Source organism: Bubalus kerabau, chromosome 6, assembly GCF_029407905.1.
Source record: "Bubalus kerabau isolate K-KA32 ecotype Philippines breed swamp buffalo chromosome 6, PCC_UOA_SB_1v2, whole genome shotgun sequence".
NCBI lineage: Eukaryota > Metazoa > Chordata > Mammalia > Artiodactyla > Bovidae > Bubalus > Bubalus kerabau.
The window spans coordinates 13312868-13457046 of record NC_073629.1 but is presented as its reverse complement, the minus strand read 5'-3'; the positions used below and the strand labels follow the sequence as shown (position 1 = coordinate 13457046).

General features: G+C 41.6%; 1 protein-coding gene and 1 long non-coding RNA gene across 2 annotated transcripts; one reads left to right on the top strand and one right to left on the bottom strand.

Annotated features, from left to right (window-relative positions):
• The first annotated feature begins 9851 nt into the window (after positions 1 to 9851).
• LOC129655996 (uncharacterized) lies at positions 9852 to 19775 on the top strand. Its single transcript, XR_008716151.1, has 3 exons — positions 9852 to 10012; positions 11542 to 11654; positions 19549 to 19775. It is a non-coding gene; the product is annotated as an uncharacterized LOC129655996 (long non-coding RNA).
• Positions 19776 to 55687: 35912 nt separating this feature from the next.
• On the bottom strand, positions 55688 to 99659 carry FCRL5 (Fc receptor like 5). The gene is made up of 15 exons (XM_055586693.1): positions 99526 to 99659; positions 98188 to 98439; positions 97620 to 97898; positions 95021 to 95299; positions 90349 to 90612; positions 87389 to 87667; positions 85829 to 86107; positions 78243 to 78521; positions 61109 to 61387; positions 60550 to 60666; positions 59838 to 59865; positions 58413 to 58495; positions 58141 to 58209; positions 55856 to 55887; positions 55688 to 55777 (listed from the first exon to the last, which is right to left on the bottom strand). Exons 2-15 carry the CDS (start codon positions 98345 to 98347, stop codon positions 55688 to 55690), a joined length of 2517 nt encoding a protein of 838 aa, XP_055442668.1. The 5' UTR covers positions 98348 to 98439; positions 99526 to 99659.
• Between the last annotated feature and the right edge of the window lie 44520 nt (positions 99660 to 144179).

Below are 144179 nucleotides of genomic sequence, written 5' to 3'. Positions count from 1 at the left end.
CTTTATCTATATCTTTCGGGGAACTGGGAGTTTGGTGATTCTGTTATTTGGAAGTTCAGTTCAGTCGCTCAGTCATGTCCAGCTATTTGTGACCCCAGGGACTGCAGCATGCCAGGTCTCCTTGTCCATCACCAACTCCCAGAGCTTACTCAAACTCATGTCCATTGAGTTGGTGATGCCATCCAACCATCTCATCCTCTGTCATCCCCTTCTCATGCTTTCAGTCTTTCCCAGCATCACGGTCTTTTCAAATGGGTCACTTCTTTGCATCAAGTAGCCAAAGTATTCAGCTTCAGCTGAAGTTTCAGCTTCAGCATCAATCCTTCCAATGAATATTCAGGACTGATTTCCTTTAGGATGTACCGGTTGGATCTCCTCGCAGTCCAAGGGACTCTCAAGAGTCTCCTCCAACACCACAGTTCAAAAGCATCAATTCTTCGGCCCTCAGCTTTCTTTATAGTCGAACTCTCACATCTGCACATGACCACTGGAAAAACCATAGCCTTGACTAGATGGACCTTTGTTGGCAAAGTAATCTCTGCTTTTTAAAATGCTTTCTAAGTTGGTCATAACTTTTCTTCCAAGGAGTAAGCGTCTTTTAATTTCATGGCTGCAGTCACCATCTTCAGTGATTGTGGAGCCCCCCAAAATAAAGTCAGCCACTGTTTCCACTGTTTCCACATCTATTTCCCATGAAGTGATGGGACCAGATGCCATGATCTTAGTTTTTTGAATGTTGAGTTTTAAGCCAACTTTTTCACTCTCCTCTTTCACTTTCATCAAGAGGCTTTTTAGTTCTCCTTCACTTTCTGCCATAAGGGTGGTGTCATCTGCATATCTGAGGTTATTGATATTTCTCCTAGCAATCTTGATTCCAGCTTGTGCTTCATCCAGCCCAGCGTTTCTCATGATGTACTCTGCATATAAGTTAAATAAGAACAAGAGTTGTAATCTAAATTCTCACCAGTTCCTTAGCCCAAGTATTCTTTGTTTTTGTGACTGCATACCACATCTTCACATTTCCCAACCATTAACTCTCAAGTCAGCATTTTACTTTAAAAGACAGGAACACAATGGCCTGTACACAGTTTCATTATTAGTTATCTATTTCATATATAGTAATGTGTATATATGAATCCCAACCTCCTAATTTATCCCCTCTGTTTCCCCTTTGGTAATCATAGTTTGTTTTTTATATTTGTTTTGTAAATAGTACATTTGTATTTTAGTTTTTAGATTCCACTTGCAAACAATATCATATTTGTCTTTGGCTTACTTCACTCAGTATGATAATCTCTAAGTCCAATCATGTTGCTGCAAATGGCATTATTTCATACTTTTTAATGACTGAGTAGTATTCCATTGTATACACATATACTACACCTTCTTTATCCATTCCTTTGTTGATTGACATTTAGGTTGCTTTCTTGTCTTGACTAATGCTGCATTGAAGATTGGAATGCATGTATCTTTTCAAATTATAGTTTTTGCCAGATATATACCCAGGAGTGGGATTGCATAAGATAGCTCTATTTTTAGTTTTTTTAAGGACCCTCCTTACTGTTCTCTATAGTGGCAGTAGCAATTCACAATTCCCACCAACAAAGTAGGAGGGTTCCCTCTTCTCCACACCTTCTCCAGCATTTATTGTTTGTAGACTTTTAAATGATGGCCATTCTAACTGACGTGAGGTGATAACTCATTGTAGTTTTGATTTGCATTTCTCTAATAATTAGCAATGTTGAGCATCTTTTCATGTGTATCTTGGCCATCTGTATGTCTTCTTTCAAGAAATATCTGTTTAGATCTTCTGATCCTTTTTTTTGTTCTTGTTGCATTGTTTGTGTTTTTGATATTAAGCTGTATAAGCTGTTTGTATATTTTGGAGATTAATTCCTTGTTAGTTGTATCATTTGCAACAATATTTCAATAATACTTGGATTTTTTTGACATACACTCATGCTGACAAAATTATGTCAAAGATGAGATACAGAATAAAATGACAAGTTTTTTATTTGTTATAAAAAACTCCTCAGTCTGGGGACAGGTGTCAGACCAGGGGACCAGGGACCTTAGACATCCCTGTCCCATTAACAAGGTCTTTCCCCAACAGCAAGGAGGCTTGCTGTGCACTGATCCTGTGATGGTCAGTGTGGGAACTCTTTCTCTCACATTCAGAATCTTCCTGAAATTTCCTGACCCAACTAGAAGCATGTTGCTGCCAGCGGATTGTTGTGACCCTGATTCTGAGGACACACAGTGACCAGCATTTTTTAAGTGCTGACTGGTGTCCTTGAGGTTATAAATCCTCCCTGAGTGCCTCCTCCCAATGCCATATCTTATTTGCTTATTATATCTGAAAATCATCTCATTTACTTATTACCTGAGTGCTCTGGACAAATATCTGAACTTATCTGAGCCTGTGAGCTGTCACAGAACCGGAGATGTGTTCCTGCTTCAGGAGTCTCTGGGTTTAGTAAGTGAAGCCCTTTGGATGTCCTCAGTGAGGCCACAAATGCTCCACAAACACATCTGTTCTCCAGAACCCATTCTCCAGGAGATGCTTCTCTTATGAATACTTGGCTCTACCACTGGACCAGGCTTCCAGGAGTGCCCCTTCATGGCACCAGATTTTCCTAATTTTCTTTTTTAAAAGTAAGACTCTTCTTGGGGATAGAAAATAATTGAGGATAGATACTGTTTTCTACAAACTCATTTCTACATTTTAAATTTGAGCCACAGAAACTTGTTTACAATGAAATAAAAATGCATCAGTAGATATGCATCAGTAACTCACTTGCTCTCACAAACACTGGATTTTTCATTCACCAGAAAGAAAAGCCATTAAATCAAAGCAAATGGATAAGGAAAATAAATTATACAGACAAACCTTGGAGATATTGTGGGCTGGGTTCCAGATCACTGCAACAAAGCAAACATCACTATAAAGCAAGTCACACAGTATTTTTTTGTTTCCCAGGGCATATAAAAGTTATACTTAAACTATACTATAGCTATTAAAGGCTCAATAGCATTATATCTTTAAAAACCATGTACATACATTAATTTAAAAATAATGCTATTGGGAAAACAACTCTGATAGATTTTCTTAATGCAGGATTGCCACAAATCTTCAATTTGTAAAAAACATGCTGCTAAGTCACTTCAGTCGTGTCTGACTCTGTGAGACCCCATAGACAGCAGCCCACCAGGCTCCCCCATCCCTGGGATTCTCCAGGCAAGAACACTGGAGTGGGTTGCCATTATTTTCTTAATGCAGGATTGACACAAATCTTCAATTTGTAAAAAAAAAAACAACATAGTATTTATAAAATGCAAAGAAGTGAAATGCAGTAAATAAAATGAGATGCATCTATGTATTTGTGGTCATAAGACTGGAATAAGCAGGTAACAAAACAAGAAATGCAATTATTTCATATATGCATTAGAAAAAATGAGGTAACTGAATAAATGTTCACCTCTAGTGTTGCAATCTCTGGTATGGAGTTTTAAATGCATGCATACTTCCCACTGTCCTCACCATCTGAAAGAACAATTGGAGAAAAAACAGACTAATAATGAGGCAGAGGCCCCTGCATCCCACTTGGGGATTTGTTTAGAGAGAAAAGTCTTGTTCTCACCGCCACCATTATATGAGATGCCAACCCCATTAAAAAGTGAATACTTTCTTCCCCACTGGCCTTCAGAGTCCATGGGACCCCACAAATGATGTTGATATATACTGCCAGACTCATCAAAGTCTGTCCACAAGGATGAAGGAAGAAACTCTCTTGCCAGGATGACTCTCCCATAGGCTAACTCCATCCATCTGCTTTTATCTTCCTCTGATTCTCATCAAGACCTGGATGGACAGCTAGCCTCTGCATATTTCATTAATGTAAAAATTCCGCTGTCCTGTCTGCTCTTTCTTTCCCTTGAGCCTTATGCTTAGCAACATGTGGGAGAGAGGGGCTGCTCACTTACCTTCCTTCTCTACAGGGCTGGCAGATCTAAGAGGCTCCTTTATCAGAATCTGAGCAATAGAGCAGCCCCCACCTCCTGCCAACCTGGGAAAAATATTTACCACTAATTTCTCTGCCTGAGTGTCATTTTGGGCCTTGAAATATTTTTGACTCATTTGCTATTGCTGTCCACACCTAAAGGCTAAAATCTGCTGTTCTAACAAAGTTCCTTTTCAGCTGGCTAAAAAGGCTTTGTGTGCCTCAGACATTTGCTCTGTGTATTTTCCTTCCTATGTACAGGGCTATGAGGCTAAGCTCTTGATATGCAATACCTTATTAATTCTCAAAGTCTATGAGGAAAGTGTGACCATTATCTCCACTTTACAGATGAAAAGTGAGGCTGAGAGGAGTAGAATGACAAACCCAGATCAGCCTCTTTCCAAAGCACATATTCTTATTCTACACTTCAAATACAATCACGTTTTAAAAGCTGAGATATATATTTTACACTTAAAAAGCACAATTCAATATTTGAGTATATTTTCATTTTTTTAATTTTTCTTATTTTTTTAAATTTTATTTTATTTAACTTTACAATATTGTATTGGTTTTGCCGTATATCAAAATGAATCTGCCACAGGTATACATGTGTTCCCCATCCTGAACCCTCCTCCCTCCTCCCTCCCCATACCATCCCTCTGGGTCAATATATTTTTAGATAAGTACAGCCATTGAGAGTCAATTTTAGAATACTTTCATCACCTCAAAAAGAAACTTCATACCCTTTAGCTATCATTTGTTTTCCATGCCCTCTCCAGACCCTAAGCAACTGCTCATCTACCTTCTGTCTCTGTAGAGTTCTCCACTCTGGACTTTCATATCACAGGAATCCTACAGTACATGGTCTTTGGTGATCTGGCTTCTTTCACATAATGTAATGTTTCAAGTTCATCCATGTCATCTCATGTGTCAATATTTCATTCTTTTTATGACTAATATTCCTTGGTACGGACATACAACATTTTGGATTTGTTTCATTTTGTCTGAGCAAAACTGAACGTTTATTATGTGTAAGCCACTATCATTGAGGTATTTCTGTTATACACAGCCAAAATAATGTTTAACAGATACATTCATACCATCTGCTGTTTCATTTGAGACCATGGCTAAGAACATAACAGGGCAATTAAAAGTGGAAGATGTTTTATGGGACTCTGTTGGTTGACAGCAGTAGATTAAACAAGACAGTGTGAAAGAAGATTGTTGTGGGTCTGAGAACCACGTTCAGTCCAAGGCTGTCCCAGGGCCCTTGGCAGACGGCTGGGTAAGGTGGATCAGAGATTGTGGCACTCAGTCTCCAAGGCCCCTTCTCTGTGTTTCCTGTCTTCGCAAACACATTTAGGAAACCCTGCAACTGGTCACCACCACAAAGTAAAGGACACAGATTTTAGGGCCATGGGAAAGGGGGATAGACGGCCAAGAAAAGCCCTTTCTTCCTGAGCACAAGCCTAAGGAGGATTTAGGGGAAAGTATAGCAAAACACCCCTTGTAATGTCAAATGCACTTTCTTCACCTAAAGGAAGAGACTCTTACCTGCTATGAAAAGTGTGAACAATTCCCCTTTTAATAGAAGATGCACTAGTTGGATTGAACTTCCTTCACTTCCAATACTGAAACCCATAATTTCTGAAATTGAACTTTCTGCTAGAATTTAAACCTGGTTTTTGTTGACTACTCAGTGGAAGTGAAGCAGAAATTTTCCTGTATATGTTTGTAACCTATAAAGCACATTTAAAATGTACATTATAAATCATAACTCTCTTGAGAATGATATGGCAAATTTACTTTCTCTTAAGACCCATCTTAAAACTTGTCTTATCAGAGCATTCTTCTTCGGTTTAGATTTTCTTTCCTTCCTTTATGTTGCTGTGAGTCCCTGACTCTTCTGTTTACCACTATATCTCCAGCAGCTATTAATATAATATTTTGCTAGGAAAGGGCTGGAAATGTTCTCTTGTAGTCAGTTTGACATCGGCAAAAGCAGTCCATATGTTTCCTCAAGAAATAAATTTTTTGAGGTCTTTTGATAAGACTAATGGCTATATGCAAATTATTTGAAGAGAGTATTTAAAGTGTATACTGGCAGGAATTACACATTCAAGAGTAGTAAGCTTAATTGATCAAGAGATTTCTTTTTCAGATGATGTGGCAACGTTAAGAAAATGTATTCAGTGAGAATGTACTTTTAAAAATATATTTGAATGATTGATTTCCTCTATAACTCCTCCATAAAGAAGCTTCTTTGTTCCAGCTGAAATGAAGCCATCACTCAAGGACTATGAAAGGCATCATGGACGTGTCTGTAAAGAACTCAGCCAGAGAGACCTGTCCTTGTCCAAGCTGGATGCACCTCCCCTCCTAGGGTATGTAGAGCCACAAACAGAGGGGTCCACCTCCTCTTTCTTCATTTGTTGTTGTTTCATCAGTCATGTCCGACTCTTTGCAACCCTATGGATTGAAGCCCACCAGGCTCCTCTGTTCATGGGATTTCCCAGGCAAGAATATTGGAGTGGGTTGTCTCTTCCTTCTCCAGGTGATCTCCCTGGTCTGAGGATTGAACTCACGTCTCCTGCTTGGCAGGCAGATTCTTTATTACTGAGCCACCTGGGAAGCCCCATTCTTCATTTAGGGTGGTTATATTTGCTGTGCTGAATTGTTTAGGTTGCCTTGCACTCCCCAACAAGAGGCCTCCAGAGTTTCTAGGACTTAGAGATGGTGGGTAGCAGTGACAAGGTGTGTGTGTATGTGTCTGTGTGTGTGAGAGAGAAAGAGTGTGTGTGACATTTTGTTTATCCATGTATCCACTGTTTGATATTTGAGTTGTTTCTACCTTTTAGTTATTATGAATAATGTTGCTATAAACATTTGTGTGGGCTTCCCTGGTGGCTCAGTCAGTAAAGAATCTGCTTGCAATGCGGGAGACCTGGGTTTGATCCCCAGATTGGGAGGATCCCCTGAAGGAGGGAATGACAACCTGCCAGGAGCTGGCATATTGCATATTGAGTGCATATTGCATATTGTATATTGTATATTGAGTGCAGCACTTTCCACAGCATCATCTTTCAGGATCTGGAATAGCTCAACTGGAATTCTATCACTGCCGGGAGCCAGCGTGAGGAACTCTGCCCATGGCAAAGGTCACGAGGAAGGAGGCTCAGCATACGCAAAGGCGGGATCCAGCCTCAGGAGTCCCCCTGGAAATTCTCGAGCATCTACCCCCAAAACCAGAGTCTGCCTACTTTCTGCTTTGTGCTTTCACCTCTGACTTAATGGGGGGGCTGCCCCCACTACCTCTCTCTGAAAAAAAAGAGTTAACTTAATAAAGTTCCTGGGTGTGATAGTGTTTCAACCTACAAACTCCTTTGGAAATCCTCTAGCCTGCCTGAATAGGTTTTTCCGGCCACATGTGATTGCTCAGGGCCTCCCAACTGTGAGAGGCATGAGATGTTCTAAACTGCCTAAATACAGATTCCTTAGAGCAGTTAAAAGATTGATTAGAAATTGTATTGGTGAAGGGTTTTTCACTTGTTGGGCCAATGTTTGCTGCTAAGTCTCCATATCCCTTACCTGCTGTGTCCCTGGCAGTGTATTGATTAATATAATTGGTGTAAGTAGTAGCTTTAATGTTTGTAACCTTGGACCCTTGAGTTAATTCTTTTTTGTTGTAGCCCACCACACCTTTGCCCTATAGGAATGCAACTTTAATGCTTTTGGAGGGTGGCGCCTGCCTAATCACCTTTAGAGAAAAATAAGTTTTCTGAAGAAAGGGTCTTAAAATGTTAACAGGCCTCCGGGCCAGAAGATGATGCAAATCACCTAAACTTTTGCATATGATAAGTTTGCAGGAAGAAAGCCTGGCTTACTGCATGACTCTACCCCTTCCCCTATTATCCTCTATGCATAACTTAAGGTATTAAAAACTACTTTGAAAAATAAAGTGTGGGCCTTGTTCACCGAAACTTGGTCTCCCCATGTCGTTCTTTCTATCACCTTCTGGCTGAATTTTTCCTCTGAGGCGGGGAAGCTCGTCAAGCCTACTAATTTTGCCTGGGCTTCTAAGATCTGACCGGGGAGGCCTTAGTGTCTCCTCTGCTTTGGGAGAAAGGGAGGACGCCTGTGGCCTTCGTAGGTGATATAAATTCCCTGCTTTGGAATTTTATTCAGCCTCTTTTCTTCACTGAATTTTCCTACTGAGCTATCCTTATTTCAGCCTCTTTTCTCCACTGAATTTCTTCACTGAGCTATCCTTATTTCACCACTCTTTATATCCTTAATTAACGTTTAATTAAGCCGTTGTTTTCTGATTCTCGCCGACGCCGTCCCCACTTCGAATTCCCTGGATTCACCGGGGCTGGACCCCGGCAACAACCCACTCCAGTAGTCTTGCCTGGAGAATCCCCATGGGCAGAGGAGCCTGGCAGGCTGCAGTCCATGGGGTTGCAAAGAATCAGACACAACTGAGTGACTAAGCACAAACATTCTTGTACAAGTTTCTGAGAACATATCTTTTCAGCTCTCTTAGGCACATACCAAGAAGTAGAATTATTGGATTATGGGGTAATTCTATTTTGATCATAGAAATCATTTCAGGATCAGCTAGACTGCATTTTGGGTTTCCCTGATGGCTCAGCAGGTAAAGAATCTGCCTGCAGTGCTGGAGACACAGGAGATGTGGGTTTGATTATTGGTTCGGGAAGATCCCCTGGAGTTAGAAAATGGCAACTCACTCCAATATTCTTGCCTGAAAAAATCCCATGGACAGAGCAGCCTGGCGGGCTATTGTCCAAAGGGTTGCAAAGAGTCTGACACGACTGAGCAATTAAGCACAGCTTGGTGTGAGGTAAGGGTCTAACATCATTCTTTTGCACCAAACTATCCAATGTTTTGAGCACCATTTGTTGGAAAGATTTTTCATTTTTCATTGAATAGCTGTGGCACCCTTGTTGAAATTAGTTGATCGTGTTGGCTCTTTCCTGGACTCTCAATTTATTCCATTGATCTATATGTCTGTCCTTGTGCCAGTACCATATTATCTATGTTACTGTTGTTTTTTAATAACTTTTGAAATCTGGAAGTGTGAGTTCTCCTACTCCTCTTTTTCAGGATTATTTTGGCTATCTTACATTCCTTAGAAAACTGTATTAAACTTGCATGCTCTGACCTTGCTGAACTCATTTATTAGTTATAATAGTTTTTAAGTGGATTCTTTAAGATTTTCTATGTAGAAAATCATGTTATCAGCAGATTGTGATAGTTTTACTTCATTATTTATGATGGTTTATATTCCCTTTCCTTGCTTAATTGCCCTCACTAGAACCTCTCGGACAATGTTGAATAGAAGTCATGAGAGTAGGTATCCTTGTCTTGTTCTTGGCCTTAGGGGGAAATCATCCAGTCTTTCATCATTAAGTATAATGTTAGATGTAGATTTTTCATTGATGTGCTTCATCAGATTGAGGAATTTCTATCTATTCTTTGTTTTTCAGCTGTATTTACTATAAAAGGCTATTGGATTTTGTAAAATACTTTTTCTGAATTTATTGACATAACCACTCTCGAGTCCAGTGATTTTTGTACTTCAGACAGATACTAGTTTCAGTCAGTTATATTCATGTATTACTATGATATTATGATTTACAATAAGAAGTACATATTTAATCTTCATCCCCATTCCAGGCACAAAGCTCCTAAAACCCTTGGAATTTCCTAAGTTTGGAGAGCTTAGAAGGTGTCTTATGTTGATGGGATGACTTTTAGAAAGCACCTAAGCCTGGGGCTGGTTTCCAGGGGAACAGACCATGTGATTAGAGCATTGAGACTTTCAGTCCCACCTCCCAGCATTGGGGGAGGGAAGAGGGGCTGGAGGTTGAATCAGTTGCCAACTACCAATTATTTAAGCAATTATGACTATGTGATGAAGCCTCCAGTAAAAACAAAATGAAATAAAACTTGTTCAGAGAGTTCCTGGGTTGATGAACACAGAAATCAGGGTAAGTGGCATGCCCAGCAAGATCATGGAAACTCCATGCATCTTTCCCACATACTTTGTCCTATGTGTCTCTTCCATCTGGCTGATCCTGAATTATGGCTTTTTGTAGTGAACTGGTAACCTACTACGTAAAATGTTTCTCTGCATTTTGTGAAATACTCTAGCAAATTAATTTAACCTAAGGAGGGGATCATGGGATCTTTTGATTTAAGCCAGTTGGTCAGAAGCACAGTGACAACCTGAACTTGCATTTGGAGAGTCTACACCCACAGTCAATGTCCCATGAGGTCCTGAGCTCTATCCATTGGACAGAAGGCTTACAAATGTCCCACAGCCCCCAAGACACTGGTGCTGGGCTGCTTGCAACCCCAGAAAACTCTTATAAATTTCTGGCACTTAATGCAGGCTTTTACTTCCTATCCCCTTACTGTCAAGCCCGCTTTCACCCCTTGCCTTGTAAGAAGGGGGAATGACCTGGGATCTAAGTCCTTCCTCTAGAACACAGTTCCCATCTGTGTGTCAAGCAAATTGTTGAGCTCTGGCCACTCCTTTCCAAGTGATGATAAGAGAGCCAGGGTCACTTCCTCTTTTTTTCTTGGCCAACTTCCCTAAGTTTCCATGATAAAGCCTGCTCCCTATCCTATAGGAATTTTCAAGGACTTTCCCTCTGAAACCTGATATACAATAGTGGCATCACAAAAGACCCACTTTGCAAAAGGGCACAAGACCCTGGAAACTGAGCAGTGGGTTCACAACAGTGATTTTCTTAAAGGACAGAAAACCAAAGGCACCAGGGCTATTTCTTCAGCTTCCACTCTGCCCACCACTGCCCCTCTCCAACAGGCAGCTTCCCTACCATCCCTATGCTTCAACCCTGAACAATCATCTGTTTCCATTTTCCAGATTTTTTTTCTCTTGCCTCCACTTCTTCGAAATAGATGTCCAAAAAGTCTGAGTATTTTCTTCTTTTTTCCTCTGCAATACAGATTAAACCATTACTACTTAATGATTGAATTAAATCATGTAAATTTAATTACTACATTAAATCACTACAACTATTGCTGAAATGAAGGATATAGTAAAGAATGAGGAGGAGGAGTAGGAGACAGAGGGGTGGGTTCTGCCTGGGTTGGCTTTGTCCTGTTCCTAGAACATCCTAAGGAATTCTCGGAGGGTGGGAGCTGTGTGAACAGCAGAAGATAAAATGCTGAGACAGCTCTGTTGCTGGTGGCCAGAGTGACAGAACTCAGTTTCAGGATGCTGGCAAGAATTAGTGGTAGCAGGAGAGGAAGCAGATCAGTACTGAGGGTGGGAGCAGGCAGAATCCTGTTTCGATATGCAGTTAGACCCAAGTCATAGCAGGAAGGTAAGAATGAAACTGTATTAAGTCCACACCACGTACAGGGCATTGGGCTAGGAGCTTATATACATTCTTCCATGTACTCCTATAATCTGGAAGAGTGTTATAGTTTGGTAATGTAATGTTTAATGTAATGTTTGGTTCTGTTCATAACTACCTGGTCTGCACAGATGCATGCACCTGGCTTCAAGGGACATGAGGAAAAGGCTCTTTTAATGTTGGGTGAAGCCAGGGAGGAGAGAACACAAACTCTGTGCATTCTTTTTTGTGAACCCTCCAAACGGTAAGTAATTCATCATGTTCATGGATGCCTAACTCTGGAGTAAAGCAAGGAAGTGCTTATCTCTAGGGATGGGAACCTTGTGATTTGTAGGGGACACAGGGATTCCTGGGGTGCAGGGGTGTTCTATCTAGTGACCTGTGGTGCTTATGTGGATGTTTCTTTATAATTCATTAAGCTATACATTGATTGTTATGTTCTTCCAGAATTGTTTTTCACAACTAAAAAGGTCTTTAACAAAGAATACTGTGAACGGCTTTGGAGCATAAAATGTTCCAGTGTTTGGGTTTTTCCCTTAGGATTTATTCCAAGATATGGGCAATAGAGCAGATGGCATGAACATTTTATAGTTCCTGATACACATTACATTTGCATTTCTACCACTACAAGTACGTTTAAACATGTGCCCAAATGACCTTTAAGTGCTTGTATTTTTCCTTGTTGAACTATTTATACATATCTTTGAAAATTATTCGCCAGAGAAATCCAGTCATGTTTAGGATGCTGACTACTAGCAGTTTGAAGGCAGAGAGGTGTCCATGGAGATGAAGCTACTAAAGACACCAAGCGGGGAGGGTGTAACTGGCGGGAGCAGCTGGTGTCCTTTCCCCAGGCTGCAGGTGCAGAGCTGTCAGAATCCTTTCTGTTTGGCTCCACCCATGGGAGAAATCTTGTTCACGCTTCAGAAGCAGGAGACCAGGCCTCTAACTTGTTTCTGACCTGCCTGGACACTGCCTGGATTCTGTGCCTGCCTGCAAACACAGCAAGTCAGGTGGCACTTTAGATAAGAAAGGGAGTGGTCTTGGAATTCTTTAGCCCCTGGAGGTCTGAACAACCCCGTGGAGTCTAACAAAATCCTATGGTTCACAATGTGAAACAAACAGCATTGTAAAAAGATTAAGGTAAAACCAGAGCTACATTTTTGCTCGCAAACTGATAATGGTATCAGTTTGCAGCCTGGGATTATAAACTGAGCCCCCGAAACTGCAATTTGTAGTCTTGCCCATTGGATGGATGCATCCCCTGGGACCTTTTCCCAATTAGGACTCCAGATTGTTGCTAATGAGGGACTTCCCAGAGCTAAGTCTGCACCGTTGGTTGGCCCAATTTTGTGATGTATGTGCTCTTACTTTTCTCTATTGTTTCTATTTCTCTTCTTTCATTGACTGCATATTGCAATTAAGTCCATTAATCCTCCATTATATATTGAAATTGTTTATGGTGTGTGACAAGAAGTTTGTTTTGTTAATGAATCCTTCAAACCTAAAACAAAACTAAAACTTTTGGTAAAGCACCAGTGTTCACTGAAACAGCTCATGAAACAAGACTTGGGATGCAGAGTGAGCATACTTCGTATCTGCCTGAGAGGAGCAGGTCCAGAGGGGCTCAGACAAAATGAAACAAGGCAACTGAGACACAGGGCTGGATGAACACACACAGGCAGAAGGTGGAAAGGAGCGCTTGAGCTGGGCCAGATTATTATTATTGGCAAATTCAGACTTAAATTGAAGAAAGTGGGGAAAACCACTAGACCAATACAGGTATGACCTAAATTGAATCCCTAACGATTATACAGTGGAAGTGAGAAATAGATTTAAGGGACTAGATCTGATAGACAGAGGGCCTGATGAACTATGGACAGAGGTTTGTGACACTGTACAGGAGACAGGGATCAAGACCATCCCCATGGAAAAGAAATGCAAAAAAGCAAAATGGCTGTCTGGAGAGGCCTAACAAATAGCTGTGAAAAGAAGAGAAACCAAAAGCAAAGGAGAAAAGGAAAGATATAGCCATTTGAATGCAGAGTTCCAAAGAATAGCAAGGAGAGATAAGAAAGCCTTCTGCAGTGATCAGTGCAAAGAAAACAATAGAATGGGAAAGATTAGAGATCTCTTAAAGAAAATTAGAGATACCAAAGGAACATTTCATGCAAAGATGGGATCAATAAAGGACAGAAATGGTAGGGACCTAACAGAAGCAGAAGATACTAAGAAGAGGTGGCAAGAATACACAGAAGAACTGTACAAAAAAGATCTTCATGACCCAGATAATCACGATGGTGTGATCACTCACCTAGAGCCAGACATCCTGAAATGTAAAGTCAAGTGGGCCTTAGAAAGCATCACTATGAACAAAGCATGGAATTCCAGTTGAGCTATTTCAAATCATGGAAGATGATGCTGTGAAAGTGCTGCACTCAATATGCCAGCAAATTTGGAAAACTCAGTAATAGCCACAGGACTAGCAAAGGTCAGTTTTCATTCCAATCCCAAAGAAAGGCAATGCCAAAGAATGCTCAAACTGCCGCACAATTGCACTCATCTCACACGCTAGTAAAGTAAAGCTCAAAATTCTCCAAGCCAGGCTTCAACAATACATGAACCATAGACTTCCAGAAGTTCAAGCTGATTTTAGAAAAGGCAAAGGAACCAAAGATCAAATTGCCAACATCTGCTGGATCGTGGAAAAAGCAAGAGAGTTCCAGAAAAACATCTATTTCTGCTTTATTGACTATGCCAAAGCCTTTGACTGTGTGGATCACAAGAAACTGTGGAAAACTCTTCAAGAGATGGGAATACCAGCCCACCTGACCTGCCTCTTGAGAAATCTGTATGCAGGTCAGGAAACAACAGTTAGAACTAGGCATGGAACAACAGACTGGTTCCAAATAGGAAAAGGAGTACATCAAGGCTGTATATTGTCACCGTGCTTATTTAACTTATATGCAGAGTACATCATGAGAAATGCTGGGCTGGATGAAGCACAAGTTGGAATTAAGATTGCTGGGAGATACATCAATAACCTCGGATATGCAGATGACACCACCCTTAGGGCAGAAAGTGAAGAACTAAAGAGCCTCTTAATGAAAGTGAAAGAGAAGAGTGAAAAAGTTAGCTGAAAGCTCTACATTCAGAAAAATAAGATCATGGCATCTGGTCCCATAACTTCATGGCAAATAAATGGAGAAACAGTGGAAATAGTGGCAGACTTTATTTTTTTGGGCTCTAAAATCACTGCAGATGGTGACTGCAGCCATGAAATTAAAAGACGCTTACTCCTTGGAAGAAAAGTTATGACCAACCTAGACAGCATATTCAAAAGCAGAGACATTACTTTGCCAACAAAGGTCCACTTAGTCAAGGTGATGATTTTTCCAGTAGTCATTTATTGATGTGAGTTGGACTATAAAGAAAGCTGAGTGCCAAAGAATTGATGCTTTTGAACTGTGGTGTCGGAAAAGACTAGGATTGCAAGATCTATCCAGTCCATTCTAAAGGAAATCAGTCCTGAATATTCACTGGAAGAACTGATGTTGAAGCTGAAACTCCAATATTTTGGCCACCTGATGTGAAGAGCTGATTCATTTGAAAAGACCCTGATGCTGGAAAAGATTGAAGGCAGGAGGAGAAGGGGATGACAGAGGGTGAGACTGTTGGACGTCATCACCGATTCAATGGACGTGAGTTTGATGGACTGGGAGGCCTGGCATGCTGCAATCCATGGGATTGCAAAGAGTTGGACGCGACTGAGAGACTGAACTGAATTCAACTGAAAGATACTGGCTCTTTGGAAGAAAAGGTATGACAAATCTAGACTGTGTATTAAAAAGCAGAGACATCACTTTGCAAACACAGGTCTGTATAGATGAATCTATGGTTTTTCCAGTAGTCATGTATGGATATGAGAGTTGGATCATAAAGCAGGTTGAGTGCTGAAGAACTATGGTGGTGAAGAAGATTTTTGAGAGTTCCTTAGACAGCAAGGAGATCAAATCAGTCAATCCTAAGGAAATCAACTCTGAATATTGGTTGGAAGGACTGATGCTGAAGCTGAAGCTCCAATACTTTGGCCACCTGATGAGAAGAGCTGACTCACTGGAAAAGACCTTTATGCTGGGAAAGATGGAGAGCAGGAGGAGAAAGGGATGACAGAGGATGAGATGGTTGGATGGCATCACTGATTCGGTGGACATGAGTTTGAGCAAACTCTGGAAGATAGTGAAGGACAGGTAAGCCTGACGTGCTACAGTCTGTGGGGTCGCAAAGAGTCGGCCACGACTGAGTGACTGAACCACAACAGCAGCAAGAAGTTTAGACATGGGGAGTAGGGTGGGAGGAGAAGCTAAAAGAGCTGTGAGCAAATAGGGAACTGCATGGAATGGGTGAAATGTTGGGCATGTTTGAGATTAGACTTGGATGTCATGCTCAGAGTTAAACTTTACCTTGTAAGTTGGCATTTTCCAAAGTATGTTATACCTTGACTCAGACGCTAATTTAGTAAAGCTCAGGAATGCTTTTGCTTGAAAAAATAAGAAGGAACGTGGAATCCCAAGGTTATGTATGCTGTGACATACCAGATTAAAGAATTTAAACTGATGTTCCCACAGGAGTAGGGATTGTGACTATCTCAGAAGGGACCAGTCTGTACATTTCCCAGAGTTTTCTGAATTTGTGCCCCATCTCCTTTCTTGGGAAGTGTTTCTCAGAACTGCTGGTCTGGAATACGCTGATGGAACACAGTGGGAATTGCTGATGTAGGTGAACCGGATGCCAGCTTGTGGTACAGTGCGTGCGGGAGATAAGCTATGTTCTGTTCTTCCCATGAGCCCTCACCTTCCCCTCCACTTCCCTCCTTCAGTAGCTCGTCAGAAATGTGATCCTTTCAATGAAACCCCACTATATTGTCAGTAGCACAACCACATCTCTGCATGAAACGTGAGCTGTTTGAGGTAGACCTGTCTGCCCCCACCACAGACCCCCTTCTGTGGTACACTGGTTCCTTCTACATATATTAATAAGCCCCTGTGTGCTGTGCTGTACTCAGTTGCTCAGTGATGTCAGACTCTGTGACCCTGTGGACTGTAGCCCACGAGGCTCCTCTGTCCATGGGATTTTCAGGCAAGAATACAGAGTGGGTTGCCATTTCCTTCTCCAGGGGATCTTCCTGACTCAGGGGTCGAACTCACATCTCCTGCATCTTCTGCATTATAGGCAGATTCTTTACAACTGAGCCATAGTGGGGAGTCCTAATGAGCCCCTACGGTATACCAGTGCTCCAAGTGCTTAGGATACAACCACGAATGAATCCAAAAAATACTCTATCTCCTTCATTCCAATAGAAGGAGAGGGACACTACACAACAGTCATGATAAATAAGGGAATGGTATAGTGTGTTAGGGGATAAGGCTCAGGAGAGTGGTTTCAGTTTTACATCAGGAGGTCAGAACAGGCTTCGTCAAAGAGAAGACCTCTGAGGAAAGACTGGGAGGAGATGATGGAGTGGACATCTTAAGGAATAGTTTTCCTGGCAGAAGTGCCAGCTCTTGTAATGGCCCTTGTGGGGACTGTGCCTGGTGTGTTCCAGGAACGAGGCCAGTGTGGCTGAGGCAAGAGCCGTAAGAGAGTCTGAGATCAGAGCAGAAACAGGGAGCCAGGTCAGGTCCATCTAGACCTGGAACCTCACAATGCCCATGCCAGAAGGGGCCTCGAAGATGTGCATGATGATCCACCACTTGCTGGTCAGATGAGAAAATGAGGTGGACAGGGTTGACAGGCACTGAAATAGACCCTGGTTCCTGCGCAGTTTCTCAAACCCAGCTCTTGCTAGTGAGGACCCTGCCTGGGTCCTGCGCAGGGCTGTGCCCTCCACTCTGTCCAGACGTCCAGGAAAGACCACCCAGGTGGCCACAACCGCGGGTCAGAGACTGGGTGGCTGCCGTTGCAGCACTGCCACCAGGGGGCGCCGGGCCGGCGCGCAGCTTCTCCCTTCATCCCTGGAAACTCCCCGATCGGCTCCTCAGGACTGCCCCTACCTGACCCCAGCTTCGGCCCCCGCGGTGGTTCCTTCCTACCCAGGCTTGCCGCTTTGTCTCAACTAACCTCCGGCTCACTCCTCTCTATCTCCGCCATCCCCCACCCCTCTTACCTCTGCCCCAGCTGTGGGGTGAGACAGCCCGGCCTGAAGAAGAGCTCTGAAAAGGGGACCCCCCCACCCCCGGGTTTTGAGGGGCGGAGGAATGGGACATGCGGAGGGGCGGCTGCAGGCGGGGGCGGGGGCGGGGCGGGGTGGAGTGTGCGCATCACCCGTGTTGTCTACCCTGCTCCCCCGGGGCTGGCTCTTGCTCTTTCCCTGTTGTGTTTGCTGCTGAGGGGTCCCAGGGGGCTCATTTGGAGCCAGGGAACAGGGCAACCTGGGAGTAAGGGCTGAAGAGAGATTCAGAGAGAAGGGGGGCCTTTGCCCGCCAGAGCCCCTGGGAAAGGAGGCTGCCTCTCCCCCTAACCTCACTCGCAGGGTTTATCCCCTTTCATCAGCCACAGCCCCGGGAGGGGAGACTGAGGCACCAGAGGAAGGCTTCCAGGCACCTCCTTTCCTGCCTCTGGTTCCTGAAAGTGTCAGGACCAGGACAAGCAGGGGGTGGACTCTGCCCGCACACCGCTCTGCTCCGGGCCACTCAGGAGCCCACAGGGCTGGGGCAGCGCTGCTGCAGCCCCTTATCAAGGCTCTGTGCCCAGGCCACACCCGCCTGGCACACACAACCAGCCTGGAGAGGAGAGACGTCCAGAGAGCCCCCTCCCCACTGCTCCACAGCCTGGGGGGCCGAATCCAGCTTGGGGTGATGCAGGTCTCCCCCCATCGCCCTCCAGGGCCTCCGACTGGTCCCCACCCTGACCTGGGGTTGCTTTCTGGGCCTCTGAGGCCTGAACCCCGAACCTGAAGAGTAGAGATCAGCGGGAGTCCCCAGGCGCCTTCCCTGAACTATGGTCTGGCTGAATAGCTGGCCTGAGGCCGGGAGCAAGTTTCCCCTCTCCAAGGGCAAACTTCCTGCTGGCCACAGGCCCGGGAAATCCCAGAAGCCAGCTTCCCCTGCCCCACAGGGACTCCCATCTGCCAGGCCAAGGCAGGGAGCTGCTGGGCCCTCCCACAGCAGAGGGAGTGCCAGGCAGGGGGAGAGCTGAGAGCACTGGGGGCAGGGCTGGGGCTGGGGCCTGCCAAGGACAGAGGACTGGGCGAAAGAGGAGCTGGGGAGACTGAGGAGCAGGGCCAGAAGCCCAGGAGGGAAGGCGAGGGGACTCCCTTCACCCTTCACTTCTGGGTATCAGGCTGTATCACTGTTATCCTGCTCAGGGGAGAGGGTGAGGGCACAGTGGAGGTGGGCAGCCAGGAGACACAGAGAGGTAGGTGCCAGGTTTGCCTGTCAGGCCTAGGAGGAGGGGATCTGATCGTGATGGGCTGAGGTGGGGAGGAGACAGCTGGCAAGACCCACTTTCTCCCATGGGCTGGAACATGGTGGTCCCGCCTGCCCCCACCCCTACTCCCACCACACACAGTCTGCTGGGGGCAGGAAAATAGGAGAGGGGGGAAGGACAGTGTGAGAGGGAAGGTGTCCTCGTGGCAGAAGGCAAAGTCCCACCCCAACCTCCCATCCCCAACCCAGGCACCCTCCCACCCACCCCCAAATCCCCCCAGCAGGAGAGAAGGCAGCGCACAGGGACTGGTGCTGGGCATTTCAGTGGTTATTCTTGTCCTGTTTCCCTAGAGATCTTGCCCCCTCACAACAGCTGTGATGGGTTCCTCCTCCAGCTCATCCTTGCATTCCAGGGCTCCTCATCCCCACCACAATGGCCAGAAACCCTTTTCTGGGCTCTGATACGTGGCTGCATAAGTGTTCTAAACACTGCGGTTTCCTGGGTGTGCCTCAGGTCTTCCATTAGTAACAAGTCCAGGGCAGGGACCTTGACCTCAGGTCACAAGCCAGTCTATGTGGAGAGGGGATGGGGGAGCCACCAATGGATTTTTACAGCTCCAAATCCTAATTAAAGATTCCCTGTCTCTCCATCACAACCTACCCAAACCTAACCTTACATCTCTCCTTTCTCCACTTTCTTCTCAAATCCAGGCCATCAGCCTCTTCCAACTTCCTGGTCTTCACCAACTGGTCTGCCCTTCTCCCACTTACTGAGGCTGGAAACCTGGAGTCATCTTCATTCCTTCCTCCAACAGCACAGATACAGGCTCACATCCAGCCCTGCCTTTTTCAGGGCTCCAACCCAGGTCACAAAAGATGAGTAAGGCAGTGGCCTTGCCCTCAAGGGCATCACCGTGGTGTTCCTGCTGCTGCTGCTAAGTCTCTTCAGTCGTGTCTGACTCTGTGCGACCCCAGAGATGGCAGCCACCAGGCTCCACCACCCCTGGGATTCTCCAGGCAAGAACACTGGAGTGGGTTGCCATTTCCTTCTCCAATGCATGAAAGTGAAAAGTGAAAGTGAAGTCTCTCAGTCGTGTCCAACTCTTCACGACCCCATGGACTGCAGCCTATCAGGCTCCCCCATCCATGAGATTTTCCAGGCAAGAGTACTGGAGTGGGTTGCTATTGCCTTCTCCCACGGTGGTGTTAGTCACACTGTAATAAGTTCTATACTGGAAGGCCTGAGAGCTTTGGAGTCAGAGAGCTGCATTTCCACTAGGGGCATGAGGAAGGCAGCCTGGACTGTTTCTGTGCTTCCTTCATGGAAAGGACAAAGTTCTGCTCAGTGACTGGCTGGGGGACTTGGACAAGTTACTTCGCCTCTGAGCTTTTGTTTTCACAACAACAATATGGGGATGGTAAACTCTTGCAGGATTTGGGAGGATTAGCTGTGATGATAGCTAACATTTACTCACCCTTATTAGGTACCGAGCCCTCTCCTAAGAGTTCTGTAGGGACTTTTCCCTCTTTGTTGACAGCTGTCTAACCCGGGGTCTGAAAGCTTCGAACTCTTCAGAGCCTCAGACCAAGACTCGGGGGCTGGGCTGATAGATGCAGAAACTGTGAAAGAGTTGTTAACCAAAACTTTAGAAATGGAGATCTGATTGAAATAAAAAGGTAATTATTGGAGACTTGTTATGACTGCAGCCCAGGAGATAGATTCCTCTAGCCCAGAAAGGAGGACTTGGAGGAGGAAAGGGCAAGGAATGGATGAGGGGGAGGAAGAGGTGGAAAGATAGGGAAAATAAGAAGAGGAAGTAGCAAGTGAAACCAAAAAAGGAAATGGGTATTATAGCTACATACCTGCACACACCCTTATGTCCACAGCAGCACTACCCACAAAAGCCAAAACACAAAAACAACCTAAATGCCCATCAACAGATGAGTGGGAAAAAAAATCTGGGGTATATATACCACTTAGCCATAATAAAGGATGAAATAATGCCACTTACAGCAACATGCATGGACCTAGAGATTATCATACTCAGTGAAGTAAGTCAGAAAGATAAGTACTATATGATATCTCTTATATATGGAATTTAAAACATGACACAAACTTACCTGCAAACCAAAACAAGCAAACATAGAGAACAAATTTGTGGTTGCCAAAGGGGAGGGGCTGAGGGGAGGGATGGATTGGGAGTTTGGGACCAGCAGGAGCAAACTATTATATAGAGAATGGATAAAGAACAAGATCCTATCACAGGGAACTATATCCAATACCCTGTAATAAACCATAATGCTAAAGAAACAAGTTATTTAAAGAAATACACACAAAAAAAGAAGTACTTGAATTTTGTTCCATGGGACAACTAATGGGGGAGGTTTATGAAGTCAAAACCTCCAAGGTTATTGTTAGTTACAAGAGTTCTCAAGAATTATAAGCAAAGTTGGCAAGAAGTAAGGGTGCTGGTTAGGGAAGGATTGGTTGAGGTCTGAAAAGTTTGCATAGTTACAAGGGGAGATCTTAAGACCTCCCCTTGGTAAGGTTGCAGCTGGCAGATATTCAAAATGCCCTGGTGATGTCCTTAGGTCTGGTACAGTTCAAAAAAAGTTCAGGTTCTTAGTTGTGCAGAAACATGTCTGAGACCAGATCCTCAAATGCCAACTAACTCCATTTTTGTGTTAATTATGATTCAGTTCAGTTCAGTCGCTCAGTCGTGTCCGACTCTTTTAGACCCCATGAATCGCAGCACGCCAGGCCTCCCTGTCCATCACCAACTCCCGGAGTTCATTCAAACTCACGTCCATCGAGTCGGTGATGCCATCCAGCCATCTCATCCTCTGTTGTCCCCTTTTCCTCCTGCCCCCAATCTCTCCCAGCATCAGAGCCTTTTCCAATGAGTCAACTCTTCGCATGAGGTGGCCAGAGTACTGGAGTTTCAGCTTTAGCATCATTCCTTCCAAAGAACACCCAGGGCTGATCTCCTTCAGAATGGACTGGTTGGATTACTTTATTGTAATTTCAACTTGTCATCAGAGTGGGGAGAAGTGCCCCCAAGGGCACTGCCACACAACCCCCCAGCCCCATTGCCCAGTTATGGTTATGGAACACAACACTGAGAAACCACAGTCCTTCCAGCTAAAGGTACCACAGATCAGAGTTCAGGGCTGTCAGCACCTGGAAGTTTAAAGGGGAAAAAATCTGAAAGCATGACAATCTAAAAGGCATGAGATCCAAGTTACAAAGTAAATTGTCTAAATCCCTGGGTGGAAGCTAGACATATAAGAGGGAGACCATATAAAAGTAGGGATATAGCAGAGAAAAATCTGTTACTGACAGATAAAGATACCAAAAAAAAAAAAAAAATCAGACCTGTGAATATTTTTTAAAAAAACTGAATTCATACCCCATTGTTGTACAGCTTGTTGGTAAAAAGCTGAAGCCAGATAGGCTTCAAGAACAGAGTCCAAATCCGGCAGAACAACTCACAAAAATGAGAGATTACTGACAAGTAAGGAAGCCAGTGATGAACAACTTCTGAAAATGAATGAATAATTTGAAAGACACTTCACTGAAGGGCAAATTGCAAAGAAGCACATGAAAGGTGGAAAAAGTGCGTACATCATTAATTATTAGAGAAATGCAAATTAAAATCACACATTACACAACCCTATCATGGCTAACACGAGAAGACCAAAAATGCCAATTGTTGGAGAGGATTCGGAGCAACTAGGATTTTCATGCATTGCTGGAGGTACTGAAGATGGCACATCCACTCTGGGAATTTGGCAATTTCTTATCATTTTAAATGTACACTTATCATATAACTCACTGTTCTACTCAAATATGGACTCAACGATCCTAAAAAAATAAAAAGCAAGGATGAGATTAGGTAACACAATACAGGTACCCAGAAAGCAAAATTTAATTCCCAGGGTTGACTTGGGTGACCTGAGAGTTGGTATCTGCTTAAATTTTGTACCTTACATGTCTTCCTTGCCTCACCCTAGTCCTAGTTTTGAGAAAACACATCTACACAAAGACAGGCATCTTCTTAGTGTCTTCATTGTGTTAGTTGTGTTAGCTGCTCAGTCATGTCTGACTCTTTGTGACCCCATGGACTGCAGCCCGCTAGGCTCCTCTGCCCATAGAATTTCCCAATCAAGAATACTGGAGTGGGTTGCCATTTCCTCCTCCAGGGAATCTTCCAGACCTAGGGATTGAATCTGGGTCTCCTCCATTGCAGGCAGGCGCTTTATCCTCTGACCCACCAGGGAAGCCATAGTGTCTTTATTGCTAACAGTCAAACTCTGGAAGCAACCCACGTGTCTATCAACTGGTAAACTGATAATCACACTGTGGTACATTCATACAGTGGAATAATACACAGCAACAAAAAGAAATAAGAAATGAACAACCAATATACACAAAAACATGGTGGAGTCTCCAGTGCTTTATGCCAAATGAAAGAAGTCAGACACAAAAGACTACACACTGTAAGATTCCATTCACATAAACTCTAAGGAAGGACAAAATTAGAGTGTCGGAAAGTAGATCAGCGTGGCCTGGATCAAATGGGATCCAGAGGAAGGGGATTGGTTGAAAAAGGATACAGGAAGTTTTGAAGTGATTGAAACAGCTTTATTGATTGTGGTAGTGGCTATCTCATGGTATTCATTTGAGTAAATGTGTGAATGAATAAATACATCCAAATTCAAACCGAATTTGTTGAATTCCCATAAAGCAGGCTTAGAAACCCTGAGTCTCAAGGATAAATACAGACTGTACTGGGAACTGACCCAAATGCCAGACAAGTATTTATTCAGAGTCCTCTTCTTTTCACCAAATAAGGACAGAGTGAGAGGTAGTGTCCTGGGCTCATCAGTGATGAACAAGGAATCATCCATGGAGCATACATCTAAAGGGTGTATGCTTTCTTTACCTTGTGGTAAAGAAAGACACACACCCATCCTTAATTACAAATAACACACGCTTCAGAGGCAAAGTAAACGATGCCAGTGACCAGATCTAGTAGGATGAAGCTGGGATTTGGAAGAAAATGGAGGCTTAGGGGTAAGTGGGAGCAAGGTTCATTTTTCAGGGCTGACCCAGTCTTTATTGAGACCTGACCTGCCTCTTGAGAAACCTGTATGCAGGTCAAGAAGCAACAGTTAGAACTGGACATGGAAGAACAGACTGGTTCCAAATAGGAAAAGGAGTACATCAAGACTGTATATTGTCACTCTGCTTATTTAACTTATATGCAGAATACATCATGAGAAATGCTGGGCTGGAGGAAGCACAAGCTGGAATTAAGATTACCAGGAGAAATATAAAAAACCTCAGATATGCAGATGACACCACCCTTATGGCAGAAAGTGAAGAGGAACTAAAAAGCCTCTAGATGAAAGTGAAAGAGGAGAGTGAAAAAGTTGGATTAAAGCTCAACATTCAGAAAACTAAGATCATGGCATCTGGTCCCATCACTTCATGGCAAATAGATGGGAAAACAGTGGAAACAGTGGCTGACTTTATTTTTCTGGGCTCCAAAGTCACTGCAGGTGGTGATTGCAGCCATGAAATTAAAAGACCCTTATTGGACTTCCCTGGTGGCTCAGATGGTAAAGCGCCAGTCTACAATGGGATAGACCTGGGTTCGATCCCTGGGTTGGGAAGATCCCCTGAAGAAGGAAATGGCAATCCATTCCAGGACTATTGCCTGGAAAATCCCATGAACAGAGGAACCTGGTAGGTTACAGTCCATGGGGGTCACAAAGAGTCAGACACGACTTCACTTTCACTTTCACTTACTCCTTGGAAGGAAAGTTATGACCAACCTAGACAGTATATTAAAAAGCAGAGACATTACTTTTCCAACAAAGGTCCATCTAGTCAAGACTATGGTTTTTCCATCGGTCATGTATGGATGTGAGAGTTGGACTATAAAGAAAGCTGAGTGCTGAAGAATTGATGCTTTTGAACTGTGGTGTTGGAGAAGACTCTTGAGAGTCCCTTGGACTGCAAGGAGATCCAACCAGTCCATCCTAAAGGAGATCAGTCCTGGGTGTTCATTGGAAGGACTGATGTTGAAGCTGAAACTCCAATACTTTGCACCTGATGCGAAGAGCTGACTCATTTGAAAAGACCCTGATGCTGGGAAAGATTGAGGGCAGAAGGATAAGGGGACAACAGAGGATGAGATGGTTGGATGGCATCACTGACTCGATGGACATGGGTTTGGGTGGACTCTGGGAGTTGGTGATGGACAGGGAGGCCTGGCATGCTGTGGTTCATGGGGTTGCAAAGAGTCAGACACGACGGAGCGACTGAACTGAACTGAATTTGCATACAGTAAAAGTCACTGATTTTACACATACAAGATTTTCTTGTGTTTCATAGAGAAAAGTATTAATTTTTCTGCAACTGTGTTTTAGATCCATTCAGGTTTTTACCTCCTGGATTGGAGTGGGGACATTTGGGTCTGGTATTTGCCTCCATTTATGGTATTTGCCCCCTTTCTGTTTGGATCTCCCCCTTAGAACCTAAATGTTAGGGCCAGGTGGTGTTGTCTGCATAGCTACTCAGTTGCTGAAACAGGTGGGGTTAGACATGGGAACCATTCTGAGAGCTAAGCCTCTGTGGCTTTTCTCTGAATTTGCTAGAAACACTTGCATTTCAGGCCAGTACCCTTGGCTTTTATGTGCTAAGTCACTTCAGCAGTGTCTGACTCTTTGTGACCCTATGAACTGTAGCCCTCCAAGCTCCTCTGTCCATGGGATTCTCCAGGCAAGAATACTGGAGTGGGCTGCCATGCCCTCCTCCAGGGGATCTTCCTGACCCTGGGGTCAAACACATGGGGTGGAACATGTCTCTTACATCTCCTGTTTTGGCAGGCAGGTTCTTTACCACCAGTGCCACCTGGGTTTATAAGCTGGTTCTATTTCCTGATGAGAGGAGTGCCCCTTTGAGTTTTGTGTGCGTGTGTTTCCATTTCCACGTGACCCAGCCACTCTGGGAGGCATCATTGCTAATATCGTTACCTCTAGGAGCCAAGCTTGAGAAAACAGCATGCTGGCAAACACCGCTCCCTGAAAACCCCCTTTGGGAAAAATCCTTGGGTGAGATTAAAGAGCTCTGCAGAAGTTACAACGTTGTTGTTGTTGTTGTTGTTGTTGTTGTTTTCCTGTACGGGATACAGCAGGCTATTTTGTCTTTTGCAGGACTGGTATTTGGGTTCGCTTGGAATTAAGCAGTTTCCCACACTTGAGAAGTTTGTCTGTGTTGGTGCAGAGAATCCCCAATGCAAAAGTTCAGCAAGAATGTTGAAGCTACAATGGAAAGTTGGGAAACTTTTTTGAGCAAATGTTCGGACACGTCCTCACATGTCTGATTGTGTACAGTAGCACCACTGGAAACAGCTAATAGCTCAGGTGAGCGGATGGGGCTACTCTCCTTATCCTTTAATTTTCAGAGACTGGGAGTGAGTGGACCCCTCTCATGGATTCCTAGCTTTTCACTTGATTCCTCAGCATTCGATGCAGTTCTGCCCAGTCCCCTTTCAGACCCTGCCTCTGAAGACCCAGAACTAAGGCTGTTGAGCCAAACTGAGTCAAGCTAGGAGAGGAACCCAGATACTTGGCCTCACAGATTAGACCAGCTGCAGAGGCTCGTAGCTCTGGAGCCAGTAGTGTTTGAAGCAAAAACTGATGGAGGCAGCTATGGTGGGGCCTTGGGGCTAGGAGGACCTCCAGAGCAGGGTTGAAGCAGCTATGCATCTGCACCTCGTGGGGCTGTCAGGAAGGATGGAGGGGATCTGGTAGTTTTTGCTGCTCAGGGTCTGACTAGCTCTCATTGGCTGAGAAGCACAAGGAAAATGTTAATAGTAATTGTAACGGTCTATAACTCTTTTAGGAGGATATTTAAAAAATAATTAGCATTATAATGAATTAAAACTGCAAGAGATTGTGTAGAATGGGATATGAGTACATTCAGTTAATGAGATTGCTTTCTTCAAATTATTGGCTCATCAAAGAATGGGTTGATAGTTTAAAATGAGTACATTTTTATATAAGCATTTTATAAGTGATTTTAATGATGATCCATCGTGTTTGTTCCCTAAAGTGTTAGTTTCCCTGGTGGCTCAGATGGTAAAAGGTTTGCCTGCAGTGCAGGAGACCTGGCTTGGATCCCTGGGTGGCAAAGATCCCCTGGAGAAGGAAATGACAACCCACTCCAGGATTCTTGCCTAGAGAATCCCATGGACGGAGGAGCCTGGCAGGCTACAGTCCATGGGGTCACAAAGAGTTGGACATGACTGAGCGACTTCACTTTATCGTATTTGTAGACTCAAGTCCATAGCCAGTAGACCCCCAAAAAGTGTGAATACACATTCATCCAATTAAATTAGATATTGCCAATTTAGTTCTGACAGAATGACACTATCCACCACGTTAAACTTATATTAAGTCTACAAGTAATAAATGCTGGAGAGGGTGTGGAGAAAAGGGAACCCTCTTACACTGTTGGTGGGAATGCAAACTAGTACAGCCACTATGGAGAACAGTGTGGAGATTCCTTAAAAAACTGGAAATAGACCTGCCTTATGATCCAGCAATCCCACTGCTGGGCATACACACTGAGGAAACCAGAAGGGAAAGAGACACGTGGACCCCAATGTTCATCGCAGCACTGTTTATAATAGCCAGGACATGGAAGCAACCTAGATGTCCATCAGCAGATGAATGGATAAGAAAGCTGTGGTACATATACACAATGGAGTATTATTCAGCCATTAAAAAGAATACATTTGAATCAGTTCTAATGAGGTGGATGAAACTGGAGCCTATTACACAGAGTGAAGTAAGCCAGAAAGAAAAACACCAATACAGTATACTAACGCATATATATGGAATTTAGAAAGATGGTAACAATAACCCTGTGTACGAGACAGCAAAACAGACACTGATGTATAGAACAGTCTTATGGACTCTGTGGGAGAGGGAGAGGGTGGGAAGATTTGGGAGAATGGCATTGAAACATGTAAAATATCATGTATAAAATGAGTTGCCAGTCCAGGTTTGATGCACGATACTGGATGCTTGGGGCTGGTGCACTGGGACGACCCAGAGGGATGGAATGGGGAGGGAGGAGGGAGGAGGGTTCAGGATGGGGAACACATGTATACCTGTGGCGGATTCATTTTGATATTTGGTAAAACTAATACAGTTATGTAAAGTTTAAAAATAAAATAAAATTTTAAAAAAAATCCAAAAAAAAAAAAATTATATTGCTCCATTTCTATTTTATACTTAAAATTTTTATTTTTATGAAATAGCCATATGGTGTATAGATTTTTTGTGTGTATACCTTTGATAACAGTAATGAAATAAGTTTGTGAAAATTGCAGTTCAGAGTATGCATGCTGCTGCTGCTAAGTCGCTTCAGTCGTGTCCGACTCTGTGTGACCCCATAGACGGCAGCCCACCAGGCTCCCCCATCCCTGGGATTCTCCAAGCAAGAACACTGGAGTAGGTTGCCATTGCCTTCTCCGTCAAAGTGTGCATGGTGACTTTTAAAAGGAAATAGAACTGCCGTACGACCCAGCAATCCCACTGCTGGGCATACACACTGAGGAAACCAGAATTGAAAGAGACACGTGTACCCCAATGTTCATCGCAGCACTGTTTATAATAGCCAGGACATGGAAGCAACCTAGATGTCCATCAGCAGATGAATGGATGAGAAAGCTGTGGTACATATACACAATGGAGTATTACTCAGCCATTAAAAAGAATACATTTGAATCAGTTCTACTGAGGTGGATGAAACTGGAGCCTATTATACACAGTGAAGTAAGCCAGAAAGAAAAACACCAATACAGTATATTAATGCATATATATGGAATTTATAAAGATGGTAATGACAACCCTGTATGCAAGACAGCAAAAGAGACACAGATGTATAGAACAGTCTTTTGGATACTGTGGGAGAGGGAGGGGGGATGATTTGGGAGAATGGCATTAAAACATGTATAATATCATATAAGAAACAAATTGCCAGTCCAGGTTCGATGCAGGATACAGGAAACTTGGGGCTGGTGCACTGGGATGACCCAGAGGGATGGTATGTCGAGGGAGGTGGGAGGGGGGTTCAGGATGGGGAACACGTGTACACCCGTGGTGGATGCATGTTGATGTATGGCAAAACCAATACAATATTGTAAAATAAAATAATAATAATAATAATAGTAAATAATAAATAAATAAAACAAAAAATAAATAAAAGAGATCTGATTCTCAGCCTAAGCGCAAGTAATATCTGTCACGCTTGATGTCAGTGACACCTAGTGGCCTGAGGCAGAACTGCACATTCACTGGTGATTTAAACAGCCTCCTCTTGAATAAATTTTAGTATTTATCTGGTCTTGAAATGAGGTGACCACCAGTCCCTGTGGCTCTGCAGCTATTTGGAGCATCTGTATGGAGTAACGAATTACATGTCTGTGCTAGGAACAGGACGTGGAAACAAATGATGACTTTTAGAGTGAGGAAGTCTTCAAGAAGGCATTTCTCACATTACAGTGGGCTGACAATACACACAGTTTGACTTGAAATTCTCCTGTTTTTTCTTTTTGTATGTGTGGTGGCTCTAACATTCCTTGAACTTGTGCCCTCTGGGTAATAAGCTACCCACCACCGGAAGTGTTTAACATTAGATAATGACCAGTTAGGGATTCTACTGGGTTGGCCAAAAAGTTCATTCAGATTTTTCCATAAGATAGTACAAAAACTCAGATGAACTTTTTGGCCAACCAAGTATTAAAGTGTCTTCTGCACTGGACAAGGAGATGGATTAGACAGCCTCTTGGTCCCCTTGCTGCCTTGAGGATCTTTGAATTCAGAACTGAATCTGATTCCAGTGAGTCCATGGCAGATAGAGATGAGAAAGAAGGGACTGCTTCAGAGCAGGTGGGCAGGACCCCTGGATCCAGGGTGTGGGCTCAGGCCCACTCTGCTCCATCCCCTTCTGAAATGTGTCCATTCAAGTCTCCACTTTCACCATCTCCACATCACTGGAGCTCTTATCAGGGTCAGTTGAACAAAAAGTTGCCACTGCCCTCTCCCCTGGGGTATCGTAGAAGTCACTTTGCCTCCCAGAGGACAGTGGTGGTCAGCCTCTGGACTGTCCTGAGCCAGACCTGAGCGGGTACTGCTCTGTCTTATGGGATGGGAGTCTTGCCAAATGAATGAGGAGATAATCCAGTCATCTCAGGGCAGGCTGGGCTCAGAATCCTTGTCCTGCTGGTTTGGGATGGTCTCGCCTTCACTCAGACACAGTGCAGGAGCTTCATGGACCTTGAGACAGGACATGCTCTATGGATGGAAGCCAAGGAGGCCTTTCCCTGACCCTGTCTTGAGCGGCCCCAAGAGAAAAAGGAGAAAAGGGCAGAATTTTACTTATAGTGAACAGTGGCTGAAAAACAAGACCGGTTGTTTACATGAGAAATCTTAATGACGTGAGGTTACAGAGCACAGATGTGTCATTGCGTTAGTTTTATACCTGGTATTTGTGTGATGATGACAGCCCAAAATAGGTACAAGATTAACCAAAACACTGGGGACACTCCCCAAATCAACTTAATGGGGGACATAGTCCAAAAGACAAAATATTATGTGGGAGATACATGTTGAAGACTGCCCCACAGATGACTCTGACCTCCTGTTTGCCTCCCACATGGATGTGACTCTTCTCAGCTCCCTGAAATTGAAGGTGCCTGCCTGGATGAAGTAGGTTTCCTCCCCAGAAGTAATGGAGCAGAGGCTGAAGGAACTCTTGGCAAGGACCAGAGATTCTCAAATGTTTTTGCCCCTGACCCACGGTAAGAAATACATATTACATCACTGACTCTATGACATGCGATGAACCTTGATGGTGTCTATTGTTTTCTATTCTACTTCACTTTACCATTTTATGGCCCACTAATTTGCTTTTAGAACATTGGGACTTTGAGATTTTGCTTTTTTAATTAGTGTATCCTTAGCTGCAGAAGATGGCTTGGAATACAGTAAATGCCTAATAAACACTGGTTAAATGATGGAGAATTAATATGGACTTATGACTTGTGCCAGGACACTTGTGGTTTGTGATGCCTTCAACAGTTTGCAACTTGTTTGTGTGTGTTTTAAAGTTACCTGTTGCATCTGACTGTTTTGTGACTCATTGATTTTATTTGGAGAGTGTAACTTTCTGTCTTTTTAAAAGTAGTTCCCTGTATGGAATTGATTTGGAGTAGGTGTGTGTCCCCAGTTATTTTTGGTTAATTGGGTGTATGTGAGTGTGAAAAAGTGTGTGTGTGGTTTTGACTGCCGTAGTCACAGAAGTACCAGATATAAAACTAAAGCAATGACACACTCGTACTTTGTAACTGATGTAATCAAAGTTCCACATATAAAAACTGGGTCTTATTCTTCAGGCTGTTATTTACCACATACACATAAGGTTCCACTTAGAAGACTCTTCCTGCATCTTTTGACTCACAGGGCCTGGTAAAGGACGTCTCCTCTGCATCAGGACATGTGATGCCCCTGCCTCTGGAGGCCAATGGGTAAAAGGCTATGTGACACAGTGACCCATTGGGGAAGAGGTGCATGTGCTTCAAACAAAGTTTCTCTGCTCCAGAGACAACGGTACTGCTTAAACCAGTGGCTCTGAGTGGGTCTCTGTACCAGCAGCATGGCCATCACCTGGAACTTACTGGAAATGCAAACTCGTGGGCTCTGTGTCAGAACATCATAAATTCTTTGAGTGGGGCCAGGCAATCCATGGTCCAGTAGGCCCTCCAGGTGAGTCTGATGCCGCCTGAGTTTGAGAACCACTGCGCTAGAGGAAGATGCCTGAGCCTGGATAAGGGTCTTTCTTTTTTGAGTATTAATTCTTGGCGTGTTTTTTTTTGTTTTTTTTTTTTAGTTTTATTGAAGTATACTTGATTTACAACATTCTGTTAATTTCTGCTATAGAGCAAAGTGATTTAGTTATATGTACATATTCTTTTTCATATTCTTTTCCACTATGGTTTATCATGGGATATTGAGTATAGTTCCCTGTGCTCTACAGTAGGACCTCTTGTTTATTCATCCTATACACAGGAGGTTTGAAAAGCTCTTTTTGAAAAGAGGAGCTGTGCTCCAAATTGTGAACAGACCAAGGGGAAAAAATTATGCTTTTGTCACTGTGAAAGGGTCAAAGGTGGCCATGGGCTTAATGTGTCCAATGGAGACCCAGGGGTCAGGGCAGTAGACTGACCGAGTAATCCCAATAAGAACAACAGGGAAGAACACAAGCGTGAGGCCTGTCAACTAACATGTCTTAACAAAGGCTAGGAAGGAGAATGACAACAATATAAAGCTGTTTAAAACAAATGTCATAAATTTATAGAGGTCATGGACAGAGAGGTGTTGAAAGGATAGGAGACATTCATAACAAGTGCCGCTGTGACTGAGGTCCTATTTATACAGGAGAGAGTTATAGGGATCCTGAGATAAGAACTTGTGTTCTAAAGAAATGTTGAAAACAAAAAGGGACAAAGGAGAGTGCGGGCAGCACAAGAGAATTCTCATTAAGTGAAAGAGGCGCCTATCACTAAGAGGAGCGTGGCAGCCTCGTTGCTGCAGGCTCTCCAGAATCGGGAAGAGATCAGCTGCACAGAGTTTCCGCATAGCCCTTCTCAGCAATGCCCTGAGGACTTTCCTTGGAATTGGGTTCCTGGCCATTGAGCCCTGTGCTGTAGGCCCTGGGTCTGTGCTGTTGGAGGGAGATGCTACTCACCCTGGAAGATCTACCTAATCTAAGCTCTGAGATCCACATGTTATGCACGATGACCTGACCATCCCCTCTGTGATTTGTTTCCTGCCTACCAACGACCAACTGTAGATTGTGTGTGTGACTTGACTGAGCTTGACAAGAATTATCTCAGGATCAAGTAACCTTGAGCCCTGGGAGACTTGGAGCTGAGCAGGACCCCTCCCCCATACTCTGCTTTACCTCTCTCTGAAGTACCTAGATAACAGTACCTGGTGCAAATTTCCTGAGTTGTTTTACAGATGCTCAACCCCCACCAAAGTGGAAGATGTTAACTGCTTGATGACCATGAGCTTGTAGCATCCAGACATACTGGAGCTTATGGATTGATACCATTAATCCCTCGACACCATCCTGATATCTCACCATCAATCAGTCAGACAATTGTGCATAAACTGACCACACATCCTGCAACTCCTCTCCTTCACCTTGTCTTTAAAAATGCCTCCCTGAAACCCACTGGGAAGTTCAGGCTTTTTGAGCATTAGCTACTTGAACTACTTGTCTGGCTCAATAAACTCTTTGTCAGCCTACCGTAAAGTCTACACTTTCCTTCAGCACAACCCTGTGTTAGTAGATTGGCTTTACTGTGCCTGGGTGAGCAGACCCAAATTGGGTTCCATAATACACCAGAATTCTTCAGGGAGTCTGACCTTTGGGCTCACTTGGGAGCCCCTGGCAGCGTGGCAGCATTGAGTGCAATCCTAGGGTTTCCATGTGGGGGCAGGATGGTCCCTATGGAGACATGAGGAGGGGGTGTCTGATGTCCCACAAGGATTGGAGGTGGTTGGTTAGCCTGGGGATGAAGTACAGGTTTGTAGGTCCCACGTATTCTGGACCAACTGGTGATCATGCAGGCTCTGCAGAGGCCCAGCTAGGTCACATCCTAACTGGGTGGGCTCAGGCAGGGTACTGAACTTCATTGAGTCTCTGTTTTCCTTTTCTCTAAAATGAGAACATAAATATATTAGTTGCACCTACCCCATAGTGCCAGGCTTCCCTGGTGGCTCAGTCAGTAAAGAACCTGCCTGCAATGCAGGAGACTGCTTCAGTCCCTGGGTCGGAAAGATCTCCTGGAGAAGGGAATGGCAACCCACTCCAGTATTCTTGCCTGGAGAATCCCATGGACAAGTGAGCCCTGTGGGCTACAGCCCATGGGGTTGCAAAGAGTCGGACCCGACTGAAGTGACTTAGTATGCATGCCCTGCTTTAAGGAAGCTCTAACCCTTTTGACCCTTTTCACCATCATGGCTGACGAAGCAAGTGAACTGATAAATTCACTCTTCTCACCTCTTGCCCCTGACTGAGAGAAACACACATGCATGCCCCCTCCAGAAGGTACTGGGCACTGGTACACTTTCTTTCATCAGGTTGAATGTTTCTCAGCTCCTTTACATAGAGCACAAGAGCAAATTTTCTGGTATGTTTGTGGATGTCAGTCCAAAGACCAGGGAGCAGTTCAGGTGAGGAATTGAGCCACCTTACCTTCCCATTCTGCCATTGCCCTACTCAGAAGCTTTCTTTCTGGATGCTTCTGGCTTTGTCTTTTTACAAGTCTCCTTTTCTTTTAATACAGGCATGCTCCTTTGCTGAGTGTTCATGGGAACATTGGTAATAGCCCCACACGGTATAGCCTGTGTCTGTTTGGGTGATAAATTCTTCCATATGTGCTGGGGCAAGCTGATGTTCTTACATACATTGATCACTGGTATTTATGTCCTAGTCAAGCCTCTTCCCGCAGTATTATCAAGGGCCCTTTTGCAATTGTATGCAGATGGCCAGACTGGAGTGACGGCCTGGTTGTGAGAGAGGGAAAGTATAAATTTCTCCATTGAGAAGCCACCAGCCTTTTAGTGGCTCTGCTGGTGCCTGCTTGGTGGATATGAGGCTATGCTGAGTTCACCTGTCAGGCTGAGACTGCTTCCCATCATTTTTCTTGAGTTTTTTTTTTTTTTTTCTATTTGTTTGAAAGAACTCATTTTATTACTTGAATTGTCAGTCTTATAAAAATAGCTTTCACAAACAACAAAGTGTAGGTGTTTCTCTATAAAATATATATGTATACTGTGAAAGCCTTTTGCATCCAAGTGGGGAGTTTTTGAGGCTTCAGACAGTATGTCATTGATTATCAAAAAGTTGACCTTCCCCTTGAGGAAATGTTTACTGTCTTCAAGTGACAGCAGCAAGCTCGCCCCAAAGGGATGCATGAGAATTCGTGTTGTGTACCCTTACATAGCTGTGCCAAGGGCAGGAAAATGTTTCTTCAAGTCCACGTGATGATATTTTAATGTCACATTTTATTTTTTTAGTTTTGGTTTCTGGTTTTTCTTTTTTAAATAGCCCTCTTACCAGAAATGGGCAGAGGCAGGTGGCGGTGAGAGGGCCTGGGGAAGTGGGAACCCATGAGAAGGGTGCTACCAGCATATGTCAGGGATTCAGAGACCCGAAGCCCAGTTTTTAAATGATCATTTGGATATTTTATGTATTTTCTTGATGTGCTTTTTCCCTCCAGCTTCCTCTCTTTCACTGAGCACTTCCTATTGTGCACCATCTCGCTTTGATGCTCGAATGCTTGCTTGTTATCACTGGCTCTTCTAGAAAACACGGCAGACAACGAAGCTGCCTCTGGAGACCTGATACCTGCCTCACCCGCTGGCCACACAGCTGCCACATGCCTTGCTTTTGGTCACCTGAACCCTGCAGATGTTCTGTTTCTATGCCCCTGTGGACCCACCACACAGGATTAGTGGTTTTCAAGGGCCTTAAAAGAAGGATGGAAACTGAAGATTCCCTTCATTTTGAGGCCAGTGACCTAATGAATGTGGCTCCCGGTCCTGCTGTGGATTGAGAGCCTGAGTAGTATCTATGATTTCGCCAGCCTTCCTGTCGGAATCCCAGATCTGCCTACACCCCCATCCCTTCCCTTCCACAGGGTCCAGGGCCTAACGTTTTTCTTTCCCTTTAAAGCTTTCCCCAGCCATTTTAACTGGACTTTTCTCTCCCCTGACTCTGACTTTGTACTCAGCTCCCTTGTGCCTGCTTATTCCTGGACCTCTTTGATTTGGGGATTTTATTAATACTCCGTTGTCATTGTTCAGTCATTCAGTCATGTCTGACTCTTTGCAACCCCATGGACTGCAGCATGCCAGGCTTCCCTGTCCTTCACCATCTCCTGGAGATTACTCAAATTCATGTCCATTGAGTCAGTGATACCGTCCAACCACCTTATCCTCTGTCATCCCCTTCTTCTCCTACTTTCAATTTTTCCCAGCATCAGGGTCTTTTCTAATGAGTTGGCTCTTCCCATCAGGTGGCCAAAGTATTGGAGTTTCAGCTTCAGCATCAGTCCTTCCAATAAATACTCAGGGTTGATTTCCTTTAGAATTGACTGGTTTGATCTCCTTGCAGTCCAAGGGACTCTCAGGAGTCTTCTCCAACACCATAGTTCAAAAGCATCAGTTCTTCTGTGCTCAGCCTTCTTTATGGTCCAATACCTTGCTCAGGAAATATAAGCTAGGGATACAAAAGTAGGCAAGGTATAAAGTTCAGTAACCTCTGAAACTTAATAGTAGTGTAACCTGAGGTTTAAGCTCTGCTGAGAGCTTTTGTGAAAACATGGGTTGCAGGCCCTGGGGCAGCTGCCAACGTAAGGAAGAAGAGAACGGTTGGGAGTTATGGCCCCAAGTCTCAGGTGTATTTTTTTTCATCCTTCTTGAGAGCTGGGAATAGGGCAGAGTTTATTTAAGAAGTGGAAGACAGTAATTACCAAATCACCACAAAGTGATCACCAAATTACACATCATTACATTGGGTTTAGGTTTTAATTTTTTAAAATCCAGAAATTGCTTAAAATGTTGTTGTTGGAAGAGAATAATGAAATCATTCCCTTGACACTATGACTATCTTTTCAGCATTCAAAATAAATCCTTGAATACTGTGTATTTTGGAAGTTTGACAAGTTTACTGAATTGTTTGTATCAACCTATGAAAATTTTCAAATCACTTTTTATTCTTACCCTAATTATTTTTTATAACTTAAACAACTTATCTTGGAGAAGGCAATGGCACCCCACTCCAATACTCTTGCCTGGAAAATCCCATGGACGGAGGAGCCTGGTGGGCTGCAGTCCATGGGGTCGCTAAGAGTCGGACACAACTGAGCGACTTCACTTTCACTTTTCCCTTTCATGCATTGGAGAAGGAAATGGCAACCCACTCCAGTGTTCTTCCCTGGAGAATCCCAGGGACGGGGGAGCCTGGTGGGCTGCCGTCTATGGGGTTGCACAGAGTCGGACACGACTGAAGTGACAGAGCAGAGCAAACAACTTGTCTAAAAGCATTTCCACACACTCATCTAAATGTGAGTAAAGCTCCTCCTGGTGGTGAGTCTGAGTATTGAAGTCCCACCATCCTTTTTTGTTCAATGATTCCAGCAGTATATGACCCAAGCTGCCCGAAGTGCAGACTGTGCCAACATTTTGCTAAAGCTCTTATTTGCACTGACGTGTGTGTGTGTGTGTGTGTGTGTGTGTGTGTGTGTTAGGGGGTGGGTGGGCATAATGTGCACAGAGGCTGTGGAGACAGAAAGACCATGGGTTGTATTTAGGCAGGACCAACTTGTCCCTCCGCATCCCAGTCCCTCTATCAGCAAGGCTGAATTCCTTGCCCCCAAAAGGACCCTCATTACACAGGGGAGTTGTGTGCTCCCCACTATCTAACCAGAGGCTGCCCATGTCTGAGGCACTGCTGTCTATACACCGAATGCCAGTTCCTGCCGCTGGCAAAGCCACTGGCCGCCAGCTGCTGCCTCCCTCTGTCCTCCTTCCCAGTCCAAACCCTGAGATTGTTACTGGGGACTCTGCTCCCAGACCTGGCACCAGCCCAGAGAGCAGTGACATCTAGTGGTCACTCGTTAGAACTGCGGCTTTACTTTGAATTTTCAATTTGCAGGTTAATAACTACTTGGATGCACCTCCATGCTAAATAAACATATTTGTGTGTAAAAAATACATGTTCGTGAACTTATGGTTTCCAGGGGAGAAATAATGGGAGGAAGAGATAGTTAGGAAGTTTGGGATGGACAGGTACACACTGCTATATTTTAAAAGGCTAAACAACAAGGACCTATTATATAGCACAGGGAACTCTGCTCCTTTATGGGGCAGCCTGGATGGGAGGGGAGTTTGGGAGAGTAGGGATGCATGTATATGTATAGCTCAGTTCCTTTGCTGTCCACCTGAAACTATCACAGCATTGTTAATCTGCTAAACTCTAATATAAAATAAAAAGTTAAAAAAATACATGTTCATGATTAAAACTAGAACAATTAATAAAGATATTCAATTTTTTTAAAAAAAGCTTAAGTTTCTCTTCCTTGTTGCTCCATGTTTACTCCTGCATTGAGCAATTTCTGTTTTGAGTCATCTGGATATTAGCACACAAATGTAAATAATGTAATAATATGTAAATTCTTGATTTATCAACTTTAAGTAATATCTGTTAACAACCTTGAAGGAAAGATAAGGAATTTAGGGCATTAGAAGGGCTTCCTTTCTCTCTGCCCCTTCTACTTGCTGGCTTTGATCTGTAAGGTTACTAGGTTTTCCAGTGGTTGTGTGTGTATAAGTTGCTCTGTTGTGTCCGACTTTTTGCAGCCCCATGAACTGGAGCCCATCAGGCTCCTGTGTCCATGGAATTCTCCAGGCAAGAGTACTGGAGTGGGTTGCCATTTCCTTCTCCAGGGGATCTTCCCCACCCAGGGATCAAACCCACATCTCCCACATTGCAGGCAGATTCTTTACCGTCTGAGACACTTCTGCTTCTTGGTGTGTCACCGTTGGACAACATCTACTGATTTTCCACTCCACAAAACAAGGAAATCAGTTCATGTATATGTCCCTCTGCTTTCCGCCTCCACATTTCTGTCAGCCATACTATCATTTTTATATTGAGCATGTTTATAGTAGCTAAATGCTGAAGTCACCATAATTAAGTTTCCTATGTTTTAGATTGATTCTGAAAACTGAAACCCCTTAAATAGTATTTAAGGCATTATGATTCTGTAAACATTATTCATCGCAGAACCAACTGCTGTGACTAACCCACAAAAAAGAAAAGTAACATGTAATTAAACCTTGGGCACTCAGAGGAGAAAGTTCTATGAATGAAATCCACTTTTCTTCCACTCTGTCATTTTTTCAATTATCCCACACTTTAGTTTGCACCAAATTTGAACCATGACTTTCTTTTTAAAAAAATTAATTTATTTATTTTAATAGGAGGCTAATTACTTTACAATATTGTGGTGGTTTTTGCCACATGTTGACATGAATCAGCCACGGATGTACATGTTTTCCATCCTGAACCCCTCTCCCAGCTCCCTCCCCATCCCATTCCTCAGGGTTGTCCCAGTGCACCGGCTTTGAGTGCCCTGTTTCATGCATCGAACCTGGACTGGTGATCTATTTCACATATAGAAATATACATGTTTCAATGCTATTCTGTCAAATCATCCCACCCTCTCCTTCTCCCAGAGTCCAAAAATCTGTTCTTTATATCTGTGTCTCTTTTGCTGTCTCACATATAGTGTCATTGTTACCATCTTTCTAAAATTCCATATATATGGGCTAATATACTATAATGGTGTTTTTCTTTCTGACTTACTTCACTCTGTATAATAGGCTCCAGTTTCATCCACCTCATTAGAACGGATTCAAATGTGTTCTTTTTAATAGCTGAGCAATATTCCACTGTGTGTATGTACCACAGCTTTCTTGCCCATTCATCTGCCAATGGACATCTAGGTTGCTTCCATGACCTAGCTATTTTAAACAGTGCTGAGATAAACATTGGGATACACATGTCTCTTTCAATTCTGGTTTCCTCAGTGTGTATGCCCAGCAGTGGGATTGCTGGGTCATATTGCAATTCTTTTTCCAGTTGTTTAAGGAATCTCCACACTGTTCTCCATAGTGGCCGTACTAGTTTGCATTCCCACCAACAGTGTAAGAGGGTTCCCTTTTCTCTACACCCTCTCTGGTGTTTATTGTTTGTAGACTTTTTGATAGTAGCTATTCTAACTGGAGTGAGATGGTACTTCATTGTGGTTTTGATTTGCATTTCTCTGATAATATGTGATGTTGAGCATCTTTTCATGTGTTTGTTAGCCATCTGTATGTCTTCTTTGAAAGAAATTAAAGATGACACAAATAGATGGAGAAATATACGATGTTCATGGATCGGAAGAATCAACATAGTGAAAATGAGTATACTACCCAAAGCAATCTATAGATTCGATGTAATTCCTATCAAGCTACCAACAGTATTTTTCACAGAATTAGAACAAATAATTTCACAATTTTTATGGAAATACAAAAAAACCTCGAATAACCAAAGCAGTCTTGAGAAAGAAGAATGGAACTGGAGGAATCAACCTGCCTGACTTCAAGCTCTACTACAAAGCCACAGTCATCAAGACAGTATGGTACTGGCACAAAGACAGAAATATAGATCAATGGAACAAAATAAAAAGCCCAGAGATAAATTCATGCACCTATAGACAACTTATCTTTGGCAAGGGAGGCAAGAATATACAATAGAGAAAAGACAATCTCCTTAACAAGTGGTGCTGGGAAAACTGGTCAACCACCTGTAAAAGAATGAAACTAGAACACTTTCTAACACCATACACAAAAATATACTCAAAATGGATTAAAGATCTAAATGTAAGACCAGATACTATAAAACTCCTAGAGGAAAACATAGGCAAAACACCTTCCGACATAAATCACAGCAGGATCCTCTATGACCCACCTCCCAGAGTAATGGAAATAGAAGCAAAAATAAACAAATGGGACCTAATTAAACTTAAAAGCTTTTTCACAATGAAAGAAACCCTAAGCAAGGTGAAAAGACAGCCTTCAGAATGGGAGAAAATAATAGCAAATGAAGCAACTGTCAAAGAACTAATATCAAAAATATACGAGCAGCTCATGCAGCTCAATACCAGAAAAATAAATCACCCAATCAAAAAATGGGCCAAAAAACTAAACAAACATTTCTCCAAAGAACCATGACTTTCTTATACTGGATTTTCCCCAAGGTTCCTAATTGTCATTTCAGTTGTTGTTATTGGAGAATCATATATCTTCATCTTATCTTTTAGAATTAACTCAGACCTGCCTAGGACCTTTGAGTTCTTATTCATATAATTTGTACAATATAGGTGACTTGCTTTCTGAATACAATCTTCACAGAACCCTCTGTCTTTGGACCATTGCTTTCTAGGGTTGCTATGCTGTTGTCAGCTTCAGATTTTTCTCATTCCACACCCAAGCCCCATGTTTTCTTGGATCTTGGATGGCTTTTTTTCTTTGAATTTATTTTTATTGCCAAAGTTTAGATTTGCTGGAGCACATACTCCCATGACATAGCAGTTAAGAGTTGACTTCCTGAGTTTGAAACCTGGCTTCATCATTTATTCATTCTGTGGTCTTAGACAACTGTGTGTGCAGGGCTTTGGTATCATAATCTATAAAATGGGCATAATTCAGCTCCCTCACTGGTTATTTAAGGATGGCCTAAGATAATATAAAGCTTTGGTTTTTCTAGTAGTCATATATGAATGTGAGAGTTGGACTATAAAGAAAGCCGAGGGCCAAAGAATTGATGCTTTTGAACTGTGGTGTTGGAGAAGACTCCTGAGAGTCCCTTGGACTGCAAGGAGATCAAACCAGTCAATCCTAAAGGAAATCAGTCCTGAATGTTCATTGGAAGGACTGACATTGAAGCTGAAGCTCCAATTCTTTGGCCACCTAATGTGAAGAACTGACTCCATTGGAAAAGACCCTGATGGTGGGAAACATTGAAGGCAGGAGGAGAATAGGATGACAGAGGATGAGATGGTTGGATAGGATCACTGACTCGATGGACATGAGTTTGAATAAGCTCCGGGAGTTGATGATAGATAGGGAAGCCTGGCGTGCTGCAGTCCATGGGTTTGCAAAAAGTTGGACATGACTGAGTGACTGAACTGAAGATAATACATGCAAACTGTTAGGACAGTCACCAATAAATGATAACAATTAATATTTTGGTGGATTTAGAGAAAGAGAGGAATAAATTGTTGTGCTCATTGACTATTTGACCATCCTAAAACATGGCAGGCCACCAAAGTGAATTTCTGAAGTGGTCATGAAGGAGCTCCCTGCCACTGGGCACTCCCTTGATGGTCTTGTGCTGTCTTTATGCCAATGATTCCCACATGCATGTATCCAGACCTCTCTTTCCATCCCAGACTTTCATCCCTGACTGTCTATTTGACATCTCCACTTACACATCCAATACACATCTCAAATGCAACTTGTTCAAAACTAAACTCCTGATCTTTTCCCCCAAACTTGTTTCACTTCCACCATTCTCCAGCTCAGGACTGAGTTGTCATCCTTCTTGTTGCTCAGGTCAACTACTTCAGAGTCATATTGAGTTTTTTTTTTCTCTTTCATATTTTACATCTACTCTATCAGGAAATCCTGTACACTCTGTGTTCAAAATATATCCAGTATCCCACCCCTTCTGATCACCCCCCCCCCTTATCTGAGCCATCATGCCATCATCACCTCTCACCTGGACCATGCAGTAGCCTCCTAACTGGTCTCTCCACCTCCACCATTGTTCCCTGCCATCTATTCTAAAACTTGTCAGATATAATACTGCCTTGCAGCCTATGCCTTCTTCCCAGGATCCTCCTCCCTTGAAGGCCTATTAGCTGTCCAGTGAACCTATATTGCCTTTGTTCAGATGTCACCTTTTCAGTGAGGACTTCCTTGACCACCCTACTTAAAACTGCAGCCTGCTGGCCATTCCTGATCCTCCTTACTCTGCTCTACATCTTCTTTCTCCATGGCACATGTCACCCTCTAAATTACTACATCTGTTACTTATTATCATGTTTATTGTTTCATATCTTTTCCTCAGCTAGGTTGTCAGCTTCTTGAAGGCAGGGTCTTGATCTATTGTGTTCACTGGTGTATTCCAAGTGCCTAGTGTGCTGCCAGACTCAGTTATAGGCACAAACTAAAATTTGGTGAACTAGTGAAAGAATGGCAGTGAGGAGAACTGGGGTTCTCCCACGCTGGTGTGCTCCACCAGCCCTGCTGCTTGAAGGTGACCCCTGGAGGAAGCAATCTAGTTAATAAGTCCAAGGAGCAGAATCTCCTTAAAGGTGACAGTTACAGGGAGGTGGCTTCCAGAGTGCAAGGTTAACAGGCAGCATGAGGATTTTCCACCACAATATTCACTGGTCCAATTGGTCTCAAGGCTTCCCTCCACCTCCAACCTTCTGTAATTTCAGACCATGTGAAGTGCTGAGCTTCCTGTACCTTGATATATTCCATCATAGGCTGGATGGTGTCTCAGGAAGGATAATTTGGAGGGAATCAAGCATGAGAAAAGTATTAATAGTGGATGACCTTCAAGTTCTCCTCTAAAAATAAGATTTGATCATTAGACTGACCTCCCCCTGGTTGCTCACATCCCTCAAATCCTGAGTCACATCCTTGGAATCCCTAGTCCTCCTGGGTCCCCCGGGCCATTCCCTGACCTTCTCTACACCCCTGTTATTCCATGGTTATGGGCACAGAAGTTCTCCTCCTCCTGCCCCCCCCACACAGAACTTATTCTATTTTTGCCAAGGCACTGTAAAGTGTCCTTGATGGAGAGAGGGTAGCCTGGACCAATAGAAGGAGGGTGAGTGAAGGATATCTTCCTTTCAACCTTATTCTTCATCTCTTCTTCTAATTCTCACCCAGTCTTATTGACATGGCCACATGGCCAGCTCTGGACCAGACCTATCCATTGGGTTTGTACTGTGATTCTCCACTTGAAGACTTAAGTGGACATGCAGGTTCATAAGTGTGGAACAAGCACAGGAGAGATGTGAATGAGAATGGTAATGGTCAGGCAGAAAGGGAAGCTGAGAGCTGGAGCATGGAGAAAAAGCCTTGAAATACCCATCAACCCAAGCACTCTCATCTTCTCTCTTTCATACCAGTCTTTGATCTCCTCAGCTACCTGGTACCAGCAAACCTAGAGCTACAGGATATTCTGGGCCCTGGCCCAAGGAATTAGAATTTATTCAAAGCTCTTTTGTGAGCAAACAACATGATCTTTTGTCAATAAGAGACCTGGGAGAGTGTATCTAGCAAAATCACCCCTTTGCTTTTATTTCTCTGCTAAATGATCATATAAACCCAAATTACATAGGTCAGTCCCTGAAATACTAAAGGCACATATTCTGACACCTCCAATCTAATTATCCCATTCGTTTCACATTAAAAGGGCTAACAAATTATTTTCCACTCTCTTCTTCTGGAGTATCTTTTTGGCAGTTCAGCAGCTGCTTCACTGTAATGATGGAGTAGGGACCAATAACAGCAAACAGATAGCAATACAAACTTTGTAATGAACACAGGTACCTCACCACCTGCTCTGAGAACACCTGCACAATGTTTATACAAACATTATCTCTTTCGATAAATAACACAGCCAAGCAGCTGTTGTTATTTTTTCTGTTTTATAGGTGAGGGAAACAGAGCTTGGAGAGGCCGGATAGTTAGCAGTAGGAGACCGTACAGGAGCCAGGCCTCTGACTCCAGATGTCATGATTCATGAAGCCCTCTACTACTGATTCATGAAGCCCTCTAAGGACTCTGGGTGAAAAGGCGAAGAGTATGCACTGAAGAGTTATGAAGCTGCCAGCTTCAACTTACTAGTGTGTGCTCTTTTCTTTCTATGGCTAAAATGTATTTATCTATTTATTTATTTTAAAAATGTAATTGAAGTATAGTTGATTTACAATGTTGTGTTAGTTTCAGGTGTACAGCAAAGTGATTCAGTTATATAATATATATATATATATATATATATATATGTGTGTGTGTGTGTGTGTGTGTGTGTGTGTGTGTATTCAGTTATATATTATATGTAAGGGGCTTCCCAGGTGGTGCTAGTGGTAAAGAATCTGCCTGCAATGCAGGAGACATAAGCAACGTGGGTTCGATCCTTGGGTTGGGAAGATCCCCTGGAGGAGGGCATGGCAACTCACTCCAGTATTCATGTCTGAAGAATCCATTCAGTCATACATATATATTCTTTTTCAGGTTGTTTTCCCTTATAGCTTAGTACAAAATATTGAATATATTTTCCTGTGCTGTATAGTAGATCCTTGTTGGTTATCTATTTTATATATAGTAGTATGTATATGTTTATTCCAATTTCCTAATTTATCCTTCCCCCATGCCCTTTCCACTTTGGTAACCATAAGTTCATTTTCTATGTCTGTGCATCTATTTCTGTTTTGTACATAATTTTATTTGTGTCATTTTTTTTTTTAGATTCCACATAATCATGATATCATATATTTGTCTTTGTCTGACATACTTCACTTAGTATGATAATCTCTAGGACCATCCATGTTACTGAAAATGGCATTATTTCATCCTTTTTATGTCTGACTAGTATTCTATTATATATATGTACCTCATCTTTATCCATGAACATCTAGGTTACTTCCATTTCTAGCACAATGCCCTAGCATGCTGCCTTATATTTATTAATTCTTCAATAAATCACAACTATTCTTATGAATTAGATCTCTGCTGAGTGGGTAGTATTGATCAGAGGAGATCAGAAGTGGGGAAAGACAGCAAGGTTGTCTAGTTGACACAGAAGTTAAATCAGGAGATTTTGTATGAGTCAGTCAGATATCAAAGAGAAAGCTGGACCTTGAGAAAGGACAAAGGACAAAAACAGAAAGAGAAAGCCAGTGTATGTTTGAAATGCTTAGCATTCTTTTAATCACCAAAGTGACCGAGGCCAGGCAGGTACCTCTCCTCTTTGAGGATATCCTCACCCCCTGCCTCCAAAGAAACACTACTCTTCCCTGTCAGAGTTCTGAACCAATTAAGAAGAAAACCAAAACATTTATTGTAGCCTGTAGATCGCTTTTATGTTGATGATGATAAATTTTATATACAACTTGATTGGGTCATATGGTGCCTAGACAGTTGTACAAATACTGTTCTAGGTATGTCTGTGAAGGTGTTTTTGAATGAGATTAGCATTTGAATTGGCCAACTGAGTAAAGCAGACTGTCCTTCTTAATATGGGTGGACCTCATCAATCAATTGAAAGCTGGAAAGAACAAAAAAAGCTGGCCCTCTTCTAAGTGAGAGAGGATTTCTCCTGCCTGACTAGCAGGGACATCCACTTTTCTCCAATTTTGGACTCAAATTGAAATATTGGCTCTTCCTAGGTCTCTAACCTTTTGGCGTTGGAACTAGAATTATACCAACAGCTCTTCTGGTTCCCCAGATTTGCATTTGGCAAACTGGGGACTTGTCAGCCTCCGTAATTGCATGAGCCAACTCCTTATAATAAATCAATCCCTCTTCTAGATAGATAGATAGTAGATAGATAGATCTACTACCAGCTCTGTTTCTCTGGAGAATCTTAATGCAATTATTAATAAAGCTGAAACATGAGAACCAAATGGGGTGGCTAACTACCTCTCCCCAGGCTGGAACTTGAGACAGGCCACCTGAAGGAAAGTTTCAGCCCTCAGAGAAGACACACTTATCTAGATTACAGGCTCACACTGGTCCTGGGTAGAGAGGAAGAAAACAGGGAACAAATCCCATGCCTAGAATTTGGATAGAATAGACTTGTCAGTTAAAACATGTGGACAAATGGCCATCATCCACTAACTGGGGAAGAATAGGGAGTGTTTAGAGAAAATCTTAAAGCTCCCTAGATTTTGGTTCAGTTCACTATTGTTGTTAAGCCTGTGGTCAGTTACAGGTGTGGGCAACAAAAAAAATATATACTGATCCCATCTATGTGAGACTGTATCCCCAAACCAAATATTCCATCTCTGTGTTGCCTCCTGGGAACAGAGCTGGGAAGCTGGGGTTTTATAGAGAGCTCCAAAATGGGTCAGAGCAGTGACTAACGAAAGTCCACTCCAGCTCACGGTGCACCTGAAGCTGAGAGTTTCTTCTCTGTTACCCATCACTAGTTATTTCATCTATATTTCCTAACCATCTATCAGAGGTCCTGTAGCGAGGTCTGGTGATATTTACTTCTCCAATCATAACATGCCAACACAAAGATACTCTGATGTTGAAGACAAACTCCACCCCATTAGGAAATGTTCAGGAAAGAAAGGCAGTTCAAAAATTAAATTCTCAAGGATTCTAAAGTAAAATATTTTAAATGAAAAGCCTCAGTCATCGTCCCTGGTGTCCTGTGTGGCTTTATCCTTGGCCAACGTGTCTCAGTGCCTGAGCCAAACAGGATTCTCATGACCCCAGTAGTGGGAAATCATGGCACGCAGGGCTGGGTGAGTTCTTTCAGCACCTCAGGGCACCTATCAGTTTGATGCCAAGTGTCTGAGGTGCTTCTCCCCTACCTGATTTATTTTAAAAGTTTTCAAACTTCAGAAAAGCTGGAAAAGAGAACAGTACAATGAAAATCTGTATGCCTTCCCTGCATTCACCAATCAACTTTTTTGCCACATTTGTGCTCTTTCTTTCACATGAATCATTTGAAAGCATTCAGCATATATTTTAAAATATTTATATAATAATATTAGGTTATTGATTCAATATTATCAATAATGTATAGCCCATATTCAATGTCCCCTAATTTCTCCTATGGCTTTTTTGGGATCCAGAATTCAATCACAGTTCCTATGAGATCGTCATGTCTTCAGTCTCCCTTGGTCTCACTGCTCTTTTTTTTTCATTTTTTGTGACATTGGCAGTTTTGAGGAATCTCCCTCAGAATGGCCCACATTCTGAATTTGTCTCCTCACGTAGGTTCTCGGTCAGCTTCTTTGATAACAGCTCTGTGAAAGGGAGACTGGACTTCCCATTGCGCCACATTAGAGATCACCCAGGGTCCCCCATTACTGGTGATGCCACATTTGATCACTTAGTGAAGACTGGCCCTGCCAGATCTCTCCATTGCAAAGGTAAAATTCCCCTTTTGATTAGCGAGTACTGTGGATAGAGATGAATTGAGATCATGTGGATCTCTCTAGCAGCCTCTCATCCAATAATTTTAACATCCATGGGTGATCCTTGCCTGAGTCTATTGTTACCATGGGACTGCAAAGTGGTGATTTCCTAATGTCAGCATTTTTTTCTACATTTATTATTTGTTGTCTTCTGTAAATAAGAGCTTTTGCCTGCTCTTTTTTTCCTTTGAGAATAATTATCACATACATTCTTTTAAAGCTTAATGTGTTATCACTTATTACTACTAATATTATTTTTCATGCTCAAATTATCCAAAGGCAAACTCATAGATTGTGTACCTTACAATTTGCTATACACTGAATGCTTGTGACCCCTTCAAATTTATATGTTGAAACCTAATCCTCAATATAATAGTATTAGGAGGTGAGGGCCTTTGGTAGGTGGGTAGGTCATGCAGGCAGAGACCCTCATGAAGGGGATTAATGCCCTTATGAAAATACCCCAGGGAACTCTTTTTACCCTTTCTGCCATGTGAAGACATATTTAAGTACCAAAAAGCAAACGCTCACCAGATACTAAATCTGCCAGCACCTTGATTGTGGATTTCACAGATTCTAGCACCCTAAAGGAATAAATTTCTGCTGTTCATAAGCTACTCTGTCTATGGTATTTTTGTTATGGCAGCCAGAGTGGACAAGTATACTATTTACAAGAATCCAGGGAGTTAATAGGACATGTCAGAATATCATAGCACTGACCTTACACTTACCGACTTTAGAAAAGAAGCTAATATCAAGGTCCTAAAACATTTATCCCAACATAAGTGGGCCCCAAGAGTCTAGTTTTTAGCATTGCCAGACAGACTGGTGTCTGAATCATGGAGGGTATATGGAAAAGATTCACCAGAATTAAATCTTTATAAAGTTTAGAGTCTATAATTTGTGACCTACCACAAAACTAAAAAGGAAGAAATCTTAAGATTTGTTTGCAACTATGAATTCACCATCCTGGGAAAGGGGTAGAAATTCACCTAGGAGACATCCTTCTTTTCCACTGAAGAATTTTAAAATTTCCTTTTTAGAGCCTGGTAGCACCACCTTCTCAAAGCTGCACTGAGTATGAACTTTGTTGGGTCTGTGGCCCCAAAATCAGAGACAGTGAGCAGATCTTTTCCTTTAGTCCTGAGTTGTTCTTGCTGTTGTCATCTCTCAATTTGCAGCCAGGCCTAAAACCGTGGCTCCCAGGGATGCATTCTCTTGTTCTGTCTTTGTATTAGTTGAAGTTCTGTAGTGGAGACAAGTGTCCTCCCTTGTGCTCTGTAAGGCAGCACAGGGCTGCAGTTCAGGCTCATGTCTCTAGTGTTTGGTGTCCTTGTCAAAACGTGAATCTGTGGTTAGATCAGCAGACCCAGCCCTGCCTATCTTGGCAAGGCCCTAATGTTGAACAGTTTTCAAAGTTCTGTGACACACATGGAAATAGCTGCCATTACATTGAAAGCAGAAAAGACTGCCCTGGCTTTCAATACACCAAAGGCCTTGAATGAACGTATTCTGTTTAATGGCTGAAGCTTGGCCACAGCCATAGTTGTTCAGAAAAATCGTTCAGTTGAAGGAAAAATGAGCCCCTTTTTCAGGCTGCTAGCTTTGCTGGGCCCTTGACTTTCATCTAGAAGATAGCCTGAAGCAGAAGCTCATGAGCTAACACACTATGGGTGAGTATAATCTCAGGGAAGCAGGAGGGAGAGGGGATAGGACAGAGGCAGGGAAAGAACACATTTAAGATTGTGTAGCACTCCAGTGTTCTTGCCTGGAGAATCCCAGGGACGGGGGATCCTGGTGGGCTGCTGTCTATGGGGTCGCACAGAGTCGGACACGACTAAAGCGACTTAGCAGCAGCAGCCCTAACTTGGGATTTGCCACTAGGTGGCACCAGTGGTTAAAAAAAAAAACTCAAAAACAAACCCTGCTTGCCAATACAGGAGACCTAAGAGACAGGTTCAATCCTTAGGTTGGGAAGATCCCCTGGAGAAGGGCATGCCAACTCACTTAGTATTCTTGCCTGGAGAATCCCATAGAGGAGCCTGGCCGGCTACAGTCCATAGGGTGGCAAAGATTTGGACACGACTGAAGCAGCTTGGCATGCATGCACCCTAAACTTGCCACAGTTTTGCAACAAATCAATTGCTTTTTCACTCAGGGAGCCCTCAAAGACGTTATGTAAATAAAGCTTTGCATCTCTGAATGGTGCATTTAGGCATGGGACTGTGGAGAGGAGAAAAGGGGCAAAATCTTTCCACTGCTTCCAATATCCCATTGTCAGAATCAACTTTTCTGCACGTTTGCACTTCAGCCTGATTGCGAGCCCTAGACTATAGAGGGAAGGTTCATGGCATGTGTATGAGAGAGGTTCTGCCCCCGAGTGCCAGAAGGAACTGGAACCTTTGACCAGCAGAAGCAGCTGCCTGAATTCACAACCACAGGAATAGTGCAAGCTATGTCTGAGGCCGCTGCAACCAGAAGAGTCTGTGCACTTGCTCACCATAGCTTAACGGTCAATGTGTGCATCCCCAGCCCTACAGCCCTTGGTCAAAATTTTGCCCAAGTTCTAGTGACCTGCCACCAAACAATGCAGTCTGAGGCTTAGAGCTCCTCTCTCAAGTTCAGCCCCCGAAAGCCAACTCAGCTCCAAACATTGTCATTTAAAAAAAAACAAAAAAACCAAAAAAAACCACAGTAAAAAATACCCACATGGTTTATATCTGGTAAACACCACCAAAGCGTAGAGCTGTCTGCCCTGCCTGGAACAGAAACCTCCATCTCTTGCTATGCATTTGGTTCCCCTGAATTCTCTATTTTGCTTCTCAAGGTTTGAAGCCTCCTGTGCAAAACACTGAGGTCAGGGTTATGCCTGTGAAACTGTCAGTATTCCATTGTAGAGGCAGACCCTTTAGAATTTAGAACAGAGAGGAACATGCAATCCTGTGGGTTGCTCTTGGCCATAAAAAAGAGGGGCTGGACTATGCTCTCCTTCTAAAACCACTGGAGGCCAGAAATGTGATGCTAATAGAACTCTCTTCCCATGAGAGGAAACTACAAGAGTGGGAAATAAAGTGTGCTCTCTAACATCCCCAAGCCCCAGGGCACTCATGTCAGGATCTCTTAAATGCTCTCTCATTGGGCTCTGCTCTCTGCTTGAGGATCAACAGTTCTCCTTGAGTTGTAAGGTGAGGGGTGGAGTCCTGCCTTCTCCTGGCTGGAGTGGGGAGGGAAAGTAAAATGCCCATTGCTCCTCACCAACCATAATCTCCTCCCCCATCACCCATTTCAGCGAACTCTGACCAACAGCTGATAGAGGAGGTGTGAGAAGCCAGGGAGGTGCTCAAGAGTCATGCAGCCACTTCCGAGTCAATCCTGTGGGATTGTGTCAAAAGTTCCTCTGCAGCACATGTAAGTTGCTATCAACTTTTGAGCTCAGCTTTGAGGCTTTTTAGGTGTTATTCTGAGGAAAATAGGGAAAGTCTATTCAATACTGTTGCACATTCATTTATTCACTATAAATTGAGTCTCTGTGATTCACCAGGCCCTGTGTTGTATGCTGAGGCTGATACGAGGATGATAGGAGGGTTATAAACTAGAACTAGCTGTAACACTCAACTCTAGATAGGCTTTAAGTAGTCTGGGGAGAGAAGTATATGTGCGTGTGTGCACGCACACACACACACACACACACACACACGCACTTTTGTAAGAAGTATCAGAAACATAGATGCCAAAGGTTATGGAAACCCATTGAGAGAAATGAGGCCTCACTGAGTGGTGACTTTTTAATTAGGTGTTGAAGGATGAGTTTGATAGAAAAAAAGGGGGGAAAGTCATGGCTTCTTGAAAGAAGGTGGTGTGTGTAGGAAATGGAAAGAAGTTTGTGTGGCCAGAATACATGGTAAGTGTTCTTGTCTGTTAAAGGAGATTTTGGGAGATAGTGCTGTAAATGTAAGTTGGATCTAGGTCAGGAAGAGCCTTATACCCCATGATGAAGCCTGAACTCTGAATAACTGAAGGATTTCAAGCAGAGTAATAAGTGGAGCTGGGTTTTAGAAAGATCATACTAGCAACTCTGTTGGGAAGGCATCCTGGCACATCTTTTGGGAGTGGTTGTGCCAGGAGGGAATCCAGAAGTGGAGAAAGCACTTGTGAGACTACTATGTAGTCCTGGTGGTAGGTGACAAGGGCGTGTACTAAGGCAGTGGGGGTGGGCACTAAAGGGAGATGTGATTTGGGAGATAGTTCAAAAATAAAGTTGACTAGGAATTCCATGGTGGTCCAGTGATTAACACTCTGTGCTTCTATTTCATGTCCCCCAGGATTTGATTCCTCATCGGGGGCCTAGGGTCTTGCATGCTGTGTGGCGTGTCCAAGGAAAGACAGTTGACTGAACTGGCTTGGGTGACCAATTCGATGTAGAGACTCAGAGATGGCTATGCATCTTCTGTCTTGGGTGATTAGATAGAGTGCTATCTGCAACTAGGAAAAGAAGAAGATGGAAAACACAGAGAGAGAGGGGCAGAGAGAAGACAAGGAAAAGCAGAAGAAGAAGGGGGAAGGGAGGAGAAGAAGAAGGGAAAGGGAGGAGCAGGGAGGAAGAGATAGGGAAGGAGATAATGAAGAAAAGGAAGAGAGGAGGGAAGGAAGGAAGGAAGGAAGAGAACACAGGAAGGAGAGCAGATTTCATGGGGACAACAGACTGGGTTTTATGTCATGTTTGAGATACCTGCAGGTCACCCAGGTTTTGAACAAAACACAGTGTTCATCTCAAACTGATAGATGGATCTCATAACAATGATGTGTCCGACTCTGTGCAACCCCATAGACGGCAGCCCACAAGGCTCCCCCATCCCTGGGATTCTCCAGGCAAGAACACTGGAGTGGGTTGCCATTTCCTTCCCCAATGCATGAAAGTGAAAAGTGAAAGTCAAGCCGCTCAGTCGTATCCGACTCTTAGCTACCCCATGGACTGCAGCCTACCAGGCTTCTCTGTCCATAGGATTTTCCAGGCAAAAGTACTGGAGTGGGGTGCCATTGCCTTCTCCTTACTGAGATTATATATATATATATATATATATATATATATATATATATATATATAAAAGCTTTGAGATTGAAGCACATGTATGCACTTCTCTGGGTTATAGATGAATTTGTGGAGGTGAAGTTTATTTGTCAGGGGATTTAATAGACATCCAATTTGACAATCATTCATTGAGCATCAGTTGAATATCAGGCACCATGCTGGCCACCCAGGCTTTGCTTTTAAGGAACTCAGTCTTGTTGATGACCCAAAAATGCACATGTCTTTGTAGCAGAGGAACCACATAGAGGAAAGAGCACTCTCCTGGGTTTAGTTTAGTTTACTATGTGCTTTGCCACTAACTGGTTGCTTAATTTTCAGCTAGTTACACTTCCTCTCTGGTTCTCAACTTCCAACCACAAAGTTAGAGAAGTGGTTTAGATTACACTATGCTGGGAGGGATTGGGGGCAGGAGGAGAAGGGGACGACAGAGGATGAGATGGCTGGATGGTGTCACTGACTCGATGGACGTGAGTCTGAGTGAACTCCGGGAGTTGGTGATGGACAGAGAGGCCTGGCGTGCTGCGATTCATGGGGTCCCAAAGAGTTGGACATGACCGAGCGACTGAACTGAACTGATGTTCCCTCCAAACATCAACCATTAGTGATTCCAAGTCTCACTGTATAGAAGTGCTATGGGTTCTCTGAGTTATACAGCAAATCCCTACTGGCTGTCTCACATATGATATTATAAATTTCCCTGTTACCATTTCCATACATCTCACCCTCTCCATCCTCCCCTTCTGCTGTGTCCTGAGGTCTGTTTTCTATGCCTGTTTCTCCATTGCTGCGCTGATAATAAATTCATCAGTACCATCTTTCTAGATTCCAGGTATGTGCATCAGTATATGATACTTATATTTCTCTTTCTGACTTACCTCACTCTGCATAATAGGCTCTATGTATGACTCAGGGGACTCAAACAGGGGCTCTGTGACAATCCAGAAGGGTGGGGTGAGGAGGGAGATGGGAGAGAGGTTCAGGAGGGAGGGGAGATGGGTGTACCTATGACTGATTTTTGTTGATGTATGACAGAAAACCACAAAATTCTGTGAAGCAAATATCATTCAGTTAAAAAAACAAAGTGGCCAAAAAAAAAAAAAGTGCTATGAGATCCCGAAGACAGATCCATCCTAGGAAGGTCTGACATTTGACTCAGGGCTTGGTGAATGAACAGGATTACAGGATATGCAAATAACAGGAAAGCCCTTCTATGGAGGAAGTACAAAGAGTCTATATTAGAAAATAGGGAAGATCACCCTGTGACTGAGAATAGGGTGTGGTGAACAACAACTGTGGGAAAGCCTGGAGAGGGAAGTGGGCAGCACTGGGTGGAGAAGGATCATGAACTCCTTGCTAAGGATTTTATTCTAGGCCATGGGGCTTGGAAATGATTCCCTCTATACAATCCACTGGAGGTGGAGATCAAGATAAGGTGTGTTGGGCATCATAAAAATAGAGGAAAGCATCCCATGGCTCAGAGGTGAGACAGATCAACTTTGAATGGAGAAAGCTAAGGGGTGTATTTATTCACAATGTATTCAATCCCTTTATGGGAAAAATATGAGGTCCGAGATGAGGAAACAAAGATAGTGGCAGCTACTTTTTCCCAGACCCAGGGTGACTGATGCATCCCAGCATATATAAGAGAAGTTCTTTTAGCAACAGCAGTTGATGGTGTTCTGGTGGAAGAACAGTGCAGGAATCCTGGGAGCTATATCAGTGGCCCCCATGAAGTTGGGCAATGGACAGACAGAGCCCTCACCACTTCTCCATGAACCTCTGCCAAAACCTACAGGGTCTGGGTACTTGGTAGACTCCTATGATTAGTAGACTCTTAGGATCAGTAGCATCAGCATCACATGGGAGCTTGTTATAGATACAGGGTCTTAGCCTCCATCCAGACCCACTGAATAAGACTCTGTGATCCCCAGGTGATCCATAAGCACTTTGAAGTTTGAGAAGCCTTCTTGCTTTCTGAACAGATCTCTCCTCACTCAAACTCCTTCTCTGAATTTATTTCCTATTTCCTGGATTTCCTAGGAAGCACACTGTATCAGATGCCAGTTTGAGGGTAAAAATACATCATAATGATCCACAATATCTTCCTTATTTATTCATTCATTCAAATAGTAATAAAGCACCTCCTATATTTCAATGTGCATTCTATCTGCATCTCTGGTCCTCCTGGCCATGACTGTGCTAGGTTCCTTCTGGCAGGATGGGAAGGATCTAGGTCCAAGTGTGTGAAATCCACATACTTGGACAGGTAGATATTGTTACATGGGCAGGAGAGAAGTTATCCTGGTGTCAGATGCTGAGCTTAGAGTTTCAGACACACAGGTGAGTATGGAATGCAGTCCCACCATGGAGAGGTCTATAACAAATCCAGTGTACACATCTCATGGGTGTGTGCTATTGCGTTCAGCAGAGCCCACCATAGCCATACCAGGCTGATGGCAACTGAGAAAAGCATTGACTGAGAGCAGGTTGTATTCATGGCAGAGCTTGGGTGTCGTCCTCATGGAAGAATAGTGGGGATATGTCTGAAGCTCAAGCACAATAAGGAAGCCAGGCAACATTATGGGCCCTAGGTTGGGAACAATATGCTGTTTGGGATATGTGGCAGGGCTGTCAATTTGGAAGTAGACAGGAGTCCCTTGGGGCCCTGTGTTTTGTTCAGATGAGGGTGTGGGCACTTGGGGCACTGGCTGCTGGGTGTGGCCTGGGGTGGCTTAAATCTTCCCACTTCAATGTCCCTTCCCCCACCCTGCAAGAATGGCCCTGGCGTGCAGAGGTTGAGGCAGCATTCTGGAGCTATGTGGACTCATCTGTGAGGAGTTAATGGATCCAAGAACTGGGGCTTAGAGGCTGCGGTGGAAGCCCCCTTCACCTGGGAGTAGATGACACAGGAATCCTGGGAGAAAGAGCACACAGGTGAGGGCCAGAGACCAGTGGGCCTGAGATGGGAGGGTGCACAGGGCATGGGACTCACCATGTTCTTAAAAGGCTCTTGTTCAGAGGCCGCTGTGGAAAGAAGGGAAGCATTCAACTGTAAACTCAATTCTCCACTTGTATCCAAGCCATCAGCCCAGCCACAGCCTTCTCCATGGGGCCCGCACAGCCACTGAACCTTTTCTAAGACCCTCAGCCTCACAGCTTCCACCAGCTATCTCTGCAGCATCACTACACTCTTTGTTCCCCATGCAGAGCTCCCCCAGGGGCTCTCAAAAGGAAGAAATCTACTTTTATTTTGTTTATGCTTTGATCATAGATTAATAGTGGATATTATGGAGAGGGGCTTCCCATGTGGCTCAATGGTAAAGAAGCCACCTGCCAGCGTAGATGTGGGTTCGATCCCTGGGTCGAGAAGATCCCCTGGAGGAGGAAATGGCAACCCACTCCAGTATTCTTGCACGAGAACCCCATGGACAGAGGAGCCTGGTGGGTTACAGACCACGGGATCACTAAGTCAGACACTGACTTAGCATGCACGCACATTATGGAGAAGCAGCTGACTTTGAGCAGATTCCAGATCCAGACCACCTAAACTGAGCTCCAGGACAGTTGTACCACCTCTGTGGCCTTGGACAAGTCACTCAATATCTCCTGCTTTAGTTGTCTCATCTGTATGATGGGAATAATAATATCTATCTATAGGGTTGTGTGTCCATGTGATTTCTAATATCTGTTATACATTGAGCAAGTCCAATGTGAGGGTACAATTCTGAAGGCTATTAACAAACTATAAATATGTATGTATATTTTTAGGGCATATACAATTTAACATTTATTTATAGTACTCAGAACTGTACCAGGCACATAAGAACTGCTCAACACATGTTGATATGATACTAGAAGTTGCTAGTATTATTACTATATTTTCTTAAAGCTGGAATGAGATACGGCATTCATCAAGCAGGACTTTGTCTTTTAGCTTGGAGTGAATTCTAAGGCTCCCTGGAACTGTCCTGAGAAGCAGAGCTTGGCCCAACACTTGGATTCTGGAGACAAACTGTTCTGTGACTTCAGGCTGGTCATTTAAGGTCTCTTTGCCTCCATTCCCTCATCTAAGAAGTGGGGATAATAGCAATACTCTCATCAAAGGGGATTATAAGTGTGAATGAGTTCATTCATGTTAGAGGTCAAGAGGCCACTGAACCAAGAATAGAACAAAAAATACAGTTCATTTGTCATTTGATTTTATATAAGAGGGATCAAAAAAAGGGGGGGAAGCAGAATAGCTAAAATCACATGGCAGATTTTTTCAGAATAGAATTAGAACAGCCCCAAAGGTTGTTCTTTCCTTTGGCTGCAGGCAGAAGCCAGGCTGGGATTGTTCACTGCAGACCATCTACCGGGGGGAGAAATAATGACGCAGCCAGACAACCAGCATAGACTCATCATAAAAGGTGCTCAGATTCTGTTGCTGCTATAGCATCTCTACATCTGCTTCCTCATCTGGTCCTTACAATAACCCTATGAGAGAGTGTGGTTAGCTGAATAATGTCTCCCACAAAGATGTCCAAGTCCTGACCCCTAGAACCTGTGAATATGTGACCGTAGATGGAGAAAGGGATTTTTGCACATGTGATTAAGATTAAGGACCTTGAAATGGAGGGATTTTCCTAGATTATCCAGGTGGGACTTTAAGGAGAACTTTAAAATCTGAGAACCTTTCCTAGCTGTGATCAGAGGCAGCACTATTGAAGGAATGGTTATAGATGCCACATTACTGGCTTTAAGGACAGAGGGATGGGCCCATGAGCCATGGAAAAGGGTATCCTTTAGAAGCTGGAAAAGGCAAGGAAATACATCCTTCCCTGGAGCTTCCAGGAAGGAACTCTGTGGACACTTATTTTGGTCCAGTGAGACCTGAGTTAGATGTCTGATTTACAGCACGGTAAGATAATTAACTAGTATTGTTTAAGCCCTTGTGGTTGTTTGTCACAGCAGCAGTAAAAAATAGATACAGGCATTAAAGACAGTCCTGTCTCATTTCACAGACAGGACATGGAAGCTCTGAGGGATTAAGTGACTGCCCAGGGCAATGGCTTCATTACTCAGATGATGCTGAGGCCATCGATAGAGAATGGAGAAAGCAGTTCTGCACAATAAGCTTGAGTTAATCCCAGTAATATAGCTGGGCATAACTCAAGAAGTCCAGTGACCCAGCGCAAGGGACACATCTATGTCTGGTTGGCCCAGACCCACTGAAGGGGTGGAGACTGAGCCACACACAGCAATCAACCACCAAAATCAAGGGTCCTTGGGTCTTACCTGTGAGTTTGTTCTCCTTCTTCACACTCCGGACTTCCGAGTACACCACCTCTCCTCTGTTAGGATTTACTTGGAGAGAAGTTGACACTTGAGAGGATTCTAAGATTCTTGCCCCCTTGTCTTGCTACTTCTTTGTCCCCCAGTCATAGCTTATTCTCTAGAGGGAGCAGAGACCTCTGAGCCTCTGCACTGTCCCTTCCTCATTTCCTGTCCCACCCCTTCCCAGACCAACCCTGGGGTCCCTGCCAAAATGGAGGGTCTTCAGTCCTCACCATTGCTGTATACTGGTTGCAGTTCTATCCAGCCTGGTACATTGTGGTAGGTGGACTCTTGGGGATCTGGGGCTGAAGGATTCCTATGAAACAGAAACATTGATGTTTCCCAGAAATCCTGAAAAAGTAGATCTAAGGATCATTCCCTGTTAGCAAGTCTTTATCACAGGATAGTTGCCAAGCCTGGAAACATAGATGAGTGTATAAAAAATACTCTATTGTTAGAGACGATTAAATTATAAATCATAATATTAATCCAGACTTTATGATATGTATCTGGTATGTAACAAGCACTGTGCTAGTACCTATAACAATATTAAGTTGATTCTGTTTTTTTCTCTATTTTATAGATGGAAAAAAATGGAGGTTCTAACAGATGATTTGCTGAAGACTATGTAACTAGAAAAGGAAAGAGCCAAGATTCAAACCTGGCTCCAAAGTCTATACTTTCAGAAAGATTGGTATCTCAGAGAAATCCATAATCAGAAAGGCTCAGAGGAACTCGGGATGGTTTGGATGTTGCTACCATGAGCTTGCCCAGGAATAGTTGTGGTGTGGCTCCTAAAGCCAACCTTGCGAATCCAAGATGGCAGCCCCTTCTTCACAGGCCCCACCTCCTATTAGCAGAGAGGTGTCTCTGGATGGCCAAGTTGTGTGACTTCATCTTCTTGGCTGTCATCACAACAGATATTGGTTAGGCTGGGCTGGCCATGACCTAATCAGAGCTTTCCAGGCTTATTAACCTTAGAGCATGTTAGGAAATAGATGGGTTCTGTGCTTGTGGTGATCACTCATAGAAACTAGGCAACAGTGGACCAAGGATGTAAGTTTATAAATAAAAAGCAATCACTTGCTGAAAGAAAAAAAAAAATGGAGAAGGAAATGGCAGTATTCTTGCCTGGAGAAGTCCATGGACAGAGGAGCCTGGAGGGTTACAGTCCATGGGGTTGCAAAGAGTCAGACGCAACTGAGCATACAGGCATGAAAGGAAAAAAGGCCTGTTTAGCTAAGTTGGTGGGTGAGAAAGTCCGGGGAATTGCCTTGAGATAACCCAAGGGAGGTGGCAACATGGAATTGGCATAACCCATCTCAGTAACATGAAGCAGTGACTGTGCTCTCAGCAATGAAAGTGACAGTGTTAGTCTCTCAGTCATGTCCCACTCTTTAAGACCCCATGGACTGTAGCATGCTAGGCTCCTCTGTCCTTGGAATTCTCCAGGCAAGAATACTGGAGTGGGTAGCTATATCCTTCTCCAGGGGATCTTCCCAACCCAGGGATCAAATCCAGGTCTCCCATATTGAGAGCAGATTCTTTACCATCTGAGCCACCAGGGAATCCCCGTTCTTAGCAGTAGCCAGATTCAATTTCATTTTTATACCCAGTGGGCATTTCATTAACCATATGGGAATACAGCCAGACCTTACCTGGAGGAGTCAAATGTAGGCTTTCCTCCTGAAAGGAAAGCAGAGAAGCATTGAGTCCAGGAAAAGGAAGACTTCACAAGTCTTCCTGTGAGCAGAGCTCACAGTAGGCTCATCTAGAACCTGCCAGAAGTCACTGTCACTAAAATGTGAACCATGCTTTGATATTCACAATGGAGGTAGCAGATTGGGCAAAAACTACTGATCCTGGCTTCCAGAAGTTTATAGTTATAATGCAAAAGTGTAGCCCACAATCCATAATTGTTTAACCTGGAGTTTATGAAGAACAATGGTCAATAGCTGGATTGGGAAAAGAGACTTATCTACTATGAAAGTACCATACATTTACAAAATTAATAAGTTATAAAAATTTCATTTGATTTCTGTTCTTGCTCCCATTTCTCAGAGTTTTTCCTTCTTCTATTTCTGTTCCTAGGGAGTCTTTCAAGGGTAGCGAGGGAGATACACGGCAATTTGTCACATTGGATAAACTACATCTTGTAAAAGCAACTTCCACCCAAAAGGGCTGTTTTGGCAACTTGGCATTTGAAGAAGACAAATTCTGGAGGATCTAGAGGGGAAGGTAGGAGCTGTGGAATTGTGCAGAAAGGAACTGTTGAGAGCTTGGGGGTGGTTCCAAAGGCAGCATGAGCCTAAAGGAACAGAGATGGGAAGGACAGGGACTCAAGCAAAGGTTAGCCAGGGAGTCACCCACCTGCTTTTCTCAGGAGCCAGCAGTAGAACAGCAGTGCCACGGCAGCAATGGCCATCATGCTGAGCAGACCCCCGGTGACACTGGTGGCAATAAGGCTGTTTTTGCTCCCGGTCAGTCCTGAGGGGGAGACCCCAGGCATGAGCCAGAGGGAGAGGCTTGTGGTTTTGAACTGCCTGACCCCTGAAGCTGATGCCTGGGAGAGAGGATGAACCAAGGGGAGCAGGACTCTTGAGATTAAGCAGGTATAGATGTGGCCCAGGAAATGGCTCTTCTCTTTGTGGGGAAGACTATATCTGTGGCTGATGTGAGGGTTGAGGGTCAGGATGGATGATACTAACTGATGAACATTAAATTCAATGGTCCTCTTTGGCTTTCCTTTCCCATCCAAATTACATGCTCTCAGAAACACTTCTGAAAATAACAACTTGGAATGCTTCCTGCTTTGTGTACCTGTTCCTGAGAGGCACCACCCTGGTCAAGTATTGAGAGGGCACTCAGAGCATCCTTGGAGGACATTTTTTGTCCTCCATGCCCTGTAGCCTGGGCATGGAAAACTTACCCATGACAGAAAGTGTCACTGCCTCACTGTGCTGGGGACCCAGGCCATTGTCAGCCTCGCAGGAGTAGGTCCCAGAATGATCTGCAGTCAGCGAGAGGTTTAAGGACACTCCTTGTCCAGAGTGAGACGTGCTGGTCTCCAGGGTGATATTATTGTGATAAAACCAGTACAGGATCGGGGTAGAGCCTCTCTGGGCCTCACAGTGAAGTTCTAATACATCGCCCACCACAACCTGGGCCCTGGCGGTCCTGAGGGTGAGGACAGGGCGAGACACTGGAACTGGGGGAAAACAAAAAGTCAACAGAAGGTCCTATTGCCAACATATTTATAAAGGAACAAAAAATAATGTAAACAAATAATAAAAGTCAGTTCACAACCTAGGAAAATGGGTTGAAAACATGTATGACAGACAAAGCTAGTGACCTGAATCCACAAACAGCTTTCAATGCACAAGAATATCCAACAAGAAAGTGTGAAAAGGCTATGAGCCACTAGAAACTTCAAATAGCCAATAAATATATGAAAATATTATCTTCCTCATTACTTATTAACTGTTTACACACAAAATACCCATCAGATTGGCAAAGGTTAATACAGGCAGATAATTATGATGGAGTTGTGGATTAACAGGCACCTTGATAGGCTCTTGGTGGGAACGCATATTTGAGACACTTTCTTTAATGGAGATTTGGCAGTATTGACCAAATTGAAAATGCACTTAAATTTTGACCCAGCAAATCTACTTATAAGACTATTTTCTTTAGGGCTACTAACATGACTAACATGGGAGAAAAGATGGCAGAGGAGTAGGTGGACATGGAGTGCATCTCTCCCCATGGATACATCAGGAATGCACCTTCAGACACAGAAATGCACGCAGAACACCAGCTGAGAGAGGACAGGAATACCTGACCAGCGGAAAAGAATATATAGACCCACACAAAACTTGGTAGGATGAAGGAACTAGGGGGGAAAACAGGAGTGTTACTAGGACTGGACCCGCCATCCTATGTGGGGGAACTGAAACAGGGGTCCAATCCCCACATTGGGGCAATGTCTGAGTCGGAGGAGAAACATTTAAGGCTGAGAGTGAAACAGCTCATCTGCGGCAGCCTAAATGGAATGAGAATCAGAGAGTCCTTGCCGCAGCCATATATACCCTGGACAGGGACACAGGTCCCCTGAAAGGTACAGTAGCTGGGAGCTGAAGTGTAGGGATTGTGGAGCAATCCCAGGGTGAGGGCTGCTGTTGACTGTGGAGAAACAGATCGAGGGGATATGAAGGAGGAGACTGTGGTGGGAAATGCTTGTGGAGGAAAGCCAGACAGCCATGGAAGCAAGGCGATACTGCTGAGTCACACTTAGGGGGTGGAGTCGTCACCATACCCTTTCTCTCCCTACATGCCAGCATTTGCAGCTAAACAATAGAGAGGCTGGCCCATCAAATGCCTGATGAACTGAACTACAGAGTAGGACCCCACCCAGGGTGCCCCTTAAAGTGCCTGATATACTGATCTACAGAGTAGGAACCCAGTCAAGGGGGGCCCTCTATGTGTCAGACACACCAAACAACAGAGAAGGACCCCAGGCAAGGGAGCCCTCTAAGTTCCAAAACAGGAGGAGCTATGGAGAAAGACTAGTCAAAGAGGCTTTCTGATCGCCAGCTACAAGAAGCCTGAAAAAAGACTCTGATAGGGCCATAACTCCTGTGGTGGAGGCAGTCCATGTCCCCTACACACTTGGTGCCACCAGGGTCCCCACAAGTAAAGCAGCTGCACCACCTTCACACTCAACCCTCACTGAGGCAGAGCTGCCATAGGCAAAAACGAAAACAAAAACAAAAACAAAAACAAATCTTGCATCTATGCACTCAGGGTTGCTTTATCGTGTCTAATTCTTCTCTGTCAGGGGGGATCTCCAGGCAAGAATACTGGACCGTATTGGCCAATACTGGTTGCCATACCCTTTTAGAGCACTATATTTCCTGCTGCCATAGCCTCCAACTCCCCTGAGTACCTGGTGCTGCCAGAACCCCTAAGACCCAAGCAGCTGCACCACCTCCACATCTAGCCCTCACTGGGGCAGGCCCAAGTCCTCCAGGGCAGCCTCAGGAACAAACCCCAGTGGACGATCCACATCAGAAGTGGAAATAAAGCCACAATTGAAACCCAGGGGCAGTGTGGCTGGCTAAGGAAGAAGACCCAAAACCTTCCCACCAGCTGTACAAGCTGCAGATTAAATCTATATGATCAACTAGGCAGACTGTGTGTCTATGGAATATATAAAAGGACATTGAGAGCTCCCACAAAAGAAAATGCACTAGTTCTGATAGATGGACATTGGAGGCAAGAACACACAGGAGTAAGACCAAATTAGAATCTGAGCTGCCCCCACAGCAGGTCCAGAGACCAGCACAGTGTTGGAGGGCATCCTAGGGAGGTGAGAAGAAAAAGATCTACAAAATCAACCCCAAACAATTAAGAAAATGGCAATAGGAATATATATATATCAATAATTACTTTAAATGTTAATGGATTAAATGCTCCCACCAAAAGACACAGACTGGCTGAATGGATAAAAAAACAAGACCTATATATATGCTGTCTACAAGAAACCCACTTCAGACCTAAAGACACTTACAGACTGAAAGTGAGAAGATGGAAAAATATATTCCATGCAAATGGGAAGCAAAAGAAAGCTGGAGTAGCAATCCTCATATCAGACAAAACAGACTTTAAGATAAAGAAGATTACAGGAGATAAGGAAGGACACTACTTAATGATCAAGGGATCAATCCAAGAGGAAGACATAACAATTATAAATATCTGTGCACCCAATATAGGAACACCTCAATACATAAGACAAACGCTAACATACATAAAAGGAGAAATTGACAGTAACACAATAATACTAGGAGATTTTAACACGCCACTCACACCAATGGACAGATCATCAAAACAGAAAATTAATAAGGAAACACAAGTCTTAAATGATACATTAGATGAGATGGGTCTCATTGATGTCTACAGCACATTCCATCCAAATGCAGAAGAATACACATTCTTCTCAAGTGCACATGGAACATTCTCCAGGATAGACTACATATTGGGTCACAAATCAAACTTCAGTAAATTTAAGAAAATTGAAATCATATCAAGTATCTTCTCTGACCACAACACTATGAGACTAGGTCTCAATTACAAGAAAAAAAAACTGTAAAAACACAAACACATGGAGATTAAACAATACATTTCTAAATAACCAACAGGTTACTGAAGAAATCAAAAGGGAAGTAAAAAAATTTATAGAAATAAATGACAACGAAAACATGACAACTCAAAACCTATGGGATGCAGCAAAAGCCATTCTAAGAGGGAAGTTTATAGCAATACAATCCTACCTCAAGAAACAAGAAAAACATTGAATAGACAACCTAACTTTACACCTAAAACAACTGGAAAATGAAGAACAAAGAAACCCCAAAATTAGTAGAAGGAAAGAAATCATAAAGATCTGAGCAGAAATAAATGAAAAAGAAATGAAAGAAACAATAGTAAAGATTCATAAAACTAAAAGCTGGTTCTTTGAGAAGATAAAATTGACAAATCTTTAGCCAGACTTATCAAGAAAAAAGAGAGAAGAATCAAATCAACAAAATTAGAAATGAAAAAATAGAAGTTACAACAGAGAATGCAGAAATACAAAGGATTATAAGAGACAATTATGAACAGTCATATGGCAGTAAAATGGATAGCCTGGGAGAAATGGACAGATTCTTAGAAAAGTTCAATCTTCCAAGACTGAGCCAGGAAGAAATAGAAATTATGAACAACCCAATTACAAGCTTTGAAATTGAAGCTGTGATCAAAAATCTCCCAAAGCCCAGGACCAGATGGCTTCACAGGAGAATTCTATCAAACGTTTAGAAAAGAGCTAATGCCTATCCTTCTAAAACTCTTTCAAAATCTTGCAGAGGAAGGAACACTTCCAAACTCACTCTACAAGACCACCCTCACCCTGATACCAAAACCAGACAAAGACAACACAAAAAAAGACAACTAGAGGTGAACATAACTGATGAACATAGATGCAAAACTCCTCAACAAAATTTTAGCAAATAGAATTCAGGAACACATCAAAAAGCTCATAAACCATAATCAAGTTGGGTTTATTCCAGGGATGCAAGGATTCTTCAATATATGGAAATCAATCAATGTGATATACCATTTTAACAAATTGAAAAATAAAAACCATATGATAATCTCAATAGAGGTAGAAAAAGCCTTTGACAAAATTCAGCACCTATTTATAATTAAAAGTCTTCAAAAAATTGGCATAGAAAAAATCTACCTCAGTTAAGGCCATATATGATAAGCCTACAGCAAACATTACTCTCAGTGGTGAAAAACTGAAAGCATTCTCCCTAGATCAGGAACAAGACAAGAGTGTTCACTTTCACCACTATTATTCAACATAGTTCTGGAAGTCCTAGCTAGAGCAATCAGAGAAGAAAAAGAAATAAAAGGAATCTATATCAGAAAAAAAGAAGTAAAGCTCTCACTGTTTGCAGATGACATGATACTGTACATAGAAAACCCTAAGGATAGTATCAGAAAATTACTACAGCTAATCAGTAAATTTCACAAAGTTTCAGGATACAAAATCAATACACAGAAATCACTTGAGTTTCTATATACTAACAATGAAAAATCAGAAAGAGAAATTAAGGAATCAATCCCATTCAGTACTGCAACAGAAAAGAATTAAATATCTAGGAATAAACTTATCTAAGGAGACAAAACAACTGTATACAGAAAATTATAAGACACTAATGAAAGAAATCAAATATGGCATAAATAGATGGAGAGATATTCCATGTACCTGGGTAGGAAGAATCAATATTGTGAAAATGACTATACTGCCAAACACAATCTACAGATTCAGTAAGATCCCTATTAAATTACCAATGGCATTTTTCACAGAACTAGAACAAAAAAAATCACAATTCAAATGGAAACACAAAAGACCCCAAATAGTCAAAACAGTCTTGAGAAAGAAGAATGGAGCTGGTGGAATCAACCTTCCTGACTTCAGATTATACTACAAAGCTATAGTCATCAAGATAATATGATACTGACATAAACAAAAATATAGACTAATGGAACAAGATAGAAAGCCTAGAAATAAACCTATGCACCTATGGGTACCTTATTTTTGACAAAGGAGGCAAGAATATACAATGGGGCAAAGACAGCCTCTTCAATAAATGGTGCTGGGAAAACTGGACAGCTACATGTAAAAGAATGAAATGAGAACACTTCCTAACACCACACACAGAGATAAAATCAAAATGGATTACAGACCTAAGTGTAAGACCAGAAACTATAAAACTCTTAGAGAAAAACATAGAACACTTGGTGACACGAATCAAAGCAAGATCCTCTATGATCCACCTCCTATAGTAATGGAAATGAAAATAAAAGTAAACAAGTGGGACCTGATTAAACTTAAAAGTTTTGCACAGCAAAGGAAACTATAAGCAAGGTGAAAAGACAACCTTCAGAATGGGAGAAAATAATGGCAAATGAAACAACTGACAAAGGATTAATTTTCAAAATATACAAGCAGTTCATACAACTCAATACCAGAAAAACAACCAACCCAATTAAAAAGTGGGAAAAGGACCTAAACAGACTTTTCTCCAAAGACATACAGATGGCTAACAAACACATGAAAAGATGTTTAGTATTGCTCACTATTAGAGAAATGCAAATCAAAACTACAATGATATATCACCTCACACTGGTCAGAATGGCTGTCCTCCAAAAGTCTACAAACAATAAATGCTGGAGAGGCTGTGGAGAAAAGGGAATGCTCTTGCACTGTTGGTGGGAATGTAAATTGATACAGCCACTATGGAAGACGGTACGGAGATTCCTTAAAAAACTAGGAATAAAACCACCATCAGTTCAGTTCAGTTCAGTAGCTCAGTCGTGTCCGTCTCTTTGCGACCCCATGAATCACAGCACACCAGGCCTCCCTGTCCATCACCAACTCCCGGAGTTCACTCAAACTCACATCCACCGAGTCAGTGATGCCATCCAACCATCTCATCCTCTGTTGTCCCCTTCTCCTCCTGCCCCCAATCCCTCCCAGCATCAGACTCTTTTCCAATGAGTCAATTCTTCGCATGAGGTGGCAAAAGTATTGGAGTTTCAACTTTATCATCATTCCTTCCAAAGAAATCCCAGGGCTGATCTCCTTCAGAATGGATTGGATGGATCTCCTTGCAGTCCAAGGGACTCTCAAGAGTCTTCTCCAACACCACAGTTCAAAACCATAAATTCTTTGGTGTTCAGCTTTCTTCACAGTCTAACTCTCACATCCATACATGACCACAGGAAAAGCCATAGCCTTGACTAGACAGACCTTTGTTGGCAAAGTAATGTCTCTGCTTTTGAATATGCTATCTAGGTTGGTCATAACTTTCCTTCCAAGAAGTAAGCGTCTTTTAATTTCATGGCTGCAGTCACCATCTGCAGTGATTTTGGAGCCCCCCCAAAATAAAGTCTGACACTGTTTCCACTGTTTCCCCATCTATTGCCCATGAAGTGATGGGACCAGATGCCATAACCTTCATTTTCTGAATGTTGAGTTTTAAGCCAACTTTTTCACTCTCCTCTTTCACCTTCATCAAGAGGTTTTTTAGTTCCTCTTCACTTTCTGCCATAAGGGTGGTGTCATCTGCATATCTGAGGTTATTGAGATTTCTCCCAACAATCTTGATTCCAGCTTGTGCTTCTTCTAGCCCAGCGTTTCTCATGATGTACTCTGCATAGAAGTTAAATAAGCAGGGTGACAATATACAGCCTTGACGTACTCCTTTTCCTATTTGGAACCAGTCTGTTGTTCCATGTCCAGTTCTAACTGTTGCTTCCTGACCTGCATACAAATTTCTCAAAAGGCAGGTCAGGTGGTCTGGTATTCCCATCTCTTTCAGAATTTTCCACAGTTTCTTGTGATCCACACAGTCAAAGCCTCTGGCATAGTCAATAAAGCAGAAATAGATGTTTTTCTGGAACTCTCTTGCTTTTTCCATGATCCAGAGGATGTTGGCAATTTGATCTCTGGTTCCTCTGCCTTTTCTAAAACCAGCTTTAACATCAGGAAGTTCACAGTTCACGTATTACTGAAGCCTGGCTTGGAGAATTTTGAGCATTACTTTATTAGCACGTGAGATGAGTGCAATTCTGTGGTAGTTTGAGCATTCTTTGGCATTGCCTTTCTTTGGGATTGGAATGAAAATTGACCTTTTCCAGTCCTGTGGCCACTGCGGAGTTTTCCAAATTTGCTGGCATATTGAGTGCAGCACTTTCACAGCATCATCTTTCAGGATTTGGAATAGCTCAACTGGAATTCCATCACCTCTACTAGCTTTGTTCATAGTGATGCTTTCTAAGGCCCACTTGACTTCACATTCCAGGATATCTGGCTCTAGGTCAGTGATCACACCATTTTGATTATCTTGGTCATGAAGATCTTTTCTGTACAGTTTTCTGTATATTCCTGCCACCTCTTCTTAATATCTTCTGCTTCTCTAAGGTCCATACCATTTATGTCCTTTATCGAGCTCATCTTTGCATGAAATGTTCCCTTGGTATCTCTGATTTTCTTGAAGAGATCTCTAGTCTTTCCCATTCTGTTGTTTTCCTCTATTTCTTTGCAATGATTGCTAAGGAAGGCTTTCTTATCTCTTCTTGCTATTCTTTGGAACTCTGCATTCAGATGTTTATATCTTTCCTTTTCTCCTTTGCTTTTTGCTTCTTTTCTTTTCACAGCTATTTGTAAGGACTCCCCAGACAGCCATTTTGCTTTTATGCATTTCTTTTCCATGCGCGGGCGCAGGAGGGCCTAGAGGAGCTATTCCACGTTCAAGATCAGAAGGGGCGGCGGTGAGGAGATACCCCCTTCCAAGGTAAGGAGCAGCGGCTGCGCTTTGCTGAAGCAGCCATGAAGAGATACCACACATCCAAGGTAAGAGAAAACCAAGTAAAACCACCATATGGCCTAACAATCCCACTCCTAGGCATATACTCTGAGGAAATCAAAATTGAAAAAGACACATGTATCCCATTGTTCATTGAAGCACTATTTACAATAGCTAGAACACGGAAGCAACCTAGATGTCCATGAACAGATGAATGGATAAAGAAGTTGTGGTACATATACACAATAGAATATTAATCATAAAAAAGAATGCATTTGAGTCATTTCTAATGAGGTGGATGAGCCTAGAACCTATTATACAGAGTGAAGTAAGTCAGAGAAAGATAAATACTGTATTCTAATGCCTATATACATAATCTAGAAAAATGTTACTGAGGAATTTATTTACAGGGCAGCAATGGAGAAACAGACATAGAGAATAGACTTATGGACATAGGGAGAGGGGAGGAGAGGGTGAGATGAATGGAAAGAATAACATGGAAACTTATATTACCATATGTAAAATATATAGCTAATAGGAATTTGATGTATGGCTCAGGAAACTCAAACAGGGGCTTTGCATCAACCTAGAGGGGTGGGGTGGGGAGGGAGATGGGAGGGAGATTCAAAAGGGAAGGGATATATGTATACCTATGGCTGATTCATGTTGAGGTTTGACAAAAAAACAACAAAATTCTGTAAAGCAATTATCCTTCAATCAATCAATAAATAAATTTTAAAAAATGACTAACACATCATTGTAAAATAACTATACTTCAATTTAGAAAAGGAGAGATTCCCTGGTGATGACAGTGGTTGAGAATCTGTCTGCTAACACAGAGGATGTGGGTGTGATCCCTGGTTGGGAAAGGTTCCACATGCCATGGGGTGAGTGAGCCCATGCACCACAACTCCTGAAGCCTGCACGCTCTAGAGCCTGTGCGCTGCAAAAGGACAGGTCACCACAATGAGAGCCCCCACACCGCAACTAGAGAGTATCCCCTGCTTGCTGCAACTAGAGCCCATGCACAGCAACAAAGACAGCACAGCCAAATATACATAAATAAACAAGTAACTTTACAAAAGGATTTGCAAATATATCTGCACAAATACTTCTGTTGTAGGTTTTTTGCAATTGCTAAAAACTAGAGACAATCTAATCAACTCACTTATAAAACATGAAAGATGCCCAAAATAAAATTTTAAGTAAAAATGCAAGCTGCGTAACTATACATGTAGTATGATTCTGCTTGTAAAATTTCTATGCCTTTATAATATATTTTAATATTTCTAGAAAAATACACCTGCAAGTACTGACAGTGGTTATGTCTTGGAAGCATGTATAAAAGTGTGTGCACGCAGGTAGAAAGAGAACTTTACTTTTCATATTGTCCCTTTTGTACAATTTGATTTCTTTTTATCATGAAGGTTCATGTATTCCTTCAAATAATAAATTATTAAAAAGTCGTGTTAAAGCATGAGATCACATCAAAGGGATGAGAGGTGTCATAATGTAGATTTACATTAAGAGTTGGATAGGCTTGTTTTTCTACGTGGCTTTACCATTGTTAACTGTGTCTGTAAGCTCATTACTTCCCCTCTCTAAGCTTCAGTTTCCTCTCCTGCAAACTGAAGATAAAAAATGATCTCATTTATAACTCAGTTCTTCATCTTAAAGATTAAAGGAGATGTGTGAGGCATATTTATCCCTGGCAGTGAAAGAGGCTCAAGTGTAGAGGTTCATTGGGAGTCAGTGTAAGAAAAACCTGGCCCAACATTTTTGGAGCAGAAAAACCTATACTTAGAATTCTTTAGTTTCCCTTTTGTATCATAGTCATAGATCAAAATGCAGTCTATGTTCTTAAAAACCTTCTTTGCATTTTTACTGAGAGTTCTTTTTTTAATCACACTCAATAAGACTTCTTTAACTGTGCTGTTGGGAAAGTCAAGGCTCCTAAACAGTAACCACAGTAAGGACCCCAGACTTCAGTTAGAGGTTCTGTGGGCAGGAAGTACGCTGGGCTGTTACCCAGCAAACAGTAGTCCTGGAGCTCCGTTTTGGAGGCCAGGGAGAGAAGACTGTCAGTCCTTGGTTGTGATGCTTGTGGGCAGGACCAACTCACCTCTGACATTGAGTGACACTGACTCACTACGCTGGACCCCCAAGCCATTGTCAGCCTCACAGGAGTAGTTTCCAGAAATTTCTGTGGTCAGGGAGAGGTTGAAGGATGTTCCTCCTCCAGAGAGGCTTGAGAAGCTCCCCAGGGCAACATCCTCATGGTAAAACTGGTACCTTATGGGGGGAGAGCCTCTCTGGGTCTCACAGTGAATTTCCAGTATGTCCCCCACCACAGCCTGGACCCTGGGAGTCCTGAGGGTGAGGACAGGATGAGACACTGGAACTGAGGGAAGAAAAAGGGTTAACCATCATTTCCTATTGTATAAATGTGTTCCACCATAGAAAAGACATTTCAAACAGAAAAATATCTTACTCAGTTTTTATGACCTTGTGATATCATTAAGAACTGAGCTATAATTTCTTCAAATCTGAAGAAATAGTATCATTTGTGTAGTGTTATATATATATATATATAGTGTTATATAGTTTGGAGTACTTAATCAGTTCAGTTCAGTCTCTCAGTTGTGTCCAACTCTTTGCGACCCTGTGGACTGTGGCACATCAAGCTTCCCTGTCCGTCACCAACTCCTGGAGCTTACTCAAACTCATGTCCATTGAGTCAGTGAGGCCATCCAACCATCTCATCCTGTCATCCCCTTCTCCTCCTGCCTTCAGTCTTGCCCAGCATCAGGGTCTTTTCCAATGAGTCAGTTATTCATATCAGGTGGCCAAAGTATTGGAGTTTCAGCCTCAGCATCAGTCCTTCCAATGAGTATTTAGAACTAATTTCCTTTTGGACTGGTTGGCTCTCCTTGAAGTCCAAGGGATTCTCAAGAACCTTCTCCAACTCCATAGTTCAAAAGCACCAATTTTTCAGTGCTCAGCTTTCTTTATAGTTCAACTCTCACATCCATACATGAGTACTGGAAACACTATAACTTTGACTAGACAGACCTTTGTTGGCAAAGTAATGTCTCTGCTTTTTAATATGCTGTCTAGGTTTGCCATAGTTTTTCTTCCAAGGAGCAAGTGTCTTTTAATTTCATGGCTGCAGTCACCATCTGCAGTGATCTTGGACCCTGAAAAAATAAAGTCTCTCACTGTTTCCCTTGTTTCCGCATCTATTTGCCATGAGACCAGATGCCATAATCTTAGTTTTTTGAATGTTGAGTTTTAAGCCAGCTTTTTCACTCTCCTCTTTCACTTTCATCAAGAGGCTCTTTAGTTCCTCTTCACTTTCTGCCATAAGGGTGGGGTCATCTGCATATCTAAGGTTACTGATATTTCACACTATCATAGCAAACACCCTCTTCCAACAATACAAGAGACAACTCTATACATGGACATCACCAGATGTTCAATACTGAAATTAGGTTGATTATATTCTTTGCAACCGAAGATGAAGAAGCTCTATACAGTCAGCAGAAACAAGACCAGGAGTGGACTGTGCCTCAGATCATGAACTCCTTATTGCAAAATTCAAATTTAAATTGAAGAAAGTAAAGGAAAACCACTAGACCATTCATGTTATGACCTAAATCAAATCCCTTACAATTACACAGCGGAAGTGACAAATAGATTCAAGGGATTAGATCTGATAGACAGAGTGCCTGAAGAACTATGGATGGAGGTCTGTAACATTGTACAGGAGGCAGTGATCAAAACCATCCCCAAGAAAAAGAAATGAAAAAGGCAAAATGATTGTCTGAGCAGGCCTTACAAATAGCTGAGAAAAGAAGAGAAGTGAAAGACAAAAGAGAAAAAAAAGGTATATCCAGCTGAATGCAGACTTCCAAAGAATAGCAGGGAGTACTTAATACACAATCTCAAAAATGTTTGAGGAATCTGTAAATAAAGATTAAATTGAAACTCAAGTATCAAAGTAGTCAAAAGAAGTAATCAGTTCAATAGAAAATGAGAAACAAGGAAGACTGATGCTTACATAGCCAGGGATGTAATTGAGCCTTGGCTACATCAAAATTAAGACCCAAAAGAGAATAGATATTGATCAAATTATTGGCTCACTTTTATATTTATTCATCTATCAGAAATTAATTTAGCAATTAATAAGCCTTAGGAACAGGATGGTATACTGGGGATTCAATAGTAAGAAAGACACAGGCTCTTCTCTCATGAAGACTACAATCTAGATGAGATGTTAAGGAGCAGTTAAATAAAAATACAAGTATTTTTATTTTATTGATATAAAGAATAGGATGCTATGAAATGTATAGTACTGGGGCTTGATCTAGTATGGGTTAGTCAAGGAATGCTTCCTCACAAAGTGACATTTGGATTAATCAGGTGAAGAAGGGAATGAAGACTGGACAGGTAGGGAAACTGTATGTGCAAAGGCCCTGAGATGGTAGGAACGTTGGAGCTTTTGTGTTATTGAAACAAGGTAACAGCAGCGCTATGGGAAGCATTTGAAGAATGCCAAGAAATAGGAGGCTGAAGAGCTAGGCAGAGCTTCACAAGCCATGGTATGGATTTTGATCCTTCTTCACAGAGCAATGGGAAATCTGTAAGTGTCTCTCTACAGAGGCATGAGATGATCAAAGCTATCTTAAAAAAAAAAAAAAAAAGACAATTCTGATCTCAGTGTGTAAAATAGATCATAATGGCACAAAATTGGAGTGGAAAGGTTATTAGAAGTGGACTGGAGTAGTGGCATTGCAGTAATTGAAATAATGGTAGATATAGCTATGATAGTAGCAGTAAAGATAGAAAAAAAAAAGATTTGAGAAATATTTAGAAAAAACAAAAGCAACAGGACTTAATAATTAACTGGCTATGGAGAGCAAGGGAGAGAAATGTGAAGGAAGACTCTTGGATTTTTTGCTTTGTGTATCTGAATGAACAGAGTTATCTTTCACAGAAGTGGGGATATTTGAAGGAGGACCAGGTCTGGGGGGAATTCCATGCATTTTAAAGGTGTTTCAGGTCATGAACTTTTAAGAGATATGGCATAAGCATGTACTCACGTGGGAGGTTTTGTAGTTAAAAGTTTAATAATGAGAAAATAGAAAGAGAAATTAAGGAAACAATTCCATTCACCATTGCAACGGAAAGAATAAAATACTTAGGAATATATCTACCTAAAGAAACTAAAGACCTATATATAGAAAACTATAAAACACTGGTGAAAGAAATCAAAGAGGACACTAAGAGATGGAGAAATATACCATGTTCATGGATTGGAAGAATCAATATAGTGAAAATGAGTATACTACCCAAAGCAATTTATAGATTCAACGCAATCCCTATCAAGCTACCAATGGTATTCTTCACAGAGCTAGAACAAATAATTTCACAATTTGTATGGAAATACAAAAAACCTCGAATCACCAAAGCAATCTTGAGAAAGAAGAAGGGAACTGGAGGAATCAACCTACCTGACTTCAGGCTCTACTACAAAGCCATAGTCATCAAGACAGTATGGTACTGGCACAAAGACAGAAATATAGATCAATGGAACAAAACAGAAAGCCCAGAGATAAATCCACGCACATATGGACACCTTACCTTTGACAAAGGAGGAAAGAATATACAATGGATTAAAGACAATCTCTTTAACAAGTGGTGCTGGGGAAACTGGTCAACCACTTGTAAAAGAATGAAACTAGGACACTTTCTAACACCATATACAAAAATAAACTCAAAATGGATTAAAGATATAAACATAAGACCAGAAACTATAAAACTCCTAGAGGAGAACATAGGCAAAACACTCTCCAACATACATCACAGCAGGATCCTCTATGACCCACCTCCCAGAATATTGGAAATAAGAGCAAAAATAAACAAATGGGACCTAATTAAACTTAAAAGCTTCTGCACAACAAAGGAAACTATAAGCAAGGTGAAAAGACAGCCTTCAGAATGGGAGAAGATAATAGCAAATGAAGCAGCAGACAAACAACTAATCTCAAAAATATACAAGCAACTTCTACAGCTCAATTCCAGAAAAATAAATGGCCCAATCAAAAAATGGGCCAAAGAACTTAAAAGACACTTCTCTAAAGAAGACATACAGATGGCTAAGAAACACATGAAAAGATGCTCAACATCACTCATTATCAGAGAAATGCAAATCAAAACCACTATGAGGTACCATTTCAGGCCAATCAGAATGGCTGCGATCCAAAAGTCTACAAGCAATAAATGCTGGAGAGGGTGTGGAGAAAAGGGAACCCTCTTCCACTGTTGGTGGGAATGCAAACTAGTACAGCCATTATGGAGAACAGTGTGGAGATTCCTTAAAAAACTGGAAATAGAACTGCCTTATGACCCAGCAATCCCACTACTGGGCATACACACTGAGGAAACCAGAAGGGAAAGAGACACGTGTACCCCAATGTTCATTGCAGCACTGTTTATAATAGCCAGGACATGGAAGCAACCTAGATGTCCATCAGCAGATGAATGGATAAGAAAGCTGTGGTACATATACACAATGGAGTATTACTCAGCCATTAAAAAGAATACATTTGAATCAGTTCTAATGAGGTGGATGAAACTGGAGCCTATTATACAGAGTGAAGTAAGCCAGAAAGAAAAACACCAATACAGTACACTAACGCATATATATGGAATTTAGAAAGATGGTAACAATAACCCTGTATACAAGACAGCAAAAGAGACACTGATGTATAGAACAGTCTTTTGGACTCTGTGGGAGATGGACAGGGTGGGATGATTTGGGAGAATGGCATTGAAATATGTATAATATCATATAAGAAACGAGTCGCCAATTCAGGTTCGATGCACGATACTGGATGCTTGGGGCTGGTGCACTGGGATGACTCAGAGGGATAGTATGGGGAGGGAGGAGGGAGGCGGGTTCAGGATGGGGAACACATGTATACCTGTGGCAGATTCATTTTGATATATGGCGAAACCAATACAATATTGTAAAGTTAAATAAAATAAAATTTAAAAAAAAACACCACGAAACAAAATAAGACAATGCATTCAAAAATAGCTTGTATGAAAGTTACAGCAAAATCTTCCTCTGGCAGAACGGAATCTACCTACCAGGTTCAGGAACATGACGTTTGTTTATGCCATTACTGAAAAATGGGGAGCTGTTTGTTAAGATGGGAGCCTGGAGCCTGGGTCACTCTGGTGACTCATATAGAAAATTCTTTCCTCTGTTGTACAGCAGAAACTAACCCAACATTGTAAAGCAATTATATTCCAATTAAAAAAAAAAAGAATCACTTATATAGATGACATCCCCAGGATCATCCAGAGAAAGAACATATTAATATATAAGACAAGAGGATACATGCCAGACAAAGTTCTGGAACACACCAATGCTTGGTTCATCTATAAGGTGAGGAGCTCATAAAGGAGACTGAGAAGGAATGGCAGAGAGAGATGATCCAGGAGACAGTGAAGTCATTGAAGACAAGGAAGGGATAGCTTCCAGAAGAATAAAAAGATAAACAACATGGACTGTTTCTGAGAGATCAAGTAAGGTGAAGATTGGAAAATGGCCATTGGATTTAAAGCCATGGAGGTCATTAGTGACCTTTGTAAGAATAATTTTGGTATAAAGTTCAGAAGAAACCAAGGCTTAATCTTAGTGGATAATAAGGAAATGGAGGCAACCTGTGCAACTGACTCTTCTTTTGGAAATTTAGTCATAAGAGAACAGTGGCTGGAGGGATGTGTACTCGATTGCTCAGTCGTGTCCAGCTCTGTGGTCCCATGGACTGTAGCCTGCCAGGCTCTTCTGTACATAGAATTTCCCAGGCAAGAATGCTGGAATGGGTTGCCATTTCCTACTATAGAGGATCTTCCCTACCCAGGGACCAAACTCACGTCTTTTGTGTCTCTTGCATTAGCAGGCAGATTCTTTACCACCTGGGAAGCCCAACTGGAGGCATAAATGAGATCAAATGGGTTTTTTATTTTTCCCCCTTAGACACGGGGGAGATATAGCATGTTAAACTCAATAGGAAGGATCCTATAGAGCAGGTGTTAAGGGACATAAGAGAGAAAGTTGTTCAAATTGTCTGAGAATGCAAGCAAGGATAGAATCTATTATAGAAATGAGATGGTGATTTTCACCTTTTATAGGAAGCAGTCTTCTATTCTGTACCTTAGGAAGAGGAAGGATAAGTTACTGGATGGATACAAAGACAAACAGGAGCCAAGGGTGTTATTGTCTGGGAGGAAGTAAAGGTGCTAATGAACTGGGAGTTCTGTTGAGGTCTGAGGACAATAGTGATTAGAGGAGTTGAAGAAACAAGCAGAAGGATAGAAGGCTGTGGTCAGGTAAGTGGAGTGGTGTGTGTACCGGGGAGTGCATGAGAGTTGTGGAAAGGATGACAAGCCATGGTGTTGAGTAGGTCATCCATGTGGGCATTACAGTCATAGAATGATGACAGAGTGTAGAGTGGAAGACTATGAGAGTGGTGTCAAGCTTGCACTGGAAGTGGGCATGACTAGGAGGCCAGCCCATGATGGCCAGGTGGGAAAGAGTGATACTGTTGAATGACAGGTAAGAGAGAATTCAGGAGAATGATGTTGAGAAGCCTTTTAGCAGGAGTTCAGGGTGAGGATCTGAGCTGCCCTGGGACAGTGGCAGGAGAGGCTAGAGCAAAATTTATGAGCCCTTGAAAGAATGAGTTGGCCTTTTTATTGATTGAAAGATAGAGGAAACCCCAACTAAATCTCTTCTGAGACAAGCTGAACTTTATAGTTTCTTTTAAACTTTTTTTTTTTGCTGATCATTGTTGGCCAGGATGCAACTTGCATTTGAAAAGCCTTTATTCCTACATTAGGATACTTTGGGTCAAAATGGCTGCAGTGTTGCTACCAGGAGAGGCAAAGCAAGCAAAAGGAAGGCTCAAGTTCCTAAAAATGTAGAATACAGAACTCTCAGATGGAGGCTGTGTAGACAGCAGGCTAGCAATGATGTCCCACAGCAAGTGTTCCTGGGGTAACTCCAATCTCGGCTACTGGGAAAGGTGGGGGAGATGGTCTGTCTCTGGTTGTGCTGTAGTTGGGTCCACTTACCTCTGACGCTGAGTGACACTGTGTAACTGCGCTGGACCCCCTGGCCATTGTTGGCCTCACAGAAGTAGTTCCCAGAATGCTCTGTCTTCAGAACGAGGTTGAAGGAAGCACCCCCTCCAGAGGCACTTGAGCTGCTCCCGAGGGTGACATCCTCATGATAAAACTGGTACAGGATCGGGGGAGAGCCTCTCTGGGCCTCACAGTAAAGTTCCACCACATCCCCCACCACAGCCTGGTCCCTGGGAAGCCTGATTGTGAGAACAGGGCGAGATACTGGAACTGAAAGCAAAAACGAGTTAGTTGATATCAGTATCTTTTCCCATTTCCTCTATTTTTGTTTTCCAGAGGTTACCTCTGCTGATAATTTGGTGACACTTTCTAGATCTTTTCTATGTGTAAGAACACTCAGCCTTATCAATACAAATAAATGCATAAAAAACCCACATATATGCATGGGAGCACAAGATACATACTGGTCTACAAGCTGATTTTCCCAATTAGCAAAATATCATGACCATCATTCTATGTTATTACTTAAGGATCTATCTCACTTGCTTAAAAAATAAGTTTTATTGAGGTGTAATTTACATGCATAAAAAGCAACTCTTTTAAATTTAAAATTTGATATTTTAGGGTAAATATTGCTTGGTTATTTTTAACAACCACAAAGCATCCCACAGTATGAATTTACTGTAACACACTTAAGCAATCCCCCTTTATGGAACTTTAGGTTGCTATCTTTTTCTAATTTTGAATAAGGCTCCATACACAATTCTGTATATATATCATTGTGCTTCGTCAATAGATTTCTTAGGATAAATTCTTACAAGTGGGATTTCTGGAACTGTGATAAAGCATTCAAATAATGATATATAATGCTACATTGTTCTTCAAAAAGTTTCAACCAATTTGCACTTACACTCATGGTTTATAAGAGTCTCCTTCCCCCACTCTCTGATCAATTACAGTCACATAAACACACAGACTTATTTTCCTTATTATGTCTCTTTTCCTAGTCTTAAACTTTACAGTTGTTTGTCTGAAGAATTTACTTATTCTATCCTATGGGAACCTTACACTTTACTGATTTTTTATGGACTGCTAGTGAATTATAATCCATTAATTGATGAGTTGCAGTCTATAAAAGTATTCAGAAATTATTTGCAAAATGAAAACTTTTGAATCTGTCATTAATTTTTCTAAATTACCAAATGAATTTTTGTCCTCCATTATGAAATAGGAAGAAAATTGTTTTTTTTTTATTTCCTCGATTCCCTCTGACTGATTTTTCTTTGTTACACGTATTTTTAACTGTTTTCAGTTCAGTTAAGTTCAGTCGCTCAGTTGTGTCCAATTCGTTGTGACCCTATGGACTGCAGCACATCAGGCTTCCCTGTCCATCACCGACTCCCGGAACTTGCTCAAACTCATGTCCACCGAGTCACTGATGCCATCCAACCATCCCATCCCCTGTTGTCCCCTTCTCCTCCTGCCTTCAATCTTTCCCAGCATCAGGGTCTTTTCCAATGAAGTCAGTTCTTCATATCAGGTGGCCAAAGTACTAGAGTTTCAGCTTCAGCATCAGTCCTTCCAATGAATATTCAGGACTGATTTCCTTTAGTATGGACTGGTTGGATCTCCTTGCAGTTCAAGGGACTCTCAAGAGTTTTCTCCAACATCACAGTTCAAAAGCATCAATTATTTGGCGCTCAGCTTTCAGTATGGTCAACTCTCACATTCATACACAACTACTGGAAAAAACAGCTTTGACTAGATGGCCCTTTGTTGCCTTTTACTGTTTTAACATTTATAATAGTTGCTTTCTATTCTGTAGCCATAACTCTTATATTGCCTAGCCTTTGTTTTTTGTCTTAATCAGTGATTTTCAACCCTATTTGTACAATATTTTCAACTGAGGATGTGTTAAAAAAAAAAAAAAGGATTATGAGGCCTCATCTGAAAGATTCTGAATTAAATTGGTCTGGAGAGAGCTTAGTAAAATATCTTTTTCAATACTCCTAGGTAACTCTTTTTTCATTTAATTTTTGATTGGAGGATAATTACTTTATAATATTGTGATGGTTCTTCCATACATCAGCATCAATCTAATATGGAGCCAAGGCTGAGACCTACTGATGTGAATAGATTCAGTATTCACTTTTCATATCACAGTTTCTTCATTTTGAGTCTTTTATATTAATTTTTATCTCTGCTAGGCTAGAGTTTGTCATCAAATAATTTTTCAAGAGGGGTTAATGGGTACTAAGTTCTTTGAATCCTGGCACATTTGAAAATGTCTTTTTGATTTGATATCAGTTCAGTTCAGTTCAGTCACTCAGTCGTGTCTGACTCTTTGCGACCCCATGAACCACAGCACGCCAGGTCTCCCTGTCCATCACCAACTCCCAGAGTCCACCCAAACCCATGGCCATTGTGTCGGTGATGCCATCCAATCATCTCATCCTCTGTCATCCCCTTCTCCTCCTGCCCTCAATCTTTCCCAGCATCATGGTCTTTTCAAATGAGTCAGCTCTTTGCATCAGGTGGCCAAAGTATTGGAGTTTCAGCTTCAAAATCAGTCCTACCAATGAACACCCAGGATTGATCTCCTTTAAGATGGACTGGTTGGATCTCCTTGCAGTCCAAGGGGCTCTCAAGAGTCTTCTCCAACACCACAGTTCAAAAGCATCATTTCTTCTGCACTCAGCTTTTTTATAGTCCAACTCTCACATCCATACATGACCACTGGAAAAACCATAGCCTTGACTAGACGGAACTTTTTTGACAAAATAATGTCTCTGCTTTTTAATATGCTGTCTAGGTTGGTCATAACTTTCCTTCCAAGGAGTAAGTGTCTTTTAATTTCATGGCTGCAGTCACCATCTACAGTGATTTTGGAGCCCAGAAAAATAAAGTCTCTCACTGTTTCCACTGTTTCTCCATCTATTTACCATGAAATGATGGGACTGGATGCCATGTTTTCTGAATGTTGAGTTTTTTTTTTAATTTAATTATTTATTTTACTTTACAATATTGTATTGGTTTTGCCATACATTGACTTGAATCTGCCATGAGTGTACATGTGTTCCCCATCCTGAACCCCCCTCCCACCTCTCTCCCCATCCCATCCCTCTGGGTCATCCCAGTGCACCAGCCCTGAGCACCATATATCATGCATCAAACCTGGACTGGCAATTTATTTCACATATGATATTTTACATGTTTCAATGCCTTTCTCCCATATCTTCCCACCCTTGCCCTGAGCTTTAAGCCAACTTTTTCACTTTCCTCTTTCACTTTCAAGAGGCTCTTTAGTTCTTCAGTTTCTGCCATAAGAGTGGTGTCATCTGTATATTTGAGGTTATTGATAAAATTCTCAATTCTCATTTCTCCTCTGAAACTGCCAGTCTGAACATTGTTTCTCTCTTTTAGTATTGACTTCTATGTAAAATCTAAGACCACTTAATATTTTTTCTTTCTGAGATGACTCTTTTTTTTTTTGCCATGATCATACACACACACACACACACACACACACTCATGCATGTGCACGTGTATATTTTTAGCCTTGAAAATCAATAACCTCATTAAGATATGTCTTTTAATCTATATACTCAAGTTTTCTTCAAGTCAATAATTTTTTTTTAATTTTATTTTATTTTTAAACTTTACATAACTGTATTAGTTTTACTAACGCATATGTATGGAATTTAGAAAGATGGTAACAATAACCCTGTGTACGAGACAGCAAAACAGACACTGATGTATAAAACAAGTCAAGAAATTTTTAATTAAATCTTTGAGTTTTGTTTCTCTCTTTAGACACTTAATTATCGACACTTGTGGTCTTCATTATCTGATCTCCATATTTTAATTTCTTTTTCCTTTTTCTGTGTCTTTCTACCTTGGGCTCCATATTATTTTCTTATACCAACTCCATTCAGTTAACAGATTTCAGAAGTATGCATTTCCATCAAATTTGGATTTTATTTCTAAAATAGCTTTATTGTTTTCTTTGGTTTTTCTCCTGAGCTCTGATTATATATATATATATATATATATATATATATATCACACACACACATACATACATACATATACACATACTTGTTTTTCTTTTCTGTTATCTTATCATCTCTTCTTTAACCTCATTAATTTCCCCATTGTACTTTTCTCCCCCTGGAGTCCATAAGTCTTTATGGACATAAGTCTTTTCTTTAATTGTATTAAGAATATCCAGAAAACTTTTTTGTTTCCTAAAGCAATTCTTCTTCTTAAAGTTATTACGAATTTTGTGCTTTTTCTCTCCCTTTTATAGTTTTAAATGCATTGAAGCAAAAATTCCCATATTAGACTTCTTTTGTTTATGGCTTATACTTCAATGAATAAAGTTATATTCAGGCTCTTGTATTTGCTTGAGAATGCTCTGTGTATGTGTGTGTGTTGATAGATTCAAAATGGGCATATCTTATCAGTTTATATTCCCATGAAATTTCCATGTCTTCTCTTTGGGGTATATTCCCTCAAAAAACACACACACACACACACAAAACAAATTATTTTGTCAGAGAGTCTGCATGGCTCAGTGTGAAGCTGCTCAATTTGTGTGTTAATTTAAGGCTCATTTATTTCTGTTCAGTTGGTATAAGCAGATGCGAAGACCAGAGTTCTCTCCCTAGTCTTTTCTTCCTCATCTCACCTGAAAGACATTTTGTTCAAGGAATTACAAATGCTCACTGAAGACCTATTTTGTGCCAGACACCGAGTAGGCACAGGGATGCAGAGCGGACCAAAACTAAAAAGGTTCCATTTTCATGGAGCTTATACTCTGGTATTCAGAAAGATACACATGAAATAAGAAATAAAAAGGTTTTAGATAACATTAAATCTGAGAAGAAAATAAAACATGGTCATGAGAAAGAGGATGTCTTTAGGACTTGGGACTTTCCTTGATAGCTCAGCTTCAAGCTTTAGAGTTTGAATCTCAGAGCATTTACATTTCATAAGTAATCTCTTTACTCAACAATTTATATAGAGGCAGTGTCTTCCTTTGGTCATATTTTACTATGATCTGAAACAAGAACTGTCAAGGAGCAAGAGATCTTTCAGACTGATCAGTTTCAGGATAGGACCACAGTAATAAGGACTCCAGATGGACTCATGGGTTCCTAACAGGAACCCACAGACCATAACAGGAACGTGCCTAATTTAAAGTCTGACCAGACCACACTTGTAGTTACCATCATATTCTGACTAATTTCTGTTTCTCAAACCCTAAAAGTGATTTCCCCTAACTCCTCCCCACCACCTTGAAGGATGATGAGACTCTGTCAAAGTGATGCTCTCCTTTGCTTTTCCAGGTAAAAAAAAAAAGGGACACCCACCTTATTTCTTCCAGAGAATCATGAATTCATTACCTTTGGGTTCTTATTCCAACTCAAATCACAGAATGCTGGGGCTTTAAGGAACACTAATTACTGTCTTATCTAACTTTCAAGAGAAAGTTAAACAGTAAGACAAAGAAAAATTTAAAATTTTGCCTAAATTATGAACTAGCTATTTTCACAACTAGGGCTAGAATTCGGATATTCTTATCCACAATGATATCACACAACTCAAGCAAGATGTTTTACATGTACACTTCTCTTTCTAGGAAACCTCAGAGGCCCTGCTGCGTATATCATTCCTAGAAAAACTATTTTCTTCAATGTAGTTCATTATATGTCATGTTGTCCCAATTGACCCTGCTCCCTCTGCCACCACTTGTTGAACTGGAGGTAGGCAGTTGGTTTAAGAACATTTCATGTATAGACTTGCCTGTGGCTTGTGAGGTGTCTTAGAGTTAGGCTGCTTGGCTAATTAGACTTGTTAGAAGCACTGCTTTGGTAGCAAACCATACAGCATTGGCAGTTGGGGCAGATGTTAAAATACAGAGCAGGATATCCTATTGAAAAGTCTAAGACAGTCAATGATGAAATTTGCAGGAGGTTTGAGGCAAGATAAGTCATAAGATAGAGTCTTAAGAATGAGAGTGAAAGCACTTAGGAGCAATACGAAAAATGGGGCAGAAGGACAGAGAAAAGAAACAGATGGCAGGGCTAGGAGTAGATAATAATGAAAGCATCTAGCTCATCAAGCATCAATATAATCTGTTTTTGAGAAATAAGTTGAATTCTGAGAAATCTCTCAGTTCTTATTCCATGAATCTAGATATGTTGTCTTCCTTTTTTTTTATTCCCTGGATTTTCTTAGCAAACCCTCACCCCCCAGAGACATCAAGGTCTTTTTATTTCTTATCTAAAATGATCTGGTACATCTGACTCAAGATTTCTCTGTATTTCTGCTTCTCTGAAAAGAAAACTGAACTTTCACTCTCTTCTACATGAAGATTCCAAAAGTAAATGGAAGCAATTTTGATCCTAAAATGACACTTTTTCATGGTTCTATAGGCAACCATGAACTGTACACTGATGGTTCATATACATGTACAAATATATGTCATACTGCAACAAAACTGTTGAAAACATAATACAAAGAAATGACACTTGTGTTATTACTGGGTTAAGTCAAAAGATCCCAGAAACCCCAGAAAACCCAGTGAGTTGGCTTCCAGGAAGCCATTTCTTCTCTTCCTTTCACTTTCAGCCCTCTTTAAACCTACTGTAAGAGTCTGAACTGGAGAAGGCAATGGCACCCCACTCCAGTACTCTTGCCTGGAAAATCCCATGGATGGAGGAGCCTGGTAGGCTGTAGTCCATGGGATTGCTAAAAGTCGGACACGACTGAGCGACTTCACTTTCACTTTTCACTTTCATGCATTGGAGAAGGAAATGGCAACCCACTCCAGCCTGGAGAATCCCATGAATGGGGAAGCCTTGTGGGCTGCCGTCTATGGGGTCGCACAGAGTCAGACACCACTGAAGTGACTTAGCAGCAGCAGCAGCAAGAGTCTGAACTGCTTCAGAAGCTTTTGGAGAAAGTAAGCTCTTGCCCACTATATGTCCATATGCCTGAGCTTGTAGCTAAATTAATATGTAGGTATTAGTGGGGAGATATGAGATGCTTCTGTGCATCCAGTTAAGAGAAATTGGCTTGGAGACTGAACACGCAGGGCCTGAAAAAATAATTTGGGAACATAAAAGTGTTAGTCTCTCAGTCATGTCCAACTCTTTGTGATACCATGGCCTGTAACCAGCCAGGCTCCTCTGTCCATGGAATTTTCCAGGCAAGAATACTGGAGTAGGTTGCCATTTCCTACTTCAGGGTATCTTCCTGACCCAGGGCTGAAAACTGGGTCTTCTGCACTGTAGGCATATTCTTTACCATCTGAGCCACCAGGGACTTTTGGGAAAATAAATTCATTTGGTAAAAGTGGGGGAAGGTGTTGAGCTATCTTAGGGGCCTGGTTGAGTGAGGGCTGAATGAGGACTGAAGCCCACAGATAGATGGTTCTTTGAGAAGGGAAACAAGATGAGCATTAGGTTGATGGTGTAGGAAACTTGGAGATCCATGAAAATCTCTGAAAGGAGTTGGCATGACAAGGATCTGGGTCAGGGACGGGTCACTAGCAGGAATCCAGAACTTACCAATGACAGAGAGGTTAATGGTCTCACTGCTCTGAGGGCCAAAGCCATTGTCAGCTGTGCAGTAGTAGTTCCCAGAATGCTCTGCAGTCACAGAGAAGCTATAGGACCTTGTTCTCCATGAAGTAGCTTCTATCCTTGTGAGTAACACATCTTCATGAAAAAACTGGTACCAGATGGGCGAAGACCCTCTCTGAACTTCACACTGAAGTCTCACCTCATTTCCCACAAGAGTCCGGGTTCCAGGAGGGCTGAGGGTGAGGATAGGTTGAGACACGGGCACTGAGGGAGAGAAAAACTTAGTCAACAGTTGCTTCTCCCGCTGCCTGGAGCTGTTAATCAGTGACTAGTGAAATATCCAGTCTTATGTCCACTGGCCCTCAGGACAGCATGAATCACACTGCCCCCTAAAATTGGGCTTGGAGCTTGGCCACACATAGATGGCAAAAAAAAAAAAAAAAAAAAAAAAAAAAACGAGATTCAAGGCTCAACAGAAACCATTTTAACTTCATACTGAGCTGACAGTCACTTTCATGGACTTTGGGACCTTAAGCCAAGCAAGCAGAGGTGAATTCTTCTTGACTCAGAATGGATGCCCCTTGCCCTGCTTCCAGGCCCTCCCCTCTGTGTCCTCTCACACTGCTGCCTAAACAACTCTAAAAGTGCTTACTCAAGAAGGACATCTTTGGTATAACTATGATCCTGCTCCCTGTCTTTGTATCTTTTATGGTTTTGTATCTGTAAATGGATCAGTGCTTGTGTGCTCAGTTGCTCAGTCATGTCCAACTCTTTGTGACCACATGGACTGCAGTCTACCAGGCTCCTCTGCCCATGGAATATTTTCAAGCAAGAATACTGGAGAGGGTTACCATTTCCTACTCCAGACTATCTTTCCAACCCAGGAATCAAAACAGCATCTCCTGTATCTCTTGCTTGGGCAGGCAGATTCTTTACCACTGAATCATCTAGGAGTATCCGATAGCAAAGGGACAAGTGACAACTCAATGACCATCGGAACTGATTTTGTAGCTATGGGGAACAATGTAATTAATGAAAATCAGAAATCTGTGGATTAGCAGGGCAAGAGGACAGAAAAAGAGAAACATTGGGGCTCCTCAGAGTTGGGGTCCAGGAGAGAGCTGCTCTGCAGGAGGCTAGGGGTGTGATAACATCTGAGTTGCTCATAGTACAAGGCTCAAAAGCAACAGACAGCTGTCTCAAGAGAACCTGGGTATTGAGAATGACATAAGTTTGGCCAGAGGAAGAATCAGGGAAAACTTGAAGGTGGGAACACATTTTTGGAGGGGTCAAGGATACAGGCCAGCCTTCCCTTGTGGCTCGGCTGGTAAAGAATCTGCCTGCAATGTGGAAGACCTGGGTTTGATCCTTGGGTTGGGAAGATACCCGGAAGAAGGGAAAGGCTACCCACTCCAGTATTCTGGCCTGGAGAATTCCATGGACTGTATAGTCCATGGGGTCACAAAGAGTTGGACATGACTGAGTGACTTTTACTTTCACAAGGATAGAGGCCAGGGATGGGTCACTAACAGAACTAGGGCTTACCGGTGATGGAGAGGCTTATGGCCTCACTTCTCTGAGGGCCAAAGCCATTGTCAGCTGTGCAGTAGTAGTTCCCAGAATGCTTTACAATCAGAGAGAAGCTATAGGATTCTGTTATCCATGAAATGGCTTCTCTCTTTTTGAGCAAGACATCTTCACGAAAAAACTGGTACCAGATGGGCAGAGAACCTCTCTGAACTTCACACTGAAGGCTCATCTTATCTCCCACAAAAGTCCTGGTCCCAGGAGAGCTGAAGGTGAGGACAGGTTTAGACACAGGGACTGAGGGAGAGGAAAAACCTTAGTCAGCAGTTGCTTCTGCCACTTTCTGAAGCTGTCAATCAGTGGCTAGTGAAATGTTCAGTCTCAAGTCCACTGGCTGTCAGGGCACACCAGAGCCTTCCTGGCATTTCTCCCCACCTCTCTTCTGTTCTCCTTGTTGGTCTTCTCCTTTCCCATTAGACCTGGCCCTTCTCCTTTCCTGTCTCCTCTTGTTAGGTCACCTCACTCCCATTTTCCAGAGGAATAGATGTTATTGAGGAAGAAGTCCCTTAGTTTGCTGCCACCAGACTCACACCATTTACCTGCATCAGCCCCTTGCTTCTCCCCTGTCTGGTGACCTTGGACGAGCTGCCCCTCCACCAACTCAAGGAGGATCCTGCTCTTTCTTGACCCTGAGCTCACCTCCATGTGTCCCAGATATAAATTCTCTGCATCTATTCACTTCTTCCAAACACCACTTAGATGTGCTTAATCCTCTCCCCTTTAGTAAAACAACAAAACAAAATCCTATCTACATTTAATGTTCTCAATGTTTCTTTTCTGTGGAAAGACTCATAGAAGAAGCACTGTCTCTACTTTTTTCTCTCACTCTGATAATTTGCTCAATACAACCTTGTTTTTATCCCCACCAACATACTAAAGTTAATTTTCATGTTTGTGATTATAATGATAATGATGATAATAATAGATACTTATGATATAATACGGGAGAAAGAAATGGCACCCCACTGCAGTACTCTTGCCTAGAAAATTCCATGGATGGAGGAGCCTGATAGGCTACAGTCCATGGGGTTGCAAAGAGTTGGACACAACTGAGCGACTTCACTCACTCACTCACATGATATAATATAATGTTTTTAACTATGTGTCTGGTGTGCATTTGTCATATATTATTTGTAAACATATGTAGGCAAACACTAATTTAATGATCAAAACAATCCTGAGAAGCTATTATTACTGCCTTTATTTCACACATGAGGAAAGTGAGGCCCACTGGGGTTAAACTGCATAGCTAGTATGTGGTGAGGCAGCCATCAAACCCAGCTATCAAACCAGGTTCTCCCCTGTATTCTTCTGCTTTCCTTTTCAGTGCTTTGTGGCTAAATTCAGGGGATGTGACTCAATTCTTATCTTTCATCATATATCAGCTCTGCCTTCTCTGACTTGGCCTCTACTGTCTTTTGCTTAAAACTCTCCCTCACTTGGTTTCACTTTGTTAAAAACTCCTACAGTGTTGGTCTAGTCTATGTATCCTTAGATGTCAGTATAGTCTGACATACATACTATATGCAGTGATTACCTAGGAGGTGGATAAAGCAGCCATTCTATAGAACTTTGTGCATCTCTGAGAGCATCTGATGATGACCTCTTGCCTCCAAATTCCTTGGGTCTGTGGATGTCAGGAGCACAGCTTCTCTGTCTCTTTCATTTGATGTCTCCTTCCAGGGTTCCCTGATCCTTTCCTTTAAAACTTTTGCATATTTATTGTGGGAGGGGCTGCATTCTGGCTTATCTCCAGCCTGGCTCAGCTTTTTGTTGTTGTTGTTTGTTTTTCAAACAGAAGAGAAAACAGGTTGCTTCCAGGACCAGCCAGGACTGGACTCTACCATCAGTACAAACCCAAATCACACTGCTCCCTAAAATTGGGCTTGGGCTTTGGCCACACATAGATGACACAAAACTGAGATTCAGGGATCAACTGAAACCTATCTAACTTGATTTTGAGTTGACATTCGCCATTAGGGCCTTAAATCAGGCAAGCAGAGGTGAGTTCCTCTTGGCTCACAGTGGTTATCTCTTGATCTGCTGCCAGCCCTTCCCCATTTGGACCCCTTTCACATTGCTACCTAACCAACTTTAAAAGAGCTTACTCAATGTGGTTATGTTGAATTAAACTTATCGTTTACTTATGGTAAACTTGTGGTTACCAGGGGGTAAAGGAGTGAGGGAGGGAATAAATTGGGAGATCGGGACTGACATATACATTACTGCTATATATAAAAGGGATAACTAATAAAGACTACTGTAAAGCACAGGGAACTTAACTCAATATTCTGTAATGACCTATATTGGAAAAGAATCTAAAAATGAATGTGTATATATTTATGTATAACTGATCCACTTTGCTGTACACTTGAAACTAACATAACACTGTAATTCAACTACACTCTGATAAACATTTTCTTAAAAAGAGGGTCATATTTGGAGTAACTATGATCATGCTCCTTGTCTTTACATCTTACCTGGTTTTGTACACTGTAAATGATCAGTATCTGATATGAAAGGGACAAGAGACAAATCTGTGCCTCAGGGAGAACTGATTTTGTGGCTACAGGGGACAGTGTAATGGATGAAAATCAGGAATCTGGGGGGTTCACAAGACAAGAAGACAAAAAGAAAGAAGCACTTGACTCCTCAGAGGTTGGGGTCCAGGAAAGACAGAGCTGCTGTGCAGGCAGCCAGGGGCACAATGGCACACGGTCTGCTGAAGGAACAAGGCTCAAAAGCAGCAGATAGCTGTCTCAGTGAGCTGGGGTGTTGAGAAGGACATTGGTTTGGCCAGATGAAAAAGTAGGTGAAATTTGAAGGTGGGAACACATTTCTGGAGCAGTCAGGGATAGAGGCCAAGTATAGGTCTCTAACAGATCCTAGGCTTACTAATGATAGGGAGGCTTACTTACTCACAGCCTCACTCCTCTGAGGGCCAAGGCCATTGTCAGCTGTGCAGTAGTACTTTCCAAAGTGATTTTCAGTCAGAGACAATCTATGGAACATTTTTCTCTCTGAAGTGGATTTTGTCTTCATAAGCAACACATCTTCATAAAAAAACTGGTACCAGATAGGCAGAGAACCTCTCTGAACTTCACACAGAAGGCTTATCTTATCTCTCACAAGAGTCCAGGTCCCAGGAGGTCTGGGAGTGAGGACAGGTTGAGACACAGGGACTGAGGAAGAGAAAAAACTTAGTTAACAGTTGCTCCTAACACTTCCTGAAGCTGTCAATCAGTGGCTAATGAAATGTCCAATCTCATGTCCACTGGCTTTCAGGGCAGCTCACCGTCTCCTGACTTTTCTCCCCAGCTCTTTCCTATTCTCCATGTTGGTCTTCTCCTTCTCCATCAGACCTGGCCCTTCTCCTCTCCTATCTCCCCTTGTTAGGTGACCTGACTCCCATTTTCCAGGGGAAATGATGTTCTTGGGGAAGAAATCCCTGATTTTGCTACCATCAGACTGACACATTTACCTTGCTCCTTCCCTCTGCCATATGACTTGGAAGATTTGTCCCCTCACCTGCCCAAGCCACTCTTAGTCTTCCTGTCAGTCCCTGCTCTCCTTTTTCCCTTTGCTGGGATTGGCCTCAGGCCTCTGCCCCATTCTCTTTTCTGTCAGACATTCACATACTCTTCTAGAATCTTCTCCATTCCTATACTCTCCCTGTATCCAGCCTGACCCTCTCTATTTATAGGTGAGAAAACTGAGTCAGGAAGAGGTTAGGAGATCTGTCTGTGATAACTCATCAGGATGTTTTCAGGGCCAGACAGGGCCTAAGTCTGTCTCTTGACTCCTGTTCCAAAGTTAAATAACATCGACTCCTTAAAAGTGGAACTGGAGCTTTCCACCAATGAATGGAACAGCACAGGGCTCTATCAAAGCTATTTTCCTGTCACTACCACAACCACCTTAACAGTACTGAGGGTAAGATGGTATTAGATACTGGTAAAGGAGGTAGGGTAGTTTGGGGTGGTGTAGTAACCATAGTTACATGGTTGGAGTAACTGATGTTACTACCTGTTGCTGTATCCTACATGGATTTGCACATTGGTTATTGAAAATAATTAACTATTGATGGGAACAACAGATATCTCCATAACCCTGGGATAGAGGAATTATTTGAGAATTACTATGATTGATTGGAAACTCAAGCATATGTGGATTCAACGGATAAAGAAAGAAAAGAGAAAAATGGTGAGTTCTACAGATGCTGGAGATCAAGAAAGGAGAGAGAGAGATGTTGCAGACATATTAAGGGGTATGATAGTATCTGAACTGGTTGAAGGATGAGGACCACAAGATAGAGACACTTATTCAAAGCCAATGGGGATGGTGTTATGGAGTGAACTGTGTTCCTCTTTAATACATATATTGAAGTCACGACCTCCAATATGACTATATTTGGAGACAGAGCCTTTAAGGAAATAAGGTTAAATGACTGAAGCGTCAGCTTCTTGGCAGCTGAAGATTGTAAATCTCTATACAGTGAGCAAAAACAAGACCTTGAGTTGACCATGGTTCAGATCATGAGCTCCTTATTGCAAAATTCAGACTTAAATTGAAGAAAGTAGGGAAAACCACTAGGCCATTCAGGTATGACCTAAATCAAATCACTCATGGTTATACAGTGAAAGTGATGAATAGATCTAGTAGACAGAGTGCCTGAAGAATGATGGATGGAAGCTCACACCACTGTAGAGGAGGCAGTTACCAAAATCATCCCCAAGAAAAAGGAATGCAAGTAGGCAAAGTGGTTGTCTGAGGAGGGTTTACAAATAGTTGAGGAAAGAAGAGAAGCAAAAGGTAAGCAAGAAAGGGAAATATATACCCAACTGAATGCAGAGTTACAGAGAACAGCAAGGAGAGATACACAGAACACAGACACAGAAGTCGCTCAGTCGTGTCTGACTCTTTGCGACCCCATGGATTGTAGCCCATCAGGCTCCTCGGTCCATGGGATTTTCCAGGCATGAATACTGGAGTGGGTTGCCGTTTCCTTCTCCAGGAGAGATAAGCCCTTCTTAAATGAACAGTGTAAAGAAATAGAGGAAAACAATAGAATGGGAAAGACTAGAGATCTCTTCAAGAAAGTTGGAGATGCCAAGGGAGCATGTCATGCAAGGATAGGCACAATAAAGGACAGAAACAGTATGGACCTAACAGAAGCAGAAAAGATTAAGAAGAGGTGGCAAGAATACACAGACGAACTATACAAAAGAGGTCTTAATGACTGGGATAACCACAATGGTGTGGTCACTCACCTAAAGCCAGAAATCCTGGAGTGTGAAGTCAAGTGGACCTTAGGAAGCAATACTATGAACAAAGTTAGTGGAGATGATGGAATTCCAGCTGAGCTTTTTCAAATCCTAAAAGATGGTGCTGTCAAAGTGCTGCACTCAACATTTCAGCAAATTTAGAAAACAGCAGTGGCCACGGGACTGGAAAAGGTCAGTTTTCATTCCAATCTCAAAGAAGGACAATGCCAAAGAATACTCCAACTACCACACAGTTGTGCTCATTTCATGCACTAGCAAGGTTATGTTCAAAATCCTTCAATCTAGTCTTCAGCAATATGTGACCTGAGAACTTCCGGATGTACAAGATGGATTTAGAAAAGGCAGAGGAATTAGAGATCAAATTGCCAACATTCATTAGATCATAGAGAAAGCAAGGGAATTCCAGTAAAACATCTGCTTCTGACTATGCTCAAGACTTTGACTGTGTGGATTACAACAAAATGTGGAAAATTCTTAAAGAGATGGGAATATCAGATTTCACTGGTGGCCCAGTGGTTAAGAATCCGCCTTGCAATGCAGGGGATACAGATTTGATCCCTGGTCCAGGAAGAGTCCCACATGCCATGGAGCAACTAGGCCTGTTTGCCACAACTACTGAACCCGAACACCTAGATCCCATACTCCATAACAAAAGAAACCACTGCAGTGAGAAGCCTGCTCACTGCAACAAAGAGTAGCCCTCACTTCAATGAAGAGTAGCCCCTACCGCAACTAGAGAAAGCCCAGATGCAGCAACAAAGACACAGTGTAGCCATAAATAAACAAAACTTTTTTACCAGACCACCTTACCTGTCTCCTGAGGGACCTGTATGCAGGTCAAGAAGCAACAGTTAGAACCAGACATGGAACAATGGACTAGTTCAAAATTGGGAAAAGAGTACAACAAGACTGTATATTGTCACCCTGCTTATTTAACTTATATGCAAAGCACATCATGTGAAATGCAAGACTGGATGAATTACAAGCTGAAATCAAGATTACCAGGAGAAGTATCAACAACCTCAGGTATGACACCACTCTAATGGCAGAAAGTAAAGAGGAGCTAAAGAGCCTCTTGTTGAGGGTGAAAGAGGAGAGTGAAAAAGCTGGCTTGAAATTCAACATTCAATAAATGAAGATCATGGCATCTGGTCCCATCACTTCATGGCAAAAAGAAGGGGGAAAAAGTGGAAGCAGTGACAGATTTTCTTTTCTTGGGCTCCAAAATCACTGCAGATGGTAACTGCAGCCGTAAAATTAAAACACGCTTATTCCTTGGAAGGAAAGCTATGACAAACCTAAAAGACAGCATATTAAACAGCAGAAACATCACTTTACTGACAAAGGTCTGTATCATTATCAGTGATATAGCTTTTCCAGTAGTCAGCCAGGTATGGATGTGAGAACTGGACCATAAAGAAGACTGAGTGCTGAAGAATTGATGCTTTCAAATTGTGGTGCTGGAGAAGACTCTTGAGAGTCTTTTGGACTGCAAGGAGATCAAACCAGTCAATCCTAAAGAAAATCAACCCTGAATATTCACTGGAAGGACTGATGATGAAGCTAAAGCTCCAATACTTTGGCCACCTGATGCAAAGAGCCAACTCATTGGAAAGGACCCTGATGCTAGGAAAGATTGAGGGCAAGAGGAGAAGGGGGTGGCAGGGGATGAGATGGTTAGATAGCATCACTGACTCTATGGATATGAATTTGAACTAACTCTGGAAGATGGTGAAGCATAGGGGAACCTGGCATGCTGCAGTCCATGGTGTTGCAAAGAGTCAGACACAACTTAGAGACTGAACAACAACAAAGGTTAAGTGAGGTCATAAGAGAAGATTGACCCCCTAATCAGATAGGACTGGTGTCCTTACAGGAGAGGAAGATACCAGAGACCTCTCTCTCTTCAAGGACAGAGAAGAAAGGTTATGTGAGGACACAGAGAGAATGTGACCTACTACAAGAGAAAGAGGGCCCTCCTATCAAGAGACAAGGTCCCAGATCATTCCAGCTCTAAAATTCTATTTGTTCAGGAACCATTTCATTTAAAAAGAAATTTTTAAATATGAAGATACCACACATATGCCAGTCATTGAATACTTTTTCTGTCCTCCATTTCTAGGAGTTTCCAAAAGCTCCCACAACCCATTCTACCCCTAAATCCCCCTGCTGTTAATCTAACTTCTGGTAGATTATTCATAGCAGTAAATTATTGGCAACAATCAACACCCACTCCCACTCAACCACCTCATGGTCTTTACAAAGTTTGAAAAGCTGTTCTGCAAATGATACTTGGCAGACACACCTTTCACACTGATGATCACTGAGTTGCTCTCAAGGGAAAAGCGACCGTTTCTGGCAATACAGTAATACTCTCCAGCATCGCTGCTTTGCACCACAGGGACCTTGAATTCTGTTTTTGAGGAAGTTTGAAGCTCTCTGTCCTTCAGAAGTCTGGGTTGTTTTTTGTACCAAGAGACTGTGATGGGCCTTGGAACTCCATTTACTGAGCAGATGAGAACCAGCTCCTGACCTTCAAACACGAACTCTGGGTGGGAATGTATTCGGACGTCACGAACAATTTCTAAATGAATAAAAATGACATGTGGGATTCTTGGCATTGGGGTGTCACAGAATGAGACACATAAGAAGAGTCACAGAATGGGAAGGGCTAAGTCTGCTGACCTGATGGGAAGTTGACCTGCGGTGGAATGGAGATTTCTGCTTGGGAAGAGGGAGAAAGTGCTGGAGAGACAATGGTTTGAGAGAACTTCAATTCCTAATGAACTGGTGGAGCCAGTTCCTGAAATTGAGAGTGTTAGTTGCTCAGTCCTGTCCAACTCTTTGTGACCCCATGGACTAGAGCCCACCAGGCTCCTCTGTCTTGCCTGGAATTCCCCAGGCAAGAATACTGGAGTGGGTAGTCATTCCCTTCTCTAGGGGATCTTCCCAACCCAGGCATCAAACCCAAGTCTCCAACCCAAGTCTCCCACACTGCAGGCAGATTCTTTACCATCTGAGCCACCAGGAAGCATTTATTCCACAAGGAATAAAATGTCCACCCTCTCCTCATGCCCTACCTGACAGAGCATGGGCCAGTCATCCTGGAAATTACACCCAGTGCCCAACATTGAAGTGGTGGGGATGGAAAGGACAGGAAGACTTGGCACTGGAGGTACTTGTTCTGAAGTTGTGACAACTTCAGTGCTTTGTTGGAAATCAATCATTGACATATACAGCAAGCTTGCCCTGGAGTAAGCACTTCTTAACACCTCTGCCTGTCAGTTAGATGGTCAGAGGAGGTGGACCTGTGACAGTCCACCTAAAATAGGAAAATCTGGGATGAAAGTGTTCTACACTCCAGGTGGTTATGGTTTTACACTAGGATATTGGCTAAAGGCAATGCCTTTTTGAGTCATCCTGGAGGCTTGAAGAACAAGGGAAGATACCTGGGAACAGATTAGGAGTAGGATTTGGGGTCTGGGTTCCATCAGTAACATGAAGGGAGATCCTATGCTAGAAATCACTATGTTGCAACTGTTGAGTAACACCCTCTACTTCCTCTCAATTGTCCAGACCAAATCATATACCTAAGAAAAAAATGTTGCCTATGATTAGAAAACAAAGATTAATAGTATCTAGACAGTTTCAAGGACTTCCCTGGTGGCTCAAACGGTAAAGAATCTGCCTGAAATGTGGGAGACCAGGGTTTGATCCTTGGGTTGGGAAGATCCCCTGGAGAAGGGAATGACTACCCACTCCAGTATTCTTGCCTGGGGAATTCCATGGACAGAGGAGCCTGGTGGGCTCTAGTCCATGGGGTCGCAAAGAGTTGGACAGGACAGAGCAACTAACACTTCCAATTTCAGACAGTTTGGAAGAAACATGGAACTGTCTCTTTTGCTTGGGAATGGGAGCAAATTGATGGAGAATGCTAACCACTTTCACTATTTCCTCACTCAGGAGAGCATGCACCCCAGATCTGCATCCTTCCTAGTGCTCCTATGAGATATCAATAGGTCAAAATAAATCAGAAGAGGCATTTGACCATTGGTTGGCATTCATGCTTGAAGACCTATACAGTTTCAGAGACTTAGGAAAAAGCAATAGGGGTATAAAGTGAAATTGAAAGTCACTCAGTCATGTCCGACTCTTTGCGACCCCATGGACTGTACAGTCCATGGACTTCTCCAGGCCAGAATACTGCAGCAGACAGCTTTTCCCTTCTCCAGGGGATCTTCCCAACCCAGGGATCAAACCCAGGTCTTCCACATTGCAGGCAGATTCTTTACCATCTGATCCACAAGGGAAGCCCAGTGGGAACAACATCATCCCTAAATACATCCAGTTAGAAATATTTGCTCCCCAAGCTCTTGTCCTTTAGTTTTCTTATTCTTAAGTGCTCACCTCCGGGCATCTAACATTCTAAGAATCTGTCCATCTGGCTAAGCAGAGTCCATCTAGCTCAGTCAAAGGGCTCTGTGGTTTATGCCTATAGTGTATGTGTGTGTGCTCAGTCGCTTCAGTTGTGTCCAGCTGTTTGTGACCCTATGGGCTGTAGCCCGCCAGGCTCCTCTGTCCATGGAACTCTCCAGGCAAGAATACTGGAGTGGGTTGCCATGCCCTCCTCCAAGGGATCTTCCCCAACTAGGGATCAAACCCGGGGCTCTTATGTCTCCTGCATTGGTAGGCGGGCTCTTTACCACTAGCACCACCTAGGAAGCCCATGCCTATAGGCCCACCAGGGGAAAAAAAAAAAAAAATGATGTCAAGGAAGCCTAACTTCAGAGGAAAAAAGAACGAATTGTGTCTCACAGTACTGAAAGAAAAACAAACTGTTGTGTCATTCTGCCCGGCCCTTCCCAGCCCCATTCCGGCAAATCTCAGAACCCACTACCACTCACCTTGTACCTGTATCTGTAATTCCTGGCTCCGTTTCTGGACAAGGGAATTCAATCTCCGTGCCTCACACCAGTAAGACCCTGAGTTTTCTCTACGTATGGGAGAGAACTGGAATTCTGGGGAGATTTTCCATTCTGACCGCATGGATGATTTGACGAAGCGGAACAGGAGCTGGAATTCTGGCCTCTGTAGAGAGAGCTGGGTCTCACAGGTCAAGGTCACTGTGTTCCCCTCAATGGGCTGGGTGGAACTGGCTTTCAGCACGGGACTTGGAAACAGCTCTAGAGAGAAGGATCACAATATTTCTCAGCGAAGTGAGGCTTGGAACTGCTTTGGAGAAAACCACAGTTCATCCTCAGCACCCGCAAGCAGAACATACAAAAGCAGGCAGAAAAGATGCTGCCTTTGATTACTAATATCCTTCAGCCCAAAGCACAGTAGTACTTTCTCTATTCCTTGTAGGAATGCTCCCTGAGATTCAGTAGTATTTCAGACCACCCTTTTTATCCTCTACAATCTCAGGAGTCTTCATTTTGACTAACCCATTTCACAAAATAAAGAACGCTTTACCTTGGACTACGATTTTAATTTTGTTTGAAGAAACCGAGTGAGTATCTTTAACTCCACTACAGTAATAGTCGCCATTGTCCTTCATACTTGCTTGATGAATATGGAAGTCAGAAGTTTTGTCAAGGATTTGCAGGACTTTTCCATTCTTGTACAATGTCATGTTATTTAGTATTATGTTTGCCTTTGCTTGGCATCTCAGAACCACGGAGTCTGCTTCAAACACATCAGATGGAGCCTGCAGGATCAGGTTGGCTGTAGGAAACACAAGGGAGGTTGTTTGTTTCTTCTGATTGTTTCTCCCTTCTTTTTGCTATTATTCTAAAAGATTTTATAAGACTGGGAACTAGGGAAAAGGATTCTTAAAGTAATCATCATTTCTTTTTCTGATTTTATCTATTTAATTAAATTATTTATTTTTGGCCATGCCACATGTCTTGTGGGATCTTAATTCCCCAACCAGGGATCAAATCCATGCTCCCTGAAATGAAAGCACAGAGTCCTAACCACTGGACCACCAGGGAAATCCCTTTTTTTCCCCTGGCTTTAAAAGGAACACATATGCTTGAGAAAATGCTTAAAACAGAAATGCAAATTAATCTTATCAACTCACCAGATTTTGGCATATATTTTTCTAGTTCTTTTATCTATGTGCATGTATATAAGAGTCTGTATGTATTTCTTTAATGAAATTAAAATATTTATCCACGTGATAATTTGCTTTTCACTTACTGTACTATGAATAATTTCCTATGTCATGAATATCATTCTTTAACCTGGTTTTCAATAACCACAACATTTTCCTTCAATGGCAGTAAGATTATTTAATGAATTTTTTCTCTTCTTGACCATTTAAGATTCTTCAATTTTGGTTGTATATATCTATGACTACTTCAGTAGGTAAGTTCTTAAGAGAAGAATTGTCAGGTCAAAGAGGCTAAGCATTTTCTTAGCTCTTTGCTACTATACTGTTCCTTGTTCACTAACTTAAAGAGCATTATATTATAACTAGAAAGATACTGCCTCAAATTCATTCAAAATAGGTGGTTTTAGGACAGAAATGGAAATTACTCCCTCTCTATCTTCTATCTACCTATCTATAAAATATTAATAAATCCTCACATAGATTTTTATTCCAAATAAATTTTATAAGCCTCAAACTAAACATAGATTCAGAAACCATTAAAATAAATTGCTTCTCAAATTTTCTTTTACCTGAGCAGCTTGTAAAATATATAAATTCTTGGACCCTATTTCTAGAGCTTTTGAATTAGTAAATGCAGCTGGGTTTTGAGTCACTTTATTATGCCTAAACTTTTTTTTCTTTCATTTCTTTCCCACCTTCAGTAAAGAGCAAGTCCACACGGTCACTTGAGTGTGAGTCCTGGGCCTGGCATTTGTACCCTCCAGATTCACGGACCTCATAGGTGTTTCCTGTTGTCTCATTTTGTATTTCTCCAGGAAGATACCAACGGTACCATTTTCTCTTCTGTGGTGCATTGGACTGAAATGCTTTGCAAGTCAGTGTCACAGTCTCTCCTTGGAAGAGAGTGGTCCATGGAGGATGGAGGGAAATTACAGATTTTATTTCAGTTGCTGTGGAGGAAAAAGAAAGAATCTGAGGTGGAATGGCCTACAGTGCCCATCAGAGTGGTTTGTGAGGCACAGTCTAGAGGCCTTGACTTTGGAGAATCCCCAAGAAATCCCTGGGAAGGTCACTGTTCATGGCTTTGTTTCAACCAGAACTCTCACCCAGGAGAAAGCTACTGCTGAGGAGACGGCAGTGAGCAAAGAGATTTCAAGATTGCAATACCCAGCAAGATTCACTGCCAAATGTCAATAGGAAAAATGGTTGGTTAGTCTGTTGTGGAATTGTATTCTGGAAAAAGTCATCCTCTGCCACTTTATCATGTTCATAAACTCATAAGAACTTCACAAGGCGTTGTTAAAATCACAGTTTTGCACTTTGCACAAAAGAAGGGATAAATCATATTAAGATTTTGGCACTGACAAAAGCTTGAGAGATTAACTTGCTTAGCACTTTCATTTTATAGATGATATACAGAAAAAGATAAAGATAAGACCACATATTTCTCATTCTCAAAGTCAAGAAAGCCTTCCCAACAAGAAAGCTCCTTGGAAGTCAAGAGAGAGTGATGATCCTAGTAGGGGACTATAGATAGAGAAGTAAACTTAGGAAACATTGGGAGACCATTGCAAGTTAATGACAGCCCAAGAAAGCTATTGGAACATTGTTCAATGAAGCAAGCTTGCTTAATTATAAAACCATAAACAAAACCACAGATATGCCCCAGGCCACTAGATGGAAGAACTGTCACCACCCTTCCACTAATATGATAATCCTAGTTTGACCTCATAGGGTCAGACAATTTTCTGCCTAATATGAAGGAGGAGCTAATGATGTATGCCTTATGTCTGCATCTACATGTACTTGAAGAAGGAGGTCTTCTCCCCTCCTCTTTTTTTCATTATAAAACTCACTCAATCCTCGGGACAGAGATCACTCAATCCTCGGGACAGAGATCACTCAATCCTCGGGACAGAGATCACTCAATCCTCGGGACAGAAATCCCTCACCTGTCCATTTGCATCTCTTACAAGCACCCTATATTAATAAATTTGCTTCTTGCCTATCAGAAAAAAAAAAAAGTGATGCTCAGTCTCCACATAGGTCTCTTCACCACAATCCATCTTGGCTAAGAGATGTGTACACACAGACTCAGAACCAGGCAAATCAAAGTGATTGGCCAAAGGGAACCAGGAAGAAATGCCCCATGTAAGTGATTTAAATTACCATGATGGAGCAATTCTCTCTCTGAGTCTGCCCATGTATCTATCCACATGCACTGTACCCTTTTTCCTCCTAATAAACACTTAACAGTTTCACTATCAAAAATAAATAAAAAGTCCATCATAGATAATTATGGTAAAGCAAGGAATGGACAAGGTGTTAGCTAGAATCCAGAGATGATCTAGGTAAGGATGAAACACTGATGCATCTGATTTTGGACAGGAGAGAGGTTGTAGACAGTTCTTGCTATTCATGGGTCTTCAAATATCCAAGATACCCTCTGATCCAAACGAATGTCAATGAAGAGTCAGAACTCTAAAAAAATGTAGGAAACAGACAGTTTATCTTCTCCCCCAATCTCCTCTTATTGTGCATTTCTTCCTTTTAAGGGCCCATCTGTTGGATGCCCTATTCTCCACACATTTCCTGGAGAGAAAACTGTAGAGAATGAAATATTCCCACTGTGATGTTTTCAGAGCAATTTTTTGGGTTTGATGACTGGAGAACATCTTATCCCAAGTCCTAAACATTTGACATGGAGTTAAGATGTCCTGCCTTGTGATCTGAGGTTCATTTGCAATAGGTGTAAGTGCAGGGCCCAGTGAAAGCCAGTAGCTGCTTGAGCATTTGCTACTTCTCCCAGGGAGGGTCTGAGGATGACTATTTGGCTATCCAGGCCATAGGACAATGCCAGTAAACCGGGTAACACTTTCACATCCTTGTCGATGTCAGCGAGAGAAACAGGAGATATTAGAGCTCCTCAGACAATTGTCACAAGTATTTCATATTTATTAGAGAGACACTCTTTATCCAGTAACACTGAAGAACATAAGGAGAACTCACCAAACTGTCCACCGACAGGAGCTGTAAAAATATAAAGAGCCAGAGATGAGCACAGAGCAGAGATTCTTTGGCTTTTCAAAAGTAAAGCTTGCTTTTTTCCCATTCACTTATTATTTTTTCATTAGAATTTATTTTAAAAATATAACAGTCATTTAACAAATGTCTATATATATATATATATACTGGTCATTGTGCTTGGACTATTAAGATGAATTTAAAAAATAGTATCTGGTAGCAAGAAGTTAATTGGGGGGGATGGGTGGTAAACAGAAACCTGAAGAATAAGTATTATAATACAGGGTGTAAATACTAAAAATACACATGGGGGCATCATAAAGGCAGAAGGGCCACCCATCCCAATATGGAGGGTCTGTGTGTGGGAGCGAGTGTGTAGCAAAGGAAGTGATGCTTGAGAAAACTGGATGAGAACATAGGAGTCAGCCAGGGAAAGGTGTTTCTGTGTAGGAAGAGATGATGAGAGGGCAGTCGAGACAGAAAGGCCCCAGATGTGAAGAAATAGCACTGGGTGTTCAGCTGGGTAGGAGAGTGGTTCTGGAAGGTAGAGAATTTAACCGAAATCAGATTGGACAAGCAGACAGGGTCTAAGTTATGAGAGGAAAGCAGCTATGGTTTCATCATAAAAGTAACAGGGAACCGTGGAAACGTTTCAAGAGGAGGAGTGACAAGATTAAAAGTTGTATCTTCGTTGGAGCACTCTGGAAGAGGTAAAGCAGAAGGACTGGAGAGAAGGCAGAGCAAGATATAATGATACTTAATTTTCTTCAGAGTACTTATCTGAAATCATCTTGTTTGTTTGTTCACTTTCCCTTCTCTACAATAGAATCTGCATGACAGCGGGGACTTCTTATTTTCACCATACATCACACAGAATTTATAACAGTGCCTAACTCATCAGACCTGTTTCATAAATGATTATTGAACAGTGAATTAATTAGAATTACTAGATCAGTAAGTATCTCTCCTTGAGACGATATGGGTTTTTTAAATTATTTTAATTGAAGGATAACTACTTTACATATTGTGACGGTTTTTGCCATACATCAACATGAATTGGCCACAGGTACCTGTGGTCCCTACATCCTGAACCCCTCCCTCCCTTCTCTATTCCTCTGGGTTGTCCCAGAGCACTGCCTTTGGGTACCCTGCTTCATGCATCGAACTTGCACTGGTCATCTATTTTACATATGGTAATGTAGATGTTTCAGTGTTATTCTCTCAAATCATCCCACCCTCACCTTCTCCCACTGAATCCAAAAATCTGTTCTCCTTTGTTCTCCATCTGTGCCTCCTTTGTTGCCCTGCACATAGTATTGCCGGTACTGTCTTTCTAAATTCCATACATATGCATTAAAATACAGCATTTGTCTTTCTCTTTCTGACTTACTTCACTCTGTATAATAAGCTCCAATTTCATCCACTTCATTAGAACTGACTCTAAAGGGTTCCTTTTTATAGCTGAGTAATATTACATTGTGTATATGGACCACAACTTCTTTATCCATCCATCTGCTGATGGACATCTGTGTTGCCTCCATATCCTGGGTATTGTAAACAGTGCTGCATTTAACACTGGGGTACATGTATCTCTTTCAATTCTGGTTTGAGAGGATACAGGTTTGAGAAAGGGGTAATCAAGAGGCAGAGAAGGCAAAACTGACAGGTTTGTACATTAATTACACATTCCAATGAGGAACAGACTTGAGTCATTCATTCAACAGGAATTTGTGGAATTTGTCTAACCATATCTAGGAACTGGACAAGGCAATGGAAATCCAGCAGTGAGTAAAAGGGATATTATTTCTGTCCACATGGGGCTGACGGAGAAGTAATCCAAACCTAAGTGTTATAATCAGAACAATGGATTATTTGCCATTTTCTGAAAACCTTGACACCATGGATTTTGTATTGTTCTATAAGTAGTGATTGTTTTTCTGAGTGTATTCTATATGGTAGATATGCAACCTATATCATTCCATGTAATCTATTCACTATCCATATGAGGAAAGTTTGATGATCGTCCTCATTTTACATACAAGAAACTTTAGGCTAGCAGAGACATCATTATGCCAACAAAGGTCCATAGAGTCAAAGCATGGATATGAGTTTGAACAAACTGTGGGAGACAGTGGAGGACAGAGGAGCCTGCTGTGCCACTGTCCATGAGGTCACAAGAGTTGAATGCAACTTAGCAACTAAATGATGAACAACAACAACAAATACTTTTTTGAGTGTATTCTATATGGTAGATATTCACCTATGTTATTTCATGTAATCTTGTCACTACCCCTATGAGGAAAATTCTATGATTATCCCCATTTTACAGACAAAAAACTGTTTGATAGCTGGTAGGGGCAGAAGACTCTACACATGGACATCACCAAATGGTCAATACCAAAATCAGATTGATTATATTCTTTGCAGCCAAAAATGGAGAAGCTCTATACAGCCAGCAAAAATAAGACCAGGAGCTAACTGTGGCCCAAATTGTGAACTTCCTATTGCCAAATTCAGACTTTAATTGAAGGAAGTAGGGAAAACCACTAGACCATTCATGTATGACCTAGACCAAACCCCTGACAGTTATACAGTGGAAGTGACAAATAGATTCAAGGGACTAGATCTGATAGAGTGCTTGAAGAACTAAGGATGGAGATTCATGACATTGTACAGGAGGCAGTGATCAAGACTATCCCCAAGAAAGAGAAATACAAAAAGGCAAAATGTTTGTCTGAGGAAGCCTTACAAATGGCTGTGAAAAGAAGAGAAGTGAAAGGCAAAGGAGAAAAGGAAGCATATACCCATCTGAATGGAGAGTTCCAAAGAATAGCAAGGAGAGATAAGAAAGCCTTCCTCAGTGATCAATACGATGAAATAGAGAAAACAACAGAATGGGAAAGACTATAGACATTTTCAAGAAAATTAGAGATACCAAAGGAACATTTTATTCAAAGATGGGCACAATAAAAGATAGAAATGGTATGGACCTAATGGAAGCAGAAGATATTAAGAAGAGGTGGCAAGCATACACAGAAAAACTATACAAAAAAGATCATCACAACCCAGTAATCACAATGGTGTGATCACTCGCCTAGAGCCACACATCCTGGAATGTGAAGTCAAGTGGGCCTTAGGAAGCATCATTATGAACAAAGCTAATGGAGGTGATGGAATTGTAGTTGAGCTATTTCAAATCCTAAAAGATGATGCTGCTAAAGTGCTGCACTCCATATGCTAGCATATTTGGAAAACTCAGCAGTGGCCATAGGACTGGAAAAACTCAGCTTTCATTCCAATCCCAAAAAAAGTCAATGCCAAAGAATGTTCAAACTACTGCACAATTGCACTCATCTCACACTCTAGCAAAATGGTGCTCAAAATTCTCCAAGCCAGGCTTCAACAGTATGCGAACTGTGAAATTCCAGATGTTCAAGCTGGATTTAGAAAAGGCAGAGGAACCAGAGATCAAATTGCCAACATCCTCTGGATCATCAAAAAAGCAAGAAAGTTCCAGAAAAAAAATCTGCTTTATTGACTATACTAAAGCCTTTGACTGTGTGGATCACAACAAACTGTTGAAAAGTCTGAAAGAGATGGGAATATCAGACCATCTGACCTGCCTCCTGAGAAATCTGTATGCAGGTCAAGAAGCAACAGTTAGAACCGGACATGGAACAACAGACTGGTTCCAAGTTGGAAAAGGAGTACATCAAGGCTGTATATTGTCACCCTGCTTATTTAACTAACATGTAGAGTACATCATGAGAAACACTGGGCTGGAAAAAGTACAAGCTGGGATCAAGATTGCCAGGAGAAATATCAATAACCTCAGATATGCAGATGACACTACCTTTATGGCAGAAAGTGAAGTATAACTAAAGAGCCTCTTGATGAAAGTGAAAGAAGAGAGTGAAAAAGTTGGCTTAAAACTCAACATTCAGGAAACTAAGATCATGGCATCTGGTCCTATCACTTTATGGTAAATAGATGGGGAAACAGGGAAAGACTTTATTTTTGAGGGCTCCAAAATCACTACAGATGGTGATTTCAGCCATAAAATTAAAAGGCATTTGCTCCTTGGAAGAAATGTTATGACCAACCTCGACAGCATATTAAAAAGCAGAGATATTACTCTGCCAACAAAGGTCTATCTAGTCAAAGCTATAATTTTTCCAGTAGTCATGTATGGATGTAAGAGTTGGACATAAAGAAAGCTGAGCAGTGAAGAATTGATGCTTTTAAACTGTGGTGTTGGACAAGATTCTTGAGAGTCCTTTGGACAGCAAGGAGATCCAACCAGTCCTTCCTAAAGGAAATCCATCCTGAACATTCATTGGAAGGACTGATGCTGAAGTGAAACTCCAATAGTTTGGCCACCTGATGAGAAGAACTGACTTATTTGAAAAGACCCTGATGCTGGGAAAGATTGAAGTCAGGAAGAGAAGGGGACAACAGAGGATGAGATGGTTGGATGGCATCACTGACTCAATGGACATGAGTTTGAGCAAACTGGGGGAACTGGTGATGGACAGGGAGGCCTGACATGCTGCAGTCCACGGGATCACAAAGTCAGACATGACTGAGTGAACTGAACTGAACTGAACTGAGGGGCAGAATATAATTTTTAACCCATTTATTTGAACTCATCTTGTTCAATTCCAAAGCATATGCTCCTGGCCATTATCCTATTCTGCTCCTCTGTTTTGGTGCCACACTAGGACATCTTCCCATTTCTGGAGTATTCCATGCAGCTTCCAACTATGAGGTCCCTTTTTATTACATTTTCCTGCACTCCATCCCTGCCCCCTCCAGCTCTTACTGTCCCTCTGTTTCATGAAGTCATTAGCAACGACTTCGCATATAGCTTAATATCCACTTTTACCATCATTGGTAACTTTTGCTTGAACAATTGTTTACGTGAGATCTTGCTGCATAGATATATCTTGTACATTGCCCTTGTAGAATGAAGACCCTTATATATCGTGAGCTTCCTAAGTACAAAATGCTGTTTCCCATGTCTTCTCAATGTAAACACTGTGAGAAAGCATACAGATACCACATTTCTCTTTGATTCCATGAAAGGAGTCACATTGGAGAGAAATCCTGTGTAAACAATGTGAAAAAGCTTTTTGCAGTCATAAAAGCTTTCAATCACAGGAAAGATTTCACACTAGAGAGAAACCCTATCAATGTAAACACTGTGAGAAACCATTCAGAAACTGCAAGTCTCTTTGAATCCATGAAAGGACTCACATTGGAGAGAAGCCTTTAACAGTGTTAAAAAGAGGGTCAAAGGTCATGAAGAACCCATATTTGAGACGAACCCTCAGTTGCAGCTTGTAGACTCTTAGTTGTGGCATGTGGGATCTCATTCCCTGACCAGGTATTGAACCCAGGCCCCCTGCGTTGGGAGTTCAGAGTCTTATCCATGGACCACCAGGAAAGTCTCAGGTGTATAGTTTTTGTTTTTTGAGGGTTGAGTTTTTGTTTGTTTGTTTTGGTAGTTAACTTTTCACTTTTCATATTACAGTAGTAACAGTCTCACAAAATAAGTGTGAAGTATAACCTAGATAGCATATTCAAAATCAGAGATATTACTTTGCCAACAAAGGTCCATCTAGTCAAGGCTATGGTTTTCCTGTGGTCATGTATGGATATGAGAGTTGGACTGTGAAGAAGGCTAAGCACCGAAGAATTGATGCCTTTGAACTGTGGTGTTGGAGAAGACTCTTGAGAGTCCCTTGGACTGCAAGGAGATCCAACCAGTCCATTCTGAAGGAGATCAGCCCTGGGATTTCTTTGGAAGGAATGATGCTAAAGCTGAAACTCCAGTACTTTGGCCACCTCATGCGAAGAGTTGACTCATTGGAAAAGACTCTGATGCTGGGAGGGATTGGAGGCAAGAGGAGAAGGGGACGACAGAGGATGCGATGGTTGGATGGCATCACTGACTCAGTGGATGTGAGCCTGGGTGAACTCCGAGAGTTGGTGATGGACAGGGAGGCCTGGTGTGCTGCGATTCATGGGGTCGCAGAGTCGGACACGACTGAGCTACTGAACTGAACTGAACTGATTGTCTCCTTTGAGAAGACTTTGTGAACAACAGTAATATATATTGTTGAAAACTTTTGAAGAACTTTGTATAGAAGTCATCTACTCAGAGGTACGGTCTGGGTTTATTTTATGGGTGTTTTCTGGTTTACTAATTCAGACACTTCACCTTTTAAAAATATATTTATATACTTATTTGGCTGCATCAGGTATTAGTTGTGGTGCACAGGCTTGGTTGCCCTGAGGCATTGGCATCACAGTTCCCCAAATAGGGATTCAAGCCCTATCCCCTGCATTGGAATAGGGATTCTTAACCACTGGACCACCAGGGAAGTCCCTCAAGCACTTCACTTTTTGTAGTTCTGCTTTGATTTTGGGTTTTATGGTTTATTTATTTTTGTTTTATTTTCATAGTTTCAATAATTTGTTTCCTTCAGGGAAATTATGCGTCTCATGTAAGTCGTCTTAGATTTTGGCATATACTTGTTCATTGAATTTTTTCATAGTCCTTTTCTATTTCTGCAATGTCCATAGTAATATCCCTCATTCTTCCTGACTGTATACATTTGAATATTCCCTCTTTTTCCTAGATCAACCTTGCTTAAGATTTGTCAATTTTGTTTATTTTTCTATAAAACTCACTTTTGGTTTCACTGGTTTTTCTCTATGATTTTTTCACTCCCCATTTCATTCATCCCTACTTTAAATTTTATTATTTCCTTTCCTCCTCAGATCAGGTTTGGTGAGTCATCTTTAAAGTCTGTGAAGGTCAACAGACATGGTACTGATTTTCAGTCTCTCTCACTTGCTAGCAGAGGCATGAAAAAGGCTACACCTTTTTTTTTAGGTTTCACTTCAGATGCAAGCCATAACATTTGAGACTTTGGGAACCGTATAATATCCCTCAATATCTCTATTAATATTTTTTGTTTTCAAGTGCATTTTGCACAATGTTTATACAACCTCTTTTCATGTTGGTGTCATTCACAGGTATATCTATCACACACTTGGACTTTCACTCTTAGTATCTTTCACCTAAAGTGTGCTTTCTAGACTTCCCTGGTGGCCTAGTGGTTAAGAATCTGCCTGCCAAAGCACAGGACACAGATTTGATCCCTGGTCCAGGAAGATTCCACATGCCTCAGGGCAACTAAGGACATGCTATGCAACTAATGAGCCAGTGTTCTAGAGCCTGTGCTCCACAACAGGAGAAGCCACTGCAAATGAGAAGACCAAGCATCACAACTAGAAAAAAGCCCATGCTCAGCAATAAAAAGACAGCACAGCTGAAAATAAATGAATAAATAAATAAAATTAAGTTAAAAATATAATAAAAAATACAGTCTACTTCTTCTACATAGTACATACTTAGATCAGGGTTTGTCTATTTCATATGAGGTGAAACTCTCTTCCTCCTGTTTGGACCATATCATTCATTCACTCTTAGTATTATTGACATAGATGCAATACACCTGGCATTTACCTTTTGTGTTTTACAGCTCTTAAATTTTTAATTCTTACAGAAGGTAAAGAATCTGCCTGCAATACAGTAAACCCAGGTTCAATCACTGGGTCGGGAAGATCCCCTGGAGAAGGGGATGGCTACTCACTCCAATATTCTTGCCTGGAGAAATCCACGGACAGAGGGTTGCAAAGAGTTGGACATGACTGAGCAACTAACACTTTTAATTCTTATGCTATGCTATGCTAAGTCACTTCAGTCGTATCTGACTCTGTGTGACCCTATAGACGGCAGCCCACCAGGCTCCCCCATCCCTGGGATTCTCCAGGCAAGAACACTGGAATGGGTTGCCATTTCCTTCTCCAATGCATGAAAGTGAAAAGAGAAAGTGAAGTCGCTCAGTCGTGTCCAACTCTTAGCGACCCCATGGACTGCAGCCTACCAGGCTCCTCCGTCCATGGGATTTTCCAGGCAAGAGTACTGGAGTGGGGTGCCATTGCCTTCTCTTAGTCCTTTATAAATTTATTTTTCATTAAATGAATATATTCTAGTACTTTCATTTCTAAATGGCTTCTCCATTAGATATTTAAAAAAAATTTAAAGGTTCCTCTTTAAAAATATATGCATTGATTACTTATTATCATAGCTTAATCCCAGGGATACAAGAAAGCATTCATATAAAGCTTTATTCTTTTCCCTTTTTTTATTATTGTCATGCAGATTATATTAATGACACAATCCTCTCAAATAGTCTGGTACACTTGTGTACCATCTGTGGTCATTTCCTTTGCTCAGTACAGTTTACTGTCACACTTGTGCTTTTGAATGGTAAATGTACTAACATGGGTATCACATTGCTATATATTGTAGTGTACTAACACATGACACACATAGGATTTTACATAGTTCCTTTCACATCAATTAAAAGAAAATTGTATTACTTCTGCCTTTTATTCTTATGGCATTAAATATACAAGTGTTTTTCTTTGTTAACGTTAATATGAACTACTTTCTGGAAACCCTGGTATTCAAGCTAAAGAACTCCTCTTGTAATTCCTGTGAGGCAATTGTCTATTAATATATTTTTTCAGTTGTTATTGATTTGAGAGCATCTTTGTTTTGTCTCTTTCAGAAGGTAGTTTTGGTCAAGATGGACTTCTTGGTTGATAGGTTTTATTCTTAGCACACCTTGAATGTTTCCCTCTGCCTTTTGGCCTCCCTGTTTTTTTGCTGAGATATCACCTAATTTTACTGGTCATTTTTCAAATGCCCTTTATCCCCACTATACAGTTCCAACTCCTATTTCTATGCATGTCTAATATTTCTGTTATAAACTAGATATTTTAGGCAATATAATGCAGGTACTCTGGGTACTGGACATATTTCTTCAGGACTTTGTTATAAGAGTACCAGCTTTATCAGTTTTTTGTTTGTTTTTTGGTGGAGAATGTGAGTAATGATCCAGCATTATTTTAATGAAGCTTGATCCCTACTTTTTGAGAAGACAGAGTTAGTGTATTGAATTATGGATATGCAGATTATGATCTCGGAGAAGGCAATGGCACCCCACTACAGTACTCTTGCCTGGAGAATCCCAGGGATGGGGGAGTCTGGTGGGCTGCCATCTATGGGGTCGCACAGAGTCGGACACAACTGAAGCGACTTAGCAGCAGCAACAGCAACTTGAAAACACATGAAATTGTAAAACTCACTAGTAAAGGTGAATATTCAGATGGTTTGACCTATGATTTTTCAACTTTGTGATGGTGCAAAAGCAATATGCATTTGGTAGAAGCCAGACTTTGAATTTTGATCTTTTCTTGGGCCAGCAACACACAGTGTGTTACTGTCTTGAGATGCTGGGCAGCTGCAGTGTGCCAGTGCTCCCAGTCAGCCACACAATCACAGGGGTAAACAACAGACACGCTTACAACAATTCTGCATCTATGCAGTCATTGTATTTTTCACTTTCAGTGCAGTATTCAGTAAATTACATGAATTATTCAACATTCTATTATAAAATAGGCTTTGTGTTAGCTGATTTTCCACAACTATCGGCTAAGGTAGTGTTCTGAGCATGTTTAAAGCAGTCTAGGTTAGGCTATAATATTTGATAGGCTGGGTGTATTAAATGCATTTTAGACTTATGATATTTTCTGCTTATAATGAGTTTATTAGGATATAACTTCATCATGAATTGAGGAAGAGGACGTGAGTTTGAGTGAACTCCGGGAGTTGGTGATGTACAGGGAGGCCTGGTGTGCTGCAATTCATGGGGTCCCAAAGAGTTGGACATGACTGAGTGACTGAACTGAACTGAGCTTAATCAAATTCAGAATATGCTAAATACTGTGTCTTAGTCTATACAATTTGTTATGACAAAAGTGCTGTACTGGGTAACCTATAAACAACAGAAATTTATTTCTCAAAGTTCTGGAGATTAGTAACTCTGGCTGGCTCTCTCTGGCACAGTCCACTTCATCAAAGACAGCCACCTTCTCACTATAATCTCACATGGAAGAAGCATAACAGGACTCTCTTTGACCTCTTTTATAAGGGCACTAATCTCTTTTATGATGGTTGTGTCCTCATGACATAATCATCTCCCAAAGGCCCCTCCATCTCCTAATACTATCACTTTCAGTGTCAAAATTTTAATATATGAAGTTTGAGGGGAAATAAACATTCATAAAATCCTATATAGTGGTATGTAAAACACTTTTAACTCTAGCAAAAAGTTTAAAAAGACAAAAGTACTAAAAATTAACTATAGCTACAATAAATTGTTAATGTATACAAAATGCAAAAGTATGTAAATTGTGATATCTATAATAAAATGGGGGATAATTAAAGGATAGTTTTAATACTTGATTTAAATAAATTTCTTAATTTAAATTCTTATATTTTATATAGGTCCCATAGCAATCACAAAGAAAAAATCTGAATAGATACAAAGGACTCCCCAAAAGTCAAAACTATCTTGAGCCAGAAGAACAAAACTGGAAAACATAATTTCTGACTTCTAACTATTACAAAGCTGTGGTAATAATCAAAACTATCCATGTTGATATATGGCAGAGGCCAACACAATATTGCAAGAATACACAGAAGAACCTTACAAAAAGAATACACAGAAGGACTGTACAAAAAAGATCTTCATGACCCAGATAATCACGATGGTGTGATCACTCACCTAGAGCCAGATATCCTGGAGTGTGAAGTCAAGTGGGCCTTAGAAAACATCGTTATGAACAAAGCTAGTGGAGGTGATGGAATTCCAGTTGAGTTATTTCAAATCCTGAAAGATGATGCTGTGAAAGTGCTGCACTCAATATGCCAGCAAATTTGGAAAACTCAGCAGTGGCTACAGGACTGGAAAAGGTCAGTTTTAATTCCAATCCCAAAGAAAGGCAATGCCAAAGAATGCTCAAACTACAGCACAATTGCACTCATCAAACACGCTAGTAAAGTAATGCTCAAAATTCTCCAAGCCAGTCTTCAACAATATGTGAACTGTGAACTTCCTGATGTTCAAGCTGGTTTTAGAAAAGGCAGAGGAACCAGAGATCAAATTGTCAACATCTGCTGGATCACTGAAAAAGCAAGAGAGTTTCAGAAAAACATCTATTTCTGCTTTATTGACTATGCTAAAGCCTTTGACTGTGTGGATCACAAGAAACTGTGGAAAATTCTGAAAGAGATGGGAATACCAGACCACCTGACCTGCCTCTTGAGAGACCTATATGCAGGTCAGGAAGCAACAGTTAGAACTGGACATGGAACAACAGACTGGTTCCAAATAGGAAAAGGAGTACGTGAAGGCTATATATTGTCACCCTGCTTATTTAACTTCTATGCAGAGTACATCATGAGAAACGCTGGGCTAGAAGAAGCACAAGCTGGAATCAAGATTGTTGGGAGAAATATCAATAACCTCAGATATGCAGATGACACCACCCTTACGGCAGAAAGTGAAGAGGAACTAAGAAGCTTCTTGACGAAAGTGAAAGTGGAGAGTGAAAAAGTTGGCTTAAAGCTCAACGTTCAGAAAACTAATATCATGGCATCTGGTCCCATCACTTCATGGGAAATAGATGGGGAAACAGTGGAACCAGTGTCAGACTTTATTTTTGGGGGCTCCAAAATCACTGCAGATGGTGATTGCAGCCATGAAATTAAAAGACGCCTACTCCTTGGAAGGAAAGTTATGACCAACCTAGATAGCATATTGAAAAGCAGAGACATTACTTTGCCAACAAAGGTCCAGCTAGTCAAGGCTATGGTTTTTCCTGTGGTCATGTATGGATGTGAGAGTTGGACTGTGAAGAAGGCTGAGTGCCAAATAATTGATGCTTTTGAACTGTGGTGTTGGAGAAGACTCTTGAGAGTCCCTTGGACTGCAAGGAGATCCAACCAGTCCATTCTAAAGGAGATAAGTCCTGGGTGTTCTTTGGAAGGAATGATGCTAAAGCTGAAACTCCAGTACTTTGGCCACCTCATGCAAAGAGTTGACTCATTGGAAAATAGCCTGATGCTGGGAGGGATTGGAGGCAGGAGGAGAAGGGGATGACAGAGGATGAGATGGCTGGATGGCATCACTGACTCGATGGACGTGAGTTTGAGTGAACTCCGGGAGTTGGTGATGGACAGGGAGGGCTGGCGTGCTGCAATTCATGGGGTTGCAAAGAGTCGGACATGAATGAACGACTAACTGAAGTGAACTGAACACAACATTGTAGAAAAACTATTTTCCAATAAAAAACAATCAAAACTAGAATAAAAATAGACATATAGATCAATGGATCAGAACAGAGAGCCTAGAAATGAATCCACACTTTTATAGTCAACTGATCTTAAAAATAAGCTGTGGAAAATTCTGAAAGAGATGGGAATACCAGACCACCTGACCTGCCTCTTGAGAAACTGTATGCAGATCAGGAAGCAACAGTTAGAACTGGACATGCAACAACAGACTGGTTCCAAATAGGAAAAGGAGTACATCAAGGCTGTATACTATCAACCTGATTATTTAACTTATATGCAGAATACCTCATGAGAAACTGGGCTGGAGGAAGCACAAGTTGGAATCAAGATTGCCAGGAGAAATATCAATAACCTCAGATATGCATATAACACCACCCTCAGATATAAGCATCTGAATGCAGAGATCCAAAGAATAGATGAGATGGTTGGATGACATCACTGACTCAACGGACATGAGTTTGGGTGAACTCTGGGAGTTGGTGATGGACAGGGAGGCCTGGTGTGCTGCGGTTCATGGGCAAAAAGTCAGACGCGACTGACCGGCTGAACTGAACTGAACTGATCTTCAAAATCTGTACCAAAAACACACAAAGGGGAAAGAAGAGTTTCTTTCATAAATCACTCTGTGAAAACTGAATTTCCACATGAAAACAAATAAAATTGGATTCTTGTATCTCATCATATACAAAAATCAATTTGAAATAGATGACTTAAATGTATGACCTGAAACTGTAAAACTGCTAAAAGGGAACACATGGAGAGAGCTTCTTGGCATTGACCTGGGATGTGAGTTTTGGATATGAGCCCAAAAGCATAGGCAACAATAACAAGAACTAAAACAAATGGGAGTGCATAAAAAATAAAAATTTTGCAAACAAAGGAAATAATCAACAATATTGTAACCTATGAAATGGGAGAAAATAAAAGAAAACCATCTATCCAATAAGGGGTTAAAATGTCTAAGGAACTTTAACAAATAAACAGCAAAATATGAATAACCTGATTAAAAAATAGTGAAGAATATGAATAGATATTCTCAATAGAAGATGTACAAATCTCCAAAAGTTTATAAAAAGATGCTCAAACATTGCTGCTGCTGCATCGCTTCAGTCGTGTCTGACTCTGCACGACCCCATAGACGGCAGCCTACCAGGCTCCTCTGTCCCTGGGATTCTCTAGGTAAGAACATGGAGTGGGTTGCCATTTCCTTCTCCACTCAAACATTAGGGAAACACAAATCAAAACCAGGAGATAACACCTCACACTAATCAGATTGGCTATTATCAAACAGACAAAAGATAACAAGTGTTGATAAAGGAACCTTGTACATTGTTGGCAAGAATACAATTCACACAGTCATAATGCAGAAATAGTCTGGAAGTTCTTTAAAAATTAAAAGTAAAACTATCATATGATCCAGTAATTCCACTTCTGGGTATATATCTGAAGGAAATGAAATTAGTATCTCAATGAGATTATGGCACTCCCATATTCATTACAACATTATTCACAGTAGCTAGAATATTGAAACAATCTAAGTGTCTGTCTTTTGTTTAATGGATAAATAAAAGATAGCATGTGTACACACACACACACACACACACACACACACATGCAATGGAATATTATTCAATTTTTAAAGAAAGAAAGAAATCCTGACATTGCGACAACATGGATAAACCTGGAGGACATTACGCTAATGAAATAAGCCAGACAGAAAGACAAATACTACATGATCTCACTTACATGTGCAATCTGAAAAAGTTAAACTCACAAAAGCAGAGACTAAAATGGTGTTTGCCAGCAGTGAGTACTCTGTAGGAGAACTGAGGACATGTTGGTCAAAGGAACAAACTTTCAGTTGTAAGATGAGGCAGTACTGGAGATCTAATGTAGAGTACGGTGACTAGTTAATAATAACGTTAAGTTGAAATTTGCTAAGAGAGTTGATCCTGAGTGTTCTTACCACACACACAAGGTGACTATGTGAAGTGAGAGGAATACTAACTAGCTGATTGTGGTAATTATTGCATAATATATGTGTATCAAGACATCTTACACATCTTAAATACATAAAATTTTAATTTGTCAATTATGCTTCAATAAACCTGAAGGGGAAAAGAAAAATATCAAGCATCTTAAGTTTTTCCCCTGCCTTGCTCACTTCCCCCTGTGAGTCCCTGTCTTCATCTCCCTTTCTTTGTGCTCTTAAACTGCCAATCACTGATATCGTTTGCATTTGTGTGCAAAAGAAGGAGACATCTTTTGTCTTAGAAAACTTGTCCTCTCATGTCCAGCACCACAGCCTTGGATTGTCACATAAGGAATAAACACACCTCCTTCACAGATAGAAAGATAAGGTCTTCTCTGAATGAGACTATATGAACAAGCAAACAGAATACACTTGCTGCACTTCATGATGTAGTATTTTTTGTAGAAAAAAATGAATAATCCCTTAGTGCTGTGGTCACTGTGGTTTCCTTTTTTGTAAAGTTCAGGCTCTGACCACTCTTGCAGCCTCAAAGTAAGAATCTCTGAGCTATATGGTGAAGTCAGAGAACATAATCTCTCGAGTCAGGAAAGAATCTTTGAGAAGGGGCTGAGCCCCCCAAAAAAGCCAGGTCCGTGGTAGAGAGATGCTGTCCTAACCCCACCCAGGGCCCATGTTGAGCTTTTCTACTTACCCAAGATCAGCAGTGATGCCCACAGCAGCATGAAGACTTGGTCTGCCCAGGGCAGAGGCCAAAAGAGAAGCTTTCTCAGGAATAACGCTTTTGTGGTTGATCTCAAAGTTGTACACTACCACCCTAGCCCGAAGATAGGCATCTGTGAAATAGCTTTTTCAAAGAGCAGGATGCATTAGTAAACTAGAAAAAAGGAAGTGGGAGTTCCCATTTTTAACTACTAATCAAAGTTTCCTGCCCTGTGATCAAAGTGATAAAAATAAATGTTAGGGTTTTTGACACCACGTTTCTATTGCTGGAAAAATGGCTTAAGGAAAGCATGGAAGATAGCTCTAAAATAATGTTTATTATGACATCATTCATATTAGCTAGACACTGGAAGAAACATTATAGGACTGAATAAACATGGTGATGGTTTAGTCACTAAGTTGTGTCCGACTCTTGTGGCCCCAAGGACTGTAGCCTACCAGGCTCCTCTGTCCCTGGGATTCTCCAGGCAACAATACTGGAGTGGGTTGCCATTTCCTTCTCCAGAATAAACATAGGACTGCTTAAGAATATTCTGATACATCTAAATAATGACACACCATGAAGACATTAAGAATGAGATAAGCTTGTACATGTAAGAAAGCAAGACAGCCTTGATAAATGTGAAGACAAAAACGTGGGGAGGAGATTGGTATTTATACTAATATTACATTGGGGTAAATGTAAAATATAGAGTACATGTATAAATAAATTGATATAAGAATCCTTTCTTATTTCCTGGGAAATAAACCTAAAATAGTGGTTATATTTTCAGAACTATGGAATGGAAGAAGATATTTTATTTTATGTCTTTCTATACATGCTATCCAGAGAAGGCAATGGCACCTTACTCCAGTACTCTTGCCTGGAAAATCCCATGGACGGAGGAGCCTGGTAGGCTGCAGTCCATGGGGTCGCGAAGAGTCAGACACGACTGAGCGACTTCACTTTCACTTTTCACTTTCATGCATTGGAGAAGGAAATGGCAACCCACTCCAGCGTTCTTGCCTGGAGAATCCCAGGGACGAGGGAGCCTGGTGGGCTGCCGTCTATGGCGTCGCACGGAGTTGGACACGACTGAAGCAACTTAGCAGCAGCAGCAGAAGCATACATGCTACATGCTTAGTCGCTCAGCTGTGTCTGACTCTTTGTGACACCATGGACACCTCTGTCCATGGGGTTTTCAAGGCAAGAATACTGGAGTGGGTTGCCATTTCCTTCTCCAATGTCTTTCTATACAGTTTTTTTGTTGTTTGTTTTTAATTTCTGTATATGTGAATTGCTTCGATAACTTTTTAAAAGTCAGGTTTTCATCCTGGTATACTGACATTACCTGCCATGAGGAATGCCAGTTTCTTATTTTCAAATAGTTTTCCCCACCTTTTCTTTCTGGGTCTGTATTCTGGTCTTCTTAAAGTGAAAGTGAAAGTGGCTCAGTCGTGTCTAACACTTTGCAATCCCACTGACTGTAGCCTGCTAGGCTCCTCTGTCCATGGAATTCTCCAGACAGGAATACTGTGAGTGAGTGTAAAGTCATTCAGTAGTGTCTGACTCTTTGCAACCCCATGAACTGTAGCCCACCAGGTTTCTCTGTCCATGGAATTTTTCAGGCAAGAGTACTGGAGTGGGCATTTCCTTCTTCAAAGAATACTGTAGTGGATGGCTATTCCCTTCTCCAGGGGATCTTCCCAACCCAGGAATGGAACCCAAGTCTCCCTTATTGCAGGCAGATTCTTTTCCATCTGAGCCACCAAGGAATCCCTTAAGGGACCATTTAATTTCATATTAAAATGGCAGAAGTTAACAATGAAGAGAAAATATTAAAAGCATCTAGAGTAAGCATTTTGTTACATATAAGGGAACATTCATAAGATTATCAGTAGATTATATAGTAGAAACTTTGCAGGCCAGAAGGGAGTGAAGTGATATATTCAAAGTGCTTAAACAAAAGAATATTTAAAAAAAATCCAACCAATAATACTCTACCCAGAAAAGTTATCATCTAGAATAGAAGGAGAGGGAAGCACAGGCTAAAGGACTTTTCACCACTAAACTGGCTTTACAAGCAGTATAAAAAGGGACTTATTTAAACAGAAAAGAAAGTTTAGTTTCTAAAAAATATATATATATATATATATATAAAAGAAAATATTTCAGTAAAAAGGTAAATATACAGTAAGCCAGTCAATCAGTTCAGTTGCTCAGTCATGTCTCACTCTTTGCAACACCATGGACTGAACATGCCAGGCTTCCCTGTCTACCACCAATTCCTGGGGCTTGCTTAAAGTCATGTGCATCGAGTTGGTGATCCCATCCAACCATCTCACCCTCTGTCATCCCCTTCTCCTCCTGCCTTCAATCTTGCCCAGCATCAAGATCTTTTCCAATGAATCAGCTCTTCACATCAGGTGGCCAAAGTATTGGAGTTTCAGCTTCAGCATCAGTCCTTCCAATGAATATTCAGGATTTATTTCCTTTAAGATTGACTCGTTCAATCTCCTTGCCATCCAAGGGACTCTCGAGAGTCTTCTCCAACACCACAGTTCAAAAGTATCAATTCTTCAGTGCTCAGCTTTCTTTATGGTCCAACACTATCATCCATACATGACTATTGGAGAAGTCATAGCATTGATTAGACAGGCCTTTGTCAGCAAAGTTATGTCTCTGCTTTTTAGTATGCTGTCTAGTTTGGTCATAGCTTTTCTTCCAAGGAGCAAGTGTCTTTTAATTTCATGGCTGCAGTCACCATCTGAAGTGATTTTGGAGCCCAAGAAAATAAGGTCTAACACTGTTTCCATTGCTTCCCTGTCCATCTATTTGCCATGAAGTGTGGGGACCAGATGCTATGATCTTAGTTTTTTGAATGTTGAGTTTTAAGCTAGCTTTTTCACTCTCCTCTTTCATTTTCATCAAAAAGCTCTTCACAATACTGGATGTTTGGGGCTGGTGCACTGGGACGACCCAGAGGGATGGTATGGGGAGGGAGGTGGGAGGAGGGTTCAGGATGGGGAACACATGCATACCTGTGGTGGAATCATTTTGATATATGGCAAAACCAATACAATATTGTAAAGTTAAAAAATAAAATTAAAAAAAAAAAGCTCTTCAGTTTCTCTTCACTTTCTGCCATAAGGGTGGTGTCATCTGCATATCTGGGGTTATTGATATATGTCCCAGCAATCTTGATTCCAGTTTGTGCTTCATCCAGCCCAGCATTTCACATGATGTAGTCTGCATATAAGTTAAATAAGCACGGTGACAATATACAGCCTTGATGTACTCCTTTTCCTATTTGGAACCAGTCTGTTGTTCCATGTCTGGTTCTAACTGTTGCTTCTTGACCTGCATACAGATTTCTCAGGAGGCAGATCAGGTGGTCTGGTGTTCCCATCTCTTGAAGAATTTTCCACACTTTGTTGTGATCCACACAGTCAAAGGCTTTGGCATAGTCAATAAAGCAGAAGCAGATGATTTTCTGGAACTCTTTTGCTTTTTGTGTGATCCAGTGGATGCTGGCTCTTTTGATCTCTGGTTCCTCTGCCTTTTCTAAAACAAGCTTGAATATGGAAGTTCATATTTCATGTACTGTTGAAGCCTGGCTTGGAGAATTTTGAGCATTACTTTGCTAGCCTGTGAGATGAATGCAGTTGTGCAGTAGTTTGAACATTCTTTGGCATTGACTTTTCTTAGGATTGGAATGAAAACTGACCTTTTCTAGTCCTGTGGCCACTGCTGAGTTTTCCATATTTACTGGCATATTGAGTGCAACACTTTAACAGCAACATCTTTTAGGATTTGAAATAGCTCAACTGGAATTTCATCACCTCCACTAGCTTTGTTCTTAGTGATGTTTCCTAAGGTGAAGGGTGAAGTAAATGAAAGGCAAAGCCTGGCGACCCCACCATGGGGATACAGAGTGGGAAGGGGTTGGGGGTGTAGGGGTGGGCGTGGAAGTGATAAGTCTCATCTTAGCTTTCCAGTCCTAGGAGGAGATTGGAAAGGACCAAAACAAGGCAGGGGATGGGAAGTAGGGGAAGAGCATCTTAGCTTTCTTACTCTGTCGCCTTAAATTTGTTGTGTAAGATGACAGGAGCATATTATTATCTTTGTCCCAACTGTGCTTCATGAGAGATTTAAGGAATCCCCAGTCACCAGGAAAAATTGTGTCCAGGCTTAGGCTCCAAATAGGTTTGATTCAAGAGTAGCTATGTGTCCACTCTCTGGGACTGTGCTGTAAGATCTGGAATAAGCAAGACCCTAGGGAAGGTAAAGATGGCAGAGTAGAAAGATATGTGCTCACCTTCTCCTGTGAGAACTCCAATATTTCAGCTCACTGCTGAACAACCATCAACAGGAGAATGTTGAATCCTACTAGAAAAAGATACCCCACATCCAAGGGCAAAGGAGAAACCCCAACAAGACAGTGCGAGGGGAAAATTCTTATTTATAATCAAACCCCATATCCACCAGAGATGCTTGGAGGGCTCAAATGAAATCTTATGTGCACCAGGACCCAGAGACACTGCAGAGACTGAGCCAGACCTGCCTTTGAGTGTTTGAGTCCCCCCTGCAGAGCCATGGGTCAGCAGTGGCTTTCCATGGGGACAGGGGCTCTTGGTGCAGCAGACCTGGGTCATGCAGCGTGTGGCACAAGCCCTCTTGGAGGAGGTCACCATTAGCCCCACCATAGAGCCCCTGACTGACCTACCCACAAACTGTAGAACAATTATACCAAGAAATTCTCATATTGTTAAGAAAGTTCTAGGACCCACAACAGATTTCCCAACCTGGAGATCTGGCAAAGGGACTAAGAACCCCCAGGGAATTTGACTTTGGAGGCCAATGGGATTTAATTACAGAATTTCCACAGGACTGGGGAAACAGACTCTTGGAGGGCACAAACAAAAGTGCCCTTTTGTGCAAGAAAGCCAGGAGCCAGGAGAAAGGAACAGTGTCCCAACAAGAGACTAAACCAGACTTGCCTGTGAATGTCCAGGAGTCTCCAGTGGAGGCATGTGTTGACAGTGGCCTGCTGCAGGGTCATGGGAACTGGATACAGAATACAAATATATAGTAAAGGTAGTGGTTCAATCACCTATAAAGCTAGTGTAAAAATTAAAATAAAAAAGTAGTTAAAATAACTATTATAATCACTACTTAAGGGATACACAAGATATAAAGATATAAACTGTGATGAGAAAAATAAAAATGTTGAGCTTTAGGGATCAAATTTAAGTTCTTACCAACTTAAAATAGAGTGCTATGTTATTATATGAAAGCCTCCTGGTAACCACCAAGCTATCCTATAGTAAATACTAAAGCAAACAAACAAATCAGAATGAGAGAAAGAGAAAGTAACATAAATATAACAGTTAAAAAAAGAAAGAAAGAAAAAGTCATTAAACAAAAAGGAAGAGAGCACATTCAGTAAGTGGTGCTGGGAAACCAGACTGTTACATGTAAAAGGATGAAATTAGTATAATTTCTCAAAACATATAGCAAAAAAAAATTAAAAGGGATTAATACCTGAAAAAAATTCTTAGGAGAGAACATAGGCAGAACACTCTTTGGCATCAACTATAGCAATATTTTTTATGGATCAATTGCCTAAGGGAAAAGAAACAAGGGCAAAGATAAACAAATGGGACCTAATGAAAAGCTTTTGCATGTCAATGGAGAAAATATTTGCAAATAATATAACCAATAAGGGGTTAATATCCAGTAAGCTCATACAACTCAACTTCAAAAAAAAAAAAAAAAAAACAGATTTTAAATGGGCAGAAGAATTCAATAGATATTTTTCCAAAGAGGAAATGCAGATGGTCAACAGGTATATCACTAATTATCAGGAAAATGTAAATCAAAGCCACAATGAGATATCACCTCACACATACCTGAATGGCTGTCATAAAAAAATAAATAAATGACAAATGTTGGCAAGGATATGGAGGAAAAGGAACCCTTGTACATGGTTGCTTCGGTTCGGTTCAGTTCAGTTGCTCAGTCGTGTCTGACTCTTTGCAACCACATGAACCTCGGCACACCTGGCCTCCCTGTCCATCACCAACTCCCAAAGTCTACCCAAACCCCTGTCCATTGAGTCAGTGATGCAATACAACCATCTCATCCTCTGTCATCCCCTTCTCCTCCTGCCCTCAATCTTTCCCAGAATCAGAGTCCTTTCCAATGAGTCAGCTCTTCGCATGAGGTGGCCAAAGTATCGGAGTTTCAGCTTCAACATTAGTCCTTCCAATGAACACCCAGGACTGATCTCCTTTCGGATGGACTGGTTGGATCTCCTTGCAGCCCAAGGGACTCTCGAAAGTCCTTTGCAACACCACAGTTCAAAAGCATCAATTCTTCTGTGCTCAGCTTTCTTTATAGTCCAACTCTCACATCCATACATGACCAATGGAAAACCATAGTCTTGACTAGATGGACCTTTGTTGGCAAAGTAATGTCTCTGCTTTTAATATGCAGTCTAGGTAGGTCATAACTTTCCTTCCAAGGACTAAGCATCTTTTAATTTTATGGCTGCAATTACCATCTGCAGTGATTTTGGAGCCCAGAAAAATAAAGTCAGCCACTGTTTCCACTGTTTCCCCATCTATTTCCCATGAAGTGATGAGACCGCATGACATGATTTTCGTTTTCTGAATGTTGAGCTTTAAGCCAACTTTTTCACTCTCCTCTTTCACTTTCATCAAGAGGCTTTTTAGTTCCTCTTCACTTTTTGCCATAAGGGTGATGTCATCTGCATATCTAAGGTTATTGATATTTCTCCCGGCGATCTTAATTCCAGCTTCTGCTTCTTCCAGCCCAGCATTTCTCATGATGTACTCTGCATAGAAGTTAAATAAGCAGGGTGACAATATACAGCCTTAATGTACTCCTTTTCCTATTTGGAACCAGTCTGTTGTTCCATGTCCAGTTCTAACTGTTGCTTCTTGACCTGCATACAGGTTTCTAAAGAGACAGGTCAGGTGGTCTGGTATTCCCATCTCTTTCAGAATCTTCCACGGTTTCTTGTGATCCACACAACCAAAGGCTTTGGCATAGTCAATAAAGCAGAAATAGATGTTTTTTTCTGGAAATCTTGCTTTTTCGATGATCCAGCGGATGTTGACAATTTGATCTTTGGTTTCTCTGCCTTTTTAAAAACCAGCTTGAACTTCTGGAATTTCATGGTTCACGTATTGCTGAAGCCTGGCTTAGAGAATTTTAAGCATTTCTTTACTAGCGTGTGAGATGAGTGCAATTGTGCGGTAGTTTGAAAATTCTTTGGCATTGCCTTTTTTTGGGATTGGAATGAAAACTGACCTTTTCTAGTCCTGTGGCCACTGCTGAGTTTTCCAAATTTGCTGGCATATTGAGTGCAGCACTTTCACAGCATCATCTTTCAGGATTTGGAATAGCTCAACTGGAATTCCATCACCTCCACTAGCTTTGTCCATAGTGATGCTTTCTAAGGCCCACTTGACTTCACACTCCAGGATGTCTGGCTCTAGGTGAGTGATCATACCATCGTGATTATCTGGGTCCTGAAGATCTTTTTTGTACAGTTCTTCTGTGTATTCTTGCCACCTGTTCTTAATATCTTCTGCTTCTGTTAGGTCCCTACCATTTCTGTCCTTTATTGAGTCCATCTTTACATGAAATGTTCCCTTGGCATCTCTAATTTTCTTGAAGAGATCTTTAGTCTTTCCCATTCTATTGTTTTCCTCTATTTCTTTGCATTGATCACTAAGGAAGGCTTTCTTTTTTTTTTTTTAATTTTATTTTTAAACTTTACATAATTGTATTAGTTTTGCCAAATATCAAAATGAATCCACCACAGGTATACATGTGTTCCCCATCCTGAACCCTCCTCCCTCCTCCATCCCCATTCCATCCATCTGGGTCGTCCCAGTGCACCAGCCCCAAGCATCCAGTATCGTGCATCGAACCTGGACTGGCAACTCATTTCATACATGATATTTTACATGTTTCAATGCCATTCTCCCAAATCTTCCCACCCTCTCCCTCTCTCTCAGAGTCCATAAGACTGTTCTATACGTACCATTTCACACCAGTCAGAATGGCTGCGACCCAAAAGTCTACAAGTAATAAATGCTGGAGGGGGTGTGGAGAAAAGGGAACCCTCCTACACTGTTGGTGGGAATGCAAACTAGTACAGCCACTATGCAGAACAGTGTGGAGATTCCTTAAAAAACTGGAAATAGAACTGCCTTATGATCCAGCAATCCCACTGCTGGGCATACACACTGAGGAAACCAGAAGGGAAAGAGACACGTGTATCCCAATGTTCATCGCAGCACTGTTTATAATAGCCAGGACATGGAAGCAACCTAGATGTCCATCAGCAGATGAATGGATAAGAAAGCTGTGGTACATATACACAATGGAGTATTACTCAGCCATTAAAAAGAATACATTTGAATCAGTTCTAATGAGGTGGATGAAACTGGAGCCTATTATACAGAGTGAAGTAAGCCAGAAAGAAAAACACCAATACAGTATACTAACGCATATATATGGAATTTAGAAAGATGGTAACAATAACCCTGTGTACGAGACAGCAAAAGAGGAAGGCTTTCTTATCTCTCCTTGGTATTCTTTGGAACTCTGCATTCAAATGGGTATATCTTTCCTTTTCTCCTTTGCTTTTCGCTTCCCTTATTTTCACATGGTTGGTAGGAATGCAAATTGGTGCAGCCACTGTGGAAAACAGTATGGAGGCTTCTCAAAAAACTAAAACTTGAACTACCATATGATCCAATAATTCCACTCCTGGGTATACATCCAAAAAAAATGCTAATAAAAAAATACATGTACCCCAATGTTCATAACCGTATTATTTACAATAGGCAAATATGAAAGCAGCCTATTAATGAATAAAGAAGATGATATATTTGTTATAATTGTTGCTGCTGCTGCTGCTAAGTCACTTCAGTCGTGTCCGACTTTGTGCGACCCCATAGACAACAGCTCAACAGGCTCCTCCGTCCCTGGGATTCTACAGGCAAGAACACTGGAGTGGGTTGCCATTTCCTTCTCCATGCATGAAAGTGAAAAGAGAAAGTGAAGTCGCTCAGTCCAACTCCTAGCATCCCCATGGACTGCAGCCTACCAGGCTCCTCCATCCATGGGATTTTCCAGGCAATGAATACTGGAAAATTGTTAGGTAGTTAGAATAGGAAAAAGGAATCCAAAATAGCAGTGGCTAAAACACAAACTAGGGGAAAGCCTGCAAAAATAAAATAAAGAAAGGTCCAAGGACTGGAATAAGAACCTAAGGTGAAGCGAATAGCCCTCCTGGCTAGCCCAGCTTACATAGGGCAGACTAAGGGGCAGGAGAAAAAAAACATATAAAAACATGAGCCATATTGAGCTTCTTCTCCTCTCTTCTCTCTCTCTTTGCACTTCTTTTGTGTTGGTCCGCCTTCACGCCTTGAGAGTGTATTTTCCTTTGCTTGCCAAATAAAACTGAGCTGTAATACCGAGCTGTAACACTGGTCCATCTGTTGCTTCAAATTTTTGCTGTGGCAAGACAGAACCAAGGAAATTATAAACTCCCCTGACATGATGGAACTTCCCTAGTGGCTCGGAAAGTAAAGCGTCTACCTACAATGCAGGAGACCCAGGCTCAATCCCTGGGTTGGGAAGATCCTCTGGAGAAGGAAATGGCAACCCACTCCAATGCTCTTGCCTGGAAAATCTCATGGACAGAGGAGCATGGTAGACTACAGTCCATGGGTTCGCAAAGAGTTGGACACGACTGAGCAACTTCACTTTCACTTTCACTTTGACATAATGCAATGTTACTCAACCAAAAAACAAAAATGAAATTCTGCCATTTACAGAAACATGGATGGACCTAGAGCTTACTATACTTAGTGAAATAAGTCAAACAGAGAAAGATAAACCCTGTATCTCATCACTTATAGATGGAATCTAAAAAATAAAACAAACTTAAAAATAACAAAACAGGAAAAGACTCAAAGGTATAGAGAACAAAGAAGTGGTTACCAACAGGGAGAAGGAAGGGGGATGGGCAAGATAGGGGTAATAAAGTAAAAGATATAAACTGCTGTATAAAATAAATACTTTTATTGTATGGCATTGGAAATGTAGCCATTGTTTTGTAATAACTGTAAAGGGATCATAATCTATAAAAATATTGAATTAGTATGTTGTATACTAGAAACTAATGTAATATTGTAAATCAACTAAACATGAATTAAAAATAATTATAATTTAAACTGGTACACTCTTACAGAGAGACCAAAGGTGATTTTGAAACTAATCTGAAAGATAACATTCAAATTTCTAAAAAATTATAAAGATTGCTTAGGATGAAAAGCTTACTCTTGTAAATTTGGCATGAGAAGTTTACAAGAACTAACCTTCATACAAACACATGAATGATTGTAATTTAATTTTGTTGAACATATAAATTCACTTGCTTGTATAAATTTTGTTGATAAAGAGTATCACTTTAAGAGTAAAAAATGATGTAAAATTGAAATAGTCTATTAAAAAGGAAAAGCTCAAGATAAGAAAAAGAGAACTATAGAAGAACTACAGAAAACAACTAGGAATGGATTAGCAAAGTGGCAATATGTACATATCTATCAATAATTATTTTAAATTCAAATTTACTAAATGCTCCAACCAAAATGCATAGAATGACTGACTGATAAGAAAATAAGACCCATATATATAATGCCTACAGGAGAGTCATTTCAGATGTAAGGACAGGAGGACACAGACTCAAAATGAAGGGAAAGTAGTCTATGCAAATGAAACCAAAAGAAAGTTGGAATCAGTTCAGTTCAGTTCAGTCACTCAGTCGTGTCCGACTCTTTGAGACCCCATGTATCGCAGCACACTAGCCCTCCCTGTGCATCACCAACTCCCGGAGTTCAGCCAAACTCATGTCCATCGAGTGGGTGATGCCATCCAGCCATCTCATCCCCTGTCATCCCCTTCTCCTCCTGCAACCAATCCCTCCCAGCATCAGGGTCTTTTCCAATGAATCAACTCTTCACATCAGGTGGCCAAAGTACTGGAGTTTCAGCTTTAGCATCATTCTTTCCAAAGAACACCCAGGACTGATCTCCTTCAGAATGGACTGGTTGGATCTCCTTGCAGTCCAAAGGACTCTCAAGAGTCTTCTCCAACACCACAGTTCAAAAGCATCAATTCTACGGTGCTCAGCTTTCTTCACAGTCTCAACTCTCACATCCATACATGACTACTGGAAAAACCATAGCCTTGACTAGACGGACCTTTGTTGGCAAAGTAATGTCTCTGCTTTTGAATATGCTATCTAGGTTGGTCATAACTTTCCTTCCAAGGAGTAAGCGTCCTTTAATTTCATGGCTGAAATCACCATCTGCAGTGATGCTGCTGCTAAGTCGCTTCAGTCGTGTCCAACTCTGTGCGACCCCATAGACGGCAGCCCACCAGGCTCCCCTGTCCCTGGGATTCTCCAGGCAAGAACACTGGAGTGGGTTGCCATTTCCTTCTCCAATGCATAAAAGTGAAAAGTGAAAAGTGAAAGTGAAGTCGCTCAGTCGTGTCTGACTCCTAGCGACCCCATGGACTGCACCCTACCAGGCTCCTCGGTTCATGGGATTTGCCAGGCAAGAGTACTGGAGTAGGGTGCCATCCTGTACTTATATCAGAGAAAATAGACTTTAAAACAAACAGTGCAGTAGGAGACAAAGATGGACATTACATAATGATAATGGAGTCAATCCAACAACAGAATATAACATTTGTAAATATTTGTGCATCCAACATAGGAGAACATAAATGTATAAAGCAAATTTAAACAGATTTAAAGAAATAAATAAACAATAATAGTAGTGGGAGATTTTAATGCTCCATTTACATGAATGAATAGATCATTCAGAGAGAAAATTAATAAGGAAATACTGGCCTTAAAGGACATGTTAGCCAGATGGACCTAACATATATATTAGAGATACATAGAGATACAAAGGAACATTCCATGCAAAGATGGGCACAATAAAGGACAGAAATGGTATGGGCCTAACAGAAGCAAACAATATTAAGAAAAGGTGGCAAGAATACAAGAAGAACTATATAAAAAAGATCTTAATGACCCAGATAAATACGATGGTGTGATCGTTCACCTAGACCCAGATATCCAGGAGTCCAAAGTCAAGTGGGACTTAGGAAGCATCACTACAAATAAAGTTATTGGAGGTGATGGAATTCCAGTTGAGCTATTTCAAATCCTAAAAGATGATGCTGCACTCAATATGCCAGCAAATTTGGAAAACCCAGCAGTAGCTACAGGATTGTAAAAGGCCAGTTTTCATTCTAATCCAAAAGAAAGGCAATGCCAAAAAAATGTTCAAGTTAATGTACAATTGCAGTCATCTCACATGCTATCAAAGTAATGCTCAAAATTCTCCAAGCCGAACTTCAACAGTACATGAACAATGAACTTCCAGATGTTCAAGCTGGATTTAGAAAAGACAGAGGAACCAGAGATCAAATTGCCAACATCCAGTGGATCACAGAAAAAGCAAGAGAGTTCCAGAAAAACATCTGCTTCTGCTTTATTGACTACACCAAAGCCTTGACTGTTGGATCACAAAAACTGTGGAAAATTCTTCAAGAGATGGGAATACCAGACCCCCTGACCTGCCTCCTGAGAAATATGTATGCAGATCAAGAAGCAACAGTTAGAACAGACTGGAACAACAGACTGGTTCCAAATTGGGAAAGGAGTATGTCAAGGCTGTATATTGTCACCCTGCTTATTTAACTTCTATGCAGAGTACATCATGAGAAATGCTGGGCTGGAAGAAGCACAAGCTGGAATCAAAATTGCTGGGAGAAATATCAATAACCTCAGATATGCAGATGACACCACCCTTATGGCAGAAAGTGAAGAAGAACTAAAGAGCCTCTTGATTATAGTGAAAGAGGAGAGTGAAAAAGTTGGCTTAAAGCTCAACATTCAGAAAACTAAGGTTATGGCATGCAGTCCCATCACTTCATGGCAAATAGATGGAAGGATAAGCAATGGAAACAGTGACAGATTTTTTTTGTGGGGAGAGGAGGGCTCCAAAATCACTTCAGATGGTGACTGTAGCCATGAAATTAAAAGACACTTGCTCCTTGGAAGAAAAGCTATGACCAACTTAGACAGCATACTAAAAAGCAGAGACATTACTTTGCCAACAAAGGTCTTTCCGGTCAAAGCTATGGTTTTTTCAGTAGTCATGTACGGATGTAAGAGTTAGACTGTAAAGAAAGCTGAGAACTGAAGAATTGATTCTTTTAAAGTGTGGTGTTGGAGAAGACTCTTGACAGTCCCTTGGACTGCAAGGAGATCCAACCAGCCCATCCTAAAGGAAATCAATCCTGAATATTCATTGGAAGGACTGATGCTGAAGTGAAACTCCAATACTTTGGCCACCTGATGAAAAGAACTGACTCCTTGGAAAAGACCCTGATGCTGGGAAAGATTGAAGGTGGGAAGAGAAGGGGATGACAGAGGATGAGGTGATTGGAAGGCATCACCAACTTGATGGACATGAGTTTGAGTAAGCTCCAGGAGTTGGTGACTGACAGGGAAGCCTGGTGTGCTGCAGTCCATGGGGTCTCAAAGAGTCGGACAGGACTGAGCAACTGAACTGAACTGAACTGAGTCTACCATCTCCCAGATTGCTGACATTGTGATTAAAAGCAACTTTCCTTTCTACCCATATTTGCTTCTCTTAGTTAATGATTTTTGAGCAGTTGGACCTGATTCAGTAGTACTTTTAAGAAAATTATAAAATTTATTGACATAAAAAAGCTAGATAAATTGAGAGTTGCATCATTTTTGTGGAGAGCAGCACAATGACCTTAAATCTTACCAAATTAATCTACAGATTTAAGATGAAAAAAAGAGGTAATAGAAGTTTAAGGAGGATGATAAGGAGTGACCTGGATACTCAATAACTCTTTCCCAGAAACATCCTGCTAAGTTAAGCATAAATGAATCAGAAAAAGATGGATTTTTTTTTCTTGAAACACACATGAGTTAATTTTACATGAGTTTAAATACCAAGGCAAAATATGCTTGGAAAAATTGTTTTGTTAAAGCCTTTCCTCCCCCAAAAAAGTTTCATTCAAGGTAGATTTTTTTTTAACTTATTTTTATCATTTGTGATTTGTCTCAGAAAGTAAAATGTGGTAGATATGCTCTTATTCTGAACTCAAAGTGATGGTTTTCCTAATAGTTACCATATTTTGGATGCTTACTATAATACAACATCACACCAGGTACTATGTATATATTATCTTATTTAATGTTTGCATCAACACTATAACAGTTAAATAATGAAATAAGAGAGGCAATATTCTTTCAGGTCGGTATTATCATCTTCATTTTATATATGAGGAAAACTGAAGCTCAAAGAAACTAAGTACCTTAATTTCAAGTACCTTGTAAGCCTGAAGACTCTTAAGCAGTAGTGAAGCAGGCATTCATCCCAGATCTATCTGAGACTGAACCTAACCAATTCAATAAAGAGATTCAACAGGCATTAACATTTGAATAGGAATCTAGATACAACATTGCCCTTGTTGGAGAAGACTCTTGAGAGTCCCTTGGACTGCAAGAAGATCCAACCAGTCCAAGGAGATCAGTCCTGGGTGTTCATTGGTAGGACTGATGTTGAAGCTGAAACTCCAATACTTCAGCCACCTCATGCGAAGAGCTGCCTCATTTGAAAAGACCCTGATGCTGGGAAAAATTGAAGGGGACAACAGAGGATGAGATGGTTGGATGGCATCACTGACTCAATGGACATGAGTTTGGGTAGGCTCCGGGAGTTGGTGATGGACAGGGAGGCCTGGCGTTCTGGGGTTCATGGGGTCGCAAAGAGTTGAACACAACTGAGCGACTGAACTAAACTGAAAGCCATCTGTAGCAGCAACATTTTCCATGGTCAAATGATTATATCTCAAAGGCAATTACTAAGGACCTATTCTGGGTCCCTGGTGGCAGGAAATGGAAACTTAGTTTTATGAAGTCTATAAATAAATGTTGTACTCTCTATAACAGTACAGGTTAAAGCTAAAAGGTTTTGGAGGACAAAGGAAGAGACATATTTAAAGTAGGATGTGAGGAATTAGCCACAGTAATCTCATGATCATTGGATAAACCATGTAGCTCAAGGCCTCTGTCAATCATTGTGGAACAGGGTTGGAACCTCTCTGGCTATCAACAGCTGGAGGGAAAATCTCAGATGCAGTGATGAAAGAGGATTGATAGAGATGAATAAGGAGTGCCGGCAGCATAAACAAATCTAGACAAAGGTAGGATTTACTTTAAATGTTACCATCAGGTCATTTTCCAGGGGGAAAATGTAACAGGCAATGGTTCTATCCTGACAGAGAGGTAAAGAAGCACAGGCTGTGTTACCAGAAAGACTCAGAGCGCTTCCGCTTACAAGAGGGATGACCTCAAGCACGTTTTCAAACTTGACCTCAGGCCTCTTCATCTTTATAAAGGAGACAACACCACCCTTCTAGGTAGGTTGGTGCCAACCTATTCAAAACTCAAATCTGCATGAAACCAAAATGTGCTATTGTTTTAAATACGCACTTTCTACTCGACAACTTTTTACCAAATTGCCTTTATTTGTGGTGATGAATACTTACTGAAAATCCCTGGATGAATCTATATATATTTAACAATTCTACTGAAGTATAATTTTCAATAATGTAATCCACTTGCTTTATCACCACAATCTAATTTTTAAAAAATTTCCACCACCCCAAATAGGAACTTGGCACCCATTTGTACTCTCCATTCCCACCCACAGCCCAGGCAACAGATTACTAATTTACTTTCTTTCTCTGTAGATTTACCTATTCTAAGCATAGAAATCAATTTACAATACGTGGTTTTTTGTGTCTGGTTTCTTTCACTCAGTATGTTTCCAAGTCTCATTCATGTTTTAGCATTCACGAATATTTCTGTGAATGTATGTTTTGTTTTTTGAATCTTATTGGCTAAGATAACAAGATTTATTAATAATACACTTGAATATTTCACAATTTCCATGAAGGTACTGTCTACAACAATCTGAGTCTGATAAGAGCAACAGTCAGAGATAACAGAAGAAATGGAGAAGGGAATGGCAACCCACTCCAGTATTCTTGCCTGGAGAATCCCATGGACAGAAGAGCCTGGCAAGCTACAGTCCATCGGGTCCCAAGAGTCGAATATGACTTAGCGAGTAGATCATCATCATCAGAGATAACAAAGAAAGAACATATCTGATATCTACCACTGAATTTTGTAGGGTTCTGAGGGGAACTACCCATCCCTAGGGGTCAATTTGCATACTTGCTACCATTTTTATGACCATGTCCAGAAAAGATATAAAGTCAGATTAGGCTGCCCTTAACCTCTATTTTGGCTGCTGAACATTATTTTCGTGTGCTGTGGCTTTGCTACCTTAAACAGGTAGCAAAGAACAAAAGCTCCCCAGCCTTCCAACTTTTTATTAGTTCTCTAATCTATGTCCTTTTCCTCCACCTAATTCAACCTCTGAATATGTGCTATTCATCATTTTCTATTGACTTTTATTTCTTATTAATTTATCTACCTGATTACATTTTTTTTTTTTTTTTTTTACTTTTTTTTTTTTTTTTTTTTTTTAATTTTATTTTATTTTTAAACTTTACATTTTAAAAGGTAATCCAAAGAGGCACCCTTCACTGGGATGGTCAAGCAAATCTCTCCCCATCTTAAAATACCTGCTGGACCTGCCAAGGTGAACCTCACCTATAATGTCTGTGCAAAGACTCTTTTCTCTGTGTTTTTCTTTTTTTCCAATTTGGCCATCTCAATACATCATCTGCCTTGTATAAACTGATCATTGGTCAGAGAGGAAGCTTGGTGTATGGGGAGAACATTGGGATTCAAATTGGATGGACATGAAGCTGAATCTTAGCTGTCAGTTACCCTCTGGGTGACTTTTGGCAAACTAGGCAGGATTTTTAGCCCCGGTTTTCTCATTTATAGGGCTTCCACATAGCTCAGTTGGTAAAGCATCTGCCTGCAATGCAGGAGACCTGAGTTCAACTCCTGGGTCGGGAAGATTCTGTGGAGAAGGAAATGGCAACCCACTCCAGTATTCTTGCCTGGAGAATCTCATGGACAGAAGAGATTTTGAGCCCCAGTTTTCTCATCTATAAAGCTAATATTAATTATACTTGCCTTCTAGTTATTGTTGACATTAAATGAGATATTTGCAAAGTATATATCATAAGCATATAGTAGATACTGCATAAATGGCAGTTATGAAGTTTATTAACCTGTCACCCTGAACTCAGCTCTTTTTTTTTTTTTTTCATTCATGTAACCAACCAGGAGATTTTGGAGCTTACCCAGAACAAACCCCTCCCCCGTATCCTCAGCTTTAGCTTCTTTCTGAAATACCCAGATATTAGTATCTCATGCGTATTTCCTGAGTTTTTCAGATGCTAAAAACCACCACCAAATATAAGAAATTAACTTCTCGGTGATCATGAGAACATAGCACGCAGATCTACTGACACACAAGGACTGATAAAATTAACCACCCCGTTACTTCAACATCAACCAATTAGAGAACTGTGTACAAGCTGATCACGTAACCTGTCGCCCCCCCCCCCCCTCACCTGGCCTTTAAAATGCTTTGCTGAAACCTTTTGAGGAGTTCAAGTTTGGGAGGAGGGGGCATGAGCCACCCATCTCCTTGAATGGCCCTGCAATAAATCTTTCTCTACTCCAAACTCTGACGTTTCAGTTTTTTTGGCCTCACTGCTCGTGGAGCACATGAACTTGTGTTCGATAATGTTCACACAGTGACTCTTTCACCAAGGCTGCCCTCAGCCCAAGGTTTTCAGATCCAATCGCCTTCTTATACCAGCACAAGCATGATCACAAATTCCAATGATGGGTTCAAATAATTAGAAAGAATTTATAAAAAGAGAATTAGAACTTGTGTTGGGCCTGTTTGATTCTGGAAGGTCCATTGGAGAAGACCTCTGACTAGCCACTTGTGACTTGCTGGAAGCATCAAAACTATATCCGGTTTCATGAGCTTATGACCTGTGCAGTTACACAGGGTCCTGCACTATAAAGGCCCTGAGCTTGGTTTAATGCTCTGCTGTTGCCATCTTGAAATTTCTAATACCTTTATATTTAAATTTGTGCTTTGTAAATGAAGCCTAATGGGACAATGGAGTCAGCACATGAGCAGAGAAGATACTTACAATAGGTGTATCCACTTTCCTTGCTGCCTAAATGCAAACAGCATTTAAATACCCCATGAACACAGAATTCCAGTTGGATCCACCATGCTCAGGAAGACTCAAAGGGAGTACAAACTAAACATTAGATCAATAACTAACAGCCCCCAAAAGCCACACTTTCAATTTGAACCAGAACTTGATTCAAACACAGTAAGAAGGAAGTTGCGTTCTAAGAAACTTGAACAACCAAGAAACCCTATTGTATCCTTTCTTATGGTACTTCCCTATATCAGTTAATCATGTATGTTGAAAATAACATAGAAGGAAAAGGAAATATAAAGCAATCTCAGTATTTCAGTCTTTCCTTACTTGTCAGTAATCCACAAATAGAAAGTATTGGCATAATGTGCTTATATTAAGAAACGAAATTTTAAGTGAGAGGTGTTTTTTTTTGTTGTTGTTGTTGTTGTTTTTTTTAGAATTTCCACTCTTCTTGTAAGAATAAAATGCATATGCATGAATGAACTATGAAATACCAATTGTCTAATTTCTGTGGTTCTACATATGAGTGAAATACTCTCATATTTCCAGTTAAAGCTGGCACTGCAAAATATAGAGGTGATCCTTTATATTGCTAATAATTTAAAATTTTGTTTTTTCTTTTCTTATGATGACCTTAAATAGCAAATAAGAAACATCATGGCAAGAAGAGGGAGAGACCATGGAAGAAAGAAAAAAAAAAGTTTTATATATTAGTACTTTTAGCATCACTTTTTTTCTCTTGGTTTTTGAACAAGGGGTCTTCCATTTGTGCCGGGAGCCAGCACGGGAGTTCCCACCCATGACAAGGTCATGCAGGAGAGCCCTGACGGGCAAGGCGAGTCAGGGCTTGAGGACCCCCCTGGATCTGCCTGAGCGTCTACCCCAAAACCAGAATCTGTCTGTTTTACTATTTTACAACTTTCACCAACTCCTCTGACATTAATAGGGGGCTATCCCCGACCACCTTTCTCTGAAGGAAATCAACTTAGAGCTCTAGTTAATTACCCTCCTGGGCATAATAGGAGTGCTTCAATCCAAACCCCTCAGACGGCTCTCTAACTTGCCTGACAGGTTTACCCGGACTCCTACAGCTACGCATACGATTGTTTACAGCCTCCCAACCGCGAAAGGCATGGGAAGCTTAAGATATTCAAATAGTATAGAGCCTCTCGGAGAGTTAGAAATTGTTAGAATAGAACTAGTAGAAGATTTCATTGTTGAGCCAATGCTTGCTGCCAAGTTTCCACATCCCCTGTATTGTATCCTCAGAAGTGTATTAATTAATATAGTTGGTATATAGAAAAAAATAAGTAGTGGCCTTGGTGTTAACAACTTTAGATCCTTAAGGTAATAAATTCTTTCCTTTGTTGTAAGCCCACTGCACCTTTGCCCTATAGGAATGCAACTTTATCTAACACCTTCGGAGGATGGCGCCAAACTTTAAAATAATTACTCTTAGAGAAAATAAGTCTTACGGTTGACAAACCTTTATCAGAGTCATAAAATGTTAACAGGCCTTCTGGCCAGAAGATGATGTAAATCACTTAAACCATTTGTATATGATAAGTTTGCAGAAAAGAAAGCCTGGTCTCTATAAGGATCAAAGACTGCTGACTTTGCATGATTTTACACCCCCTATTATCCTCTATGCACAAATTAAGGTATATAAGCTCCCTTTGAAAATAAAGCTACGGGCCTTGCTCAAAGCTTGGTCTCCCCATGTCGTTCTTTCTTCCTTCCTTTTCTCTCCTTTTCTTCTCTGTTCTTCCTTCAGGGTAACTGACTTGGAGCGTGGGGGCTCTCTGAGGCCACTTACTTGCCTGGGCTTCTAAGACCCACTCGAGAAGGTGCCTAAGGTGGGGCACCTTCCACTATTCTAGAGGGCGCCTGTGGCCTCCGTGGTCAGTGCAAACCTGGTGTCACAGGTTTTATTAGTTTCCCACGTAAACCAGTCAGATCAAATGTCTGTGTCTTTTTCCTTTTATCTATCTTTTTCGCCAACGCAGTCCTCCTGAGGGAATCCCTGGATCCAACCGGGGCTGGACCCCAGTACATTTTCACTTTTCACTGGGTCATAAAAGTTATGTAATGTCCTGAATCTAACTCTGCCCTCCTCTTCATGACCCTGAATAGCTTCTTGGGGAGAACTTGGACTTCCTGTGTTCTCAGGGAAGGAGGCCCTGTGCAAATAAGCTAATTTCCTTTCATAATGAAAATTCTGTTTTTTTTTTCTTTTTTTAGCTAGAAAATAATAGAAGCCAACTGGTTTGAGGCTTTCCCCTTGCCCCTCCAGCTTATGTAAATTTCTGAGGTGTTATTTTTCCATGCCTCTGGCAAGTCTGAAGACATAACACAATTTTGCATAAACATAAATGATATATTTATCTTGGGGTTCCTCTTTTTGAGACTCTTGAGCTGACATTTGGGTAGGGGCTGTTTTTACATCTTATCTCAAGGCCACGCTTAGCTTTAGAGATTTTATTAAATATAATAAGCAAGAAGCTGGGATGGTGCTAATAAGACCAAAGGCTGGTGGCAAGCACAGCAGACTCATCAAAAACACAAGATGGAATTATCATAGTGATTATCTAGGTAAACTTCCTAACAACTCGAGAGTGAAGGCAATGAATCAAATTCTTAAAGAAAAGGAAAAAGACTAGGCCCCAAAGTGATTGGCCAGGAGGAGAGAGACGTGATGTGAATCTCAAATTTTCCACAAAATTTTTGGCATATAAAGTCTTAGCGCATAAAATGCAACACTGAGCACAACTGGGTGAGGCTGCAGTTTTGCCAAGAAGTTTTTGAATTATACTCCAGTTTGTCTCCATCTATGGCATCATAGTTCCCCTGAGCAGCCTAAGCCAAATGCCTGGGAGCTGTCCTCGATGCCTTTCTTCACTTCTAATCGATCAATTACTTTTACTGAGTTTCTCACAAAACAAGCTTTGTGCCCCTCCCCTATACTGCGTCTGTGGCTCTACCCTGTTCATCTAACCTAGACTACAATGACAGTACCCAAGCACTCTCCCTGTCACCATTACCCACCATGCAGCTGTGACAGAACCACCAGAAAGAGCTCTCTGAAGGACACAAATCTGAGACACACTGTGAGACCAAATCATCCATGGCTCCTGATGGTTACAAGATAAATCTCCTTATGGTGCCAAGGTTACTGGGATAGCTACCTTTCCAGACTGACACAATTTTCCAGTAAGCAGATTTTTACCCTGAACATATACTAATCTGCTTATAAGTTCCTGAACACATTTTTCTGTTTTATGCCTGAGCACAGTTATCTATGTCTGTCTAGGCAACCCACTCCAGTGTTCTTGCCTGGAGAATCCGAGGGACGGAGGAGCCTGGTGGGCTGTCGTCTCCGGGGTCACACAGGGTCAGACACGACTGAAGCGACTTAGCAGCAGCAGCAACAGCAAAGCCCTTTGCCTCATTTCCTAGCCCATTCTTTATGTGTCTAGTTTTCTAATTCAGTTTCCTTTTCCTCTCCTTACTGTTCCTTCCTTTCTCCTCTTCCTGACAGCTAACATTTCTTATTAATAAATGTTTACTGTGTCTTAAACTTTATGCTTAAGACTCCACACATTTAATCCTCACAGCATGTTTATGAATTAGGTTCTACTGCTCTCTCATTTTTAATCTCTAAGGAGATATTTGAGTAACTTAACAGTCAATCCTAAAGGAAATCAACACTGAATATTTATTGTAAGGACTGATGCTGAAGCTGAAGCTCCAATACTTTGGTCACCTGATGCAAAGAGCTAACTCATTGGAAAAGATCCTGATTCTGGGAAAGGTAGAAGATAGGAGGAGAAGGGGACAACAGAGGATGAGATGGTTGGATGGCATCACTGACTCAATGGACGTGAGTTTGAGCAGACTCCGGGACCTGGTAATGGACAAGTCCATGGATCACAAAGAGTTGGTCACAACTTTGCAACTGAACAACAACAGCTAAGGTTACATAGATATGAACTGTGACCTGGATCTGAACTCCAATCTGGTTGGTTCCTACATGTTAATACCCTCTTGCTTACTGTGTGCTATCTCTTCCAGAAAAATTTTCCCTGAAAATTTCCCTTGGTTGAGTCATGCAGTGACTAGCTGGGGTGTCCATAAGATCTGTGGCTTCTGATTTCCAGGCCTCAGCTGGATTCCTACTCCCACTCCTGAGTTAGGTAGGGAAACTGTGGCTAAGTTCTGGTCAGTGGCCTGTGGGAGCAATGAAATGTATTCCACTTTCAGGACTGGGCCCTAAAGTCTTTTGGCTGACCTTCCATGCTCTCCCCTTTTGCAGAGGAACTGGAAGCACTGAAGATGGCAGTACCATGAGATGTAAGCAACCTATGTTCCTGAATGGCTGGGTGGAGTGCAGCCTTACCCTTCACTCTGAGAGCAACTGATGATTTGTTTGGAAAGTTCCTGAGTCTTCTGGGCTCACCTGTTACAACTGTTAATGTTACTTTCCCTAACACATGGGCTAAGTGCTCCATCTAATCATGCTGCTAAGTCGCTTCAGTTGTGTCCGACTCTGTGTGACCCCATGGATGGCAGCCCACCAGGCTCCCCCGTCCCTGGGATTCTCCAGGCAAGAACACTGGAGTGGGTTTCCATTTCCTTCTCCAATGCATGAAAGTGAAAAGTGAAAGTGAAGTCTCTCAGTCGTGTCCGACTCTTCACGACCCCATGGACTGCAGCCTACCAGGCCCCTCCGTCCATGGGATTTTCCAGGCAAGGGTATTGGAGTGGATTGCCATTGCCTTCTCCCCATCTAATCATACTTTCCCATTATACTGGAATTATCTCTTTATGTATCTATCTCTTCCAGTGCGTTACTTTGGAAACGTTTTAATTTTATTTTTAATTGAAGAATAATTGCCTTACAATAGTGTGTCGGTTTCTGCCACACATCAATATGAATCAGCCATAGGCATATATATGGCCCCTCCCTCATGAACCTTCCTCCCACCCCCCCACCCCTTTCCACACCTCTAGGTTATCACAGAGCCCTGGTGAGTTCCCTGAATCATACAGCAAATCCCCACTGGCTCTATATCTTACATTTGGCAGTGTAAATGTGTTCATGCTGCTCTGCCCATTTGTCCCACCCTCTCATTCCCCTTCCCTTGTAGCCAGTCTGTTCTCTACTGGAAACTTCTTAAGGAGAAACATTTTTTTCCTGATCTATCTTTATGTTTGGTATACTAAGTACACAATAAATATTTTTTGACCTAGAAAATAAATCAGTGGCTTACTAAACAGTGGCAATTAATATGTATTGAATGCTTATATACAAAAGGCACATTATCAGACACTTACATTGATTGCTTTATATAATTCTCATAATTCATAAATGTTAACTAAGTGCTTACCATGTGTTGGGCTCTGAAAGAGGGTACATTCTTAAACAAAACAAATAAAATTCTTGTTTACATAGAGCATAAATTATGCTTTGGGTAATCAGATAATAGACAAATAAAAATTTATAATGTCATATGACAAAAGTGCTTTGGATAAATATGAGGTAGCATAAAGAAGAAGAGCTGATGAAGATTAGGTGATGTGTCTATCATAAACAGGTAATACTGGAAGACTTTATGGAGATTACAACATTTGAGTAAGCTCTAAAGGATGAGAGGAAACAAGTAGTGGTTATCAAGAGGAAAGGCATTACAGACAGAGGGAACTGCAAGGACAAAAGCCTTGATTAGGAATGTACTCACAATGGTCATACAAGGTATGAGCATGTGTGCTAAGTTGCTTCAGTTGTGTCAGAGTCTGCTATCCTTTGGACTCTCGCCCACCAGGCTCCTCTGTCCTTGGGATTCTCCTGGCAAGAATACTGAAGTGGGTTGCCATGCCTGCCTCCAGGAGATCTTTCTGAGCCAAGGATCAAACCCGCGTCTCATGTCTCCTGCATTGGCAGGTAGTTTCTGAGAGTCAATCCTTAGGCAGGTTGATAAGAAGTCCAGGGTCCCCAAGGAGGAGTAAGGGGTCTGGAATTCTCAAGGAAGAGGAAAGGACAAGGCTCTTTTCTACATTCCTTAGTAAGGATTATATAACTATAATGTATCCTGCTTTGAGGACATGTTTCTCTTTCCTGAAAACCTTCTGACTAATCCTGTTGTCTTAAAATGTATATTGTGGAAATGGGTCTAGTAATATCTTTACAACCTTGAGACATCCTTTTGATTTATTGTAATAAACAATTAAAAAGTATATAACTCCCTTGCTAAGACTAAGGATGGGGACACTGTCCGGCTCCTTCCTGATGTCTATGTCAGAAGCTTTCTCTGTTCCTTTTTCACTTTAATAAAACTCTGTTACACAAAAGCTGTTGAGTGATCAAGCCTGATGCCTGGCCCCAAAGTTAAATCTTCTTCGAAGACCACAAATCCACCATCGTTCACCATAAGCTATGAGTTCTTACTACTTGGGAAGCCCATGAGGTACATAGTATCTTCATTTTGCATAGAAGGAAATTAAATGCAAAAAATGTATATAACTTATCTAAGAAATTATAAGTGACAATTCAAGTCTTGAACTAAAATCTTTTGGATTTAAAACCCATATTCATTTTGATACACTGCTTTTGCTAGCTACACTAAAAGTACACACACATACACACACACACACACACACCATTCTAAAAGAACTGTCATGGCAGATCTTTTAGAATGAAATAGGTAATTCAGGTATTCAAAAGTATTTATTAAGTACCTAGAATGTATCAAGCATAGTTCTAGGTGCTTGGGATATGTCAGTGAACAAAAAAGACAAACGTTGTTTCCCTTAATTTACTTTCCAGAGGACTGACATACAATAAGCATAGTACATAAGCAAATTGTATGGTATATTTTAAAGTGATAAATGCTTGGGGGATAAAAGTAAAGCAGAGTAAGGGAGATTAGGAGTGCTTAACATTCTTTTTAACTTTTTATTTTGTATTGGAGTATAGCCAATATTAATGCATATTATAGCTTCAGCTAGACAGCAAAGGAACTCAGAAACACATATACATGTATCTGTTCTCCCCCCCAGATTTCCCTTCCGTCCAGGCTGCCACATAACATTGAGCAGAGTTTCCCATGCTATATACAGTAGGACATTGTCAGCTATACATTTTAAATATAGCAGTGTGTACATGCCCATCCCAAACTCCCTAACTATCCCTTCCACCCTAGGTCCACTCTAGGTCCAAATAAAAGTAAATTTTATTTACTTTTAATTGGAGGATATTGTTTTACACTACTGTGTCAGTTTCTGCCATACATCAACATGATTCAGCCATAGGTGTGCATATGTCTTCTCCCTCTTGAACCTCCCTCCCAGCCCATCCCACCCCTCCAGGTTGTCACAGAGCCCTGGTTTGAGTTCTCTCAATCATACAACAATTCCTACTGGCTATCTACTTTACATATGGCTTTTACATACTTTACATATTTGTTTGTCTCTTTCTGACTTACTTCACTCTGTATAATAGGCTCTAGGTTCATCCACCTCATTAACATTGACTCAAATGTGCTCCTTTTTATGACTGAGCAATGTCCAAAGAAGACATACAGATGGCTAATGAACACATGAAAAGATGCTGAACATTGCTCATTATTAGAGAAATGCAAATCAAATTACAGTGTGAAATCACCTCACACTGGTCGGAATAGCCATCATCAAAAAATCCACAAACAATAAATGCTGGAGAGAATGTGGAGAAAAGGGAACCCTCTATCATTGTTGGTGGAAATGCAAACTGATACAGCCACTATCGGAGCCAGTATGGAGTTTCCTTAAAAAAACTAGGAATAAAACTACGATATGACTCAACAATCCCACTACTGGGCTACCCTGAGAAAATCATAATTGTAAAAGACACATGTACCCCAATGTTCCTTGCAGCACTATTTACTGTAGCTAGGACATGAAACAACCTAGAGATCCATTGGGTAAAGAAGCTGTGGTACATATATACAATGCAATGCTTAACTTTTTATCATCAAAATTTAAGACATACAAAGAGGCTAGTATAAGCTCTACTTCCTCCCTTTACATACCTATCATCCAGCTTCAGAAATGGTGCTCACATGACCAATTTTGCTTTATCTGTACCTCTATCCACTTCCTGCCCACCCAACTCTTATTGGATTATTTCAAGCAAAATCATAATATTTAATGTACAAATACTTCAGTATTAAGTAAAAGATGAATATTTTTAATAAAAACATAACCATAATACTATCATTTATACCCAAAACATAAATTCTTCAAACATATAAATTATCCAAACAAAATTTCTTCATATTAATGTATAAATTTCATTTAGTATTCCATAAGTAATTCTTTTTAAACTTGATTTGTTTGAGGCAAGACCCACTCATTCCTTTTGACTGACATGGCTTAAGTATCATTTAATTTATAAGTCTTCCCTTTCTCCTTTCTTTTTTTGTTAAAGAAACCAGATCATTTATCCTTTAGAATTTTTCCATAGTTTAGATTTATCTGATCACAATCCCATGGTGCTATTTAACAAAATCCTTTGTCCACTGTATTTCCTATAAACTGGTAGTTAGATCTAGAGACTTCAATAGATTTACTTCTGATAATTCAGGCTTAAATACTTGGTAGGTGGTATTGAATACTTCCATTAGGAGGCCTATAATATTAGGCTGGGTTTTTTTATATCAACTTGATCATTAGGTGTTGCATGAAACATTCACACAAAATAGTTGCTTTCTATTTCTTTCAGTCCTTCTTCATTTATTGGAAGAATTATTCTAGCATCACCTATTTGATAACTCAAAGATACAGCTCCTACAAGGAAGGTAGCTCTATATCCTTTGAGTAGGAAAAAGTATTTAGAAACTACAGCATGTGCAATGGATGCTCATTGTTACTGAATTATTAATTATTTCTAGACCTTTCCAGTGGATGACCTCAGAAATAGATACCATTTTTAAAATGAGCAGTTTTTGTCATCAGTTTGTACTGACATTTCCAA

Coding starts and splice junctions, on each gene's coding strand:
- FCRL5 (XM_055586693.1), bottom strand. CDS start 98,347: ATGACATTGTACAAGAATGGAAAAGTCCTGCAAATCCTTGACAAAACT. Junction 78,522..85,828: donor CATTAACCTCTCTGTCATTG/GTAAGTTCTGGA, acceptor TTTTGCTTTCAG/TTCCAGTATCTCGCCCTGTT. Junction 58,496..59,837: donor CCTACATTTGACTCCTCCAG/GTAAGGTCTGGC, acceptor TCTGTTTCATAG/GAATCCTTCAGCCCCAGATC.